Source organism: Mauremys reevesii, linkage group 6 (genome assembly GCF_016161935.1).
Source record: "Mauremys reevesii isolate NIE-2019 linkage group 6, ASM1616193v1, whole genome shotgun sequence".
NCBI classification, from domain to species: Eukaryota; Metazoa; Chordata; order Testudines; family Geoemydidae; genus Mauremys; species Mauremys reevesii.
In genome coordinates this window covers 53202197-53346375 of record NC_052628.1, presented here as the reverse complement: position 1 = coordinate 53346375, position 144179 = coordinate 53202197, and the positions used below count along the sequence as shown (strand labels likewise).

Genomic DNA, 144179 nt, shown 5'->3' with positions numbered 1-144179 from the left:
ATACACATATACACACAAACATTATTTGAATTTTCATGTCTGTTACTTAAAGAATTCAATGCATCAGCTCACAAGCCTGTTTTATGGGGGAAAATCTTTCTATCTGCGAATTCAGAAAAGCTCATTCAAGTTTTACATAATATCGAAATGATCATGTGCCTTTAGATATATCAGATGTCTAATTCAGTGGTCCCTGTTGTGCCTGTACAGCCTGGGAGATAATGAAGCATAGTAACTACATAGTAGAGTGTTCATAAGAATTCTAACTATTTTGTGCTTGATTTTGAAAAACATGGGGAAAAAAAATCACAGGCATGACTAGCTCATACTGTATTATATATCATGCCTGGATACCAAATAACCTTGTTTCCTATGTGATGCTATTTAATTACATATATTTAACAGTACAGTGCTCAGTTCAAAGGTTGAGAATCTCAAAAACACATGAATGGTTTCAGAAGTAGTAGTATTTCTGAATGCAATATTTGGCATATTAGTAATATATTCAGGTCACTTCTGGGTGGCAGTATTTTAGTCAGTTAATTTTGGGCCTGGTCTTATTATTAAATTATTTTGATTTCCCATTTTCATGTTGTTTCCAATATGAATCTATGATCAGCTATTCAAGTGCTTTATAAAGTTCTCATTTTACACTGGAAACACACATTAATAGACACACACACATATAGACATGTATACCCCTCCACATACATACACATGCACACATGTATATGCCTTACCCTGTAAGCAAGCTATAGAATTAATGCAGCACGAGTTGCAATATAATTGTGTACATTGTGAAAGCAATGTTTACCCCGAATAAATCAACCTATGAAAATATAGGCTAATTTACAAAACATATATTTAAATTGACTCTGAAGAATTTCCTATAAATAACACTGCCATAAGTAGTATACTACATTTTGTTTTATTTTACACCTTAGAAGGATAGTACCAGCACGATCTTTAACTTATAATTCATTTATAAGTGGAGAGCATTCAGTATTATATATCTATGCTGAATTTTTCAATATGCATCTTATATAAACTGCAGCATGGATGAGCTGCTGAAGTACATTTTTTAATCTGAACAGTAAACAGTGTAGATCTCAGTAATAAGATTCTTTGTATCACATATAATTGAGAGACCTTTCAGAGTTTGCACTTTAGGCTTAAAAACGCTATACAATTATACTGCTACATAATTCAAAGTATAACACATTTTTTCATGGGGGGGGGAGTTGAGAGTTGAGAGATTTAAATGCTAAAACTGTACATAATGCATTTTAACAATTTAGAAATACTTGCATCATCAGTTCCTTGAGTGATATAAGCATGTGGTTCTTCAATATATGTAGGAGGTTAAAAAAACCCAAAATATATCAGCATTTTTATTAAGGCATTTCCCAAAATGATATACAATGTTAGAAAAATATTGCTGCAATGCTCACCTGTGATGCATTCTAACAGAGAGAGAGAGAGTACAGATATTATAAAATACACTGGAGCCAGGCTGGAGTCTGCTGCTTGCAGCATTCGGAATCAACATACAGAACAAAAATGCACAATCGCCATGGTGCTAGTACCTGCAAATCACTATAGATACAAAACATGACTGAGATGTGAAGCCATTAAAACACAACACACCAGAGCAAATTGTCAATGTAATTACACATCGACTCACTGCGTAATACAGATCTGATTCCCAGTCTCAGAAAGCAAGGCCCTGCTTTAAGCAATAGCAAAGTGCCTCACATCTCCCTGCACAACCAGGGTCTGCCAGAAGAGAAATGCAGGCAAAGACGTTACCCAGATCTGAAACGCTTTTATCTGTCCTTAGAGAGAGATTTCTTCCAGTCTTTGGATATTAGAGCGATCTACACTAGCAACAAGGAAGGTAAAAGGCGGCGGGTTGATTTTTTCCTGCAGTCTGTAGTGCTAGAGGAGGAGATGTTGGTTGAGAGAATAGGAATTGTTCCAGTGCTGATGCTGCTGTTGTTGATGGCGCGGGGCAGATTGCTGATCACTCATGCATATCAATAACCGTGTGTACTTGAGATTTCTCATGACATCATCATTACCTTGGTCTCCCTCGGTCCAGGACCTCTGACCTTGCCGGGCTGGTCCACATTTTGGCACTGAAAGCCCTCCAATGATGGCCCTTTTCTCCTTCTTTCAGACCGGGGGCAGCAGCAAGCCAGCAAGACCGCATCTTCTTCTCCCCAGCTCTAGGAGCCCTGAGAAATCGAGGAGCTTCCCCCCTAAAACACACATACCCACAAGATATTTGCAATCAAGCTGACACCATTTGGTAAAATGCTCTATACCGTGCATAATCTAAACGGATCAGGAGCTGGATCCTCGAATCATCTTGTCACTTTCTACTGAAATGGGATTTTTTTTTCCTCCTTACACTGCGCTGGAAATCGCCGATGGCTTTACATCTTCATAGAGGCTAAAGAGTCTTTCGTGAGACTGAAGCAATTTACAATGTAAATAGAGGCCTGTGAAGGGATGGATACTTCTCACTCTTAACAGCTTGATGCACCTCAATAGCTGGTTTTGTTTTCTGATATTAACAGATGAATTGTTGGCTATCGCTGCCGGAAATTACTGGCTGAAAGAAAAAGTTCGGAATAAACTTTGAAGGCAACAGATCTCTTTTGGATGTGTATTAGCTGCACACACAAAAAAAATCAGGTCACAATTGCATAAGAGGATGAATATTTTAAAGCACCGCTAGTACTTCTTGGAGGAAACAACACGTCTGTTTCTCAGAAAGAATCTGGATTCTAGAAAAGAAATAAATCTAAATAAATAAAAATTCTGTGAGGAAGCGAGTTGTTATCTTTGGTTATCTAGCTGTATGAGTGTGTTGGTCTTCATAAAGCTAGATAACCGAAAGTAAAAACTCCTTCATGATCATCGTGAAGCCTGTGGAAATGAAAGACTACATCAAGAGACAGTAAAAACCGAGAAAGGTCAGGAATGCTTATTGAATCTAACGTTTTTACAGCTAAAGGTGAGAGTGGAGGAAATTAGATGACATATATAGTCCAAAATATTACGTTGTTAGATGCCATAGCATGGGTAGTTATATGCTACAAAGAGGAAATGGTAAACAATGCATGTGCAACTTTTGCTGTTAAATAAAACAAGTTAATATTTGAAGGGCTGAAGTAATTTTTAGAAAGACATTTAGAAATGCCGAGTATCATTTTGCAAAATGATTCAATGCAATTAAAAGGCCTTAGACGAAAAAATAAAGATCTTAGTGCTGCTGATGACAATAATATGGTGTGGACTAAATTGGGAAAATCTGCCTGGTAGGATCTTAAACAAAGCAGTTGGGGTTATATTTCAAATGATCTGAAATCAGACTTTCAAAAAAGTTTACACTGGAGTGTAGGCAAGCTTAATAATTTATAGCTGCTGAGAACTCGGTGGAGCTGCACAAAGATGAAAAAAGTGATGGCTGATTTTTATTCTTCTATTCAAAATGCAAGCACAGATGCTTCTCTGTTCCAAGAGGGTTTCCTTGAGGAAGCTACTGAAGCAGAAAGACATGATGGAGACGAGATCGCCTCCCCCCTTGTCAAAGTGTTAAAAAATGTTCTGTGTCTTACTCTGCGTCTAGCATTGGAAATGAAAGTGACATTTACTCCAAAACCCACGTGTGCGCCTCCTCTCTTTTTGTTTAAGGATGATCAGATCTATCCAGGAAACTGCTCTGGCATCCCAAACTGAAATAATTAGGACGTATATAGACCTGACAAAAATGGAAAGGGGGTGGGGAATCTGAGGGTCTGTCTTGCCTAATTGATTCCGTTAAACGGAATGCAGGAGATGTGAACGGCTGGACGCTCCCATTCCCACGCTCGGGGGCAAGTGGCAATGCCATGCCCCGGCAGCCTATGACAGACAGCCCTGTTGGGGGTGGGGGTATGAAAAAAACATCAAGTGCACCACACCATACTCATCTCCATTGCTTAAGAAAGTAGAGGCATTTCCCACCCACAGCCATCTGCAGGCTCCCAAGTGGGAACACCAACTGTTCTGGAGCTGCATACTGTCTGTTTCTGCTAATTCTATAACCACTCTTTAAGCTTCTTATAATCAAGTTTAGCCTTTCTTCTGTGGTTGAAGTTTCACAGAATATTTAGAAAAGAAAGGTAGAGAAACTAATATGAAGCAATTCTAAGAAGACAGTTTATTTACAGTGTTCCAGTCTTCCCCAGTGACAAATTCTCAGGCATAATGTTTTGGCCTTACAACGGCCCAACGTTTTTAATAAATGCCTACTTATATTACATATGTCATTATAATTCCCGCAGTTTGGGTGTCTTTTAAAAGCGCAATTGAACAGGATTAATTCTGAAGTCCACTTTTCCTTGGACTTGCCCTAACTATGTTTCCAATGGCACAATACTTTATAATACTATATTGGAACTAGACCCTCTCAAAAGTAGATGAACATAAGACAAAAGAAAACAGTTCTCAGCCTTCTTCATAAACTGAAGGACCAACCTTCTACAGACTGAGAATTTTTTACAAATTAGAAGGAACAAGTAAAATATATTTGTATATATAATGAATATATATTTGCCTTGTTATATCTGGTCACATCACACGTACAGAGGGGAAAGGAGTGGAGAAATAGTAAAGAGTTATCTAGAAATAGCATACATGAGCATACATATTGCGTTTATGGCTATTTCTATTTAAAATAGAAGATTTGCCTTAAAGGTCATAAAATATTATCGATAGTTGTAAAATAGATGTCATTTTATGTCTAAAGAGCTTAGTAGTGTCTTTTAACTTAGTTTCAGCTAGAACTCCAGACTGACTTTATTTACATAAATTCCCACTTTGGCTGCTGCGCACGTGCCGGAGTTTTACTACTGTAGTGACCGTTGAGAAGACCCTTGTTTATTTACCCTAGAAGCACTGTTTGTGAGAACAACCTTTCATTGTTAAGTGCCTGTATGCCTTTCATTTACTGCATGTCCAGGGGTGCTATTTACCTAGAGCCATTGTCTAGTACAATTAACATTTACATTACAAAGTGTGTGGGTTTTTTTTCCTCAAAGAGGTTCAATTAAGGCAATAAGATGTTTTCTGAGGAAACCCATTGTTTACTGAAAGCATTCAATTGAGTCAAATTACTTAAGCTTTTGCTTACTTCTTGGTCCTTTATGTAAATTTGTTAAGGAAAATATCTAAGGAAAATGATCAGTTTTATAATTATGTGTTCGCCATTGTCATATCAAAATTGTTTTGTACCATGTAAATGTTACATGACGATCAATCAATAAAATACATGTCAATGTTATATTACATTATTTTTATTATTGCTCTTCCACTGCTCCCCTGCAACATGTGCCAGATTTTTCTTTGACATTTCACATTAAACTTCTGATTTGGGGAAAAGAAATTATATTAAAATACTATAGAATGACCACCAAGTTTATGTTTCCAGAAGTTCAACTCGTAAACATTGTTTTATAAAATGATCTCTCAATAAGATGGGATTTCTTCAAAACCTAAAATATTCAAATAATATACAGTTGTAAGTAAAAAGAAACCTGTAAATATAAGTTGAGTAGGCTTTTGAAGGCTAGTTTTAACATTGGCATAGCCCAGATCAAGTTTATTTAGCATACCACTGCATTGTAAAACAGTTGGCGTGAAGTTGCAGGTTGCGTGAGGATGCATGTTAACTAGTAGGAACCCAGGCTTATTCTTTGTGAAAAGGGAGTAGCAGATTGCTGTGCAAGGCCAATGTTAAAAAGGCAGCTGAATTTAACACCATCTGGAAGAAAAGATCCCTTCACGACTTTCTCACACCGTCAGACAAAACTAGTGTCTCTTGTTCTGAGCCCTTGTCTATGCAACCATACAATACTGAGTCATTATACTTTTGCGGAGAGAAAATTTGAGAACACAATATGGGTAACCAGTGAATGACCAAGTTTCATTGTGCCCGCTTAAGTCGATTGAAATCTACGTCTAGAGCCATGAATGGTAGTATTGTTTTCCTCACCGGGGCTGTACTAAATGTCAGCACAGTGTAAAGAAAAACTTGAAGTCTGCAAATAACTTACCAGATCTCAATTATAATATTTTCCCACACTAGAACTAATATCATTGCTAGGGTCTACAATGCACAAAATACAAAAAGAAATGAAAAAAATAGTTCATTTACAAGTTATTTTGAGCACAACTTTTTTATTTTCTGATGGGAACTTTAATTCGGCATGTAGAATTGAATAATCCTTTCCTGGGAAGTCCGACTTACAAAACTGCTTCTTATGTAATTAAGAAAATAAACTATGTAAACAAGTTATATCCTGCAACTATTGCAACAGTCTAGCATGGGACCGTTAAAACGTTAATAGGTGTACTCTATATCACCCGGGTCGCTTCTTCTGAGTTGAGTCTAGAGAAAGATTTCTCATTGAATATTTTAGAAAATAAGGCTGAAGTTAATAAACACAATGGTGGGAAATATATTTCTGCAGATGTTGCAGAAATGCATCAGTACTTCCCAGTTGAGATGCAGGAACCGTAAGAAATGCTTCCAATTCTCTTACTTTTGATTATTTTTTTCACTTGATAATATGTTCTATTATAAGTGCTAATCAATTTAGTCTTGCATTTAGCATTCGCATATATCAATTGGCAGCATACACAATGCAGACTGAGACAAGGAAATAGTTCAAAAAGATTACAAGGAGTTAGTTATATATGTTTTATTAGAATGTCTATGTTTAAAATCTAATTGACTGCAATTTTGTTAGTGTGTCACAAATTGCCATACAATTCTTAACATGAAACTGGAAAACAATGAATAACTGTACTTTTGCTGAATAATACATCTGTGCCAGCCCATTACCTAGTATAAGCAGGAACATTAATTGCAGTATTTGACATTCTGAATCCTACTGTGTAATAATGAAAGAGACACTAGCCAAAATGACTTGTAAAAAGTTAATGTTGGAAAAGTTACATTTTCTTAACCAATAGTGGTAACTTCTCTTGTAACAACTTTTAAATTAAGAAAAATAGTAGCAATTATTAGCAAGAGCATTATACAAGAGCATAATGACATAGGTATGAAATCAAATTCCATTCATAGTAGGTAGACAGAAGAGTCAAAACTTTTAAAACACTGTGCAAATCGTGATGCTAATGGAACTGTTTGGTTGGCAGTAATAAAAGGATAATATTGTACAAAAAATGGCAAACAGACTATATTTTCCACTACAGAAAGTGTATGAATGGACATAGTCATAACTGTGTATACCCCCTACTAAAGTTACCTTTGATATTTATTAAAATGAGAAAAATTCATTATTTATATTTTAACCAAACGTATCACTAAATCTGTTTTAGTTTCACTATGTAGTTAAACAGTGTGTGTTCTCTGTTAGTTGCATTGTGGGATTTCTTGTTTGGATTGAAATGTTTGTTTCTCATTTCCTTTGGCTGGCCAGAAATGGGGGAGGGGCAGAACAGTCCTACAGAAACACTATAGGAAAACTTCATTCATTTGTAAAAACACACACCACTTTCATAAATAACACAACAAAAACACTTTTTTCATTATTATACCTTAGAAGAAAGGAAACATGAATATTTGACAATTATAATTTCCTAGGAAATATATAAGATTATCACACCGGGCCTATTTCATTGGGGGTATAGAAGCTCTTTGACTTTGCACTTGTAATTTAGTAACAACTAACTTTTTCCCCTTGAATCTAGTACTTATTTTCTTTTACTATTAACTGAAATATGGCAGTAACATGTTATATCTGGATTGAACCGGGGTGAAATTTAACAGCAAGGGACAGATATTGCTTCCAGTGTAGTTTTGCCATTGACTTGTCTGGGGGCAGGATCAGGCCTCAAATCAGGGAAGTCCATCTGAAATATTTGGGACCCACTACTGCTCTAATTGAAATCAATAGGAAAATTCTCCCTGGCAAGACCAGACCATTAATGAATCAAATCCTTGGGCCCAGTCCTGCCACTACTGAATTCTATGGTTTTTGTTTTTATTTTTGTTTTCATTTACTTAAGCAAAAATAGGATCAGGCTGTAAAAGTAACTATTGGACTTAACTGATTTGGGTGCCCATCCTGTATCATATTGACAATATTAACTGGAGAAATCTGTTGTAATCTATGTCTAGTTTGCTAGACTGATTATAAAGTGTGTTTTTGTCTTATTTTTCTAATGTATTGTCTTTAGCAGATAAACACTTGAGGGAGAGGAAACATATTTAGGAAACAATAGGCATATTGATTTTTGGGGGGGAAATGAGAATATTGGATTTTATTTTCTTTTTTAAAGGTTGGTTGTCCCATAGCATGGCAAGGAAATGAGCTGACCACTGTTGCTATTATTGTCAGCACACACTTCATGCTAGCTTTGCACGGGCACGGTGCAATGTGAGCTGAGTGCACTTCTTTATGTAAGATGCTGAATGTCATATAAAACTGAAGGATGGATAGACAAATGCGGCTAGCTGGCCTGTAGCAATACAGTGGCTACGACCTATGCTCGGGAAAGCAAAGGGAAAAGGCGAGGTGCTTCAAGTGTGTAAACAAGTTTACTCAGAAAACTTAACCACGAGGAAATGCTAAAAAATACCGTTTTGTTCAGAACTCTACAGCCTGTCTGTCAATAGGTGAATGTATTGTTTCCTCCTAAAGCTGAGCAGGTGCAGGAGGTGCGCATGACTCAGAATGCAGGTTGCACTCAGCCTCCCACAGAAGCTGTCGCTCCTGCTGAGAGGGCTGGGGTAGCAGCAGCAGCGAGCCGGTAGCTGGGCAGTACCACGTTACTGTGTGACAGGCACCAGTCTGAGCACCTCCTGGAGGAGCGATCCTCTACCTCCCTGGCGAGAGCGCTGATTGGTGTTTCCCGGGAGACAGGATGGCTGATCTCCTGGACTCGATTTGTTTTCTCCTCCCTCCAAAGCAGGCTCTGCCCCTACAAGGGCAGCACAGTGGTTTCCCAGTCCTCTGCCTCGTCAGGTTAGTCACGTTCGCTCCCTAAACTCCCACTCCCCGGGGGTTGCTGAGTTTCTTTCCACCACGGTAATAGTTTATCACATAGGGTTTTTTTTGGTTTGCAGGTCTATGTAGTCTGCATTATTAATTACAACTATTAATTGTTGTTAGTGATCATTATTAATTATTTTCTAAGAGGCATTAACTTGTGTCTGCCAGTCTCATAAAACCCTTATCAAAGTCCCCTCCTCCTACCAGATATCATATCGCCAAGTAATTAAGTTATTATTACTATTGATTTGTCACCATGTCAGTGTTTCTAGTTGCATGTGGAAATCTCCTTCTGTGGATGAAGTGAAAAGAAAAAGGCATTTCCCTTCTGGTTGCGCCTGCTCCTTATCCAATAGCCAAAGTCTAACCTCTTTCTTTTGGATCGACTAGGCTAGTCGTGACTTTCTCTATCACTCCGCCTGTGGTAACCTCACTGCAAAACTACAATTAACTCGATAAACAGTCTGCAAATAAACGATTGACAGTCTGTAATGGCTATGATTCACGTTTACTGTGTGTAGTTATGTGAAACTTTTTGCAGACAGTTGTGTGTTACTGCTCTAAACTGGGAACATTACATTGGGGTTCAGCGACGCTTCTCACAGATTTTCTCTCTCCTCCCCCTTCCCACCCGTCCCAGCTCATCTCTCCCTGGCATGGGATTTGGTGGAAAGATCGAACTCCCTGGTTGGTAGATACAGTATAACTTGTCCAGAGATTGTTATTCCCCCCCACCCCCACAGATCTGTGTCTTAAGTACTTACCAAAGCCAGTTAATAACATCATGCATGGACATTTAAACTTCTTGTAAGTTCCAGAGAGGATTAGAGAGAAATCACGCTGTGCGCAGCTAATGATACCATCTTAACTCTTTAACTGGGAGCTAAATCCACCTCAGTATGGCAAACAGGCTGACTTCCTCCTTGACTGCGTGGGCCGAGGAGGAAGAGGAGAAAAACCAAAGAAGGCACCATGATACCTGTCCAGAGAGGGACAGGGAAAGGGATACTAAGTTGTTCTCAGTTCCAGATATTTAATACGCCTGTTAAACTTGCCAGTGTAAATATTGCAATAATATTCAGATTAATGTTGCGTTCTTAGAATACACCCTTAACGACTAATGTTGACTATTAAGCGGGAAGGCGAAGCTGTTTCTTGTTTCATAGGTAAATACAGCAGCAGATGGGATGTATCGTAGAATTCTGATTTAATGGCGTTTCGCAATAGATTGACTAGGAAGTCTAATTTTTCTGCACATTAGATTGTTTTGGTTTAATTAACTGTGCGCAGGATTTGATACAATGGAAATGCTGTTTTTTTCTGAATCGTTAACAGTAACCCTTCCTGTTATTGGGTTTGCGCTGTAAGGGTAGGCCCAATTATATAGGGTGTTATGAACTTGCATTCCTGGCATACAAAAATAGACATGCTCGGTATCATACAGAGGGAAAAAGTAGTATTTTTAAAACGATGTATTGGTAGCTACGTGTTTGTAATATTAACTATTTTTATACTGGTTACTGGTATTCTCCGAATTCGTTTGAAGTGTTGTAGTCGTGTTGGTTCAATATATACCTACGTGGATTCTCTGAATTTTTAAGAGAGAGTTGCATCTGAGCATAAGACCTAGATTCGAGGTATCCGTGAAATAATTTATAGTGAGACGCTTTGGAAGTGATGTATACACAGACGCGCCTGGGCAAACACACATTAGGAACACAGAACACAAACATGAACACACACACTAATTATACATTACACGCATGCACAGAAAGTCTACGGTTAAAACTCGTTTGTTCTTTCAGGTCTTGACTAATTAGTGTGTGTGTGGAGTTGGGAATGTGTCTTTCAATCCTTTGTAGTTCCACTAAAATCTGAGGCACGTGCCATTGGAAAGCAAATGAACATCATAAACTGAATTTTTTATTAGTTTATTTTACATACAGATTATGCATACATATATTTTAAAGCGTGATATGGTACGAATAGATGCCCTTTTCTATTTGTTTCCTATTCTGGAAATGATTAGCAAATTATGGCCCCGATGATCCTGCAAAACTTTCGGCATCAAGTAAAGTTGCCTCAATGACAGACAGCAGCAGCAGCTAAAGAAATTGCTCAAAGATAAAAGATTTATGTAGGGAACATCTGCCTCTCATTTATACACAATTTTTGGGAAAGTAAGAAACAGGACAAAAAGTTACAACTAAGAGACAGTGGAAAACGCACAGTAATTTGCCCTCGCTAGACCCTAGGAAGAAGCCTCGGGTCTTTCCCCATATGTCTACTAGAAAAACAATCGTGCCACGGGTTTTTGGTCACTGAAGTCAATGACAGCTTTCCCAGTTGACTTGAATAGGACCAGCATTTGGACTTGTATAAGAGGAAGATGATAAGGATCATCATACTGTTAAAAGAAACTGTGTGCACATGAAAGGGAGGATTTAATTAAATTTGGGGAAAAAACTTTTTATTTTAAAATAAAATAAGATACGTTTACTCTGTTAATGTCAGTTTACTGAAAGGACTGTTAAAATAAAATGCACTTCACTCTTATTATAATATATACTATATTTGGGAAACAAGAATTTGGGGTGTTATAAAAGAATATTATTATCATTAGAGTAACAGTAATGGTTAATGTAATTGGAATCTAAGACACAATAACCTTATATGATGGAGCCAGAGCCAGTTAGACCTACATCAGAAAGCCTGTATAGTGAGGGTGGAATGTACATGTGTAATTTTTCCTTCACCTGTATAGCTCAGGAACCATTGGGGCTATATCAGAAAATGTAAAATTAACACTATTTTGTACAAACTATAATTATTGTTCTTAGTCACCTTCTATTGCAGATGGCAGCTTCTATTGTACCACCTAAGATTTCTCCATACTTGCATAGGGAGAGTATTGCCTTGTATTAGGATTGAAATTGAACTAGTACTAATTCTTGACAAATTTTTCAATAAGAAACGTGTGCGTCACTCCAGCACTTTTATAATCTTCTTCTTTATGACTTTATAAGCATTTGATGGAGCCATACATTATATAGGTTGTGCTTTGTTGATTACTAGAGATTTTATGAGGTACCAATATTTTACCAGTAACCATAAATATATTGCTAGAAAATATGAATATGAATATTATATCTTCATATAATTACACATAATGGAAAAGTGGCAATAAATATGTTGATTTACATATTAAATCTTAGATTAATGCATGAGTACCATGTAGAAGGAAAAGATGCATTTTATTTCATAAACATATAAATTAACCAAATTGAAACCATCAGTTGTTGGGTGGTTTAGGCATAAAGTGTATTTTCACCTTGAAAGACCTATACTCAGTACCTGTTTGAAGGTGTTAAGTGAAATGCGTTTACAAAACCTTAGTGAACTGGGCAGAACTCTGCAAATGTTGCAAACTTTTTTGATAAAATTTACCTCTACATTTACTTTAGCTACTAAGGACAGATACATAACTGGTAACACAGAGTCAGTTACCTCTATTGCCAAGTTATATGCACTGGTTAGAAGACAGGACTTCAATTTCTCTCATGTACTTCCTTTAACCTTCATGATCAATAGGATCATTTAAAACAAACAAACAAACAAAATCAAGTAAATATTTAGAGATTATTACTCTAATAAAACAAATGTTTCCACTGGTTTTTGGAAAAGTGAGGCTTAGAGATTTTATAACTGATTATATTTAACTTTAGTTCTAGTCTAGCAGAAATAATATTTTATTTGATTTGGAGATTTCTAATCCTATTTTGTACTTAAAAGTTACATTTTGCATAGAATATAACTTAAAAGGAGAAAACAATATTTATAATTTCATCATTTAAAAATGATTCATCAAATTTAGCAAAGTTAGATATTATAACATCTTGCACATAACTACATTATTAAGTTAATCTAATGCTCAGACTTCTTACCACATTCACAAGTGTCTTTCTGATATCTCTCTAGTCCACTGGATTTTGAAGTGTGATTATGTAAATTTTTTACTGATAAATAAATTACTATAATTGTAGTTGAAATACTACTGAAATTCTTAAGACCATTGCATCTAAATAATATATTATACATTACTTAATTATTTATCAAGACTAATTCAAAATAACTGTAGGGCAAAGCATACATTTATTTTTAAATAGCCCTTTTTGCACCAGGTACAAAAATGTTCCTGATTTGGGGGGGGAGGGGGGAGGTGGTGTTGGTGAGGAAGAATTGAGAAAAATAAGTTTCTCTCATTAAATGCAAGACTCTTGTTTAGCCTAATAATATTGTCACAGTGATGCCATTCTTACAGTGACCATAATACCAGTCTGGTAATTAGAATATAAATTTTGATAAAGAGATGTGATTTCTGTTATCATTAATACTAGAAAAGCATGATTTATATGGGGCATAAGAAGAGACTCCATAATCAGTAACAAAACAGTAACTGTTTTAACAGTCACACAGGTATAGTGGGAAACTGTCAGGATTTGAGTGTAGATAGATTTAGTCAAAAGATTAAATCTGTTACAAAGCAAGCATTTCAAAATTAAAATGACGGGTTTTCTATATTTAAAACTGACATTCTGTACTAAATGTGAAAAGTCACAGTGAACAGACTAGTGACTATTGACAGCGGTAGACTGCTTTCAGAAAGCCCATTTCAACTGCACCTTTCAAGGAAGCTCATGTTTAGTCTTGTGCAAATTCTAATTTTAGATTCTATTCTAATCATCATGTAGAAATCATCATAGGTATCATAAATGTCTAGTTTATACACAATAGTCTTTTTTCTTTTTCAGGCCACACCTTTATCTAGCTGCTAATGAAATACAGGAGATTGATTGCAGAAAACCTGCAAGGGCATATTTACTGTACCATATATAGTAAGCCCCATTTGGTGCATTAGCATTTAGCCATTTTATGCAAATTTAGTGAGAAAATAACTCATGTATATGATTTAATATGCATCAGCGATAACTCGTAACATCCTTATAAGAAGAAAGGAATTAAAAATTTATTAGAAAACTAGACTAATGTTGCTACATGGTTATAACATTATTAAAGCATATTTCAGTGTTTTGCTTACACTAGTATTCTCATCATGGTGCCACCATTTCATGACAAAGACCATAGAGGAGAAAACATTCAACTTAAAATGTCTGCTGGCACACATCGCTGGATTTGTGTGTCACTAAACAATGAATGAGCATAGCCTTGAATACCAACTATTTAATTAGCACTTTTGCCAGCCATGCATAGAAAATAACTCATTTACATGCGTCATGCTTAGCGATTATTCCCATAAAAAGTTACCGATTTTTTGTTTAATGTATGTAGCATTCTACTACACCACCATAGAAAAATCAAAACATATGTTATTATTTAAAAAACCCTGAAATTCAGAGATTTAATTAAAACTTGTAAAGTCTTGATATTTCTCTTGGAGATATATTTTAATTATTTAATTTAACCTTAAGTGTGCCACAAAAGGATGGATACAACTAATAATTAAGAACTTCAAAGAGCAACAGAAACCCTCTAATGGCCCCCAGTTTAATTAAAGGCTATTATTACAAACCTCTTGAACATACAGTTACATCTAATGACAAGTGGTGACTTGTAAACGCTGCATTTCGAAGATACAAATATCTTATTCTAAACACTATTGATAGATGATGCTACAACATGTATATTCACTCACTGAAATATTTTATTTTTAACATCAATGCAACACTTTAAAGAAATTAAATATTTCCATCACTTTGAAAGTATGAGATTTTGAGGTATTTTGCTTAGAATCGTTCATTAGTTTTATTCACATCTCTGATTCAATCTGAAAGAAACAGTAGGTGAGGAAAAAAAGTCATAGTTAATGTAAATAAATGTCAGCCATATGAGCACATTTTTTCTAATAACATAGCATATATATATGCATACACATACTGCACATGTGATACATAATATAAATAATATATGTTTAACTTAACATTTATTTTAAAATATTATAGCATATTGGCCTAACAAAAATGTAAATTAAAATAGTAAGCAATTGTTTTAGCAAACGGAACTAATAAACAACTTGAATATCTACAGGAATGAAGGGCAAAGAAACTGCCAAATGAAAGGGCATTACAAAAGCCATTTTTCATATATAGGGCCCAATCCTGCAACCTTCAGTTACTTAAGTAATCATTATTTATGTAAATTACTCCACTAACTTAAATGGGACAGCTCATGTAAATCAATACTAAAGTAAGTACGATGTCTAGATTGGGCCTATAGTATATCAAGTGAAAATAGTTTATTAATGCAAGCAAGGCTACATAATGTGAGTTTTAAAATTGAGTAAGGTAGCCATTTTTATCCGTGTTGTATATGTTTTCATCTACGTGGTTTTGCTATCTCAAATGAAACCCAATCCTGTAGTTAAACAGTCATTAACTAAATGAAACGTTAATGGTAGGGATGATATTTAAAAGCGCATTGGCAATATGTAGATTCCAACTTACAATTAAATAAAGCAGTATCTAATTTTAACATTATACCAGTCTGTAAGTGAGCAACTGCCGTTTTCAAAAACATTTATGAAATCAAATATTTATATAATATTAGATAAGTGGGAAATGTTACATTTATTTTATAGCCTACTATTTTGAATATATGTTATCTTTTTTCTTAATCCCTGCAAAGGACAAAAGAGAGAATTTTTAAAGGGTGATGTGATGAATTATTTATTCCAGTGAAAGTTTTATAACATGTAAGTGTACAAAGTAAGATCCTTTAGCACTTCAGATAACTAAATTATAATAGAGTAACAGTCAGTGGCTTTTGGGATATCTAGTTCTTATGACTACTGAATTTATAAATATGCATCTCCACTTATGTTGGTATAATTTACTATATTTACATCTTTACAATAAATATGGAAGAGGGCACATGAAACAGAACATGAGTTACTAAATTTGGAGGCACTGTAAATTCCAGTAAGGTGATAAATATAATAAAAACTAACCAGGAGGGGTTAGATTTATGGTCAAGAAATAACAAAATGGGATTAAACTTGGAAAAATACAAGCTAATACAGACCTGGGAGAAAATAATCTGCAACACAGATATTCAATGGGAGAGAGAAAGTTTGAAAGCAGTAATGCTGGAAGAGATGCTCAGGTTAAAGTGGGTAGCAAATTGGATATAAGGTTATGTAGTATGGCAGCAAAACACAGACACACCCCACACTTCCCCACTGTGCAATGCCATTTTATGCAGCATAGGTAAAGGCATATTTTGAACCTGGGAATTAATAAATTCCATATGGCATTGAGACTGCATCTAGAATACTGCATATAGGGCAACTTCAGGACAAATCTGAACCCTAAGTATCAATCAAATTGAAGAATTCAGAAGAAAACCAAACAAAAAAACATAACATTAAGGGACTGCAGGCACTGATTCATGATGAAATATTGAAAGAACTAAGTTGGCTAACTGATGAATAAAAATAGAGGGGAAAATGCCAAATCTCCAAGCCCCAGCAGAGTGTCAATTATGTCCTTGGTTGTTCATGCACATGGCTTTCTTTTGACATCTATTGAAGCCTGTTGGATTCATTTGAAAACAGAATTTGGTCTTCAAGAGGAGGAAGGAATTATGGTGTAAGAGGATATAACTAGGACTAATATACTAGGAGAAACTGAACATAGGAAATTTAGGCAGAATATCTGGACAGGCCTATTTGCTTTTGGAATAGCCTCTTAAAGGAAATAGTGGTGGCTCCTTTGCTTGAGTCATTGAAACCTAAAGTGGAGAAAGCTCCAGAGAATACACTGTAGGCTACAGTCCTGCAGAGAAAAGGGATTGACTAGATCACCTAATAGATCTTTTCTATTTCTCATTTTTATGAGAAAATTTACTGCTAATTTGATTCCAAGTGATTCTATTGCCTACAGTTAAATCCTCCAATGAAATCTTGCTTTTTAAAGATAACTCTTAATAGTTCATTTACATAGAGATTTGGAGAAACTCCAATGATAGAAGCCTATTGTGATAGTATTTGCTGCCCAGGTACCATCATGGGAGAAATGGGAATACAAAGATTGGCCTGAAATATAAATTTAAAAATCAGAAATGAAAATGGCTGGTTTAAGATGCACAGCCTTATGCTGAAGATCCCAAAGGTGTAATTATGTTAGACATAGGCACATTATTCCCATTTATTTGACATAGATAGATATGTACTGTCTTTGCCATTTTCACCATTTCCTATAAAACAGTTCCTCAGAATTATTCTTTTATGTGAACAAGTGCATTACAAATACAATGTAAGAAAGATATATATTTATAAATGAAAGGAATTTAAATATACACTTTTCTAGTCAGAGTGTCCCGAGAATTCATATTGCTCATTTGGGGCTGGCTCATGCTCTCACTGAAGTCAAGGGAAAAACCTTACAATGGTGCAAGTTCAAGACCTATGCATCTATATCTTCCATTGTGTTGATTTATAAAGTTAACATAATTAATTCTGGAATCATTTAAAAATAATTATCTATAGATAGACACTTACCTAGTGCCAAGTCACGTTAATTACAGAAGCACCAGTCATGGTTCCATAGTTAAGTTTAGGTTTGCACTTAAAGAAGGGATTCAACCACTTTGTTATATATGAAGGACACAGTGTAAATGACTTAAAATTACAGCACTTACTGTGCTGAATGAATAATCTTAGAATTTACACGTAAATCACTTAATTAGTTTACCAATTAAAATTATTTAAAAAATGGATTCTGAAAGAAATTTAGCACCCTGTAGCAGATGATTTTTTTGTCCGAGTGTTCTTAATAACAAAATAACACAGACTCTTCAAACTTCTCATATATTTAACACACACTGAAACCACATCCATAGTCTATATTTGAATGATTTTTATTAGGATCAATGGTCATTTTTACCTATTATTCTTCATAACTGAAGCAAATGTTGAAAAATAATGTTCTAAAGGGAATTCAATAAAGAACTTCCTTTTTTCAAAATGGTTGCCATCTCCCATTGTTCTCAATGGGACTGAAGACACAGCTCCATATAGCTGATGGCATTTTTTAGAAGAGTATTTCTGTCCCACAGTTTTCAATGGGATTCGGTGTCTCTGCTTTCTAACAGCACAGGGACCAACATCTTGAGGGTAATTTGGCTTTACCCTAACTGAGAACAGCACGAAGAAGGCAACCCCCCCAACACCTTTAAAAGTCATTAAAAGTCAATTTAATCTAATCTGGGACCACAAACACTAAAATGCCTTAATCATTTCACATGGTGTCACTACAGAGCAGAGTTAAGGTTGTTTGGGTGCCCTGACTGTACATTTGCATACCCTTACATGTTTGAAGTTCTTTTAAATTTAATCTTAACTCTTAATTTCTGGGGTTTAGAACGCTTGGTTTGGGAATAATTATAACATCAGTACAATGTTCCCCCCCCTCCTCCAGCATGTTATAGATATGGACTCTTAACATTAACTCCTTTTTAACATAGTTTTTTTCAGGGAGTTTCAATGAATGTGCATACTGAAGTCAATGGGACTACTGATGGTAATAAGACCTACATCCAATCATATGCATTGGCCCAAAATCCTGGGGTTACAAGCTTTGTGGCTGAAAAGCAAATAAGCCCTGAAGATAAAAGAGCCTCAAGTTGGCATTATTTTACTGATATTTTAAATATTCACATTCTAAATCAAGAACAATAACATAGAAAAAAAGGAGAAAAAGAAACAAGAAAAATTACAGAAAAGAGCTATCAGTCTGCTGAAAACTGCTTTACAATGTGTCTTAAATCCCTCCTACTCTACACCATCCCCACTTGTTTAAATCTCTCAGGAAGAGAATAAGGCCTCCCCATCTTCCATTCCTTTTATTTCCTTTCTCTACCTGCATTCTTTCCCTCCCTACAGGTCAGCAAGGCTCTTATTTCCAGAAGAACTGCCATATCATTTGTTTACATTGTGTTTCAAAAATGAATAGGGAAGAAGCCTCAGGGCTTCTCCCAATGTAAATAAGCAAGGTAAGCAAATATACAGCACTTACTCTGGGGATAAGAGCTTTGCTGACTTTGGGGACTGAAGGGAATGGTGGGGAACAGGAGGGACTCAAATTAAGTCCTTGAGATGCAGGAGGGACACGAGTCACAGAATGTAACCTTTAAATACAAAGGCTGATCTGATCTTTCAATACTGGTTTGGTGCTAGTGTACCCTCTTTTAATAGATATATCTTGGATTTGTGCTGATCTAAATCAGATCAGAATCAAGCCCCATTTTTAATTTCAGCATTTCACCAGCCCCATTTTAGTTATATTTTACCCTTTTTAATTTTCTCTTCCATGAACAGTTTGCAATTTTCCTGTTTCATCAGAAGGGAATGAGAAACTGAGGAAGCATCTTTGCTGCTGGCAATCAGCCTGAAAATTGTTTGTGCAGGAGCCAATCAAAGAAGAGAGATTATAGCCGCCATAAGAGTAGAGAGAGAGGTTATAGAAAAATAACCATACTGCTATTATGCAAATCCCTGCTTTCTGATTGGCTAATCATATCTGTTAGACAGCATTCAGGGATTTGCATAATATACTCTTTAAGGAGAAATAACTGTACAGTGATTATGCAAATCAGAACCCCTCAGCCAATCAGAGTTTGGTGAATCACATAGTTAGGAAAAATGTATACAGTAGTTTAGCATCAGTAACTGAACATCATCCCTGAACAGTGATTGCCAAATAGAATTCTATTTCATTATAATTAGCAATAACATCTTATTCACTTAACAGCTATATGCGTATATAAATATATTTTCATTGGTATATGTGGAAAAAAGATTAAATTGTTTATTTCACTGAATTTACTGTAGTAGATAGGGCTAGACATCTGTTAATTTATTATTGTGTAATTTATAAAGTTCTTAATCTATACAAGTTAGTAAATAATTATAAATACCATTATTTTTTCTCTTCCCTATCTCTCAGTGTCTTAGGACTAGGTGAATTTAATAGTAAGCAGAAACCTAATTGATATGGTTTCTGTTTTTGCTTTATTGTCTTACTTCAAATTATATATTACTGATGAATCTTTGTACACTGTACATTGGAGGCAGATTATAGATGAATTAAAATGTCATAATTAAGATTTCAAAAGATAAACTATCAAGGTCTTGTCAACAAAGATGAAAAACTAATAGGAAACAACCCCAAACCAACTAAACAAAAACAGAGGCAGATAGACAAAAAATACTTGCAACATCTGAATCAAATGTTGTGTGGTTTTGTGGGAAGAATACTAGTCTCTTTTTTTAACCTGACCCCATGGCTCAGTTCTGATGTAATATTTTAATATGAATATTTTAAAAATATTTAATAAATTTTCTCCATTCTAAAATCTCTGCTGCATTCAAATAAAGGATAACAATTCAAAGGACTGGATTATCTTCTTATTTACACTAGTGTACATCAGGATGAGAATAAGGGCTACTGTCTTTCTTTATATCCAAGCACTTTCCAAATTATACTTTATCATCACTATCATCACCACCACCACCTTTTAGAGAAGACAAAATACCTGTTTTTCATGGGCTTTTTATAATGTATGCAAGAAGAAAATAAATCATGTTAGTTTCATATTTATTTCTGTGGGGTCCAAGTAGATTAAGGTTTAAAAGAGCAAAATGTGATACAGATTATAAGTGGTTCAAATGGTCCATGAAGATCTATAAAACTCTGCCAAGTTTGCTATCTTGAAATTCACTACAGAGAAGAGGACTTTAAGTCTGGGGATCCTCTTGATATGGTCAAAGGATTCTAGTGGAATGGCCATATAGAAAAGAAGACAGTGTATTGTACACCTTGCATGAACAATGAAAGAAAACAGAAGTAAGGCAGCAGAGGGGTTAACATTAGACAAAGCATGAATTCACAAGTGGCCTTCCAAACAACATGTAGTTAGTAGATTAAAAAATAGTTGGAAGAGTAGGGATAGCTCAGTAGTTGAACATTGGCTTGCTAAGCCCCAGGCTATGAGTTCAATCCTTGAGGGGGTCATTTAGGGAACTGTATGTAAAAATCTGTCTGGGGAGTGGCCCTGCTTTGAGCAAGGGGTTGGACTAGATGACCTTCTGAGGTCCCTTCCAGCCCTGATATTCTATGATTCTAATGAATTTTAAGTTTGTAGATGCAGCTTTGTTTATTAACATAGTGTGTAGACAATTTAGGATCTGTACAGAGATTGGTTGCAAAAATTAGTAAATCAGTCATAAAAGGTAAAACAATGCAAAATGTAATGAGCATGCATTAGTCTATGTACATAATCTGATTTATTATTATGTCCTTTTGGAGCTATAGTAAACTTCTATGCCCACCCCACTGCATTTGAGCTTGATCATCTCAATGTAGTGTTGTTGTATGCCAATTAAAAACAAAAACAAAAAAACCCTAGTGACAAATCCTGATTCAAGCAAATTTCTTGGAAACCAAGTGTAAAAAGGTTTCTGAGAAGAATCCCAACATATACTGTCATCTATATTTAGCTAAATCAGTTATTGATTTAAAGATACAATAACATTCTAATCTTCCTCTGCTATAATTCTTCATAAAAATTCAACTTTGGAGATCCCTGATATAATTTTTTTAAAAAACAAATAAATGAAATAAATCTACAGGGGATAATTATTCTGGAGAAATATCACCAACATCATTGAAGGAGCATAAGAAAAGTCTTAATTCAAAGGTTGTCTAAAAGCGTATCTCACTTGAAGGCAGCTGGAAAAAGCCTTTTGTTAGTACTTCAGACATAGAATGAAGGTCGTCAGGGACACAAACTTGTGTGGTTGTCCTCTGAGTAAGGCACACACAAGTGAAATTGGACTTAAGGCCGTACACTGCAACTTTATCAGTAAATTAAGTAATGAAAGAAAATAACTACATGACAGAATCTCCCTGTCACTGGAGTGCATTCCAACAGATCTTCCTACAAACCATGCATGGGCATAACTCTATGACTAGCTTTTCCAGGAGAGTCATCTCCCAAACCAAGAATCAAGAAATACCCCTTCGCCTGTAGGAAGAATCAGGCTCATGTCTGAAAAGGCCTTATTTATAACCTTGAAGATCTCAACCCAGACCCAAGTTTGATTTGTGAGTTTAGCCTTCCTGGTCCTCAATCCCCAGCCCCATTAAGTTAATGAAGGCTAAACCCTCCAACATAATCACAAGGGGCTGTGGCTCCTAAAGTTATAACAATGAATAAAAGCATGTTATAATCAGAAAAACACCAACGAGCACACTGTACAGATTGGACAGATCTAAAATCTCTTGAAGAAATTTACAGTGTAGTAAGGTGAAGTTAGTTTTCACTGGACCCCACATGGGGTCTGCAAGGTACTGCAATGAATCTGCAAGGTGCTGGGTACCTCCTGTGACTTGCTCCCATTAATTTTAAAGAGTATCAAGGCTATTCAGTACATTGCAATAAGTGTTCAGCACCACAAAAGCCTTAAATTGCATTTTCAAATGCAACAGGGGAAAGAAAGAGAAAATACAATCTCAAGACCAAGTCAATATTCCCTGGAGGTAATTTATTTTCCTGATCTAAATCTGGCAATCAGTAAACCTAATTGTATGACATCAGGAATCTCTGACACAGCAAACAGCATCAGAGATCCTATGAACTCTGATCTCTGCATTACTTTCAGTCCTTTACCAACAATATGTGGTAACTACCAAATACTGACCAATAACAAAGAAAAGGGGGAGTAAGGAGAGTGGGAAATTTGCTGCTGGCTGCCAACATGGAGCTGGGATGGGCTTCTACATCCTGTCAGAAGTCTATCTTTTGATGGAGGCACTCTGACTACATATATAGACTGGCTGAATACAAACAAATTTTCACACAGTGGCCAAAGGCTGTGTTATAGACAATGAAATCTCCCAGTAATCCCAGAGAGCTCAGCAAGTGTCCTCCCCATGGATCAGAGAGCTGAATTATCACGTATAATGCCTGTTTCCTTCCACGTCCTGAACCTTTATCCTAAACACAGCAGGGAGATAAAAAATTATTGTGCACTGGTGTGAATCCTTGCCAGAGTGAGAAGCAAATATTATGTAACTATAATTTATTAGCAATAATATGAAAATACCTAAACAAATCTATTTTATATTTGTGATTGTTATACAATTGAATTCTTTATGTTAATAAACTGAAGCATGCTGGACACATTTTAAATTGCAAGATCTGTATCTGATTTGCTGGTTGTGAATATTGTTCTGTGGTTGCTCAAGAGCAAACACCACAATAATTTCCCTTCCCTAAGACCTGAGCAAACTGCTTCTGTAGTGGGAAAATTGTGATTTTGCTGAAGTTTTTGATTTTCATTGGGAAAACTGGCAAAATATTTTGTTTTGGGTTAGTTCAACATTCAACTGCATTTTCCTGTTATGTTTTGCCTCATTGGTGCTGTAGTTTGGGCCCCTGCTCTCTCCTGGCTGGATTACGTCTTCCATGATGGAATGCAGTCTCCCCTCTGACCAATCAGATACTAACCTCTGTCAAGTTGGGCAGCCAAAACTTGAAGGACTCTGAATCTGTGGCTACTTTTGAAAATGCAGGCCTATGTAATTAAAAACCAGATTTTGCCACCCTACACATAGTAATTAGTACTTTGAGAGGAATCCTACTGATTTCCATGTGAGTAACAGTGGCAGAATCTGGCTCTAAACAGGAAATAGGGTATCCTTGTCTGTTTCCTTTTACAACTAGTGTTACTCCGAGAATTCATTGTTACTTTTAACCATAGGCTTGGTGGGGGGGGGGGGGGAGGGAGAGGGAGTCATATAAACAACTCTCCCAAACCAAGAATCTGGAATCAGGCCTGCCTTTTTAAGGACATAAGAGCTGCCTTGCTGGGTCAGACTATGGTCCATCTTGCCCAGTATCCTGTTTTGGACAGCAGCCTGTACCAGAACCTCAGGGGGAGTGAAGAGAACAGGGCAATTATGTAATGATCCGTCTTACACTCTTGGCTTCGGGCAGTCAGAGGTTTAGGGTCACCCCAAGTGATGGGGTTGCATCCCTGACCATCTTGGCTAGTAGTCATTGATGGACCTATCTTCCATGCACTTTTAAAAGTGCATGCACACTTTTGTGCATATAGTCCAATGCAGATATGCATGTCTAATTTGTATTAGTCTGCACCTTTTGCTTGCATAAACCTGGCTTGCCCTTGTGCATTGGGCATTTTGTACATGCAACTCTGGCACAAACAAAAGTGCTTCTGAACTTTTAAAAAGTGGCCTCGAAATTGAATTGGAGTATCTATTAAACATAGCCATTTTTGGTCTTAAATGCTTTATCTGCATGTAAACTTAAAATAAAAATGGGATTTTCTTGTTTATTTGTCTAGTCTACTATTTCAATAAAATGAAAAATGTTATCTGATACATACTCACCTCACACAAAATGGACTGGTCTAAATTAAATAAGGAAAGAAAATATTTTTCCAGTTTGATTGTCATAGTCTTTGCAAACTTTATCTTGACATCAAGCAAAGAAACCAATTTGAAATGTTTAAGTAAAACAAATTTTGTAGATTAAAATCATGGCTACACATCTTAGATATTAAAAACCTATTTTTTAAAAATATATTGGTTCTTAGACAATGAGTTTCTGGATTTACTTTGTTTAGTAGCTAAATTTCCACCGTCTTTTAAATCACCAGCTTTAGGCACTGAGAAACCTCTTGCATTGGAATTGCATCCAATGACCTGTAAAATAAATAGAAGAGTATCTTATATTATTGTGATTTTTGTAAGTTTCATAAGTATCAACAACCATTTAAAATTGAAACTGCTATCATTCTTCCACTTTTACTTTGGTTATTATTTATAAACTACAAAGAAAAAGAAATAGAAAAATGATGCTTACATTTTTCTCACTTCTAAATTAGGCAACGTTGTTATTAATTATGAATACATATAAATTATAATAATATCAAGTGATTTATACTGATTTACATTGTATATAATGTAAAATCAAATCTGGTATGTTAAAGTGTTACAGTTGCTATGAAACAGTTGTTTTAATTACAAATAATATGTTTTACCAGCTGTAGCTCTGTCATTTTTTAACGTGAATTACACTTCCAAAATCCAGAACAGACATCTGTTGATGATTACAAGGACATTTTTGTATCATAAGAAAAATGTATGGTCTAAAATACAGCAAATGATCGTCATAGATAATTGATATTAATTTTATTTTTTGCATAGTCTTTGTTTTCTGTAACCCACTGAGGCCCAATCCAGCTTTCTTTTCTTATATTAGTTAAGTAAGCAGGGTTTGTCTCAAAAAAACTTTAAATATGAATATATTTTAGCATGACTGTCAAGTTTTGGAGCCCATTCAAAACATCAACGTGGTCTATTCAGTCCACCTCTTTAGCTGGCATTCATTTGCTATTATTTTCAGAGAGATGTTTAGGAATATTGGGCCAGATCATGCCATTGATTTCTAAACAGCGCTTCTATTGACTTTAATGGAGAGATCTGCTTAAAATCAATGGCACGATCTGGACCATTGTGAGACTCTTCATAAGGAACAAATATAATACCCTATGAAAACTAGAATAAACTGGAAGTACTGATGGTATGGCATCAGTCTGTATACTGAAACAAGAAAGTGGGTTTGATAGCAAACAATATTTAGAAATAGAAACCAAGTTAGAGGCTGCTGGGGTTTCTTCAGGCCATGGTCTAAAAAACTTTTTTCTATTTCTTCGGCAGCCTGAGGAAGTCCTCAAAGACAAAATGTTGCCTTTAACCTTGTTCGGTATTCCAGCATGTATTTTAAAACTGGAAGAATGTTTTTGGAACAAAAGAGATTGAGTAATTAAAAGATCAGAAGAAAACTGCTAAATAAGACTGCTCCTGATTTCACTAAGCCCAATTATGGACCCAAGCATTCCTCCCAAAACCTTTCTCTAAACAGTTCCCTAGGGATAATGTTTTTATATTTAGGATCTGATCCTATAACCTGCATTCACATGAGATAATATTACTTACACAAGCAGTCCCACTTAAGTTAAAAGGTCAAATTCTGATCTTATTTTCGCAGTGTGTAAATCTGGAGTAAATCCATTAATATCAGTGCAGTTGCTTTAGATTTATACCAGTGTGAGATCCCAGAGGAACTACACACGAATGATACCTATGAGAGTAAAAGTTACAGGCTTGGACCCTAACATTTTACTGTTCAGATGAGGCTACTTTACGTATATAAATTCTGAGATTAATATTTTATTCTCCTACTATATTTATATTTTTCTACAAGTTATTGCTGGTGATTAAATACTTTTTAATCCACATATAAATTAGGCCTCTTTGATATAATCTATACTTAAATTTTAAGGAAATATAGGGTGAAAACAAAGCACAGCATTAACTCCTTAAAACAGCTTAGGACATGCAGTATATTTCCTAGGAAGGAGATCGTCATATAGACTCACTTCTGTAATGTACATGCTAACATGCTCTGCTAAAAATGGGTTTGCCTTTGACAGATATGGCCTTAGGCATGCAGAGATTGTGACATTCATGGGCGTAATGTATGAAAGCCTAAAACACAGACCCTGCATCTTTCTGATTTTCTGAAAATAAGGTGATGGAATCACACTGAATTTCTAGTACATGTAACCTCAATAAAATATATATGTATTATTGTTCAGAGTTATAGGAATAATCAAATAATAATAATTAATAATTATTCTTAGCCCTTATAAATTTTGTACGGTCACAGTTCTGCTGTTATTTTTTAACATATTAATCAATAATATAGATAATGCCTTTTGGACTTGAGACCATCATTGCTTTTTGAGAGAATAATATGCAGTATATGGCAGTGAACAAAGTCATATCTCATAGAACAATACACAGCAAATGGGTTTACATGGTTTCTAGTTCTAATTCACTCAAAATGTAGGGCAAAATTAAGTAGGCAGTGTATTATTATATAGGTGGCACACTGATGGGTTCAATCCTGTTCTCCAATGCCATGCCTATCTGAACTAAGTAACTAGGCTTAATTCAGGTAGTTCACTGGGCACTCAGAGTAAAGGGATCTCCCTTCTAACTCCTCTGTCCAGGCATGGAGTGACAGTGGAGTTGCTCTCCAGCTCTGAAGGCTGCCATAATCCCAGATATTTGACAAGTAGAAATAGGTGGTAGATCTTTGTAGTAGTGAATCCATTAGCCTTGCTCCTATTCTTCCCTCTGTCCATGCTAAAGCCCTGTGGTTCCTGCAGAGGTAGGTTCCACAGTATGGAGAAGGTGAGAACTCAGCACAAACAAATCCCATCCCTGAGACAACAGAATTGCTGCCTCCACAGCAGCTATACAAGAAGGAGAAAGATATGTGTCATGGAAAATACTGATTATGTTGGCTAAGTATTCCTCCCCTTTCTTATGGACACGGATACTTACTGATGAAGAGGTAAAGGATCAAACATCCCTGGTCAGCTGAAACAGAGTTCCATGAGCCCAAGATGTGGTAGATCAGCAACTGAACTACTTGAAAGACCCTAAAGATGCTACAAAGATGTAACAGGCATTGACAGAGGGGTAGTCCTGCTCCAGTTGAACTCAATAGGAATTTTGTCTATGACTTCAGTGGGATAGGAATAGGTCCTGACTATGCAAAAAGGAACCAAATACCTAAACTGGATAAAAAAGTTCTACAGAAAGAAATCTGGCTCTTGAAAAGCTTGAAATATGCTATTTTTTAAGCAGTAGGAAGAAGGGAAGAGTAGTATAATATGCAAAATGATTCAGCAGAAAAATTGGAGGTGAAATTTTTCACACTTCCTAGTGCATCACACACACCCTGTATGTCACTGTAGCATTGTGCAAGAACCATAAAAGTGCTGTAGCTAGTCAGGGAAGAATTCTCTCAACACAGGCATCATGTAGGACAGCCGTAGGCTTAACATAGATGTACCATAAACATAAATCACAAACATTTGAGGAGTGTCCAGACTAGTATGTACAAACATGTCAATTAACTCAAGTTAATTGGCAATTAATTAACTTGAATTTAAGAACTATAGTGTAGACATACCCTTAGGATAAATGACTCTTTCTTTAACAGAGAGACAAGGTGGGTGAGGTAATATTTTTTTATTGGACCAATTTCTGTTCCTTATTTCAGATGTGAATAATTTTCAGCAATAAAATTGAAGGGGACACCACATTTGAGTGGGATGTAGATACTCTGGGGACAAAAATGAGTGACAGTATTTGAAATGAGGGACATTTGGGGTATGCATACCTCTGAGGGATGTTGTGAATCTTAATTGATTTAAAACACTCTCTGATCCTCAGAAGAAAGATATGATAATACCTTGCATTTATTTTGTCAGTTTTATACTGCTATGAATTACCTGTAAAACTTAACAATTTTTCCCCATATAAATTTTCAGTTATGGTTTCCATAAATAATGCTTTTATATTTTTTCATTTTAAACTAAAATATGGCCTTCTAAATGTAAATTTTTACTTACAGAAACAGGGTGTTTCCTTCTACTTTGGACTGAACTATGTGTTGAATAATGGGGACTCAGCATATCTCTACAGCTGGGGAATTATTACAAATGTTTTCCATTATATTCTCTTGAATTTTTAAATAATATGTTTCAGTTGTGTTTGCATCTCTTTCTGCAAATACTTTAGGAAATTTTCTTACTGGTAGGGATGATCTCGGAAACAGTGGGTTTTAAGCAAATATGGCAGAACGTTTGAAGTAAAGCAATTGTTAGTTCGTAATCACAAGCTTTTGTACCAGAAGACTAATTCCAAGAGTTGTGTTCTTTCAGACAGGAAACAGAAACATATCATGTGCCCTGTCCTAATCAAAGCAGCTCAGATTTCAAATACTCACAACTAGCTGTTCATAGAGCTCTCAATTATGCCATCTAGGCACAGCCCTTAGTAAAGGACAGTGTGGAACTTACACCGCTCCTGTGGTAACTCAGAGATAAATTCTGCTTCAGACATTTTCTTGTGATTTCTTTTTTTATTTGATTTTCACACAGTGCTTTCTTTCCAGTTCCATTTCCCCTATTATACTCCCCCATATATTTTTGTTTTTCACTGAGACTCTGTGAACCACGTGCTTCCATGTTCCCCTCTCCTTTGACCTTTCTCCTCTTCCCACTCAAGTCTGAGAAAGAGGTCTCACCAGGATGATCCCTTCCTCAGCTTGTGAAGTATCTTTGAACCTAGATTACCTACTCCACACAGTTACATGGTGATCTGCTGTACCAACCACCAAATCCTAACATCAGTCTGTTAAAATCAGACCATTCTACACATGAGTAGAAATTGCTGGAATTATTATTTGAAGATGTTTCCAATTGTGACAAGAATCACAAGACCAAAATCACAGTACATTTTATGTATGCTTAACCATCAGACAAGGAGTAAAAGGTGAGACAAATGTACAATCCTGCATAGTACAAAACATCTCAAGATCACTTTGACATGTTCCTATATATTCTAAAACTACAGAACATGGAGACTTTAAAGGTGGGCTAAATCTTTTACCTCATTTGCTTTGTTATCCAAACAATATATTTCATTGGGAGTAATTTCATAAAATACTTTTCTCCATTCAGTGATTCTGTTGTGTCCCAGTTTACTGGAAGTCACTTAAAGGAGAGATCCAGTAATGAGATGTTATTTTACCTTTGTGTTTGGCACTGGAATCTGTGAGTAAAAAGATAGCTAAATATGGGCTTTATTAATCTTGTCTGCTTTACACAATATTTACATTAAAGCTTTAAGAGGACCCTTCTTTATATGTTTCAATGCCCTGGTCATGAATCTAGAGAGGATATCACCAGCACATTTCAGTTTCCATTTTTTAATAGAACTGGTTGAACCTCTCACTTCCCCTTGCCCCCCTCCCCTCCCCAACTGCCCAAAATGATGAAAATGTTCTCTCTCTTTTCCTTTCTCTCTTTCTCATCAAATTCTGGACAAAAATATTGAAGAAATTCAGAACTTTTCAACCAACTCTCTAACATTCACTACCAGCACCATGGCAAAAATGGATTTACATTCATTTGTTAACCCACAGATGCCAGTTACTTTTTTAGTCAGAATTTTGAGAGCCAACCTCTGCTCAGCACAAGACAAGAGGAAGGGGACAGAGGTAGCCACTTTTCTGTCACTCTTATCCTGGGTGTATCTCGGGTTGGGTCAACCTCCAGTGTAACTCAGGGCAGGCTGAGGGCCCCTAGGGAATCACTGAAACACAAGATGCTCCAGTCCGACCCATTCCCACTCTCTATGCCATGTGGGGGGGTGGGGAGGCATGGAAGAGGAGAAAACAAGAATAGGTGGTGTAGAGTTGGCTACACTGGCCTTATTCTACCCAGGTGATCCCTTGTACAATGGGAATCCCCAGCTAACTGTTTAAAATAGTTTGCCATTCTCATTGAGTTGCTCTGGCAGAGGCCCTATATTATGTATGCTATATGCATTCTGTTGGACATATCAAAGACATGGATTAAAAATTCCCCCACATATTTTGCACAAGTATATTTTTAAAATATATAGTAAAATGGGATTCCAGAGATTAATTTAAATATATTAAAACATTAAAAATAATCACAACCTGCAATAATTTTTCCCTGTAAGCCCTAGTTCTAAAATGATGCTGAGATCATGGATGAAATTATTAATGATGTTAATGATGCTAACAATAACAAGAAAGCAAGTGTGTCAAAAACATTTCAGTTTGGGCTCCATTATACATTATCTTTCCTTGATTGTGTTTTGCATTCTATTCTTACATTTTTAGGGGAAAAAATATAATGTTTGCCAAACTGAACACAACAACACTGCCATGGAAAGCAATGCTGTTTTCAAGCTTCTGACTGAGAACTGAAATTCAAAAGCTACAGAAGACAATTTAACATTGTCTTATTAAAGATGGGTTATTCCAACTACAACTGTAAGATGTAGATGAGGAAATGTGCTACATAGTTAAGATAATTGCACCCCTACAGGAATGATCCTTGAAATTTTCTTTGTGGTAGTTTAAGAAATACAAGTGCAAGTATTATAACAATGAATCAAAGTGGAATGAATGGCATGTACAGTACTATTGTGAAAATTTTCAACTACAATAGCAATCAGGACCTTGTACTGGTTGTGTGACATTTTAAATCCTGGCTATTGATCATAACCCTTCCCTTCAGTGAAAACCAGGATGGCCCAAATGAGTTTTGCTTAGCATTCATTGTATTATTCTAGAGAAAAATGGCATCACATGTTCAAAATAAAACCTGGAACTGAAGAACAGTGAGGAGAATATATGTTCCTCCACATGCTCCTTCCTTATGCTACTATAAGTATTACTTTCTGGAGAATGAAGAGCTGACAGAGTTCAACTTTCCTTCTGTAGATCAGGGAGTTATGGTTAAGAAATGCTGCTCAGTGAACAATGCCATTTCTTATACTTTCTCAAATTAAGGTTCATAGGTCTAAATCTGTAAATCCAGAAGTGATACAGTATTCCAGTTGCTGGTTTTCACATCAACCACACTTCCTTTCTGTGGCTTCACATTGTGTCACATGACTGTGACCATTTTCATTGACACTCTCACAGAAGAGATTATTAAAATCTTTTAAAAATATTTTTTGAGGAAAAAAAGTTCAGAACTAGAGCTTCATAAATTATTCACAATTTATTCTGTAATTTTCCACAGTCAGACTGTTTTTATTATTCCCCCCCCCCCACACACACTATTAATTATTCAACCAATCCTTTGTGCAAACACTCTTCATCCTGTGGATCGATCACACTGGACTAAGTATTCATGCAAGTATTCAACACTCCTGATTTAAGATTCTCATATGTGATTGGTCAGCTAATTCACATGTTATTGTTTCTGCTCTCTGATTGGATGACCTTCAAATTCACACACCTACAATGAATTTTCAAAACCGCTGTATAAGCAATTCTGGAACAAAATGTGCAGGAAAAATATATTTGCTCAAGTATTTGCATGAACATTCGTGCAAAAATGAAACACCTTCCACATTCTGCCAACATAATAAAGATGTAACTGTATGAAAGTTAATGGAAAGCAAGTAAATGGGGTCATACCAACAATAGTGAAGCAAACCCACAGTCATCATTAAAAAGGATATTTGTGGCATTTTTTGCTATCTATATTTGCCCAGCTATATTGAGAATTATAGAAGGCAGAGATGGTAAAATCCTAGTTGTTCATCTAGTCCATTTCCTTGCTACTGAAGTATTATTCCTTTCAGTATTTTCTATAGTAATTTGTCTGGTGGTGGTGTAAAGTCTCAAAGAATGGGAGTCCACCACTTTCCTTGGAGACTTTTCCACAGGGTAATAGAGCTCACCATTAGGAAGTGTTTCCTTTTGTGCAGCCTAATTTTTTTTCTTTTTGTCATTTCATTTTGTTACTCCTAGTTATTATTAATGATAATCTAACAGTTATATAGCATCTTATTTCCAGGTACATCCTGAGGCACTGTGTGATGTGCCCCTTACTAATGTGAGTTGTTCCATTGATATAGAAAATCACTAACTCAAATACAATCGTGCAAGGTGCTGAGTTCCTCACAAATGAGAGTCCCTCCCCATTTATTAAATTCAATGAAAATTCATCATCAAATTAAAACTTCTTGCCCGTTGCAGTCAAGCAAACGCATAATATTGTCCCACCTTATTTGGCCTAGCCTCTTGATCTGTCCCTATCTCTTCTTTTCTGCCACTGATGTTAATCTTGATACTATTTGCTTCTCTCACAATCTCTTTGCACCTTTTGCCCCCCACCCCTCTGCTTAAAAGAACCTCTCTAGACTGATTCACCAAACCTTACCCTTATTCAGATCTCTCTTTAAGGCCCACTTCTTCCGCAACACCCACCGAGTCAACCAAGATAAGTTTTTTTATCTTGGTAACTTTTTCATTTTGTAAATTGTAATATAAAATATAATCAGCCATGCTTCTTCTGAATAACCACAATCTTTTGCTATGGGCATTGTTTCTCCTCCTGCATCCTACCCCGACACTTTTGTCATCCTTTTGTTGCATGTGTCAGAATGCAAACTCTTTAAGGAAGGGACTGTGTTTATTTCATGTAATTGTATGATACATAATACACTTTTATATGCTCAATGAATATTAATTATTATTATTATTAATAGCCTGATCCAGAAGTACCTAAACAGGAAAAAATCTATAGACTTTATTGGGAACTTTGCCTCAGCAGGGAGATAGGTTAGGGCCCAATAAAGTATACTGTGATCACTTTGTTCATCATTGAGTGCAGCTACCTCTGAGGCTATATGTCACAACTGTTTTATAGTACACAGTAACAGTACATAACAATTCAGGACTGGAGGTGAAGAACAACCCAAACTGGAATTTGGTCACATCACTGATGTCTAGCACTGATTACGCTGTTTGACTTGAACGGCAAAAGTACATTTAATCAGTTAATGTTGGACTGTGAACTGCATCTGCAAATCATCAATGGTTTACCCAAATGTTATGTATGTCTTTAAAAAGTCTGTAGAATCTTTTTTGATAAATATATTCAGTGTTCTCCACATGGATAGCCACAAACTTTTTCTGGCATGTGTGACTGGTATATTTTTAATTTTAGCTTGGTTTGTAGGGTACTGGTCACGTGAGCCAAGCAAGATGATGGAGGTCTTAGTGGTGTTTCTGGTATCCCTGACCAAGTGAGGGATCAAGTGCCATTTTCCTTTGATTTCTCAGAAAAATGACATTTCAGATTGGCCTTCTGATCTTGCTATAAAAATCTGGAAGAAAATATTTTCTCCTAGTACTAGCCATAGTTCTTGTTGTTGTGTGACATTTATTACCTTCTGTAATTCCTTTGGGAACTCTTATTTTTGTTTTTTATTTAACCTGACATAAGTATTTGTCGGTTTTATAAGGGGACATTTATTTTTTGCACTGATATCTAAATTCCTTTGTACTATCTGCCAGAGGTCTGTGTTGTATTATTCCTGGACAGAGACCTATGCACAGTGCACCTTCCTGTAATTCCTCCAATTAGTGGGAAATGTCTTAAATTTTTCATCATTTAATATTTCTGTCACAAAAGAATCTCCTGGTTTTACAAGGAAGAAATTCATTTGTTTTACTGATATCTGTGTATCAAAGTTCTTTTGCACCATCAAACTTAGAATCCTTAACACCATACACACGCTTGTAATCTCCCTAATTAGTGGGAAGTTGTCTTAGTATTGTTACCATTTAATGTTTTGTCTGACTTGTCTCCCAGTCCTAAAGGGGAATTTTCTCACATGCATGTGCGTAGATTCATAGATTTCAAGGCCAAGAGGAACGATTGTAATCATCTAGTCTGACCTCCTGTATAACAGAGGCCATAGAACTTCCCCAAAATAATTCCCAGAGCAGATCTTTCAAAAAAACATCTAATCCTGATTTTAAAATTGTCATTGATAGAAAGTCCACCATGATCCTTGACAAAATTATCCTAATGGTTAAATTCCCTCACTGTTAAAAATTTATACCTTATTTCCAGTCTGAATTTGTCTAGCTTTAACTTCCAGCCATTGGATCGTGTTATAGCTTTCTCTGCTAGAATGAACAGCCCACTATAAAATATAAGTACTTACAGACTGTGTGACTGCACACTTTGTGTGAATGTGAACATAAATTTTGTGTTCACATGACCTCAAATTGTTTATGACTTTACAGTTTGCAATTCATATGCACATTGGATAGATGGGTAAATTAATGAAATACTATGATAACTAGATTTGGGAGTTTCACCCTATTCTTGTGAAATCCATTACCATGGGATTTCAAATGACCTTGCTTTTATACTCATCCAAAACATGATTCTTCTGACAAAATAATGCACTATGTTGACACAGATTTAATTCTCACTCATGCTACCTATTGATGAACAAAAAAAACTTCTGGTAGCACCTGACTGTCTTCCATACAAACACTGACCTGATCCATCCACACTTAGTTTCTGAGATCTGTTAATATCCAATCTTGAGATGGTCTGGCTGTGGATAATTATTTTTTCTTGTACCACCCTAAACAATTCCTTTCCTTACTTTTCACTCTTCTTAAATATTTGGAGATGGTTATGTAACCAAGTACACTTATTGTAAACTTTCTTCATACAGTTCCTTTTCTCTATTTTCCTTCCAGTTTGTCAACATCTTTTTGGTCCTAAATTGTCCAGAACTGTACACAATATTCTAGATATAGCATCATCAGAACTGCATAGATAAAAATATCCCTTCCCAACTCATGTGATTTAATGACATTTTGTATACAGGCCAAGATAGAAGAAGCATTTTTCCCCCTGCCAAACTGTATTGAAAAACCTTATTTCCAATTTCTTGTTGATTGTCAACTGTATTTTCAGAGATGTTATGTACTCAAACCTTCTATTGAAGTAAAGGGGACCACCCTGAACTTTAGAAAACCAGACCATAGGTCTCTTGGAGCATGACTGCTTTCCACATGATTTATTTCCCTCTCATCGAATATCTGTGCTTCGTTTTATGTTTCCTATTTAGAGGGCCAGGCCAATATTGTAAAAAAATTGAGACCATCCATGCAACTAAAACTTGCAAATTTACTTTGATGGTTTTATGTTCAGTTTTTTTCTTTCCATTAATATTTGTATGAACAAAGCTGCAGAAAGAGATCCATGGATATTTGAATACATATGTATTTACATGAGTATTTGCAGTGGAAGAGTTTGCACAGCCATCTTGAAAGAACTTTGTGGGTTTGGAAAAATGGGAATGGGAAGAGGGAGGTTTCAACAGAGGACAAGGAGGAGGAACAAAAACATATAAATATAAAATGAACAGCAGTCTTGAGGATGTGTGGGAATTGTTGAGGGCTGTGACAATTGTGTTCCTGCAGCCCTTCTGGGATAGAGAGATATGTAATCATCCCATTGTTGCCTGGAGTACATCCTGGCATTGTTATGGAATGATTGCCTCATAACTGATATTCTTTGGTACCACTTGTGAAGGAGGCATTTAAAGGGATGTGCTGCACTGTGTCCGAAGCGGTCACTGCTCTAGTCACAAAGGGCTAGACAAGCTTCTTGCAATGGCATATTGTGGAGGGAAAACAAGCAACAGCAGCATCAGAGTAGAAAGTATGTGAGAAACCACATCAAAGGAATGTGGTGGAAGAAGTTATACATGCTGTGCTTAATGCCAGCATGTGCTGTGTAACAGCACTCACTTGGCTGTCACGCTCATTGGAAGGCAGTGGGAACGTCAATGAAGTCCTGAGGCTACTGTCAGTGCAAGACCAAGCTCCAAAAGAGGTTCAGTGTCTGCAGCAGAAGCAGTAGGATGTTGACATACAGGAAGGTACTGAAGAGGCCTTTCCTCGGAGGATGGTGATAAGGAACATATAACTCTGTCCTGAACTTGCTGCTAAGGAGCCCCCCTTGTTATGCACGCTGGACCATATACCAGGACTGATTTAGCACTGTCATTGAAAAGGGATAATTTTATTTATTTAGTACTGTTAACTTTCCATTTTTATTCAGTAGGATCCTTTTAAAAAATTAAATTATTTTGCAAGATATTGTTTAAATAGTTATAGCTCTACTTTAATATTAGTAGTTGTAGTTTAATGCTTTCCAGGAACTATTACACATCATTACACATTATTTGAAACGATCCTTTCATGTGACCCATCTGCTGCAAACAAGATTTTCCCTCCTTTTTTCTTTTAAATATCAAAGGAACCTTTTTTATTTGGTTAAAGAATATAAAGGGTGTCAGACAGAGTGAGCAATGGTGTTTGCAGTATTTCATTTTCCAGGAGCTTGCGAGTTTTTTCTTACAACATTTGAGAGAATGTGACTTTTCCAGGAATTGTTTTCAAGAAGTTAAAGAAATATGATTCCTAGAATCTTTTGTATTTCTCCAGTCATTTAACTAATAAAAACATTATGTATATGTGTGATAAACATTTTTAAAGTCTGCTAAACAACCTGTAAGTCAAATAAATCTTGTTTCTATTGGAGATATATGTCTATTTCTTTCCTTCAGCCAGGAGGAACCCTAGTTTTTTTAAATCTAAGATCTACATACATAGCTAAGTATAATGATCTTCTGTATTGCCTAGAATTCCTTAAACTTATTTATCTCCTGCTCACTCTCAAGTTCCCTCCACTATCCCACCTTCCTGGGAGATTCAAAACCCCAATCAGCCCATCATCCTGTTTATAAAGATTTGGTCATCCAATCAGGGAATAGAAACAACACTTTGTGAAATTAGTGATAAAAATAACCTTTTATTCTTTTAGTCTTGCAGAGCTAACATAGTTAAGAGAGACTGAGCTGGAGTCTATTCCTTCTTGTATATCAAAAATAGACTTAGGCTCTGAACCTGCAAACATTTACATCTGTATTTAACTTTATAGATGTTAATAGTTTCATTGAAGTCTATGCATAAAGTTAAGCGTATATGTGTTTGCAGCATCAAGGCCTTGTTTACTAATTTTCAATTGCAAGATTAAACATTAACACCTGTGCATCCTTATTAAAGGCCCTAGAGTTTCACAGGTGTAACTGAGGCCAGAATTTAATCTGTAAAACCTTCATTATTGATGAAAAGGTGTTATCCTAGCCACTCTTAACTTTCACATCCCAAGAGTTTGTGAGGATGGTAGTTAGAAAAATGTTCCTTATAAACTGCCTACGTTGATATTGAACAACTAGGAGATAATAAATAAGGAACCTGGGATGCTATGCTTATAGTCACATCTCAAGGTAGAGTTACATTTTAACTCTTTCCAAGTTTTTCCTGCTACTATCAAAACCCATACTATTGCTGATAAAGATGGGTTTGGCAAGTCTGGAAATCACTAAGGGGTGGCCTGTTGTTTTTGAATATTATGCACTCTGGAGCTTTTCCTATTTTCATTGATACCGTAAATATATTAATATGCCTCTGACCTGCAGTAAATACCTTTGGAGCACATGAGATCTGAAAATAGCTGCTGGCCCATCATGTTATCTAGATTCACCTAATGAGATCCTGCACCATGGATTTTGTGAAATATAGAGACAACTTTTAAAAAGAGTTTCTAATGCTCTACTCTTAGGCAAACAAAGACTTCAGGGGGGCTACTCACTTGAGTAAAGATATGCATGTGCCTAAGTGTTATCAGAATCACCTAATTAGCTGAAGGCTTAATTTTGAACTTAGAACCAGTTGAAAGCATAAAATTAGAAGCTGGACTGAGGCTCTTTTAAACTTTTGGTCTATAACAGAGTAAAAACAACCCTTGGATCAAAGTATATGGCGGGTTTGATAAAAATGCTTTTGCAAAAGCTTCTATTTTAAAATATGGATTGCTGTATGCACAAAGTACCATGTTACATTTCTGATTATTTTCTTACAAAATAAATATACCAACGTAATCATTTTTATCAATAATGTTCTTGGGTGCTTCAGACTGATGTATCATGTGTTTGAATTGCATAATGAGATTTTAGTCATTACATAATTACACAGGAGTTTGTTTTGTTTCTTTCTGCTTCTATTTCTATCTGTTGTCTCCTCTCTCATAGGAGGATTGTAAACTCTTTGGGGCAGGGACCATCTTTTTTTCAATTTCTTGGGCACCTGAATCCACTGAGTCCAGGTAACAGGTTCCCATTTGTGGATCACTAATCAGAAAGAGGCACATTCCTACAGACTGGACGTATGTGCCTATCTCTGAGAAAGTGGCAGAGTCTAGCACAGGGGTTCTCAAACTGGGGGTCACGAGGTTACTACATGGGGGATCAGGAGCTGTTAGCCTCCACCCCAAACTCTGCTTTGCCTCCAGCATTTATAATGGTGTTAAATATATAAAAAAGTGTTTTTAATTTATAAAGGGGGTCGCACTCAGAGGCTTGCTGTGTGAAAGGGATCACCAGTACAAAAGTTTGAGAACCCCTGGTCTAGCACACACACCATTATTCAACATCTCCTTTCAGCTAATTTAGGTGGCTGCCCATATAGCCTGCTGGCCTTTGTAGATCATGTCTAAGGAACCTATGTATCCCCATTTATAGGATAGGGAGCACCTAACAGGCTTTGCAGATCACAGTGTTGCGCCTGTGATTTTTCTAGGCACCCGATGCTCAACTTTCCAATATCTAGGTACCTTTGTAGATCCTACCCTGGGTCCATGACTGAGGTTCAAAGTCATATCACAAAACAAATAATAGTAGTAATAATAATGAGAAGACAGCACAGAAAAGTAACTGAAAGAAGTCTCCATTATGCTTCTTTTAGATGAGTAATCAAATTATATATCAAAATAGTACTTGAAAAAGTAATCCTCTATTGCAAACAATTACTTAAAAAAAATCTGATTACATTAACATCCCTAGTAAGGGTGTTACTTAATTTAACTTTCTAGAATCCTCTGAAAATGTTGGGTTCTGTTAGGTGTTTGGGTGGAGTTCAGACCAATTCTTATTTTTTCTGGGTTGTTCTGATCATCTATGTAGATGTTTTATTCCTATTGTTAAAATGTGCAGGAGAAATTAAACATCAGCAATTTCTCTGTAACTGATAATATTTCAATAGGAAGAGTTAAATGGCTGTTTCAGTGTAATTAAATGTATAATCAGAAAAAATATCTAATTATATATATTTTTAAATTACGCTAGTAGAAAATGAAATAAAAAGGAGAAATCCTTAGTTTAATTATGGGTCAGCTAAAAAGCCCTAGCTGAAATGACTTTTGTTTTAATGAATTGTAAAGGCTCCAATCCTGTAAACTCTGGGGCGCCCCTGCTGCAATTGCTAGCATGAGGGAAGACTATGTACCCACATGGAGTCCCAATGAAGTTAGCAGAGCTCTGTGTGGATTCAATACAGCAGTATGCCCACATGTTGTCACTTGCTGGATTAGGAATTTATGCATATGCTTAACTTTACACACTTGAGTCCTCCCATTGAGCTCAAATGGGGGAGATGGTTTTATAGAATAGCCATGGCTGGATTATAAATTATTATTATTATGGGCATTATGCAAACACAGAAAAGAGACAATCCCAGCCTTGGGGGGTTTACAATCTAAAAGACACAACAGGCAAATTAGTATTTGAAGAATTGACACCACATTTTTAGTTAAATTTGTTATTGTTGGTTTTTTTTCATCTCCAATTTACGTGCCAAAACCCACACAGGAAAATATTTCAAAAATAGCTAGAATACCACTACGACTTCTAAGCAATATTTTGGATCTCTTGTTATTACATACACCTCTACCTCAACATAATACTGTCTTTGGGAGCCAAAAAATCTTACCACGTTATAGGTGAGACCGTGTTATATTGAACTTGATTTGATCGGCCAGAGTGCACAGCCCCGCCCCGCCGGAGTGCTGCTTTACCGCATTATATCCAAATTTGTGTTATATCGGGTGGTGTTATAACAGGGTAGAGGTGTACTTTGATGTGAATCAAACTCATGGTACCTAAATTTTGTAGAAAGGCAATATTTTGCGAGTGCAACATATCACAGAACAAAATGATGAATCTTTTTGCATGAAACCTTGGTTAAAATATGTTGCCTCTTTTACACAGTGTATGATAGTAGTTAAGAAATGTTAACACTAATAATATAATAAATCCAGTTTATATAAGACCTCTATCCTGTACGGGACTATATAAATAATTTTAACCCAATGTTCTTATATCAAAACAGTATTCAAATGCAATATTGTGTTATGACTTTATTCAATGATATATAATAAAACATTGTTAAATGAATATTTTTCTTAAAGATGTCCTAGGTCCAGGTCTGTGTATTTTCTGACATTACTCAGACTGCTCAAACCCAGATAAGAAAGTGTTTGACAAAAAAACTTAAGTTTTCCTGCATGTATATGATTTTTGTGGTGCTATTTCCTACTCTCTGCTGTGGACCACAGTTAATTGTCAGAATTTGCCTTTTACTTTGTGTGATAATTCAGTGCTTGTGAAAGGGGCTAGTCTATTTGACCTAAGTAGTAGTAGGAGCAGCCCTCAAAGAGGGGAGGGATCACATAGAGTTGTAGTTAGTCTTCTGTGGCCATAAGGAAGGAAAGAAGGATTTCCCCTACATCAATACAGTACTGTGTGCTATCTTGTGCTACAAAACACTGCTATGGGGAAAAAAAATTAAATGCTTGACTTTCCTATATACAAATGTTATTTATTTACAAATCCATCTCTAATCTTTTCAGAAGTATTAAGATAAATAATCTTTAGCTCTGATATAACGCTCTTTTGTTTGTAGGTCTCAAAGTGCTTTACAAAGGAAGGTATCCTTACCCCCATTTTACAGGTGGGAAACTGAGGCATGTGATTTATTTTCCCCAAATAGTGAAATAATATTACCTTGCTTTTTTATATAACATCGTTCATTGGTCGCTCTCAAAGTGCTTCAGAATCTTTACATGTATTTCTCCTCACAACTCTTTTGTGAGGTAGGGAAGTGCTATTATATCCATTTTTACTGATGAGAAACTGAGGCACACAGAGCCTAAGTGACTTGCCCAAGATCATACAGGAAATCTGTGGAAGAGTAGAGAATTGAACCTGTGTCTTCCAACTTCGAGGCCAGTGCCCAAACCAAGGAAGAGAGTGCAGGTCTAACGGCATAGTTACTGGACTTTACTGCCTCCCATTTAAGAGGCCTGTTTTGTACAGAACATGTTACATTTTGGGTTGAGACACCAAAAATTAAGTGATTTTACAAGATATATTCCTGCAGTCTACTTTTCTTTCTTTCTTTCTTTCTTTCTTTCTTGTTACTCTGAAGTGTGCTACCTATTTAAGCCCAAATACTCCCCCATTGACACAGTAGGATCGTGTGGTTCCACTGCCTGTATAGTGAGAGGACACAAAAGGCCAGATTTTTGAAGAGTCGAGGTGGGTGAGGTGAGATCTTCTACTAGAACAACTTCAGTTGGTGGAAGAGACAAGCTTTTGAGCTTACACAGAGCCCTTCTTCAGGTTTGGGAAAAGTAATCAGAGTATCACATCTACATAGAAGCATAATGGGTTAACAAGTTGCTGGTGACCAGTTACAGTGCAGCAGGCAATTAACACCTTTGCAGTCATAGAACAAAGGAAAGTTACAATTTGTTGTAATGAGCCATAAAACCAGTGTCTCTGTTGAGTCCATGATTTTTGGTGTCTAGCCAGGGGCGGGCTCCAGGCCCCAGCACACCAAGCGCGTGCTTGGGGCGGCAAGCCATGGGGGGTGCTCTGCCGGCGTCGCGAGCGTGGCAGGCAGGCTGCCCTCGGTGGCGTGCCTGAGGAGGGTCCACTGGTCCTGCAGCTTTGGTGGAGCTCCCGCAGGCCTGTGGGAGGTCCGCCGAAGCCGCGGGACCAGCGGACCCTCCGCAGGCAAGCTGTGGAAGGCAGCCTGCCTGTCGTGCTTGGGGCAGCAGAATTCCTAGAGCCGCCTCTGTGTCTGGCAGAGTTATCCATTGAAATTCCCAGGATTACTTTTGAAGGTGTTGTGCAAGTTTCCTTTGAAGACAAGGAATGAGAGGTCAGATATGGATGATCAGTTTTTAAAATGTGTTTGCCCATGGGTGAAAAGGTGTTTTTCTCTTTTATAATTATTCTGTGTGAGTTTGTAGAGAGCGAAGTGATTGTCTGGTTTTACTCACATAGTTGTTGGATTATTTGATGCACTGGATGAGGTACAGCATGTGTTGTGATAGGCATGTGTAGGACCCATGGATCTTGAAAGTGGGTTAAGGGGCGTGTTGTAGCAGTGGAGATAATGTCTACAGGTTTTGCATCTGTTGTTGTGGTAGGATCTGCTGCTGCTTTGAGTTTGCGTGTTCTGGTCTGTGTTCTGGTCTGTGGGGAGATGCAGTCTCCATCTAGTATGGGTTGTAACTCCTTAATGATACCCCTATATGGGTTCCAGTGTGGGATCATAGGTGACAATGAGGTGTAGAAGATGAGGATTTTTTTTCCATATTGAAGCAGGTTCTCTTGGGACATCTGGGAGGCTCGTTCCATTATGTGATCTACTTCTCTGGTGGAGTGTCCTTGCTTGGTGGAGGCAATTTAAAGTGTATTATGGTTTGTATCCCAGACTTTCTTTTTGGAGCATATTCTGTGTAATCTGAGTGTCTGGCTGTAGATAACAGATTTCTTGGTGTATATGAAGTGGTTACTGGATCTGTGGGGTTCCATTGCTGAAATTGATCATGGTGTCCAGGAAGCTGATGTTGGTGCAGGAATATTCTAAAGATGGATGGATGGATGATGGTGGTTAAAGTTGTGGTGGAAATCTCTGAGGGAGTTTAGGTTTTGTGCCCAGAGGATGATAATATCATTAATGTATCTCAGGTATATCATTGGTATATCAGATTTTTGAAGGTATGTAAGCATATGTAAGCACCTCAAGATACAGATAGGTGCCTATTGGGATTTTCAAAAGTGACTATATGCCTAATTCCAATCGAAACTATTCTAGCTCTTTTGCTAAGATATCAACTATTCTGAGACTTCATTTGATGATATGGTAACAGACACCATATGGAAATCTCAGACAAACAGATTTTGCTTGCCCCTCCAGAATTCCCCAGCACCCAGCAAAGTTACTTAAATGGGGGTCTGTAGGAAGGACTTGTAGCTTAATGCCATCTTTCATGCCATTGTTCCACATATGGAACTCCCATGGCTGTCAAAGGGAGTTTTGAGATGGATTGATGACAGGAAAAAACTGTTATATTTACAGGTTTATTATTTTATTTACTAATTATTCACTTCACTGTATTTCATAATCTCATTTGATTTTTGTGCACAATAAATGTATTTTTAAAGAAGTCTGTTGTGTTAACCTTTATTAATATAATATCTAGCACTTAACATAATAAAAAAGATTAGAGTTACACTGAGGTAATATGCACCACAATAGGGCATTTTACTAAGGTAATGAGACAGAGAGAGGTAGAATGATTTACCTGAAGTCCTGGAGCGAGTCAGTGTTAGAGCTGGGATTAAGATACATGGTTTCCCGGTGCCCATTCCCACACTCAGACCATTTGATAATGCTACTTCATGTTCTCTCTTACTACTATTTATATACATTTGCTATAACAACTATGTTAAAGAGAAAATTACCTGAAACATAAAATAATATGTAATTATTTTTGTGCCCTGCTATCTATAAACTGAAAGATTTTTTTCTCTCAGTAGATAAGCACGTATATGCATTAGTGTATTGCACATAACGTGAAAGATTCTGTCCTTTAAAGTTATTTTTTACTCAGAAAAATGAACATGCTTTGCAACAAATAACTTTTTCTAATACAGTTTAATAATTCTATGTTTCAGAGTAGAAGATGGCTTGTGACTTATGTTGTAGAGAAGAATGACTGAAATGACTGTTTGGAATTATTCTGGAATTAGGCTAGAATGAGGTCTCCTCTGCCAATCTAAGGTAATATTGCGGAAAGGCAAGAAATTCAAAGTGATATATGTCCAGCTGACTGTGTGTTGACATTGTGAGGCCGGGCAAAAGTTCCATATGCCTGAAGCCAAAAGAGCCAGGAACCTGGGTAAACCTGGGATGTCATAACTCTGTGAGACATGGGAAACACAAACCCCTTTCTAAAAGGTATTTAGTCAATGGGAGCAGAAGAAATATTAAAACCTTCTGTATGTCATCAGATGATGTACAGAATTTACTGACAATTAAAGTCAAAAGTTCTGTTACAACAAGCTAGCATCTTGAAGTTTCCGTGCTAAGGAGTTATTTACCAATCAACCTATTATAGAATGTGAAATACAATCACATGCTAGTTTTCAGTTCATTTGTAGAGAAAACCTTTCCAACATCACAAATCCCATTTTAAAAAAACCCACAGTCAGTTTTAAATGAAAAAGTGGACAATTAATCATAGATATTCCGATCCTGCAAGGGGCTGAGTGCCCTATTGGAGTCAGTGACCGTAATTCTGATCCCCCTTATCCTGGTGTAAATCAGGCCTATGGAGTTAGCTTGGTATAAAATGAGAGCAGAATGAGGCCCAGCTAGTAAAGTAACAGGATTTGGCATATAATATGCATCAAAACTAGTGTGATTTATTTAAAAAATATATTTTTGTTCTTTAAGTTATATCTGTACAGAAGCAGAAAATACATTGAAGTTTGAGGTATACCTTGTTCTGTCTGACTCTCTTTCCTTGAGGTTATATAAATTATCTGCTCCCTCTTCATTTCAGATATCAGTCTGGGCTCTAAAAGATATTAATTATTATATAATCACTTTAACTAATTGTTTCTCCCCTTTGAGTATTTAAAAACTTGGTTGTGTTGACAATATAAAGGATAATGAATGGTTGTTAAGTTGCCAGCAGTTCAAAATAAAGTACTCAGTCTCTGCTAATAATTTTGGTGAGATAAAGTCAATATGATTTTACTGATATTATGCATTATGCTTTTGTCATCTTATTAAAAAAAGCCTTCACTGTAATAACTAAATTAATAATTTTATTATTTATAAAACACCCCCACCAAAGTGCTCAAATTGCTATACAATAATACATTTAAAACATTCTAAAACATATTACAGACAATACTGCAAATCCTTAATGTTCAGAAATACTATTTACTTCAGCAGGTTTGACTTGTTCTATAAACATAGGGCTAGCAAAACTGGGTCCTTAGTAATACAAAGCACACAATACAAAAAATGCAATAGGCATGAAAATAGGAACAGTCAGATGGATTTTCAGAAATGGTTTGAATGAGAGAGTTTCCCACAACTTTATCAGGCAGTTTAGATATCTAACATAAATCCATGTATATGCAAGTTAATTTAAAGTTAATGAATGTCCTGTACACTAGAACTCACCAGTAAGATTTATAGGTGTATTATCCTCTCTTAAAGACAAATGCTGCACACATGTGCACACAGTGTCCTTTTGTGGAAATTGGGTGCTTTTAACTGAGACAGATTTTGGCCCAATCCAAGTATGGAATGCTCATTAATGTTATTAGGAATTAGGCATATGTTGAAAAGGGAAAAATACTCTCTAATTTTTAGTGGGCTCTAATTTTAGAATCCACTTAAATGTTTAGATTGTTTTGAAGTACTTCTTTAATGTTATATTATTCTGTGATACCAATACCCTGCCCATCTATTACTATCAGAGCACTTCACTCAAACAATATTTTACTAATTTAGAATACAAAAAGATGCTTACTCTCTTTAATACTTGTAATCGTAGCACTAGTCTTATTCTTTGCAGTTTTTAATGAGATCTTAAATTGATTTTGATGCTATTATTCACCTTAGTCTTTTGTTCATTATGCATAACTCAGGTGCTGATGATTTATGCTACAGCCTGAAACAATGGAGGCTGTTGTTTAGCTAGAACACTGTAAAGGAAAGTATCCTGTAAAGTTTAGTTTCTTGGAGGCTTTAAATCATGTCTTGAAGACTGACGTCCTTTATTAAAGACCAGAACATGTACAGCAATGGAAAGTTCCCTACATTGCTCCACCACTGCTCCTCAGGATGGTTTTGAAGGAATGTTGTCTCCATACCCATTCAGTCCTTAGTCTTTTTGCTGACACTGCCAAAGGTGATTTGTGTTATCATGTGGACATCTGTCCACTAGGAATTACACTCAGACCACCACCATGTTTTATACTAGGATCATGAGAATCTGTGTGCAAGCGGATTGGATTTTTTTTCATAATTTAATTTTAGGCGGTTTTGTGTTTGAAAAATGTAATTTTTTTCATGAAATTTTGTGAACGGGGTGTTTTCACATCTAAAATATAAAGATGTGTAAATTTTGCTTTATTTTTTAATTGTCGGTGCAGCTTTGATTGAAAATGGGCCTAAATTTCACCTAAAATGTTGCCCATATTTGAGAAAATTTAACTTTTTTCAAAATTGAATGACCTAACTCCCAGGGGTATTATGAGGATTAACGAACTAATCGACAAAATCCTGTTTGCCATATTCCTATAAGTAGTCCGCTTGTGTCAAATTCTGCTCTCGGTTACAGTGGTGGGGCTACTCACATGAGTAAGGCAAGCTGGATTTGATTCAGCGTTTGTACAGGCTTTTGAAGAAATTTGAAAACACTAGGGATATAAGCGGGACAAAGGCTTTTGGGTGTGATTCTGTAAGATACTCATGTGCCTGAGTCCCATTTTTAGGCATCAATGAGATCCACAAAACTCTGGCTTGGCTACCACCTAATCCTGTGAGCATCTAACCTCACTTGGCACTTAAGTTTTTACAGAAAAAGCTCCTGAGGAACCTATGTTTCTGCCTCTGAGAAAGTGTACTGCATCCTATTAGTGAATTGGGGAAGACAGGCATTCAGCCACCTAAGTAGTGTCTGGGGACCCGATATGGTAGGTGAGCTCAGAGTCCACCTATTGGATTGAGCCCCTCACACAAAACAGCTGCGGGAGGGGGGAGGAGGAGCTCCCTGATAATCTTTAGTGTAGTGGTTAGGGCACTTACCTGAGAGGTGGCAGATCCCTGTTCAAATCCCCTCTCTCCTTCCTGAGGAGGGGATACTTGAACTGGGAATCTCCCACCTCCTTGGTGAGTACCTGTCATGTTCTGGGATGCAATCTAGACCAGTGAGGATCTGTGTCACCACCTGCCCTGTAACCCTGAGTGCCTTCAATGCTCTGCTGCTGTGGCTCACAGCTTGGATGCTGACAGCCCACAGACAAGCATGCCCTGAGTGTCTGTGTGACAAGCAGCACTGAACCAGCAACTCTGATTCCAGCAGCCTGCTTGTTACATCACAGACGTGCTCTGGTATATGCCAGCATTGGTTATACCTGGCAATCAGCACCCCACACGTGACATTTTTCTGAGTTGCCGGGGTTGCTTGACTGCCACTCTACCTCTTCCTTCAAACCCCATCCCTACCCCCCTCTTCACACCCTGTTCCATCCCCTCCCCTGAGTGTGCCCTGCTCTCACCCTTTCCCTTCCTCCATAGTGCCTCCTGCATGCCATTGAACAGCTGATCATTGGCAGGTGGGGAGGAGTAGGAACTGATCAAAGGGGCTGCCGATGGATGCTGAGCACCCACTATTTTTTTTCCGTGTGTGCTCCAACCCTGGAGCACCCACAAAGTCATCACCTATGCCAGTCCCGAATTGCTCGGCAATGTCCAGCCCTCTCCTGGACCATTCAGAGGAATAATTAATTTTGTTTTCTCCTCTAAAGAGACAAAATGCTCAGTTTATCACTTTGACTGGTGTTAACAATATCACTTTAATTCAAACACATGACCGGGTTGGTTTATATTAAAAGTAAAACAATTTATTAACAAAAGGATTTAGGATTTTAAGTGAGTTCAAGTATAAAAGATAGTGTTAGAAATGGTTACAAGCAAATAAAAGTGAAAAAAACTTTCTAATGGCTAAGACTTTACCTTAAACAAAGTCTTGTTGTGTTGTTTCTTTACCAATCTATCTTCCAGCAAGATGGCTGACCAACCCTCTGGTCAGGATCTTCCACAAAGTCTGATGTGCTTGGTTCTGTTGTCGTCTTTATTTGGGGTTCCTTGACACTTGATTTTATAGTCCAATTAACCTTTGAAATGGATTCTTCTGATGCTTACCCCCCCCAAAGTAAAGTTCCTTCAAGCTGTGAGGAAGGAGACATGGAGTTTGCTGGTGAAGGAGTTTCTATGCCGATTTTTCCCCATACTGGTGTTTGCTAAAATGCAAATAAATTTATCTGTTCCTGCAATTGCCTACCCTTGCTGTGATGCTGATTGGTCATCTCCTCCCCTTGTTAGCTTGATGGTTTTTATGTAAAAGCATTCCCACTGTCTCTTAATGTGTCTTGGAAGTACCATCAAGGTGGCAGAACCACATTCCTTTGTCTAGATGGGGTAACTTCAGTCCTGTCTGGCAGACACTTGAACAAGATCATTCCCAATATGTTTATAATTTTGAATTTGTCTTCTTTACATGCACCTTACAATAACATTAATGATCAGTATGTTATTAGCTTTCTATTGATATCTTACATGACACCTTTTAGTCACAGGTTATGACATTACTGAGTTGGGGTACGCTGAACTGATCAGATCAGCTGAAACTCACTACCAGACACCAGTGAGCCCCTTGCCTTCTTGTACTGGGATGTTATTAGGGTCAGACTACCCTATTACCTAAGCTAGAGTTTATAATGAAAGACCTCTTCCTTTTCTGCCTACTCCCAGCTCTTTTGTTTCAGGCCTTGCATCAACTTAGGCAGCAGAATGCCCCCAGTTTGTGGATCACTAAGCAGAGACAGGCACCTCTCTGGGCTTTGGCACTTATCTACAAAAGAGAGGCAGTGCTTAGAACAGATCCCTCTCACTGGCATCTTCCAGTGGCTAGCTTAGGTAGCTCCCTGCCTAGCACGCTGGCTTTTGTGGATAGTAGCTCAAGGTGCCTAATTCTCCATTCATTGTATAGGAGCCTAAGTGCCTAACTCACGGTTTGTGGATTGCAGTGTTGTTCCTGTGATTTTCTAGGCACCTAAAAGGCACTCAGTATCATAATGCTTAAGTCACTTAGTGGATCCCACCCTTTATACTTCCCATAGGCGCCGAGTTTCTGTCTGCCAGGAGGTGCTCCCCCTGGCTCTGCCCAGACCCTGTCCCCACTCCACCCCTTCCCTAATGCCCCACCCTGCCCTGCCTCTTCCTGGTCCCACCCCACCCAGTTCCGCCCCTCCCCTGAGTGCACTGCACTCTTGCTCCTCTGCCCTCCCCGCCACACACCTCCAGATCCTGCAAAACAGCTGATCTGTGGCAGACAGTAGGAGCTGGGAGAGCGGAGGAGGTGCTGATTGGCAGCGCCCACCAGCGGGCAGGAGGCACTGGTGTGAGGGAGAGGTGTTGATGGGGGGCTGCTGATGGGTGCTAAGCAGCCACCATTTTTTTTACCATGGGTGCTCCAGCCCCAGAGCACCTACGGAGTTGGCGCATATGGTACACTTCCCTCCTCACATCTGCACTTGCACACTAGGGTCATTTACAATCTGTCTCTTACTGTATTCTCAATGTGTTACACCTGTTAACATTAATGAGAATAACTGTGTAAACCCCTTTTCATGGTAATGAAGCTATTTGTGATTGAAATTAAATTTGCCAGTTGAATTCCTTTCCTTGGGATTCTTTTTATTTGGTTATTGAATGATGTGTCCCTCTCAGATTCATAGCCACCTCTGCTAGTCAAATGTCTATCCAGTTGTCTCTCATTAAGATACCTCTTCTTTTTTTATGTCCCACCCTTCCCACTGAGACCACACTACTGGCCTCTGGCTCCCATCTCTTCCTCACTCCTTTCAAAACCTTGTTATGAGGCCCAGCTGTATTGTTAGTCCTAGAGGATCAAGCTCAATGAAACTATCTAGTCACCGCCCAGAGGTAACCTTTTGGTACACAGCCTATCCCTAGGCTGAAAAAGGACAATTACTATGAGGTTATTGACAATTACTATGAGGATGACCTAGCATCCTGGCTGTCAGACCACCAAATCAACAGTTACTTTCCCCTTTTTCTTGATCCTTTTTTCTGGAACTGAAGGCAGGCAATTAACTCTCTCTGTAGAAATTATAAGTCGTCCAAACAAAGTGGTACAATTCCATCCAGACTATATAAAGCAGAAGAGGTATTTCTTTTAAGGTACATCACAGAAATATGTACAGAAAATATAAGTGATTATTTGTTTAAACACAGAGAATGATGGCTAAGGAAAGCTTAATACATACTAGTGAAATTCTTAAAAACAGCTTAATTACAATGAATGAGTCTAAAATTTTACCAAGTTTCTGTCAGGCTCCTTTCATATCTCCATAGTGTTGCAAACCACACTCTTTACTTGAGAATGAATTCTCTACCAAGATTGACCTTTCTGAGTTTTATTCCCCTCTACTAAAATGAACAACTCTGCTGAACATCTATTGAACTTAGATGTTCAGATATTACACTGAGGTATTTGGGATGGATGAATTTTAACGGCTCTACCCACTGGATTCCCAAAAGCTGCTGTTGAAGGTATCTGTATACAATAATTTTCTGTGAATATCTGACAGCAATGGGAGGTCTTCAAGACAACATCTAGAAAGGATGGTCAGGATTAGGTTTTGGTCTCCTTGTCTCAAATGTTCTATCTATTTTCTTAATGTTTTCTTATGTCCCTCAGAACTTTTACACTAACATTCAGAGTAATTTGTGGGTTACTGAGTTTGTCAGGCATTAACTATAGAAGAAATGGGCCTGTATCACATAGTTCATATGTAGACCCAAATTTTCTTGACGTTCAGACTTGAAGTTTTCAGTCATGTTTGTATGACATAGGGATGCTACAGCTGTGAATTTAAGATCCAAAGCTGAACATCCTTTGGGAGGAGTCTGGAACTAGGATTTTGGTTTCGGCCCATCTTTGAAATATAGAGCAGGGTAAAAACCATTCCAATAATGCAAACACAGAATCAAAATCGTGAGAATGAAATAGGAAAGTTTTATAAAAAAGATATACCACTACGCAGGTACTGAGTGATGGGCAAACCTCATGGGTTTTGGAGGTTTCAAAGGCAGATAAGGCATATAACCATGCAAAAGTTTGTTTGCTGATTTCAATAGTAGAGTTAATAAAAATAATAATAAAATGATTACAATCACCAGTACTAAAATATTTAAAATCTTCAATTCCAGTCAGTTTATAGCTCATTTTTAAAAATGATGTGTGCAATTATGCAGTGTTGGTCACAGGATATTAGAGAGATAAGGTGGGTGAGGTAATATCTTTTATTGGACCAACTTACATTGGTGAGAGAGACAAGCTTTTGAGCTTACACAGAGTTCTTCTTCAGGTCAAGAAGTTGGTCCAATAAAATGTATTACCTCACCTATCTTATCTATCTAATATGTGCAATTATGCACACAAAAATGTATGCAAAATTGCATGCCTGATCTGTACTTGCCGTTACCATAATTAAAAGTGAAAATCAGTTATTTGGCATGTAAATGTGTAATTTAATTGACCATTTGTATGCACAGAAACTTTATTGTGTATATAATCATGGTATTGGCATATGCAGTTTATGAGCCAGATTATGCCTGACTGCTCCAAGGTGTGCAAAGGGAGAGCACAAGAAGCCTTCTCTCTACTTTTGTGCCCTAGCACATCAGCCTGGCACAGTTATGGTCCTTGCAGCCCCCCTGAGTGCATGAACTATTCCTTAGAACCTCTGAAGACTCCTGAAGGTACAAGATCCCTGAAAGCATATAGGAGGCAGAAGGGGCATAGTCTTGCCCTGATCTCTGCACTGGACAGCGGAGCTGGCTGGCCACACAATAGGGAGTATATTGTTAAACTTTGTGAAGCTTCATCTTTTAATATTTAAAATAATTTGCATGTTTGAAAATAGCTTACATACAACTACACATTTCAGTTTACTCTTTGTTGAGGATTTAGTGCTGATGAAATTATTGGTTTCAGAGCTGCAGTGTATGAAGGAGGCCAAGATTTCCATACACGCTGCACTATCAGCATGCCTTAACTTTGATCTCCATGGGAATTTCTATGGAGATAAAATGGGTATGTAATTTTCCATGGCCCATGCAGTTCTTGACCTATCTTCTGAATGTGCCAATTAGCGCAAAGTATGGTGGTGAATTTGTGACATAGGATCTGGAATTGAGACCCACTAAACTCATATCATATAAGGCTACCAAGCATGCATAGGTTGAGAACAACTTGTAATCCCTACTAAGGTAGGCTGAATTCAGACTGGAGGCCTACAGATCTCTAATGTTATACCTTCAAAAATAGGTGTTGCTTTCTTCAAATAAGAGCATTAAACTGAGTTGTGACCTCTTTGGCGCTTACATAAGCAGGGTCTTCCTTTCACTGAATACACAGACAAACCTACCACATGCACTGTTCTCAGGCTTCTTCAAGCATACTCTACAATTGTGTCCCCGCCATCTGCAATTAAATATTCTTGCTCTTAAAGAGAGAGCTCCTATTACCCAAAATGCAGACAACCAATACAACGAATGTGAGTATAAATCCAAAATCACTTCTATGTGGAGTGTTTTGCAATCTAAAAACATTTCAACAATTATAATTATTCAAGGGCCCTAACATTAATTTAGGAGGAGCTCCCATCTCACTCGCTTTACATCTAGCTAGCTAGCTATTATATAGCAGAGAGAGGACCCCCTCCTAAGTTAGTGGCAGGACCCTGAAATAATTGCAATTGTTGCAATTTTATGGAAAATAAAACATACAACAAATTACAGTAAAAGAAGAATGTAAAAGGTCAAGCTCTTGAAAATTTGGAAATGCAAGAATTAAGGTTACCTGTGCAACTTACTTTGGCCTCTTTGTATGCATTAGGATCAGGGCCGGCTCTAGGCACCAGCAAACCAAGCACCTGCTTGGGGCAGCACATTTTCAGGGGCAGCATTCTGGCCATCCTTTTTTTTTTTTTGCTTTGGGCAGCAAAAGCCTAAGGCCGGCCCTGGCAGCAGCAGTGCGTTGTGTGCGGGGGGGGGGGAGGCCCTGGGGCCGCTGTGGTTTGTGCCGCAGGGGAGCAGCGCCCGCACCTTGTGGCTGGGCAGGCTCCGAGTGGGGAACAGTAACTGGGGGCCGCCCCGCGGGCCACAAGGAGCTGCCTGCAGGTGCTGCAGGGTGACCGCCCCCCAGCGCCGCAGTCAGGGCTGGGTGAAGCGGCCCGAGCCGCCCAGGGACTGCGACAGGGCGGCCAGAAGCAGCAGCAGCAGCGGGGCCATAGAGGGCGGGGCGCTGCCATGAGGGGCCTGTGTCCCGCTCTCTGGGGCTCTGCTCCCTCTGAGGCTACCATGCCCTGGCTCCTCAGCCCCCTGCTGGTTCTGCCCTCCCAGGTCCCAGCCGGTCCTGGAGGTGGGAGCCCTGACTGGAGGGATTCTGGGCTGAGGCACAGCCCAGGAGCCCCGCTGCTTACCAGACTGGCTGGAGACGAGGAGTGAGCAGGAGGGGTCAGCACTGGTTGGGGGGAGCCCAGGGCTGGGGTGGCAGGGGGTGCAGGTGGGAGGGAAAGAGAGAGCCCAGGGCTAGGGTAGCAGGGTGTGCGGGTGGGAGAGGGCATTGGTGTGTGGGGGAGTGAGAGCCCAGGGCTGGGGTTGGGGACAGCCAAACATTTTTTTGCTTGGGGCGGCAAAAACCTAGAGCCGGCCCTGATTAGGGTACAGTCTTTAATTATATGATCACATATTATTTTTTTCTCACATGTGGGATCAGCACAGTTTGAACATAGGACCTTCAAAAATACAGCAAAGCCTCTTTTACTGGATCGAAAGGAGTAACTAATAGCAGAGGTAGGGTGTTTTCCCCTATGTGGATGAACTCCCAGAGAGAGACATGACACATAGTTTGTCAATGTGTTATACATCTTTGTGAAACAGGAGTGAAAGGTTGGATATCAGGGTTGCGGGTTCTGTTCCTAGTAGTGGGAGTAAAGTTTAGTCTGGAAGTTCGGGCAGCAGTTACAGACAGGCTAGTGAAGAACGTAACCAGTTTGAAAGGCAGTGTATCTGAGTAGATGAGATCAGGGATAACCTCCGATTGACTTTATTTGCAAAATAAAAAGTTGCCTGCTTCCTGAGGTCTTGGCAAGGAAGGGTTGTGAACTGAACAGAAATACAGAACTAGTTAGAAGAAATTAGACCAGTTCCTGTGGACCAACTAAGTGCATCTTCCTTGCTTAATGGTATAATGGTGGAGAATCACTCAAAAAATGTTTGACATTTTACCTGAGATGTGGGCAGGCACCATAGAGTTTAGTGTCATACTGGGGAATTGGGGAAAGATTCTTCCTCGCTTTTCTGAAGTTTATCTTGTGCTGTACAGCTCTCCTCAGATCCCAGTGCAGGCCAGTACCTCTGGGACACAACTGATCATTATGCACATAATTGTGTGCACAGTTTTGAGATTTAAGCCCTTCCTGGTTTAACTTTCTAAACTCAAAATTAAATGCACCAAACCAAAAAAGTGATGATAATAGGGAAATTATGTATTAAACAAAATCTATACCTTGAACAATTCCATACCATGTTTTATTAGCTTGAGGCAATTTAATCATGCTTTTATTGCACTTCCAAAAATAACCCCCAGGGTTTTTATAAGTCAACATTGTTAAACTTTTATTGGGCCAAATTTTGCCCTTGGATGCTGACAAGACTCCCATTAGCCTCAATGGAAGTGCTGCGTGTAGAAGAGAGGGCAGAATATAGCCCCTATTGTTTGTTTAGGTCAGCCAAAATATCGATTGACTTTAGTGAGAGGTTTGCCTGAGTGAGGGCTGCAAAATTGGGCCCTATAACTGCAGCTACTGTTCTAAATGTTAGCTTAGAGTTTGTGCTAAAATAATTTTATTATAAATCTTTTGTTTGTGATATTTTATATTTTAGTTTTGCTTATGTATCTTGTTCAAGGCACTTTATAAACATAAATACTAATGATTTAGGAAGTAATTTATTGGTGCATGCCATATATGAATCCACCTGGTGTCTACAGTAACACAGCACAATCCTTATTACTGACAACTCAACCCTCTCCAACATGAACTTCCGAAGAATGAGAACGAGTTGGTAGTTTAAAGTCCAACTTTGCAGCAGGGCCTATATTTGGTCTCTGCTTGTGCATATAGAGATGCCAGCGTTTTGCAGATGCAAACACCAGCCGCTGCAATAAAAAAAAAACTAGCACCTGCTTGCACATAAACAGCATAATTTGCACCCACAAAACAGATTTGTTTCAATGCATTTTGTGAGGAATACTAATAGTTGTGCATATTTTAGAAATATTGAGACAGACATTCAGGTAATTGCACTAATAAAGTGTGGAAGCATATGTGTCTGCATGGACTTTTGCACATGCATAAATAGAGGTTGGATGTTGACAATTTAAACTTAAATGTCACCAAATAAAATAGGATGAAATAACCTGCAGCCTCAGAGCTGCACAAGCCAAAGGTATTGGCTTCACTATAGGCCAATCAATTCAATAATAAGGTTGACCTGACCTGAAAGCCAAAAACAAATAAACAAACCCAGCTCCTTGTTTTCAAATTGCTGAGTTGCTTAGGAGAAGACCATGCTCACACAGAGGACACTCAGTTCTCTGGACTAGTCCTTGCAGTAGAGCTTGGTGAATACTGCACATCATTTTCTGAGAATGTTTGTTCACATTTTTAAACTACTGACTTTAATTGTGTTTGGCCCTCTTTTATGTTTGCTTGCTGTGAATGTTCTAGTGGACAAGTTTACTGGCAGGAATGGTCATTAAAACAGCAAATTTTAAGCAAATATTACAGAATATTCATGGAGAGAGAATTTCCAATTCCTACTCATCAGTATTTGCACCAAGAGCCTGATTTGAAGAGTTATGTTAAGCCAATCAGAGAACAGAAACATACCCTGTTACCTATGTGCCCAATCAAATCAGGTTAAACTTTGAATAAGATCACTAATAAAGCTATAGACAGAGAATTATGTGAAGAAATTATTCAGCAAATAATTGTGAATAACAAATATATTTTTAAAAAGTCACAATCAGTTTGAAGACAATTGAACCAAAAGTGAACAGAAAGAGGTGAAATAAATCAAATTACTAATTATAAAATATTTACCCAATTCTACCTCCCCACACTGGGCACAGCAGGCTTCATGACTTACTCCAGCCGACTCAGCTATAAAACCCTGAAACAGAGGATGACACAGCTTTGGGTGCTCCCTTGAATCACTATTACCATTATTTATTGATTATATGTATTGCAATAGGAGGATCTCATTGTGCTGGACACTGTAAGCAGAGCTAACATTTCCTGTACATGAGAGACGCCCAAGAAAATAGTTTGCTACAGCTGAGATACCCATACCTAAATATGCTGGGACCGAGGCAGAGTGTATGGGTGGATTAATCTTTGGGTTTCTGTCCCATTTCTACATATCTCCCTCTTATCTTCAAAACAAAAACTGTCAGCTAGGAAAAGCCTGAAGACTCATGGCCACAAATTCTTTAAAACACTTCCTTAACTGACTGATCTTTCATCCGGGGAATAACTCATTGTGGAAACCCACCCACCCAGTGTAATTCCCAAGAGCTTGTTTACCCTAAAGTTACAGACTGGTCCTGGGTGCAGGATGTCTGTGAAAGGCCCCAGGCAGCATTCAGTAGGCACTACAAAAGTTGTACTTCCATCATGGAATAGGAGCTGACCTCAAAGTCCTGGAGCCTGAGTCCCTACTCTGTTTCACCAGCTTGATACTGGTGTAACTCCATGGAATTACACTGGTAGAAAACTCATCAAACTGAGCTGAGTCCCAGCCCAGTGGGGTGTACAAGGCCTGCAGAGTGAGTTTTAGGCTCAATTAGGCACTCTAGAATGGTTCTTTGCAAATTTCCAAGACAGGTCATAATGATGAATAATTGCAATGTTATAACCTTTAAAATTAAATATCTGGGTCAGATCCCAAGTGGTGTAAATTAGCATAGTGATATTGAAATCACAGCTTTACCAATTTTCACCAACTGGGGTTCTGGCCCATGTATATTTAACTGTAAGGTGCCCAACAGGAAATTTAGCACTTATCATAATTAAATCATTACAGGCCAGTCTCTGGCCTCAGTTGCACTCTTATAATCAGCGCTGCCCGCTGCAGCGCGCCCCGCGCTGCGCCCCCTTCCCCCCTCCCCCGCCCCCCGCGGCCTTCCCTCTCGGGCGGGGGCTCCCTGGTGGCTGGCGCCTCGGTGCATGCGTTGCTCCGCATGCCTGCGGCCCGGGACGGCGGGACCCGGGCCGGCCGAGGGGCAGCCTGGCTGGGGCGGAGGAGCGGCGGGACCCCGAGCCGCCGGGCGCGTCATGCATGCGGCATGCAGGTCCGCTCGTCCCGCTCTCGGTGGGCCTGCGGCCGGGGCGGCGGGAGGAGGGAGCCAAATGCCGCCTCCGCCTCCCATGCCGCCTGCCGCGGCGCTGGCCCGCTGGTGCCTAGAGCCGCCCCTGCTTATAATATACTTGCATGTACACTGATCCATTGATTTACTTCAGAGTAAAAAACCAAAACATTTAACTGAGAGCAGAATGTGAACTTGAAACGCAATCCTGATAATCTGATCCTACATTCCTTATCATGCAAAGCATCTTGTTACATCTGTCTTTGGGCTTACCCATGCCTGTGTCTTGCAAAGTGTGGACATAAGTGCTGGAACTAGGGGTGCTGAGGGTGCTGCCGCATCCCCCAGCTTGAAGTGGTTTCCATTATATACAGGGCTTACAGTTTTGGTTCAATGGCTCTCAGAACCACCACTGTACAAATTGTTCCAGCACCCCTGAGTGTGGAAGCACAGGCACGTGGTTAGCACAAGGAGGCATTCTGGGTGCACAGAAGCAGAACATGCTCACTTCATGAGGTGCTGATTATTCCACCTACCTCACGTAGCCAGGGGCAGCTCTAGCTTTTTTGCCACCCCACGCACGGTAGGCAGGCTGCCTTCGGTGGCTTGCTTGCAGGAAGTCCCTGGTCCCATGGATTCGGCAGGTTGCCTGCAGGAGGTCCGCTGGTCCCACAGCTTCGGTGTACCCGCTGCTGAATTGCTGCCCAATTCAGGGGACCGGCTGACCTCCTGCAGGCAAGCTGCCGAAGGCTGCCTGACTGCTGCCCTCACAGGGACCGGCAGGGGGTCCCCCACAGCTTGCCACCCCAGGCACGCTCTTGGAGCGCTGGTGCTTGGAGCCACCGCTGCATGTAGCTGGGCAGTCCCACTAGCCAGTACATGAGAAGGTGGAGCCATGCCTCTTTTCCCCCTCCTCACTCTCTTTGGAGTGTGGTATGCTCCTGGCAGGGAGCAGCAGTCTTTGGACTCTCCTGAGTGAAGGGACTTCAAATCTGCTTGTTTTTTATGTGGGCTACACAAGGTGTGGGAGAGACTCCTTGTGGCAGGTTTTTCAAACTCTTTAAGTCCCACACACAGCCTAGGACTTTGATTGTAAGCTCCTTAGGGCAGAGATATTGGGTCAGATTTCAGTTGGTGTAAACTGATTTAGCTTCATCATTGACTTCATTTTGATTTACCATTAGCCAAAAACCTGGACCATCATCTTTTATTTATCTTTCTATCACCCAGGCAAAGTAGGATTATAATTATTTTATTATTATTTATTATACATGCCTTTAAGATTGAATCTCTAAATATTATTAATAACTGGTATATATTATTGGGATAGAGAATAAGATTCCAGTCCTACAATTGATTGCACATCATGGGGCTGGTGCACTCGCACAAAGCTCATTGAAGGGGCAGCATTTGGCTTGTGTGCTATCAGTTGCAGAACTGGAGCCTAAATGTGCATATTCTTACAATGTGAACTCTTTGGGGTGGGGACTGTAACTTCCTGTTTATGTGAACAGTGCCTAGCACATCATGGGTGCTACTAGGATATAAGGATTAAATAATAACATCATACACCTCACATATGCTTTTGCATAATCAAATGTTGTGAAACATGGTAAAATTCACCAGTGCAAGAAACATTTGAGATAATTGAAGATTAAAATTAATAACAATAGCACAGACAATAAATTGTTGCATTAGACAATATAAAATTAATGTAACTCTCTTGGAGCCAAATACTCATGGTAGCACCCAGTCCAAACTGCTGAATAAGCAGTTGCATGGCAGTAATCATAGAGGGGGAGGGATTTTGCCATTCTACAGCTTAGAGGGCTGTGGATCAGCTTTCTGAGGCAAATCAGATCAATGAATTGTAACCAATTCCTCTGCCAGGGACCTTCTGAAGCCATCGAGGTGGGGGCAGGATTGGCCTCTTTATGAACAACATGAAAGAGATTCTACTTTCAGAAACAGCTTGCTTTTTTGTGTTTGTGTTTTACCATAGCAGAATAGCATTAGTGCCACTAAAAAGTCTTCCTGTTCAAAAAGGAGTTTAATTAGACTATAGTTGATTAATCTAATGCCTTCATAGATTGTATTAAATCAAAGAAAAGGGGCTGATCCTGCAATATGAGGAGCCCTTCTTTAAATAATTCCACTGAAGTGGAGGGTGCCAGGCACCTTTCAGGATCAAGGGACCTGACTTGACATTCCCCGTGCAGTCTAACCATCCTCTGAACACAAAGGGGAAAAAAATTATGGTAAAAAGTTGTGTATGTTTCTACACTATGGGCCCAATCATGCTCACATTGAAGTCAATTGGAGTTTTGTCATTGTCTTTAATGGAAGCTGGATCAGACCCCATTATCACTTTCAGTTGGATACTTTGTTAATGGAGAAATTCAGGACCTGATTTGGGAAATCTTACTCATGCAAATAATCATTCCTCTTGTGAGTGGATCCGCAGAAATCTATGAGTAAGTTTTGAAGAATTAGCCCCAAAATTTCCATAAAATTAAAAAGTACTGGGTACGCTATAACATGGATCAACCTGAAATTTACAGTACACTTACAGAGTCAAATCCCTTTGTTTTAAGATCATGGGAAAGAGACAACCCTTGAACTTAAAGGTTAGCTGTCCACAGTGAATTGCATATACAGAATATGAAATACATTTTATAAGGCCACTTTATCCAAATCCTTACGGATAGATGAACAGTAGACACGCCCACTTGTCATAAATGCATTATTACTGCTTACCTATCACTAGTATATATGTTTAAACTAACTGGAATAGGAAGATTTTTGGAGGGGCTTTAACCAATAGCATTCACTTTTAAAAATAATTGTAAATCTATTATTATTTTACAAGCAGAAAGAATGCCTCTGGTTTAACTAATGAATCATGTTGATAAATGAAATGCTAATATCAGTAGGTGAACAAATCCCTCTCTGCATGTAGGTTTTGCTTTGTCACTGTACTGTATTCCATATCAGTAGAACAAAGGCTATATTCATAATGAGTTCATGCAAATTAAGTAAAATCTGCAAAAGTATAGTGGGGGAGGGGAAGATGTAAAATATGGCAGTCAATGTAATGACCAAGGAGTAGAGAATTTAAATGTTTAATGCCTGCGCATTCAGGCTCATTTTTCTGTCATCTCTTTGAATGGGCAGACTGAGGTTCTTGAAAGGCCAGAATGAAAACATCTTCCTTTTGGGCCAAAAGTAGTATTAATAATATTTAACGGAATGCATATTGAAGAATGGCCATATATACCTTCACTGCCACAAATATTTATTTATTTTTAAATAAAAGAAGCATTGTTATAATTAGCAGCTGGGAAAAAAAGCCCTGCTACTTGTGTTTTCAAAGAGCTTTCATTTTTATTTTTTTTTTTGCCCTGCTGCACTGCTTGCATGCCAGCTTCCCATCTCTCAGCCATGATGGAAGCTTAGAGTACAATAGAAACACAGAACAATATGAATTACAAATACATGTATATCTTACTGCATGACCTTTTCATGGACTCGTAAATGAACATCTTCTAAAAATATTCTCCACTGTAAATTACTTTAGTACTGATGACAGTGCCTTGCAAAGATAATTTACAAAACAAACAAACAAATGCACAAAGCCACTAGACAGTCATGTTAAACTGAATGGTTTAGTTCCTGTCTGTGAATTAACTTTTTTTTTAAAAAAAGGATGTGAATTTCATTTAATAATATATACTGCATAGCATGTGTTTTAATTGCCCATCCTCGTAGCTTGAGTATTTTATATATAATGAATTTGTGAATAGATACAAATTAGAATAAAAAGGAATACAAAAATAATGTATGTACTGGTACATGCTAAGTATACCTTCTAGTATTTTTTATATTACTGTAATCTGGTTAAACTAATATCTATCCTAAAAAGCAGTTAATTAACTTTTAAGTGTGAATCTCTGGAAAAAGCACAATGTATGTGGAATCTATATTAATATCAGTTTTTTTTATTTTAGGGCCTCGTTCCACAAACACATGTGGGAGAAACTTTACTTATATGAATAGTTCACTTGAGATCAACTGGGACTAGTCACGTGAGTAAAGTTACTCATATGTAAGCATTTGCAGGATCAGGCCCATATTCTATAAATATTTAGAAAATAGATCATTGATAAAATGTATCACTCCCTTATGATAAAACAAGGAAGTTCCTTCAGAAATATCCATGTGGTACTTCTAAAATGTACTATTGAAAGGCTTTCTTACATTTAAATTTAGCGGAATATGAATGGTTTCTTTTGAACTGTTTAAGATCTTTCTTTAGTTGATATCACATGAAAAACTAAAATGAATAACCTTTTCTTCAGCTTGTTAACTCTTTTGTGAAATATCTTAATGTTGTCAGTGTGAGAGTACTGAGCTTAATCAGCAAAATTGACAGGGATTTATGAACTTTTTCTTTCCAAATGCATTTACATATACACAAGCATATATATGTACATAAATTCACTTTATTACAGCCATTTTACACAAACTGAACCTTAAGTAGATGAAGACTAAAAAACCAATCAAAATATTCTTCATTTATCCATAAGTCCACACACCTCTTAAAATTGTTTCTTTAAAAAACCACTAAATTATGGAAATGCAGACTACATTACAGAATATTTGCCAGTTATATCTTGATTCTTATTTGAAATTCCCACAAGAATATAGGCATGACAGTAATATAAACCATAGAAACAGGCAAAAAGTAGAACACAGGGACTTGTAAATAAATCCATGAATATCAAGAAGCAGAGATGCTAAGATTATGCATTTTACCAGTACAGTTTCTAAGCTTGTAAACCATAAGGCCAGACAGTTGTAAGATGCAGTATTGCCAGCTCTGCAGAGAGAGAGAGAGAAGTGGGGACAGGCAGACACAATAAAGCATAACAACATTCCTGCATGTCTAATAGCTTAAATATGCTATGCCTCACTATATCCACACATTTCGAGTAATATCAAAGGATCAGTTAATATTTCATCAATAGTTCATCTCTGAACCAAATAGTTTTTACAAAAAAAAAAGATTTGTAGCTTGAATGGGTGGGGGGAATGAAATTTTTAGAGTAACCATATTTTTAAGACACAATGTTTGTGTATCACACATTTATCACAGTACATGCCAATCATAGCACACTAGCATTATATTATTTATATTTTAGCATTGTTAGCCTAGGTAAATTAATATTGATAGTTCTAACTTCCCTTTTAATAATATAAATGTAATGCATAATTTTAATGTAAAAGAAAACCCTTAACTGCCATATTTTTTATATTATTTGGATTTATGGAGGATGTTTTGTAGAAATATGGGAAGTTTTTGTTTGTTTGATGAATACTGTGGCTTTAACAAAGAATGACGGAATTGTCTTAACAAAGAAGATGAAGGCTGTATGTATTGGTTACAATAGAATAACCACCTTCCAGATCTCTTAAATCCACAATATATGTAGTGTGTGTCCTGAGTGGCTTTTGTTTTCAATGTCTTTTGTAAGCTTTTAGGGTTTTTTCTGCATCAAATGTCAAGTTAATTTACAGGGCGCTATTACTGATATGTTTCCTTGGTTTGTGGTTTTCTGTGAAAGGCAGGCAGCTGAGACCAAGTCTTAGGATGGAGGGGGAGGGGCAGAAGGAGAACCCATAACACATACAGTGTGCCAGTGTCTGTAAATTGGCTGCCTATATGACAGCGGGCCAAGGGAAACCTCTAGCATTCATTTGCATGCTGAAGAATATCCAGGATTAAACTGAACTGATTTTCATACAGGATTTAGACCTGACATTTATTATTCGGTTCACAGACCTCTTGAAGGAAAGTTTGTTTTCTACTCATAGATGAAAAATCTTCTAAGATAAATAAAGGCTGGCTTAGCAGTAATAGTAAATAAAGATCTTTCCTATATTTCATATGAATTTATCTTATATGATTACCAGACATATGTTCTCCACAAAATTATTGTATTTTGCTCCTTAGCAAGTCCAAAGAATAATATCTAGCACATCCGCTATGTGGCATTTATAAAATGTTTCCATAAATAAAAAATAGACAGTTGGTTTTAAAACCAAATTAAAACAATTTTTGGAACAAAAGGTATAAATATACGGACACATTTAATTTTACACCTGTCCCATGTCTTTCTGTAGATTAATTTTTTCTTCATACTGTATACATCAATTAGTAATTTTATACACAATATGTAAAATGTAAATAATTACTACATAAGAGCCATATGTACTGATGTTATATCATATCACTAGTTCATTTTCATCACTTAATAGGGTGCATAAAATATTTCAGTAATGTTTAGCATGCTAGTCTTAATCATAGGTAGTGATAAAAACTCATAGCCCTATATTTTAATAAAATGTTAAATAAACCAAGCCTTTACTTTTAATGAACAAATCTAAAATGATTTGACATGTCACCAGTCTGAAGAAATATATTAAAATATTTGGGCACAATTGTTCAGGATGCTGTGCTCCAAATATCATTCCCAGTGACTTTGAAACAGGGTACTCAGCACCTTGTGTGAGATGCTCAGCATCCTGGAGGACCAATGACTTTGTAAGTATAGCCAATGGAAACATTTGTCAATTTTGAATGTTTACTGAATAATATTTAAAACATAGGCCAGTCTGAGAACTGAAAATAAAGGTTTAAAATAGGTCCAATTTAAATGGATGATTCCACAAGTATTGATATGCAGTAACGTTCCAATATACATTGAAAACATATAGGGGCAGATCCTTAACTGGTGTAAATTGTAATAGCTCCATTGATTTCAGTGGAGTTCTGACAATTTACAGCAGCTGATAATCTTCCCTAGAATTTGTGTGTTTTGGGCTGTTCCTGGAAGGCACTGAGCACCTCAATGTATAACCAACATGAGTTGAAAATACTCAGCACCTCCGAGGTTTGTATCCCTTCCTAACATAGAACTGAACAGTGTAAATGTCAGCCAGTCCATGTAGGACTGTTTTATTCTAAATATATGTTCAGAGTAAACTGGGAAACCTGTGACATATTTACACATTTTGATATTTATAATTTGTGAAAAATTGTTAGGACAGATGCACCAATGTTTTAATTTGATGGATAATATGACAGACTGTGAATTATTTTACTGTTTAAAAATATAGCTTTAGTGAGATGTATTATTTTGTATGGCTATATCACCTTGAGACATGTATATTACTCTATATATTCCTTTCTTAAGTAATAGCACAGGTTTAGGGTCATTCTGTAATGTGTGACATTCAATTTATACAGTGATATCTATATCTATATATCACATATAAAACAAATGTATATAAAATATTACTCTTGATGATGCCTACCTTATATACCATTGAGGTTTTTCTCATATTCAAATATTTCATTACCTTCTGTCAAATTTCTACTTTTAAAATTGTAATTTAATACAGTGATGACAGAATCCAAGAAGAACTTTCAGGGAGCCACACCTCCACCACATTAACTTAGATGGGTTCATGTGAGAGCAGGATTGAGTTTATATACCTTTTGGAAATGCTGTATCTTAAATCCATAGAACAAGAAGAGTAAGACAAAAGGATGGAAAGTCTTTCTGTTTAAGTGTAGCTGCAGTGGCGTAGTATGCTTATTATGTAATGAACTGCACCCTTTCATTTAATGAAAAATTAATAAGCTTTATTCAAAACATGCAAAATTACAGATTGGAGCTATTGTTTAATCCTTTATCTTGGCCTTCAAAATGTTAGCTTTTTCAATGTAAAGATATAGCATTGAATGATCTTTTTCTGGACTAAAGACCTTATACAGTATTGATTTGCGTGTTTTTAAGTGTGAACATTTTATTAAGGTGTGTGCTTGTCTAAACATTATGTACTTTTTGCAAAGTAATTTTAAAGCAATATACAATGATACAGTATTAGCAGCGTAATAGACAAGTATACATTTCTATGATTCTAACATTTCTATGATTCTGTGATTTGTAAAAAGCTAGACTCCTCAATGCTACTGTAGCATACTAATGTGTAGTATTATCCATTAATACATTGAGGCCTGATTCAGCCACCATTGCATTGCACTGTACCTTACCCTGTGAATAATTTCACTGATATTAAATGAAGCCAATGAAGCTATGATGATTTATACCAGCTGAGGATCTGGCCCTATAAGTTATTCACAACAAATCTATAGAAGAGCAAAGATTTATCATAATTGGTAATCAACGTAAGCATGAAACTGTTAGACTAGGTCCTAATTAATCTCTGAATTAAAAATCATATACAAAACTCTAGGAGGTTCAATAGATATAGAACAAAATTCCAGTATGCCACAGTTGCCAGTAGATAATTTAATGTTATTGTTCCAAAAAGCTATTCTTAAAATACAATGGTAGGTGATGCTTGCTAAATCATTCTGTCAGGTGGGCACTCAGAATATTTGAGCAATTAGACAGATCAGATTCATTTTAGAAAACCAAACATATGTTGAAAATTTTACTACTGTAGCTTTGTAGCCTTAGGTAACATAATGTAAAATACCTACAAAAGTAGAGCTTTAATTTTTTTAAAGTAAGTCAGTCATCCTTCCTCCTTGTGTATGACAGGCTGTGAAATATATATAAAAGACCCTATCAAAAAATGGAGCTTTAAAAAGTAGTATGCTTTGTATTTGATTTTTTTTTTAAATTTATTATTCAAATTCGTACTAGTTCTCACTGCTCCCAAGAGAGATCAAGGAAATATTAAAAATATTATAGAAATAAAAAGGATAAGATATTTGTCACTCTCATTTAAATTGATCTATGCTGCTGTCCTATAAACGTCACATCGGATAACCCTGAAAAATTACCATGAATCTCCATAATTACGCATATTCATGATGGTGTTTTGCATAGCACTAGCAGCAAACTGAATGTGGAGAGATGGAGAGGGGTGAAGAAAAACTGAATGATTTGACAGATTAAAATTATTACCAGCATCCTAGAAACAGACACAGCAACAGTTCCATTTGGTTTGGTTTATAAAAATAAAATAAAACCCATAGTAGTACTCATAGAATAATTACATAAATAGAAAATTTCTACTACATATTTTGTCATAAAATGTTAACAAGGATAAACAGCTGAGACATGCCAGTGCTAATTTGAAGGTTCTTTTTTACTATTGACAGTTGTAGACAGAACCAGCAATGAGAAAAGCAGAGGAGTATTTTTCAAAACTGCTTTGTTTGTTGCATTTCCAGTACCAGACCAATGCAGAGACTTCTTATTTTTTCACATGATGCAGATGAACCGAGTGCGAATTATGTAGGTACATTGTTGTTTCTGTGAAAAAGATGAGGCCCGAGCAATATTCAGTAAATTGTTAAAAGGCTATGAGAGATAGAAAGGTTGGCCTGTGTCTAGCTCAATAGTTTTTTGTGCTGAAGCGAAGAGCAGAGTTAATCAGGGGCTCTAGAAGTAATTATCGACAGAGTTTGGGTAGTACGAATGCTTGGGTAAACAGCGATTGTTCTTTCCACAAGATTCCGAATAGAAACAACAATACTGGTATTGTCCTCCACTTCTCATTAAGGGGATTCAGAGATGGAGCTGAACACTCCGAGGCGGATGGGAAACTGACAGGCAAACTGTGCTCTGAACGAATCTCTCATGATCCCACTACAACAGGCTCTGGCTTTTGGCATCAGCAGTGCCAGCTGCATTGGGAGAAGCCAAGCCTGTCATACTATCTTCTCATCAAATCTTCAATATACAGAGGCAAAAGCATAGTTAGAGCTTAATGAAGAAACAAATACAAAAGAGAAGATTAGGCCTTGTTAACACTTGCATTCATTTGCCCTTATAAAAACTGCAATATATGGGTTGCTTTACAGAACTCATTCTTTTTTTTTTTTTTAATGGAGGAAAGTTACATTGATGAGGCGTTGTTTTTGTAAATACTTTTTATTTTAGATCATGCCATTGCCACATAATTATAAACTAGTAGCTTTGTCAAAAATTCCATTTGAAACAGTTTTGTCAATAACTGTCAGAGTGCATAAATGTATACTTTAAAAATGTTGATATTAATAATATTGTACCTCATTCCATCTGAAGTGTTTAGTTACATACTTTACTAATAAAATTGTATGCTTCTGGAAAGTAAACTCATAGCACTTTGTGTTGTTATTCAAGACAATCAGTTCTTCAAGGCTAAATGTTTACATTTTGATAGCTCCAAATTACTATAGGGCCAGATTATGAGCCCCTTACTCACATTGAACAGAACCTTACTTCATGAGTAGTCCCACTGATTTCAATAGTACTACTTGTGGGATAAAATACTATTCATTGTGAGCAAGGGGCTCATAATCTATTCAATTTTACCTCAGTGAGCTAAATTTATGATGCCCTTAATCAGGGTCCAATCCTGCAATCCTTTTGCATGTGGAACTCCCACTGAAGCCCATGGGTATCCAGTGATAGGAGGGTTTGAAGAATCAGGGCCTCAGTCTTTAATCATAGAAAACTTCATTGCCTGCAACTGGAGTTTAGCCGGGATAGACATAACAGACGGAAACCTGCCTTCAAAATCAGGCTTTCAGAAAGGACTTCAGGATTTGGTCTTCTATTAATTGCATCTGAGAAAAAGGAAATATATATATAGTTTTACACTATATATAGGTTTACATTAAAGTAACCAGAAAGTTTGATGAGTATAATTCTACAATTTTTTATTGTTGTAAGCAATCATTTAATGAGCACAAAGGTTAATTGTCTGTAGATGCAACGTAAAATGTATATTGGTTAATGCTACATTTAACTGTCAAACACCGATATTGGTAGGATATATTTTAAATGCTAATACTGTAAAGAAATCAAGAGAATTTTAATTGAATAATCTGTTTAACATGTTGCAGAGTGTACATGTAAGAAAGATCCATAATAGATCTATAGCTTTAAAACCTTAGATGAATGTTCAATGAAGACAATGTTTCTAGAAGACAATGATGCAGAAGAATGTGCACATTACCTTGTTCTGAGAAACATTTGATTCTTACAGATTTTTGCACAATTTATGTGCATGTTCCCTAAGCAAAATACTTTCTTTTCTTCTATTTGCATAATGACAGGCTGTGTCTCAGCAAAATTTGTGTAAGGGACACTTAAGAATTGCTTCCAGTAAGCAACTTCTTTTTGCTATGAAAACTATTAAATAAAATAAACTGACATCTAAATATATCTATATCTATCAATCATATACATAGTTTGATGATGTAAACATATAAAAAAATAAGACTCTAAAAGCCTAAAGTGTTTTTTAGGCAAAAGCAGGCTTTGTATGTGTTTACTTTCATATACTGACTCACTGCTGCGTCCGTGACAAGAAGTGCTTATTGAAGATGAAGCAAGTGATTTGCAAAAATAAGGCCCCATGTCACAAGGACTCTAGCCCCTAAGTTTTCAATTAATGTATGTTTATGTTTACATTACCAATTTTGGGATAGCATTATTTGACATAATTATTCTTTTTATAACTTCTATAAGAAATGTTGTCTTTCTATTAAGAAAACGAGCTACATCTACTGAACCACAGAAAGTACCATCATTTCAAAAAGGTTTTTGTGATTGAAGTCCTATTGAAGTGAATCATCTTTATCTCCAAAATACTTTCACAGACCCAGAAAGACCTTGTGCAATGAAAGCATGCTTTTAGTAATTATTTAAATGACATTATTTGGTATTGCAGTTACCAGTCAATAGCCCACTGTTGTGATTACGGGACTTATATTTGTGAAACTGCTGGTTTGATGATGAAGATGTATATGACTTTTTAAAAAATATTTATTTGTTCAGTTTTCAATTAAGGGCAACAGAGTTTCGCATGATGTTTCCAAATGTCAGTATCACTGTACAATAGCATTAAAATCAGTATTGGTGCAGTTAGCAAGTACAATGAGGCCACGGTTTTTTCATTACACCAAGAAAAATATGTATCTAACATTGTTACTAATTACTTACATAAAGATATCAGCTGAATTATAGCTCATGTAATCATTTATGTATCAAAATTATACAAAGTGTGGCTGCATTAGTAAATACTTAACTCTTAAAGTCTTTGTGGTTTTAAAATAGATAAAAACTCTACCTTAAAAGTACTGTTCATCCAACACATAGTATATTAGATTCATGTTCTGAGGACATAATATGCTAAAAGCACATAGAAATAATGCTTACCGTACTGTTACAGTACAGTACTGTTATCACATATGTACATCATACATTTAGATATATGATTAATGAAGCTCTATTTAGAGAGAGGATATTAAGACACCGTAGTCATTTTTTTAAACAGGGTGTTGCTGGTAAGTGAATGGTATTGCTGCCCTCAAATTCCAGGGAGCAGATTACACAACTCATTTTGTAATGTTTACGTTTTAAGTAATTTTTTGCAGAAAATTAAATTAAATAGGCAAAGCTATCTTTCTGAAGAACTGAAAAGCCTTTTAAGTAGGTTGTAAAAATGTCTTCAAAATAAATGACAGTGAGCCACATCCTGACCTCATTGAAGTCGGTGGGAATTTTACCACTTGCTTCAGTGGGAGTAGGATCTGGCCCAATTTGTGTTAAAAATTCAGAAACTATGTTGAAAAAACAGAAGAGATATATTTCTGCATGCATCTTCAAAGAACTTGTATCTATAATAAGCTACTGTACAGTGTTTTTCATGTACCAGTACACTACTACCATAAAAATTTGATGATTTGCTACAAAAAGTCAGGCATGATATATAACAATGATCCCATATTTACAGAGCCTGAAAAAATTGGCAAAAATTAACAATTATTTATAAGGTTAATCTGTGTTTGCATGCCTCTCTTTTCAAGTAAGTAGCTAAGCAATAAAATGGCATAAAATGGTACTGCAGCCAACCATTTAATAGGGTCTTGATTAAGCCACTCTTACTCACTTGTGTAACACTTACATGAATAGTGTTCAGGGGAACTGCTTGTGTGAGTAAATGCCCCTCAGTGTAAGGGTTGCTGAATTGTACACTAAGGGCAAATCCTAGTGAAATCAATGGGAGTCTTTCCATTGGCTTCAGTGGAAGCTGGGTCAGGTGCTAAATTCTCAATTCTGCAAGGTGTTGAGCAGTTGGGCCCCAATCCAGCAAAACACTTAAGAACATACTTACATTTTTAGGCATGTGCAATGTCCTGTATATGCTAAATTAAAATTAAGCATTTGCATGATTAAGCTGAAAGTGAACTTTGAGCCCTATTATCTTGTACAACATATTAAATACTTTTAACTTGTAGTCAGAAGGAGTTTCTTGAGATGTCAGATGTTTTGTGTAATAAGTTTTTCCATTATAAATAATTATAATTTTATGATAAAAATAAAATTTCTTGAGGATAGGAACAAGGAAACTAAGGCATAGGATTGTGAGTTTGTACTCTGGGTTTTGTTCCCAGCTCTGCAACAGATTTCTGTGTGAAATTTGGTGTGTCTCAAATGCTAATTTAAACAGATGCAATTCCACAAAAAATGAATTGGAATAATATCTTACCTGCTTCACAAGGGCGTTAAAGCACTTAATCTGTTAATATCTATGTGTCACTTTGAAAGTCTCTATATAAGTGCTAAGTACTATTATTATTATGATTTAGATCTTGTGCACCTTATTCACACAAGTAATCTCATTAATTCCAGTGAGACTGTGTGAGTGAGCTGAGCTGAATTTGGCCCAGTATGGGAATGAGCATGTGAGTTGCTTAGCACCTTCTGTGAAATGCTGAGCTCCCAAAGTTCAGTACCTTGCAGGATCTGGCCCGAGGAGTGTGTCTGCTTGTGTCCATGCATGGACTGTATGTACACATATACTTTAGCAGTTTTCTATTGATGAAATTCACTCAGTTGTGGAGGCCTTCAACATAATTTAAGCTGCATGGATCTGCTGGATGGAGTGACATGCCATGCAGATGTGGGTGGAGTGGCCATAGAGTGACCAGATGTCCTGATTTTATAGGGACAGTCCTGATATATATATATTTTTTTCTTATATAGATGCCTATTACCCCCACTCCATCCCGATTTTTCACACGTGCTATCTGGTCACCCTTAAGTGGCCATGTTCTAGAACATAATGGAGGAGTGGCTCTATGCCAGCTCTGAACAGGCCAATACTGAGTTGGTTGTAGGAGAAGGAAGTGATTTCAGGTCCTGCCCATTGTGTGGAACAGTGACGGTAGATGGCAATTGTATAGCCTGTGGCTTGCTAATGCATTAGTTATGTATGAATTGCTTCCACTCAACCCTTACAGAGTTCCCAACACACAGGCATCATAGGACTGGCAAGTTCAAGAAACCTGGACAATATCTTTTGAAGAGCACAGAAATTAATGTGCAGGGGTGGGAAGATTCCTAAATCCCTGCACAAAATTCATATTTTCTGCTTTCAGAAAATATTTTGGAAATACCTGCTATTTAGTATATTCCAAAGGCAAAACAATCACTCTTTATGAACTAGGAATAAAAGTCAGCTCTGTCAGGGTTGGTTTAGCAATTTACAGAGAGGGGTATAAACACCAGAGGCAACAATATCTTTACCACTCCATTCCCCCCTTCAAATTGAACATTGGTATAGAAATCTAAATATTAACACATTCAGTCTTTAGACTGTAAGCTTTTCTGGCAGGAACTTTTTTATTGCTTTGTTTCTTTTTTGGCACAGTTTGCAGTAACTATTGTACAGTCCATGTATACTTTTTATAGTGCTATATCTATCTATATGTTATACAGTCAGTCATGTTAATTTTATTGTAATATTTTGACACTCAGCTTTCTATTAAATCATTTTTTGTAAATGTAATTTACTACGTCTCCTTTGATTTTGTTTGTCCTTTTTCTTCTCCTTAACTCTACTGTTTCTGTATATCTTGGACATCTTTTCCTTTTCTGTTTTCAATGTTGTTCTTTCTTTTCTTGTCTCCTGTGAACTCCCTTTAGTTTCCTGTTCTGTTTTCCTTTCCTTGCACTAGGTCCTCTTCTTGCTTTCTAGTGTTTTCAATCTCTTTCCCTGTCTCTCTCACACCTACTCCCTCTTATTTCAATAATCTTATTTTCTTTCCTAAACACTCTAAATCTGTTGCTCCTCATCCTACTTCTAATTTCTAAAATATTCCCTCATAGTTTCCCTCCTCTGTCCCATCGAATCTATTCATTCCCCACTCATCCATCTATCTATCCCAATCACTCACCCACAGTCACTCATAATCACCCTTTCGGATACCTCACTTCATACAATTACTGTCTATACTGTCACACATTCCCATGATCTTCCATAGTCAATATAGCCTATTTGCTCCTATCTGTTCATTCATCTGCTCACCAGGACAGGGCCGGTGCTACCATTAAGGTGAACTAGGCGGTTGCCTAGGGCACCAAGATTTGGGGGCGGCAAAAAGCAGTGCCCACAATTTTTTTTTTTACAGTGGTTCCTCCCCAAGCGTGCGGTCACTGCTCCACTTCTCCCACCTCCCAGGCTTGCAGCGCCAATCAGCTGTTTGGCGCCGCAAGCCTGGGAGGAGAATTAGAGCGGGGGCAGCATGCTTGGGGAGGATGCAGAGCAGAGATGAGCTGGGGTGGGTAGGCGCTGCATGGCTCCCCGGGGGAGGGAGCTGCCATGGGGGGGGGCACCTCAGGGCAGGGGGGAAGCTGCTGCAGGGCTGGGGAGGGCCCAAGGTGGAAGTTTCGCCTGGGGCACAAAACTTCCTTGCACCGGCCCTGCACCAGCATTCACTGACCCACTGTCATTCACCCACCCTCACTTACCTTCAGGCATACTCAGCCCTGGGGACTCAGAGGTCTGATTATTAACTGCTCTGGTGGCTGGATAGGTCACACAGGCCCAAGTTGCTGCTCTCTTGGTTGGGGGTGGAGAACACTCTCATGTCCTGCCCCAATACTAAGTGGCAGGACAGAGTAAGGAACCCAAGTGGGCCAGCCTGTGTTCTACCCTGGTCCCACGGCCCGCCGGGGATATTAGTTGGCAGCTCCTTCATGGAGCCAGGAGCATGGGTGTGTACCCTGGTGTGATTCACCTCCCTCCCCAACACCTGTCCCATCTGTGGCATGAGGAAGACCCAGGTGCACATCAACCTCACTCCTTTTATGGCACCTTCACAACCTTCTTCTTAGGATCTGGCTGCACTTTCCCCCACACCTCCTGATTTATGTAAACTCTATCTGCGGTCTCACAAAGTCTCAAGTCCTCATCAAACTCCTCCTGGAGCTGGCCAAGGTGGCCATCTATTCTACCAGGAGGAGCATGCTGTGAAGATGCTCTGTGCCTCCTCCCTTTGATCACATATTTGGGCAGAGTTGATCATTTGAGAGTTGCTTGGAATAGAGACTTGGATACACACGTATCTCTGATCCAGTGGAATACAGTTTTATCAAATGTTTAAAAAGCAACTGTAGACCTGGGACTATGGCTTTTTCACCAAAAGACACGTTTTCGAATATATTTGTGCCCACACGGTAATGGTAATGGACCCCCATAAATGCTGATCGCTATTAGAATTGTAACTCCATTGTTGCTACATTAGCTCATATGTTTTGGGAGTGCCCCTGTATCAAGAATTCCTGGTATGAGGTGGGTCAAAGGACCACTTAGATGTTGGATGCTAAATTGGAGCCATCCCCCTTAAATTTCATTCTTAGATGTATTCCTAATACCTGGAGATTACCCCTTAACAAGGCCGCATGGTTCCAACAGGCAGAATTGGTTTCTAAAAAATTAATCCTACAAAAATGGAAAAGTTGATCCCCAGGAAATATTGATGCCTGACTCAGTGACATGGCTGACCTTGAAGCTAACAAATGACTGGCATTGTGCAGAAAGGGAATGCCCGGAAACTTCAAAGCAATTTGAGCTGACTTTTTAGAGGGATATGATTAACATAGACCCTGAAGTTAGATATGTTGCTTTCCCTCCTCTCCCTTTATCCTAACTCTCTTTATTTACTTTGTGCATTATGATGGATCTTGTATTTTGGTTTATATATTATATTTGGAAAAATTAATTTTAAAAATTATAAATACATAAAAAGTGAGCGTAATTAACCATTGGAACAATTTACCAAAGTTTATGGTGGATTCTCCATCACTGACCATTTTTAAATCCAAGATTGGATGTTTTTCTATAAAACAGTGGTTTTTAACCTGTGGTCCGCAGACCCCTGGGGGGGCTGCAGACTGTCTAAGATTTCCAAATGGGTCAGAACCTCCATTTGAAAATTTTTAGGGGTCTGCAAATGAAAAAGGTTGAAAAGCACTGTTCTAAAAGATATGCTGTAGGAATTATTTTGGGGAAGATCTAGGTACTGTGTTATAAAGGAGGTGAGACTAGATGTCCACAATGGTTCCTTCTGGCCAAATTCTGCCCTGATAGGCACCCTGCACCCAGAGAGTCAAATTTTGTGGAGGTCCTGTACAAGGCTCTCTATGCTGCAGAAGTCACACTGAACTCTTGAATAGTCCATAAAGCAAGGCCTGTGAGCTCCATACATGCAAAGAGGTTCTCTTCAAACTGCTTTTCATGTAAATGTGTATGGAGGGGTTATTCTGTCCATGATTATGTGGAACTAGTGGCCAGGATGCCTAGCACATGCAGGAGTGGTGGGAAAGCAGCTCATAATCTGAAATAGCAGCTCTGAGGGACTGGTATATTCCATCCTCACCAACCTCCATTCAGTTTCCAGTACAAAGCCTATCTATCTGGGCTTTCTGCTAAGGGAGGGATGAATTTCATCCTCAGCTACACGTGTGCAATCGTATACTTTAGGGAAGAATTTGGTCTACTAAGTGTTCGTAATAACAGTGAAATATTTTGCATCTCTATATGTTTTTTCTAGGTAAATGTGTCATACAAGTGCATGAAAAATGCTTCTTTACTATTTTATGAAGCTGGTGTATTTTCAGACATGACCACATACATTTATGTTAAATCAAATCTGCTGACTGTATGTAGGCTATGAATACTCTAGCTGTGGGGGCTGTGGTGACCTGTTAACCTGAATTTCATTTCTAAATCTTTATGTATTTAAAATTTAATTTAGTTAGCCATGTGTATTTTGGCAATTAATTCTTATTTTATTTATTCATTTATCTATGTATTTTTGTAAGCTTCTATCCAGTATAAAAATAAGCGACACATTTTAATGGAGATTATCACTGTTGTGTGTAAGTTCCTCAAGTGAAAATGTATTACTCAGAAAATTCTCTAATGTAAGGAGACTACTAATGTATGTAAGTCTTTGCAGGTTTGGGCCTTAAGAATGTAATGTGACTACATACACGGGTAGAGTTATTGATGTAAGTACCTGTTTGCAGGACTGGGCACAGATACACTACAGCAATTTGCAGACATGTTGCTTCAGGATTAATACAGGTATTTTCAAAAAAGCCATTTTTCTCACTGGTATTCATTAAATTTATGTCATAACTATCTATGTTTCAAATGCCAATATAAATATTTAGAATCATAGAATATCAGGGTTGGAAGGGACCTGAGGAGGTCATCTAGTCCAACCCCCTGCTCAAAGCAGGACCAATTCCCAACTAAATCATCCCAGCCAGGGATTTGTCAAGCCTGACCTTAAAAACCTTTAAGGAAGGAGATTCCACCACCTCCCTAGGTAACCCATTCCAGTGCTTCACCACCCTCCTAGTGAAAACGTTTTTCCTAATATCCAACCTAAACCTCCCCCACTGCAACTTGAGACCATTACTCCTTGTTCTGTCATCAGGTACCACTAAGAACAGTCTAGATCCATCATCTGTGGAACCTCCTTTCAGGTAGTTGAAAGCAGCTATCAAATCCCCCCTCATTCTTCTCTTCTGCAGACTAAACAATCCCACTTCCCTCAGCCTCTCCTCATAAGTCATGTGCTCCAGCCCCCTAATCATTTTTGTTGCCCTCCGCTGGACTCTTTCCAATTTTTCCACATCCTTCTTTTAATGTGGGGCCCAAAACTGGACACAGTACTCCAGATGAGGCCTCACCAATGTCGAATAGAGGGGAATGATCACATCCCTCAATCTGCTGGCAATGCCCCTACTTATACAGCCCAAAATGCCGTTAGCCTTCTTGGCAACAAGGGCACACTGTTGACTCATATTCAGCTTCTCGTCCACTGTAACCCCTAGGTCCTTTTCTGCAGAACTGCTTCCTAGCCATTCGGTCCCTAGTCTGTAACAGTGAATGGGATTCTTCTGTCCTAAGTGCAGGACTCTGCACTTGTCCTTGTTGAACCTCATCAGATTTATTTTGGCCCAATCCTCTAATTTGTCTAGGTCCCTCTGTATCCTATCCCTACCCTCCAGCATATCTACCACTCCTCCCAGTTAGTGTCATCTGCAAACTTGCTAAGGGTGCAGTCCACACCATCCTCCAGATCATTAATGAAGATATTGAACAAAACTGGTCCCAGGACCGACCCATGGGGCACGCCACTTGAAACTGGCTGCCAACTAGACATGGAGCCATTGATCACTAACCTTTGAGCCTGACGATCTAGCCAGCTTTCTATCCACCTTATAGTCCATTCATCCAGCCCATACTTCTTTAACTTGCTGGCAAGAATACTGTGGGAGACCGTATCAAAAGCTTTGCTAAAGTCAAGGAATAACACATCCATTGCTTTCCCCTCATCCACAGACCCAGTTATCTCTTCATAGAAGGCAATTAGGTTAGTCAGGCATGCTTGCCCTTGGTGAATCCATGCTGACTGTTCCTGATCACTTTCCTCTCCTCAAAGTGCTTCAGAATTGATTCCTTGAGGACCTGCTCCATGATTTTTCCAGGGACTGAGGTGAGGCTGACTGGCCTGTAGTTCCCCGGATCCTCCTCCTTCCCTTTTTAAAAGATGGGCACTACATTCGCCTTTTTCCAGTCATCCAGGACCTCCCCATTTGCCATGAGTTTTCAAAGATAATGGCTCTGCAATCACATCCGCCAACTCCTTTAGCACCCTCGGATGCAGCGCATCTGGCCCCATGGACTTGTGCTCATCCAGTTTTTCTAAATAGTCCCGAACCACTTCTTTCTCCAGAGAGGGCTGGTCACCTCCTCCCCATATTGTGCTGCCCACAGCAGTCTGGGAGCTGACCTTGTTTGTGAAGACAGAGGCAAAAAAATCATTGAGTACATTAGCTTTTTCCACATCGTCTGTCACTAGGTTTCCTCCCTCATTTAGTAAGGGGCCCACACTTTCCTTGACTTTCTTCTTGTTGCTAACTACCTGAAGAAACCCTTCTTGTTACTCTTAAAATCTCTTGCTAGCTGCAACTCCAAGTGTGATTTGGCCTTCCTGATTTCACTCCTGCATGCCTGAGCAATATTTTTATACTCCTCCCTGGTCATTTGTCCAATCTTCTACTTCTTGTAAGCTTCTATTTTGTGTTTAAGATCAGCAAGGATTTCACTGTGAAGCCAAGCTGGTCACCTGCCATATTTACTATTCTTTCTACATATCGGGATGGTTTTTTCCTGCAACCTCAATAAGGATTCTTTAAAATGAAAGTGTCAAGTGAAATTCCAGAGCAGATTGCATCTGATGACTCAGAATCAGGAGAAGAGATTCTCCCATGACATTCTCCTCTGAGCCATTCAAACCTGCTTCACTCAGCACTGTCTCATTATTGAATTATGTTATTTACAACAGTTTTAGCATCCTAAATTAAAAAAAAATTAGATATTATATTTTTGGAGTAAATCTAATTCACATGAATTTCGGAGATTCAGAATAAAAGGAGGTGGGGCCAAAATTGCAAACACTTAAGCGTGTGAAAGCACGATTGACTTCAGTGGGACTACTCATGTGAGTAAACTTACTCCTGTTCTTAAGTATTTGCATATTGCATCTTAATAATGTCATCTCTCCAATACAAAAAAAAATCCTAGCCCCCTCAAAAAAGGATAAAAATTATGAAAAGCTGATAAATGATGTCATCCGTCACAGAGATCCTGCTAAAATACCAATTTATGTTAATTTGCAAATTGTTAATGAGCAGACATATGAGTATGTTATAAAACAAACACTTGTACACTCATGCTAATTAAGTGCTCTTCTTTTAGGGCTAGATAGTGCTTATACAACCAGCTCTCTGTAAGTGGTTGGGTGTTGCTGATTTCTCCCCCCTCCACCCTGAAAGACCTTAGGGAAGACACTATGTCTTCCCTTGCTTCCATCCTGTGTGTAGTAATCTCCATCTGATCTCTACCAATAGCAGATTTTCCCCTGCCAAAGCTCAATTGTGAGTTGGGGGCATAAAGACAAGACTGCCCATTCTCCAGACCTTTCTGCCCATTCCATGTCCAACATGCAAATATTAAATATATTGGACCAGATAGTCCATTCACAAACAAACAAACAACCTTGGGAGGGGAAAACTGAGTAGAAATGCCATAAGGTTCTTCTCATAGTTTCATATGAATTATCCATTCTAAGAGGAGGAGTCTGTGGCCTAGTGGACTAGGGATGGGATGAGACTTTTAAACTCAGCCAATCCCAGAGAGAACTGTGAAGGCAGAGGGCAAATGCACGAATACAGGAAGTTTCAGATTGACTGAAGACTCTCTGCATGAATGGCAGTATGACTTCTTTAGGAACCATGCTGTCATTGGCAAAACCTCAATTGGATGTGCACTACTCCACTTGGAAAAAAGATGCAGAAGCAATGGAAGAGTGTTAATGCAGATAGAAGGAAATTTCCGAGCAAAAATCTGCCGAAACCACCAGAGGAAGCATGCCTTTGACAGTAATCTGCTCATTAGCTTTGAACCATTCCTTCTTCCATTTTGTGGAGCCTGTTGATATAGATTTGCTGCAGAGAGGTTCCTCCTGTACTGCTCTCTCCTTTATATGCCTCCCCTGCCCCTGGTTTTGCTTCTCCCTACTAAAAGGGAGAGGAGCATCAGGTTGATTTCTGTTACTTTATGCCCTTAGAGATTTTTGATCATTGTTACATCTTATATTTTGGTCTTATTGTGACTAAGATGTTTTGTCCTCTTGATCTCTCTGAAGTTTACAGTTATGTTTGCCAAAGCAAAACTTCTAGCTAATGTGTGTTATAAATAGTGCTGGTTGAAAAACAGAAAACTTCTTTTCAAAAAACTTTTCATTCCTATTTTTGTTCAAAATTTCATTTTAATTTCTATTTTCTAACTAGCTCTAGCTATAAGTAAGTATTCATAATAAAAAATAACAAAGTCCCTTAAAAATTCCTCTAATGTACTTGGAGTCCAGCCTTGCAGTTTTTATGTGGTGAAGATGCTCATTAAAGTTTTCAAGTTAAAAGGAGTTTTGCTGAAATAGGATGGTAGGATCAAATCCTTGAGCTAAGGATAGCTACTTATAACAACGTTTAATCATATAATGCTTATAATTGAAGCAGATCATATTACTGTACATGAATAAACAAATATTATTTTATGAACACCAACAGCAAGAGAACTACATCTGCAATATTTTGGCTAATATTTCTCCGTATTAAAAATAGTTATATACAAATTGTTTATTTGGGATTGTATCCATCTCTTCCAACCCTTGTATATCACTTAGATTATAAACTGTTTGGGGAAGAGATGTTAACTGTGTATTTATAAAGCTTGATGGGACCCCACTCCTGAATAAGTGGTTGGGTGCTATTATAATATAAATATGAAGTAATAAAAAATAAAAGTGAAAAACATACTTTCATGTTTCATTTCAACGTATAGCAAAGAGCTTTATTTTACTGGCAACTCAATTGTTAAGGAAATACCAGTTCTAAATTAAAACAAAATTGTGTGGCCTTTAAAAATTTGTATGGCGACTTGCTATTATTGACCATAATTTCAGAACTTTGGTGATATATAAACCTTTCAACGTATATTCCAAACTGTTTAAGTTACAGTACCTGATAGAAAACTGCATACGGTTTGAAATTGATTCACACCATTCTATGCATATAAGCATATGGATAAAAGACCTTCAGTTAGCAGCCAGAAGGCTCACGTGTTGTTGTTCTTTAATATTTTTAAATTCTGGCACTTGAAGTACACAGTCTATGTAATCTGTTACATAGTATTATTCACTTAACATAAATTCTATTTTTCTTAATGCACCACCATGTAATATTAGTAGTTAACATTATGCAAAATTGCTTTGTCACAGTCATGTGAGGTCAGAAATAAAGATTCCACACTCTGTTTCCTGGTGTAAATCCAAGGTTTCAGTTCTTATATATTTATTCAATAAGCCTGTAATATTATGAGAGCTGATAAAATATTTTTCATTGGAACATTTTTCAACAAAATTTTTCAGTAAAAGATTCATTTTGGTTGAAACTAATTTTTTTAAAAATAAAATTCAAAACAGAGCTTTTTTTTGTAAAAATGTTAATGTTTCAATACACATTTCAGTTTTCAGTTTAAAAAACAAAACAAAAAACCCAACCTCCCCTCCCCCAAAGATTTTTACCAATAACCAAAAACTTTTACCAGACATGGTTTCCTAAAACAGAAGACGTTTCAGTTTTTGGTTCTTCATTGAAAAACAAAACAAAAAAATAATGAGAAATGTTTGAAAAATATGTAAAATAGTTAAATTTTCCTCAAAAAATAGTTGGCATCTTTTGAACCATTTCAAAATATTAATCTCTCTCTTTCTTTCTCTAACCAGTGGTGCTGGAACAATTTGTATAGTGGGGGTGCTGAGAGGCGTTGAACCAAACTGTAAATGCTGTATATTATGGAAACCACTTCAAGTCCAGGGGTGCGGCACACCCCCAGCACCTCTTGTTCCAGCACCCCGTCTCTAACTGCTAACACTTCCTGTTCTTTAATTGGAAGTAATTTTTGCCTAGTGGACCCTTTTTTCCCCTTTTTTTCTCTGGTTCCAACAGTTCCATGGCCCAATGGGACTTGAGTTTTTCTCTATAACATTGGGATTTGGTCCCAATTAAAATTCCCCAACTAACGCTTTGTCTGTGGAAGATCTGAGCCCCTACAAGGGAGGATCATGATCTGTGATGAATGTCAAACTACATTCCTTGACCCACTCCTCCCCACCCACATAACCTGGCCTCACTTACTCACAGCCCTATGCAAAAGGTTGGGATTGGGCTCCAGCCATGATACGCCACTATTACTACAATGGAGTAAACAAATACAGCTGGCCCACTTGGTTTACTTTAAATTGCAAACACACAACTATGCTGCTTGTCTGGCCAGCTGGCTTGGCTGAATCTACTGGCTGCTCAAGAAAAAAAATGCATGTGGCAATCTGCAGCCAGGAAAAATTCTTTTCTGACATCAAGTTGGCATCCAGCTAAGATTCAGAACAAACCAGGGATCCCAGCTACATTAAACCTACTCCCCCCCCCCCATGAGTTAAATTTAATGTTGCCATGTCATTCATGTAAACATAACCAAATGAGGAGAGTGGTGAGGATCAGGAACAGAATGCTCCCTTTCCTTTTGCCCCTGAAGGAAAGTGAGGACAAGAGCAAGTGAGAAGCCAGTGGGATTCAAACCCATCATCTTCCCTGGGAGAAAAAAGCCTTCCAAGCTCATTTCTTCCCCTTCTTACATGTAAAAGAGAAGATTGGGGGTTGGGAATCAGCCCAATTCCCTCCCCTAACAGCCATACCAAAGCCCTTTCCACATGTGGGGGGAGGGTAGGCATTCACTGAAATTCCCGTTGTACCCAAATTTCAACATACAGCATTTCAGCCCTCTCCTATGTACACCTGGTTGAAAGTCTGCTACCAATCAATGTTCCTTCTTTCTTGATTTGTCACCGCCTGTGACAGTGTATATGTTTTGTATGATCAGTCTCCTTGGGTTGTCGTAACCTTGCTCAACTCGAGCATTAGCAAAGGGATTCCATTACTTGCAGGTATTAATAGTGCTTTGCCACAAAAAGGCTTTGTAGTGCTCTGCTGCACATTGAGCCTATCTTAATAACAACATACATTAATGCTGAAGGCATATTTAAACTACAAACGTAACCTTTAGGAGAATTTTTGTGTTTTTCATTAAAGAAATACTGCATCCCAAATACTAATTAATCTTCCCTACTGTATTTTAAATAATCACATGTTATTTACAGCAATAAAAAGTACATGGTATGTAAAGCAACATTCAAATCAAGAAAAACATTGCTTCATAACAGAGCAGCTTGTGCCTTCTTTGGCAGCATATGCATATATGAAGTATTTGATCAGTGGTGACTGGCTTTGTTTTGCTCTGTGCTTTATGCTTTGTAAATGCCAATGTAAGCCTGATTAGAATGCTGAACATATCGTTAGCACCATCACTAATAAGTGAACGTTCCCTGATGCTTATTAGCAGGGTCCAGCAATGTGATGAAATTGTCAGCTAAATGCTTGGATTCTGAACAGAGGAAATGACAAGTAATGCTGAAGGTCCAGCTGCAGTGAATATCTCCACTGTAGCTGAAATCACTGGAATGGTGAAACCAGTTTAGGTTCAAGGTCGCTGCTGACATTCAGCTGTCATGGCTTTATTGTCTGCATGCCTTCTCTCCATTGACACATTCAAGGGTACTTTATAGCAACCACAAAGAACCAGTCAATTGATACCATTACACTTCATGCACACACAAACCACAAGCTTGTTCAGGACTGTTGATACAGTCTAACATTTATTCATTAATGGAGCCATTGAAATTTCAACTTGCCCAACCCCACTTCTAACAACGTACGCTTACTTGTTTAGTCCAAACATTTAGCTATGTCTTTTTCAAGTTTCGCATAGCACTCTCTAATTGAGGTAACATTATCTGCATTTTAATGCTAGGCCATTTGTGTTCCAAGAAAGATTACCTGAAGAATCCTGCCATTTAGGACACCACTTTAAATACAGGCAGTCGTAGACGGGAAAAAATACACAGGAATATAAGGAACAGGGAGATATTTATTTGTTCTGAGAGTGCCATGGAAATCCAGTTGCTCAGAAATGAAATAAGAGTCTATAGTGAAAAAGGGAAAAACATAAGTTTGGATCAGGGAAGAGACAGTGATTAGATCCATTGTTCAGGACTCTTTGAGCTTCAATAGTCCTACAGAAAAACTCACTAATGAATCTATTGAAGCTTGCCAGAACTTTGTGTGGAAGACAACTTAAGTTATGGTGCTTATCTAAGGCCTCATAGTAAAGCATGTGGTTACAGAAACAGCACATATGTGTCTTTATTAACTACTTGCCTAGAAAAGCCAACAAATGTTTAAAGAATGTTTATTCCACAAATATATTGCACTTCTAAATGCTGTTCTTTTATTTAAAATGTAAATGTTTTGAGAAATAATCAAATTAAACTGGTATATGGTGGAGTAAAAACGAAGTAAATACATGATAAATTCAACAATTCAACCTACTGGTAGGTATTAAAAGGGAAACATTCAGAAACTCCTGAGTGCCTTCTATTGACATTTGCAGAAACAGAGCTTTACTGAGTGGAAATTTTGGCTTATTTTCTTTAACTTCTTTTAAATATATTAAATATAGTTTATTTAAAAAGTTTGGCTTGACAGTTGATCAAAGCCTTGAATTGTATGTAGAACACTTAGCTTTGCATACACCACTCAGTTTCTCCATTTGAAAAAATAAAATTTGTACATTTTAAAAAAATCCCTTAATGTTTTTGCATGCTTTTATTGCTTATGAAACATACTGGCTTGACAGCTCTGGAGAATGACATCCTTTATTTATTTACAGAACAAGTGTAACAAGGCAGAAGCAAAACAAACTTCCCTCACATTGCACTGCCACTGGGCCTCAACTCTGATCTGCAGAGACCACCTTGAGAGGTTACAGAGTTGCTGTGACAGCGACAAGGATACCATTGTCGTGGTGGGTTTTGTGATAGGGACACCTGTCCACTAGGAACCAGGCTGAGACCACCAAACTAATTTCACAGAAACCACTGAATAGACATCAGATAGTAACTACCTCAACTCACATAGTCCCAGATTCACAAAGGTATTTAGGCTCATAAATTCCACTGATTTCAGTGAATTCCATTAAATCAATGGAGGTTAGGAGCCAAAGTATCTTTGTGGATCTAGGCCATGCTGGTTATTTCAACTAGCCATTTTACGGAAAGTCTACACAGGAAATGAAGGTGTGAATGCAGTGTTGTGAATGCTTGAAGATGGTGCCACCACATCTTCTATTGTTACCACTGTTAGCTAGGTTAAAGTGAGCGTGGGTGTACTTACCTGCTCTACAATCACTTCCTCATTTTCTGTGTAGATGAACCCATGTTCATTACACTACTCATAGCGTAGTTTGAATTTTTTTTAATATATATTTAAATTTGTGTAGATGGATTCATGTTTATTCAAATAGTTACCCGGGGCTTCCACCAGCCCCCCCTTCATTTTCCATCCAGGTTCCCAAGCCAACCCATGGCTTGAACCTTGCCATCCACCCCCCGTCGTAGGAGGGTTAAAGTGGGCAATAAGAACTGGGGTTGGCTCCCTGCCATACCAATTATAGGAGTCCCTAACCTCCTCCCCCATTCTGTTCCTTTTCCAGCACCTCCTTTTAAGTCCTTTACCAGGCCATTTATCTGGTCACTGGCTGCCTTCCCTATGGAGTACCTGCACTGGACATTTGCCCCACACTTACCAAATAAGTTGTGACATAGCCTACTCCCCCCTGACACCTGGAAGGTGAAAAAAAAAAAACTCCACCAAAGGTAATCTGGTGGGTGAGGAAATTCCTTCCCAGCCCCCGAAAAAAGGAGCACAGCACAATTAGCAGCACACCCCAACCACCAACAAAACCTCTGGGAGGAGGGAGGGGGAGGAGGGAGCTGCCTGCTGTGTGGAAAAAGTGTGGAAAAAAGTGCTCCCTCACTTTCACTTTTTCCCTTCGACCTCCACCTACCCAGGGGTGAGTCAGCGCTACAAAGCTGACCACCACTCGCCTTTTGCAGCAGTTTCTGACCTCCTTCTCCCCCTCCCTCACCATAAAGCATTTCTGCCTTCCTTCAGCAAGCCCAGCCAATGTTCCCTCCACTGCAGTTGTGGTGTGGTCATTGTCTCTCTCAGACCTCTCTCCTGTGCAGGTTATCAATAATAAAAATGTTCTTTTTTTTTTTGCATAGTTTTTTTTTGCCCCTTGCAAGTCTGAAGGCAGCACTGTAAATAGGCTTAGCAGAATTAATTTTTTTTTTTAGATTTTTGACTGACCGCATTGATTATTTTAAAGCATTTTTTCCCCAATTTTTATCTATTTATATGTTCACATTTGTGGAAAATTATGGGGTTGGGCAGAGGGCAGACAATAATTATTTAATGACAGTAGATGCTGAGACCCAAAAAGTTAAAGCTGTTATAACACAAATTGTCAACATCACATGTCAAAGTATGCAAAGTAAATATCCTTAAATCAAACTCTAATAAGTTCTCAAGCAACATTTTTCTTACTTTGCCTATCAGTACATTTCAATTATTATCAATGGAAATATTTTTTCATTGGTTTGTGTGTGTATGGTGAAATCAACATTTACTGATAAAAATCTAATCCTTCCAAACCTTTAAGAGTCAGAATAGCTGTGTTGTTTTGTCATACTGACCTAAATTATACCATAACCAAGCATTCAAACTCCCTCTTCTTTTCTGACTAAGAGGTCCATATATACTTTAAATGGATTACTGATTATTTTTCTTTCTACTGTGGCCTACTAATTACACCAAGTCTTACTCAGATATTGTTGGAGGAAGGTTAATTAACAGTGGTAAAAACCAACCTTCTGAAACTCAAACTGCAATTAGACCAGATTGTAACAGAATTTCAGTTGTAATAATAGCATTTTGTGTTGATCAAACCTAGACATTTTAATTACATTATCTGGTTCTTTAGAAAAATAGAAATCATTTTTTTAAAGAGATAAAAGACTCACTGGTGTAATTTTCTTTTACCTCTCAATAACCCACCGCCAAACCAAGCAATTTGCAAGGCAGACCTCCAGATGATATTTCTCTCTTCCAGATTACCCTCCCGCCCCCCAGGAAAAAAATAGTGGGGGTAAGGAGGGGAAGAGGGAGAATGACTATCGTTATATAAACTATTTTATGGAAGGATTGTTGAAATAATCTTTGAGTTAGTTTTTAATTCAAAAGGAGACTTATTTGATAGGTTTACCCTGTAATTAGCAAGAGTGGTAATCAAGGCAACTGATTTATTTTACTGAGAGATCTAAGAGACTGAATACATCAGTCACAGGACAGATTCAAAGTAGTTCACAACTTGCTTTGTTATAGGAATACTAGTAGTGACTGGTAGCAAAAAAGAAAGCTAGCACTGTATTAGTATCTAAAGTAATGTAAAAATGAAATAATATTTATCCTATGGGAATAATATCTGCCTGGTACTATTGAATACATTGGGCCAGAATATAGCTAGTATAAATACTATAGACTATTTTGTTCTATTGCTACTATATAAAACTGGTTTATGCTATCTTAAATAGTTTGAAAATTATTTTTTTATATTTAAATTTAGCCAATTTTAAGTTAAAAGTGGAGTTTGTATAAATCTTTTATAACAGATAACTATGCTGACAATGTTAGTGTTTTAGGGTTGTTTGTTGTTTAGCTTGTTGGTGATGCTTAGCAAAGGAGACACTTCCTTTCAGATTCTGTTCTAAAAACCTCAGGGCTCTCTTTTAGGCGGTTCAGCCTAATGGAATTAAGCCTGACATGTTTCAACTCTATTTCTTTATAAAATAAACATAAAACAATGGTTTAGATTTCTAATAAAACTCTTGAACCATGTGAGACTCAAACTTTCCCTGTCCTTTACACATCTGTAAATAAAGACCATAAAAGAGGAGTACAACAGGATAAATCAACATGAATCTGAAATCCACTGCAGCATATTAAATGGCGCAGTCTCACTGAAAGAGAGGGTGACCCCACGGCTTCTTGCAGTTTGAAGCTAATTGTTTTTGTCAGGATGGGAACGTCTGGAAGTCCACTGCAGTGTCCCACCAGCAAGGCTTCAGTAACTGAGCTGGCCTGCAGAGAATGAGCCCACTTTGTAGCGACACAGCGGGCTCAGACACCACCTATTCTGCCCTCCAAACTGTCATGCATAACAACTTTATTGTGCTAAATTGAACTTGAAAGCAACCAAAGGCTATGAGAAGGAGAGGCTATGAGAAAAGCGTGCTGTCAGCGCTGGCAAAGTCTGACCTGGAAAGTAGGCTCAGAGACAGGAGAATAAAAGACCAGGGCCCATGAACACAGCATATTGTTTCATTTTAAAGTATGATTCCCATACCAGAGAAAGTACCAAATGTGATGTAAATTTATTTAAATAGATTCCACCACTTAAAAGTTTGCCAGCCGCTCATATCCAACTTTCCCAGCTCTCTGATTCGTTACTTACAGTGGGAATATAATGACATATAGTCATCATTGTAACAGCTTCTTTGCAGGGACACAATGATGATTAATAGCTAGCAGCAAATTTTCACATGGGCTCTGAAGCACTATAGCATTAAGCAGCCAAACACTCCCAAATCCCCCTTTTCTGTTCCACTGAAAAGTCCTCTCCTTGTACCTTGCAGATATGAACAAAGCCTATCTTAATTCCAATCAGCTTTTCCTTATTCAAAGAGACCTTCTCTTTTTCATAATTGATTCATGTGCATTTTTTAGTCTTTCACTGAGACTGAGCCATTTTTTTCCTTTTCTCCTTTTTTTTTTTCCTGGGGAGACTCATCTAAGCAATGATTTGTTTGGGTTTTTTTTTTCTTCTAAAATATCTGTTAAATAGATTTCTCAATTAGTTGAATTTTTAGAGAGAAAATAAACTCTTAACTTTCTATGTCTTTTGCAATTATCAACCAGTAGCATGGATGTATGTGCTCACAGAAAGACAGAAAAAAACTCTGGCAAAGATAAGTCAAAGACTAGAGAGCAACAACAATAAGCTGGTTCTATTTATTGTATCAGCTCTCTCATTCCCATGAGAGACTTACAGCTGAAACTGTAGACTAGATCCATTTTTCTTGACAGAATTATTTTTATAGGCAGCCTGTATTAAAACTTCCTACATTTATTATTTTTTAAAACTATTCATGAATGTTTCAGAATCATTGGCTTTTCCACAAATATTCAGTTCACATGTAACAGGCAAAAATATATACACTTAAAGGGTTGCTTCCGCTCTCACCTTCATCAGTTTGCTACAGGTATAACTCCATTCAATTCAATAGAGTTATTTCTGATTTACACCAGGGTGAGATCAAAATCAGAGCCTCAGGATTCAATTTTGATTTGTATTTGGAAAAACAACAACTTCAAAACAAAGGTGTAAATTATATAGTGTTTAAATGATACATTTGCATTGGTTTTCTTCTTAGGCACTACTGTCTACGGCATTATCTCTTTCCAATCTAGGATGATATTCCCTAGCTATTTCTTTATTGCAGATAATGAAGATAAGAATAGTTTCTGAAATTAGCATGATATCAAGGAATACGCAATCTCTGCTGAAGTCATAGCTTCCAAACATACATGTGTGACAATGAAACAAACTCTATAATATTCTCAATCATTATTTCTCATATCCTACTGGTAACTTCTTCAGTCAAACATTACATATAAGTTCATTGAGGCTATTTGCTAATACTGACTGAAATTTTTCATCCAAACATTTTTTTTCAAATAAAAATGTCTTTTTGACCAAAATTGTCATGGACAATTTTCATTTTGGTCAAAAAATTTCAGTTAAAAGATACGGTGATTCATTTTCAACCCTAAAACTTTTTACTTAACAATAAACATTTGGGGGGGTTTGTTCCAGTTTTTCATCAAAAGTCAAAAAAAAAATTGAAGGATTTCCCACCCCCTCCCAGCATTTCCCAGGAAAAATAAAGCATTTTTTAACCAACCCTACTCTCAACTTCAACATGCTTTGCAACATTTTGCAGTTAGGTTTGTAGTATTTAATTTTACACTGATCTAAAACCACTGATTTCAGAAGAGCTATTCCTAATTAACCCTTATGTATCCAAAATTAGAATCAGGTCCACAGAATTTTTGTCAGGTGGTATAATCTTGGTGTGGAAAAGTCTTATTACAAAGCCGGCTTTTTGGCTGCAGAATGCCTCGTGAAAAACTGGAGTGTGACATGCCTTTCACTTCATTGAACGGTATGCTATGTGCCAGAAAATATTATAATGCCCTCTCATGTTTTCCACAAGCAATTTCTGTTCTGTGTGTTTCTCATTTTGGTGTTCTGAAACAATTAAATACAATTAAGGTGGTTTTTTTTAAAAAATATAGATTAGTAACCTGTATTGAATAATGCTTGCATTAGTTATTAAACAGAGAATGTCACCCATAGTATATCTGGTAGAGGTGGAAACCTAAAATTGCATATAGTTTAGTTTATTGGTTTATGGATCCAAAGTTTCTCAGATAGAGTCACAATCTAAATGATGTCCCTTAGTGCTGAATTTAGCATTTGGAATCTTATGTAGTCAAAAAACTCTCTATTGACTATACATCTGAGAAGGCTTATGTGTGTTGTTTATTTCAGCAAACACTTAGAAATGTATTCTTGATACTGGTAGACAGCAGTAACTAGCATGAGGGGCCAAAGCCTTCCACGTACCCTTTCCAGGATATGTCAGCACAAGCACATTCAACATGTTTGGGCATCCTAATGTACCTTTAGAGGACAGCAGAATCCCAGCACAGTTGGGGTTTTGAGCAGAATCTGCTATTAGTTCTGTCAATGCATACTTCATTCCACTTTTTGGTGCTATGTATGTTTGGGTAGGACATCAGAGTTGAGCCCTTTGAATTTGAAAGCAAAGATGTGAATATAATCTGAAACCCCTTTCACCAATAGTCTTGTGTGATTTCTGGTGTTTGAACATATTACATCATTTACTGTAAAAACAGTAGATAATTCTGAACCAAAAGCATGATCCAACATTCTTGATCTTTGGGAAAGTCTATATCAGGATCTAGACCTGAACTCTGCAGCTCAGGCCTATTTGTCTAGTCTATATTATCCTATTTCTTGTGATATATTGTATGCGCATTATCTGTAGACGTGATTCTGCAATCCTTTCTCACTTTGAGGAACATTTGTTCACATATGTAGTTCCAGTGACAACTTAATAGAGAGATTTTGTCATGGACCACCTCCCTTCACAACCTCCCAAGCACAATTCCAGTGATGATTACACAACTTCCCTGTGACAACTGCAGCAATTGTATACATGGAAAGTAACATTAGGAAAGCATTAAGGTATTTTTGACTGCCTTTAGTAGAATAGCAACCTAATTCTGCCACCCCTACTCACCCTGAGTGGTTCTTTACTCCGAGATTTCAAAGGGGTTGCTCATGAAGTAAGGTACTACTTAGCATGAGTGAGTGTGGCAGAATCTAGCCTCAAATATTGTGTTCATTTTGAAAAAAAAATGGATTGCACCATCACCTTTTGCTGTTCATTTCATTCATGCACTCCCCTCAAACCTCGCGTGCCTGCTGTTCCACTACTTCCTATCTTTCTGTATAAGTGTCTCTACTACCTTGTCTTCTCTCCCTACACATGCTTCTCTGCTGTTTGGTACATTTCTTATCTTCTCACTTGTATGTTCTTCCCTGGCACCTTGTTTCCTTCTCCTCCACTCTCTGCACAATGCTGCCTGGATGCCAGGTTCCTTTCTTTCATGCTTTTTGGGACTTTTCTCTCTTACTGGTGGGTTCCAGACCTTTGATGGCTGATGGCTCTGATCCTGCTGCTTGCTTTGGTTCTTGAGAGGGGCTCCCAATACATCTTTATGTAGCTGTGGTTCTGATGGAGGAAGATAGGCTGGCTCCTCCTTTCTATTTCCAGCAATTTTTACCATCCTTGTAAAGGACATGATATGGTGCAGCTGTGGCATACTCTTTGTGCATCAGGGAGCTCTGACCTAGAGCTCCTGCTTTGGGGCATGAGCTCTACACCACTGCCAATGAAGGCTAATACTTAGGCACAATTGTGCCCTTAGAATTTAATTTAGGACACTAAAAAACTAAGGCATTATGACATTCCAGAGAAGTTGTGGCTCGTACCATTGCGTATTTCTGAAGTAATCTATTTTATCCTCCAGTTCCAGAATAATGCTTATTTACTGTGTTGTCCTTCATCCTTGTGATGAACTAGATAGAGAATCCGGGTTTAAATTGTGCGAAAAACTGATGGATAAGTACACTTTGTTGCCTCAGGAAAGACCAGTCCCTGAGATTTGTATTGGCATTACCCTTTGTGCCTTACTCATCAGCAAGAGCAGCTTAATCTCCTATGGAGTGAAGAAGTATAGAATGCTCAGCTGAATGCTGTGGGGGAACCACACCTCAGACCAAGTCTACCAAAATATCTAAAGATCAGGCTCTCAGTTCTGAAGCTCTGTCAGATTCAAGACCTTTGAAAGACATAAATGATCTGCTGAGACCATCTTATAAGAAGTCCTCAATTCTGCCCTTCTTTGAATGTAGGAACTGCCACAGACTGAAGCACTCTCCAAACTCACCAGTTGGTCATAGATACCATTAAGTTGGTCATAGATACCATTAAGGTCACGGATCTGACTGCCCATGACAACTGATTGATCCTTTATCCAGAGGGGTCAAAACCAAGACATGAGTTTCACTGGAAAATCTCTCCTAATTGTTCTGGGGCATTAATAGTCTTCTCCCTTGAACTTCTACATTATTTTGATTTTCTTTTATTGTGGTACCTTTGACCCTTTAGCCTTATATTTTGGGTCCTATGTAGCCATGGGGCACCAGCCATTATATACCTATCCAATAAGAGACCATTTCATGAAGAGGTTTCCACATAAACATAATGTACATTCTTCTTCTGAATCTTTGAGGGAGACAGTCATCCAGGAAGAGGAGGAGAAATTTGAGTATGTGAAAGACTCTCAAAGGAACATGGAGACCAGTCTTTCACAGAATATCAGGGTGGGAAGGGACCTCAGGAAGTCATCTAGTCCAACCCCCTGCTCAAAGCAGGACCAATCCCCAGACAGATTTTTGTCCCAGATCCTTAAATAGCCCCCTCAAGGATTTAACTTACAACCCTGAGTTTAGCAGGCCAATGCTCAAACCACTGAGCTCTTCCTTTCACTCATCATGGCAGACTATTTCATTTTGTGACTACATTTCCAGATGATTGTAAACTGTTTCAGTAGCTCTTTGCTTATCTGAGGAAGGTCTTGCCATTCCAGAATTACCAGTTGGATAGAAACCCGATAGGATCTTTAAAATGCTGATAGTGAAGGACAAGGGAAGATTAATGATGGACATTAATAATGGAAAACAAAGAAAATCAGCTATAGATTATATCTGCTTCAACACTTGACATAGGAAAGATTTGACTGTACCAAATGAAACAGCAGAAATATTTCTTAAACTACCATCCACTGAGGTCCCTTATAATCTCGGTTCCATCAGATAGGGGGGCATTCATCAGGTCGTTGGATCTTTCCAAGTTTTCCTTCAGAAAGAGGGATTGCTCCTTTTTATTCCAAAGCTGGTTTTCATCAGAACAGTCTTCCAGGAAATTGCATTTATTTTTAGGTCTCCCCTTCATAAGGAATTCCTAAGATGTGCAGTTGCTTCATTTATCATGTGAGATGCAATAGGAGTCCCTCAGCCATATTTGGAAAAGAATTTTATATTTTTTGTATTTTCTAATGCCAAAAGAATATTAAGAAAGGAAATCTTCATTGCATATTAGATTCAAATCTATCTGGAGGGTCTAGCATAAGCCTAATTTTTATTTAAAGTTTACACATATACATTTTTAAATCAAAGTTCTGAAAAATGACATGTTTTCAAATTTCCTGACCAAAATGCATTGAGACATAGGACACCACTGAAAGAGAGGTGTGTTTAGTGGTCTGAGCAGAGTCCTGGGAGCTAGGAACTTCTGAACTGCAATCTAAGCACTTACATTAAATATCTCTGTGGTGCTGGGCAAATCATTTAACGTACCTGTCTTAGTTTCTTATCTGTTAAGCAAGAATAATAATACTTACTTCGCAGTGGTGTTGTGAGGATTAATTAATGTTTGTAAAGGGCTTTGAAGATAACTGCTTATTATCATATTATTTGTACAATAACACAATTAGGCAATAGTGTGAGGTGAAATATTTGAAGCTAATTATGCAGATTCATAGGGTTTTGACAATATTTATAGTAGTAGTTAAGATATCAGTGCAATATAGTTATGGCATTTGCAGTTTAGTTTATAGTTTTCTATAGCTGTATTCTACATGACCATTGTCATTACACCATTTCCTCTTCCTGCTTCCTCTCTGATGTCACCTTCTGACTTTTCCTCTTTCCTGCTTCACAGCCTCCCTGCTATCATCACTGGTCACTTCACCTCCCACATCAAAAAACCCTTCCATTCTGCTGCCTCTCCTTTCTTATCTCTGACTTCATAATTTACCTGTTACTGTGGATCAGATCCCACATTCATTACCATGACCAGCCTTTTATGGACAAGAAACTGCTCCCTCTCTCTGATCACTTAAATTCCTCTTTTACTTCTTGCCTTGATTCCTTTCAAGACTTAGGGTACGTCCAGACTACCCGCCGGATCGGCAGGTAGCGATCGATCTATCGGGGATCAATATATCACGTCTTGTCTAGACACGATATATCGATCCCCGAACGTGCTCCTGTCAACTCTGGAACTCCACCAGGGCGAGTGGTGGAAGCGGAGTCGACAGGGGAGCCACGTCCATCGATCCCGCGCCATGAGGATGGGAGGTAAGTCGAAATAAGATAGGTCAACTTCAGCTATGCTATTCCCGTAGCTGAAGTTGTGTATCTTACATGGAACCCCCCCCCCCAAGTGTAGACCAGGCCTTACTACCTGTTAATGTCACCAATTACTTTGTTGCATTTTGCCCTCCCTTTCTTGAATTAGTGTCCTTCTGAGTCAGTTCCATAATTGCCACCTACAACTGCATCCCTTCTCCTCCTGCCCTAGAATCCTTTGCTCTCCTCTCTATCAATTTTTTTGCCTCAAAAAACCACAAACTTTACCCATCCCTTCCATCCCCTTCCTGTACTTCTACTCTTATGCCATAGAGCTATATATTCCAAGTACCAAGTGGCCTTCCTCTACTGCACATTTATTCACGCCTTCCTCAGCCAGGCCATTATCTTTGTAAAATAATCCTACTTCTGTTGCTTGATCAAGTATTGCTGCTTCTCCACCTTCATGTCTCTTTTAAGAGACCACTCCCATATCTTTCCAAGATCTCATCAAATTCTTCAAAGAGAAAGTTTTCTCCCCTCTTCACCCTTCTTTTTCATCTTCCACATCACATTTAAGATCCTTGTTCTGTCTTTCAAAGGCCCAGAATAATCTAGTTCCTCCTTAACTCTCTATTCTCATCTCCTTTCACTCCCCACTTTAACACCTTTGCTCTTCTCAAACTTGACAACTTTATGTCCTTCTCTCTCATCTTCATGCATACATTGCAATCTGGGATCAAAAGAGGGTTGGGAAACAATCACTTGAGAAGCAGAACAGAACTGCACTGAAACAGTCTCTTTTACAGTAACTTATCCTTGTGCTCCTTCCCTGGTCAAGATTCTCTTTTCTTCCAAATCCTGATTCACCCTTAATCCATTTTGGAATGAGTTTCTCTGATAATTCAAACATTTACTCAATGAAGAGGGAAAGTCCTCAGTAATTCAAAAGGGCCACATGCTCAGTGGCCCTTGTGTCTCACTCTCTTTTTTTCTTTCTTGCATCAGCTTTATTTGCCCCCATCCATTCTCCTCCTTCACCATATGCCAGATGGAGGCTTAGTGGACTTCTCCCCCAGTGGACCACTTTGGAACCGCATCTCCCATTTTAACTTGCTCTTGGAAGGAAATAATCAAGGCCCGATCCTCCTCACTTGCACCAAGTGTGAACCTGACATAGCTAATGAGAGCAGAGGGAAAGGTAGCGCTAAGCCTGGGCCATCTGGGAACCAAAAGAGCAGTTGAAAGGTGATCAGAATTATGCTTGTTGCACTGGTCCTAGAGAGACTGTTGCACTGGCTGAGGATCAGGCAGAACACTATGTGTTATGTCCCACCCTGAGTCCTGTGTGCAGGGAGGAGCTAGCAGGTAGAGTACAGCAGCAAAGCAGCTGAAGCCAGAGCTCTCAATTTAACATTTTTTATCATTCTTCTAGGATAAGAACATCTCACTCAAAATAACTAAACACTAATAACACAAATAGTATCTCTTTCTCCCCTGGCTCTACACGTGCACAAATGTAGCCCTACAACTGCACAGACACCTTTGGTTTTGCATGTGGGTCTCAAGTTTTTAAAATTCAGTCCACTGTGTTAGTGTCTGTCCACCCATCTGGGTCCAGAGGAGGATGGGCGGAGGGTGACTGTGTCAGCAACGTTTCAAATTCCACCTTGGAAAGGCAAGAGTTAACCATCAGGGCCAGGAAGCAGCTTGAGTCTGTTAGCTTTCCTGCAGAATTTATAAGGGGGCTGCTGGGAGTGGTTGGTCAGCCAGTGTGACAGACTAAGGGCTTGTCTACACTAGCAATTTACAGCGCTGCAACTTTCTCACTCAGTGGTGTGAAAAAACACCCCCCTGAGCACAGCAAGTTTCAATGCTGTAAAGCACCAGTTGTAGATAATGCACCAGCACTGTGAGCCTTGCCCCCAGCGCTGGTACCTGCACCCCTCCTGGAGGTGTTTTTTATAGAGCGCTGAGAGCGGTGCACCACGACCACACAAGGCATGTTATAGCGCTGCCACGGCAGTGCTTTAGTGTTGCCAGTGTAGACTAGCCCTAAGGAAACATTACTGAACTGTTTGTAAGCATCCTGTGGATCCACACTCTTTCTTTTTTCAGCCTGGTAACAGGCAGGGATGTACTTTTTTTCTTTTACACTGCTGTTATGAAAAAGGAGCAAAGGATGGTGTGTGTTTTCAGTTTGGCTGCAGTCTGGACTGTAGTTTACCACATTTTGGCTCCGAAGATGGGAGGAGCAGTCATTCAGGAAGGCAGGAAAGTTTGGGTGAACAAATTGTGATAGGTGTCCAGCCTTCAGGGGCCAAGACCAGGACTTCAGAGAGACAGGTGGACTAGTGTATCCCCCTCACCCCACATCTCTCCCTTAACTCCTGCGGGTCTTACTCTGATGGCACAAAAATGAGATAGCAGTGTAAATGTCTCCTTATAAAACTCAGGGATACTTATGTCAGGCTAAATGTAAAATACAAATATGACGGTTCCCACAGGATTTACAGAAGATAATAAATGTAGTGGGTCACTGTGTGTCAGATTCCAAACAGACACAATGGGCTAATTTCACAGAGTAGCACCAAGGATGAATTTGGCCTAGGGCGTAGAAATACAAGGAAATTTATTTTTCTGGATTTGCTATTGATTGTTTAGTGTTGACAATATGCTCGGTGTCATACAGCACACAAAAATAAAGATAGTCCTTTCCCCAAATTGCTTACAATTATATAAATCTGGGAGGTGTTATTATCAAGCTAAAAGGCACATAGAAAATGTTCCAGTGATGGGATAGCTTGGTGTTGGGGAAAAGGGATTGTTTTTCTCTCTTCTTGTGACTATTGCAAAATAAATTAGTTTTTAAGATGGAGTTGAATGAAAGGAGATTTTTCCAAGAGGATCATAGAATTCAGCAGAACTGCAGCCGCTCTCTCTCTCTCTCTCTCTCTCTCTCTCTCTCTCTCTGAAAAACCAACTGATGTCTAGTTTCTGTTGAGCCAGCCCTGCTCACCCAGCCAGAGAGACAAGAATAATACCATGTGACTTCTATCATGTGACTAGCTCTGTGTGATTTGTCTCAATGAACCAGATATGAACTTGAACTCACTGTGAACAGCAGTGTGTGTGGCGGGTGGGGGGAAGGAAACCCAGAGATATTCAGATAGAGCAAAAAGCTTTTAAAGACAGTTTGTGATCACAAACAAAACTCTAGCAAGTCTATTCACTGCTAGTTCATGGATGCAGTTCAGGACACAATTTATACAACACTTGTTTTAAAGCCTTCATCCAATGGAAGATGAGGCAAAGAGCTGTGAGTGTGGGTTGTTGTTTAAAAAGGTTCTTTACATATGTTTATGTTTTCTGACTTGTACTTATAAATAAACCTTGAAATCATACCTGACCCACTCTGGTTTTCCAATAAGAAAACCTGTGCTCTGTCTCAAAGATTCTAGTTGTTTGTATCTGTCATCTATAGGAGACAACAACTTATAAGAAACACCTGAAATAATGTAGTATCATTGTCAAGCTATCAAAAAAGCAATCAAAGATTTTGTAGCATGCTATAATCTAGAAAGGTGTCTAATATATTATAGCTAAGATTGTATGTTATAAGCCCACTATTTTTTCTGAACAAAAAATCTTTTTTTTTAAACACTTTCAGTGGAAGTGTTGGTAAACTTACATTAATGAACTTAATAAAAGCGGACTCTATTCTTAAATCTCATAAAATTGCCTACATTTTCATGTTTCCTGTATTGGTTCACATTTCCCCATGGAAATATATCAAAGACAGAAATAGAAAAGTCTTGAAATCTTTTTTATGTTTTTTATAAGATACTTTCTTCAAATAACGTTTAACTTGAAATAACTCTCCAAGCCATGTAGAACAGTTACAGAGCATTTGTTAACTTCTCTTTCTTCCTTTTCTTCTCCCCATCCTCCAAACAGTTGTTAAAGGGAAAAGAAAGCAATTGAAATTTCACCTACATAGTAGACAACTCAATTTGTTGTTTTGCTGCAAAGTAATCTATACTTGCCAGGGCATACATTGAGGTTTCTGTGCTTGTTATGATAACTGAGTTACTTCATGGTGAAGTTTTCAATTGCAGAATTTAAAGTTTCATTCCTTTTGGATGGAATATTATAATGTCTTTACTAAAGCTAAATGTTAATTTGATCTCAATTGCATCTTTTGTTTCTTGAAATGATAATGACATTTCTCTGTTATGTAAAATACATAGACATGACAACTGTCTTTTCTGTTCAAATCAATGTTTCAAGTGAAGTTCATGTGAATAAGCTATTGGGTTTTCTTGTAAATTCCATAACTGTACTTTCTATTTATTACATTTTATAGTTGAAAAAAGTATTTAATATAGAGACATTTCTAATTATTATATACACTAGAAAGCAATTTTTAAAAAAATGGTCAGGGATAATATTTCCAAACTACTGAGATTCTTTATCAGATGAAAAGAGAAGACATATACCATGAAAAATAAAATTACAGTACTATTTGAGAGAGGAATATTTAATCCGTAGGTAAGAAAAAAATACTATAAATATTACCTTTCTCCAGAGAAAGAAAACTTTGATGGATATAAAAGACAGATTTCTTTCATCATCATCTTTTTCTTCTTTTTTTCAGTATTTTTTGTGTTATTTATTACTTTTACTTTTCTTTAGATTTGTATAAAGTGCGGGGGGAGGGGAAAGATAGGCCATGTCTATGCTGAGAACTAGTTTCAATACTTTTATTGTTAAGGATGTAACCAGATGCTTACCTAAAATGTTTGATCTTCTGTCTTTCAGTGGAAAGCTCCTTTTTAAACCATAGATAAACCTAGGTCAGGAGAAAGGCATTCTCTTGCTTTATAAACAGAGGAAGTAATCTGGGTGCATGTTTTAGAGATATCTTACTCCCCACATAGGAATAAAGCTAAATCTAGAGCTGGTTTCAGGTTTAATATCTTTCATTGAAAGCCGGACCTTCTGAAATCCAATGCAAGGTAGAACTCACAAGTGGGGATTTTGTTTTGTGAGGGGCTAATTTCACTAGTCAGTTCAGCTCTAAATCCATATTCCTTCCCCACTTGGCTTATATCTGTACAATTGCTATAATGCAGTGATAGAGTTTTATGAACACTTCTTATACACCTTTTACATAGGTTTAAATCTGATATAAATTAACTTTATTGTCCTTAATGTGATTTATACCAATCAAGAGGGAACTAGAAAATCCTTTCTTTGGTGTACAACTGCAGGAAAACTTAACATTAAATGATATTAACAGTGTAGTGACAACTTTTATTTAGATGCCGCTGTTAGGGTACAATGGTTGTTTTGTTGTGTATGTTCACTATTATGTTTAATCTCTATTATAGTGTATAATAACCACTTTTTTCTTATTGAATATTTGATCAGACATATATTTAAACCAAAATAAGATATACTGTTGATAAACATTTATATAATACCTATTAGCAGCTATTATTTTATGCCTCCTTCATGTTATGACTACACCATCCACACACACCTGACAAAATGTCTACCTATTGCACACCTATTCTCCTTTTTAATCCTTTTGGCCCTGATCCAAAGCAGAAGCTTTCCATTGACTTCAATGTTTTATTAGATCACTCCCTAGTGCATCCACCCTAGGATCCAAAATCTACATATTTAGAAAGACAAGGTGGGTGAGGTAACATCTTTTACTGGACCAACTTCTGCTGATGAAAGAGAGAAGCTTTCAAGCTACACAGAGCTCATCTTCCGGTCTGGGAAAGTTACTCAGAGTGTCAGGGCTAAATACAAGGTGGAACAGATTGTTTAGCATTCTAAGGGGCCATTCAAGGTGAAGTGACATTTTAATGTCTCTGTAGTCACAGGACAAAAATGGAGTGGTTAGTGTGTTACAGATTGTTGTAATAAGCCATAAATCCAGTGTCTTTATTAAGAAGATGAATTTTAGTGTCTAGCAAAGTTATGAATTTAAGCTCCAAGGCTTGTCTTTGAAGGTGATGTGCAGGTTTCCTTTGAGGATGAGGACTGAGAGGTCAGATATGCAGTGATCATTTGGGGAGAAGTATTTGCGCACAGGTGATAAAGTGTTTTTGTCTTTTAGCATTTTTCTGTGTGAGTTCATTGGAGAGCCTACTGATTGATTGTCTGATTTCACTGATATAGCTGTTATTGAGTCATTTAGTGCCCTGGATGAGGTACACCACATGTTGTGATAGGCATGTGTAAGACCCATGGATCTTGAAAGTTGTGTTGTGGGGGGGTATTGATCATTGTATCAGTAGAGATATGTCTGCAGGTTTTGCATCTGTTGTTATGGCAGGGTCTGGTGCTGGTTTGAGCTGATGAGTCAGTGGGGAGCTTCCATCTGATGATGAGCTAGGTCAGGTTGGGGAGTTATTTGAAGTTCAGAATAGGGGGCTAGAGAAAGATTTGGTGCCCATCAAGTATGGGTTGTAACTGTTTACTGATAATCCATATGGGTTCCAGTGTGGGATGGTAGGTGACAACTAGGGGTGTATGCTTGGACTTTTTTCCCCCCTGTATTTCAGCAGATTCTCTTGGAGTATTTGAGTGGCCTGTTCCATGATGTGATCTACTTCTCTGGTGGAGAGTCCTTGTTTGGTGAAGGTGGTTTTAAGTGTGTTAAAGTATGTATTCTGAATTTTCTCCTTGGAGCATATTCTGTGGTATCTGAGTGCCACACTTTGCTTACACTCCACAGTTTGTACAACATGCCAATAGAATGAGTTGCAGCTTCCTTACACTCAATTGGTCAATTCCTTAACCTCCATATTAGCACCGTCATGAAAATGTGAATGAGGGTTTCCACCAGCCTACTCTTTCTTGCACAATACCCGGCCAGAGTGCTACCTATGGGCAGATGGTGTTTATATCCTAGAAGCTCATACTTCCTTCTGGTCATTAAACTTTTAAGTGTTTCAGATAACCTAGCAATGTTTTAAACTGATTCTGTGCCATTCTGAAGCTTCAGAAAGGCCACAAGTCACTATAAGTACCTTGAAGATGATTTGTATGAGGCAGTGAGGTCCAAGAGACTTGTCACAGTCAGTACTGGCTAGTTTTTAATGGATAAGGCACTACTGTTGCTGAAAAAGTAACCTCCAAGTGCCATGAAGAGGTCACTATTTTTCTCTATTTTATTACCATTGAGCACATAAAAACATAGTAGGAGCTTTACATAAACAAATAAAGACACTCTTTCTTCCCCAAAGAACTTACAAACAAAATTCATACAGGACACAAATGAGGGTTATGACGTGTTGGACCCCCCATTCTGGGGTGCCACCTGATGTACTGGGGTCCCACTGAGCCTGCCTGTTCCACCAGCCTGGGCTCCCTCACCCTGTCCTGCTATGCCAGGCCCTCAAGCTTCCTCTAGCATACACACAGGTAGAGCCACACCCAGCTGCAAAAGGACACACAGATACTGAAATCAGTTCTGTATGGGAAGACTCAGCCTGGGAATTGCCCAGCACTCAAGTTCACACACCCTCTGCAATGTAAACCCCAAATTGTCTTGTCTTGTGCTGTATAGAGAACTATTCAGCATAAGCTCATGAAATTTACTGGCTCCCTCAATGTGGAAGAAGATGTGCACAACTTTTGCCCCTCCCCCGCAATTATGAGTTACACAAACTGATTATAGAATAAACAAAAAACAAGTTTATTAACTACAAAAGGTCGATTTTAAGTGATTATAAAGGATAGCAAACAGAGCAAAGCAGATTACTGAGCAAATAAAATAAAACACGCAACCTAAACTTAATACACTAAATTAACTAGTAAATAGTAACAAATTCTCACCCTAATTTGCACCATTTCTTGATGGTAAACTGCACTGCTTGCAGCTTAAATCTCCAGGTATTCCTTTCACAGGCTAGAGCTTTCTTGGGTGTTTTCAGCATTCTTCTTGGGCGGAGAGGCAGTGAAGAAGAACCTAGATTAACTCACTCCCCAGCCTTAAATAGGATTTGCATATGGCAGGAATCCTTTGGTTCCAGTTTGACCCCACCCCTCTGGGTGGAAAAACACTAGAAGTCCAAGATATTGTCCACTACCAGGTTACATGACCACCTGACCCTGAAGTGTCAAAGCAGCATCCCAGGAAACTTCTCAGTAAGGAGGGAGATTAGCATCTTCAAAGTCCTATTGTCCTTCCTAATGGCCCATCCAGGCTGATTGCACATTGTCTGGTGAGCGTTCTCCAAGTGTAAACACAGTTGTAATTGTTACATATTCAATACTTTTAACTTCAGATACAGAAATGATACATGCATACAAATACAGTAATCATATTCAGTGAATCATAACCTTTCCCATGATATCTCACATGACCCCTCTTGCATAAAATATATCTTAGTTATGCCATATTCATATCATAAACATATCTATGAAGACTATGGGGCATAGGGTCACAAGGGTAATAAACAAAAAAAGGGTGGAGAATGGAAGATGTATAACAAGGGTTGAGTACAAAGAACACTCAATTTCTCAGCTGAGCTGTACACATCGTGACGATTCCCTTACGTTTGTGCTGTATTTTTCCTCCACCCAACTCAGAGGTGCAAGTACATGTGCTCCATATAAAGAAAAGCAAAAATATACTTTCAGCTTCAAGCTCTTTTTTTTTAATTTAAAGAACAAACAAGAAAGAACAAAAGTAAAATCTCCATGAAAGAGCATATAGTGTGTGTCAACTCTGCACTGTACACAAAATGGAAGCAGAGAGAGGGATTTGAAGGGGCAGTATGAACACACACACAAGCAAAAAGTCACTACATACCAAGGTACAGACACCACATCAACTCTTGTGGAGCTTTGTTTAGGTATGCAAGGCAATCCTAAATGCCTATGAATGTGGGAAGCACCAGATATCTGAATCCCTGCAGTTGTATGCTGGATTTAGGGCCATATTTTCAAAACAGCTCATGGACAGATTTTCAAGTGCTCAATACCCACAGCTGGAGCTAGATTTTCAGAAGAGCTCAGCACCAGTCATGTCCCACTGTGATGCTTTTGGCTGGATTTTTAAAAAAGAACATTTGAAAATCTTGCCTCCTATTTTGGGGGCTAAAAGTAGCTGAGCTCCATTGAAAATCTGGATCTAGGAGGCTAAAACTTAGCCATGGTGGTAGGATGAAGCTGAAGGCACACCTGCCAATGCCTCATGACAAAGAGTAGATTTTAATTTGCATAGAAGTACACAACTTTGTGTAAATTAAGCTAATATGAATAAACCTCTGCTGGACATTGCAAAGGGTTCCCGCTCCTAACCCCCAATTAACAATTCCTGTGCCACTCCAGCCAATCTCTATCTGTTCTCCAACACCACATCAGTTCATTTTGCACCCATCCCATCCCTACATCAATTAATTATATACTTCCCAGCCCATCTCATCAGCCCCATATCAGTTTTGACCTCCCAGCCCCAAATGAGTGGTGCACCTCCCTGCGCATCTGTAAACCCTGCATTCCAGCCCTCAAATCAATTAGTTTTGGCCTGGGCGGCGGGGGTGGGGGGTGTTCACCCACACTCCCAGGCTGGGGGGCAAGTTCCATGGGTTTTTAACCCCCTTCCCTTCTCCCACACCTGGAGTGACAGGGAGGAGAACAGGGAAGTGGGGAGGAGCAGAGGTGTGCTGAGTTATTGTTCACAGGAGGGGATGGGGAAGGAGAGAGTAGAGCTGCCCTGATCTTCTGGACTTTTTCTGCTTCCTCCCCCAACTCCTTTACAGAAAAATCCCTGTGGGTTCCTGAGGTGAGGAGTGGGATGGGGGAAGAGCTCTGGCTGCCACATCTGATTGGTGGCATTTCCCAGGAGGCAGGGTGGTTGGGAAGGCACTCAAATCATTGGCAGTCTCTTCAGATCCCATCAACTGATGGGTTTTTCTCACAAAACTCTAGGCAGATCTGAAAACCCCTAGTCCACCAGGTAATCAACAGGTGGACCGTGGGCCAAATCCAGACTGCCACATGCTTTGGAACAGACCCTGAAATCTTTTCATTTACTTATTATCATTATTGTTTTTATTATTATTATTATTATTTTATTTTATTTTCTCTGGAGGCTGAACCTTGACTATACCTTTAACCAAGAAATGTGGACCTTGACAAAAAATAGACTACCCCTGCCCTCTGAGGAAAACTGCAGATTTGGCAGATCTGGGAAGGGGAGAGTTGTTTCTCGATATTGCCAGCCCTATAGCTTCAACAATCATGAATCAGGTCCCTCAAAATCATAAGATTGGCTTAAATGTTATGAAATTTTACAAAGTAATAAATGTTGAATTCTGTTTATTTGTCTTCAAGTGTCTGAGCCTTTAGAATGCAATCAGGTCACATTTTCAAGTTTTTCTCCACAACCATGAGGGCTACATTATTTTAAATGAAACTTGAGATTCTTACACAATCTCTTGTCTCCAGGAACTGGGGCTTTAAGTAAAGAATCAAACATTATCAGACTCATAATAAAATTGTGGAAGTTAGCCATACTGTAACAACGGAAGCTAAATCATGGAGTATGGCTAAATTGCACAGTGCAGGTCAAAAGGTGCTGTACACAAGTGGCTTGTCCTCCCCTAATCCTGCAGTAGCTCTGTGTAGGGCTGTATAGCTTACCATGCTGCAATACCCCCCGGGGGCCAAAATGAATCAAGGACTAGTGTGGTGCAGGGGCATCTGGACCTCACCCCCTTTCATCTGTAATGCCTCTTTTTCTCTGCTATACAGACCACACTGGGGGAATGTAAGAGCTCTTATATGGGCTCTAGACCATGGGAGGATCACCTTTGCATTAGGTCCCAAATTACAAAAACAGCGCTGTGTAAAGCAACCACATGGCACTGGAGAATCTGGCTCATTTAGTTTTCAATGCAGTCCAGACTCCAGAAAACCTGGGGAATATGTACCTCTCATGCCACACAGATGTGACACCTCTTCTCTAGGCTCATGAAAGGAAAATGCCATTCCTGTTGTGCATTTCTGGCAAAACAACTGATATCACATGACTGGCAAAAAAATAACTTTAAATGTGATCCAGTGAAACAACCTTTTTTTTCCTGAGGCAGAGAGAGAATAAGCTATGAAACAGAGTTGAAATAGTTACCAATTTCTTAAGAAAAAGAAAGGAAAAAAAACATTCACTCCCCTTTGCCATCAAAACAGACACACAACATTTATTTTATTAGGTCCCAGTCCTGCAGTTGCTAGCAACTGGGTGGATTGCTGAAGCCCCGAGAAGCACCACTGAAGATTAGGCTCACTAAAATTCACCACTTAAGTTCAGGCTCACTGGTCTTCCTGTGTGGATCACAATGTAGCATCAGGCCTTAGTTAGGTTTGTGATGAGCTCCAGCCTGCATAAAAAGAGGGGGAAATGACAGAATTTAGCAAGATAATTTACTATTTTAATTTACTATCACATATTCAAGGGCAATATTCTTTTTTACATTTGTATAACAAAAGCTCTTTCAAAATACTGTAGTCTTAACATACAAAGTAACTAAAAGACCAGAAACCTAGTGCTGCAGAACATTGACCTACAGTGATGCTGATACAGTAGTATCCCAATCCTATACTGTTTACATCAGAGGATTCTGACTTCAGAAAAACATAATATAGATTATGTAAAGCAAACATGCCAGCGCTTAAAAAGCTGCTACCTGTAGAAAAGCAAAATGCTCAAATTCCAGATAATTCTACCTGTCAGTTAATCATGAACATTAGACATTGAGCAGCCAAACTGAAATTTTCATTGAAAAGCAAGATTAAAATTTGGAGAGCATTTTAAAAAACAAACAAACATGTAATTTTCAGAGTGCATAAAGAAATACAATTATCTGGTTTTCCAACAATGCCTTTAAATACTGAAGAAATAGGACTGGTATCCTTGAAAATATCTAAGTAGTGTGTTGAAACCTCATTGTTTCTTTCTTCGTTTGCTCACGCCTTCTTATCCCTACTGTCATCAGGGGGAAATGATATGGGGTGAAATAGAAAGCCTGATTCTGATCTCCTTTATGCTATTTTTCTTGTGTCTCATACCTGTATCACATTGTGCACACACATGGGCCTTGGCAAGTTAAGAGGTATGTCCCTAATGCCAAGACACAATGTTGTTTGTCTCATGGACAGAAAAAGAAAATGTAGAAAATGTGTGAGTGTGTGTGTGTGTATATATCTGGGAGCATTGGAGGTGGCTTCAGAAGCAAGGGCATTACTTAATTTATGTAGGAAATATTTTTCTCGTTGCTGTTGTCAGTTCAGAGAAGCACCTTCAAAAAGTCAGATTACCAATAGTAAAGAGGAAAATATCCCTACATACTGTGGATACCCTAAATCCCACTGTGTTTGGAGATGTCTGATTTGTCACAAACCATCTCTCTATTTTTTATTTGGTGCATTAGTCTCCATCAGCCCTGCATAGCTTCAGCAACAGCACTGGGAGCAGAGGGGATTTCATGGCAGGATGGCCGAGAGCAGGGAGGGGATTGGATGTATGTCTGGATGAGGCTTGGCTGGGGTGGGGAGAGAGGCTGTACCCATGAAATTTTGCATCCCTACAAAGCCCCATAAGGTTAATTCAAGCTGGAGTGCAACTAGCTTGTTGAGGGCCCACACTGGCCCTTGCAACTCTTGAAAACAGGAGGCACAAATTGTGTCCCTCTGCTCGTGTGCAGGCAGCTACATCAGCACAGGGATGAATCTGGCCTAAATAGTCTCATCAGCTGCTTTATGGTCAAGATGTGTGGAGGGCCAGAAGAGGCTGAGGAGTTCCCTTTTCACCTACAGAGACACTCAGATACTGCAAAGGCACTTAGAGATGTGGGCTATATAAGAACCTAGATAACTTGATCATGGCCTCTCTATCTCCGCCCCCACCCTCCCAGCCTGTGGAGGCAGTTGTAATCCTTGGATTACACTAGCACAAACTGAGCCACTTGCATGAGGAAGAGAGAAGGGACTAGAAGGAGAAGAGGCTTAATCAGAGCCCAATACAATAGGAGGGGTTGAATGGATCCCAAAAAACCTTTGCTGCAAACCTCATTTTAATTTCCTGTGGATGACAAGTGGGAATTTTGGATCCGATAGTTCCCCATCCTTGATCCTCATCCTCATCCTCATCCACAGCTCTGTCACAGTGGGGATATGGCAGCCCCAGAGCAGCCATCTGGCTGCTGCTGAAGAGTATCTCATCTCCAAATCTGATTTGCATGGATTATACCCAAACCTATAAACTGACCTAGGTTCACTCAAAAATTGGCCCAGGTTTACTCAAAATTCAGCCCAGCTTCACTGAAAGATTCACAATCCTTGGCAGAGTTTTGACAACCCTGGCCCAAATTTCAAATTTCTAATGACACCTAATAAATTTCACTTGGTTTTGGGTTTCATTATAAAAGTTTTACACAGCTTTATGTATCTGCTTGTTGTGTTGGCTGCCTCAAATCCCTCTAAACTATCATATTACTATTACTTACAGGAATTACTGAAATTATGTAAATGTACTTTACTCTTCAAATATTTCCTTTAGAAATTATCTTCTACTGTACTTATGCAAAATTTGTAAGCAGGCCTATACACCATAAAATAATATATATATATATATATATATATATATATATATATATATATATATATATATATACACTGAACACACAGGAAAACCAGAAGCAACTCTAGGCAAAAAAAAAGTTGTCCATTTCTAGAAAAAAATATATTTCTCTCTCTCTGTTGCTCTCCCATCCTCCACCAAATCTTCAGTTCCTGGAAGCCATTTGAAACAGGAAATTATAGGAAGGTAGGCACTGATTTCCAGTTCTTACATATTCTGATATGTATAGATACTGTATCACACTCACAAACTACATTATGTTCACCGATAGCACTTCTAGTCCTACAGCATATGTTCAAAGTTTGGTGTTTTGTTGTACAGTATAAGGCAGATAATTCTCAGTTGGTGAGCACACAGATATCCTGGCAATGGAGGCTGCACACAGACAGGTAGATTAGTTTAGAATACCTTAGATTTCAAACATTTTTTCTGCTTATCTGGAGTTATCTTCCAGTATCACTATCTTGGACAATTAAATACTTGGGTCCTGTAGTGAATAAATTACATATTATTTTCTTCCTTTAGGATAATAAAATAATCCTCCACTTAAAACACATTAAACAGTTTATCTCACACTGCAGTTTACTACAAAACCCAAATGCAGTTATGGATAACTGTTGACAATATCAATTTGTTAATGTTGTATGACCCAATCCTGCAGCCCCATGTGAACAAGAACTTTAGGATCAGGCCTGGATCATTTAATAAACATAAACACTAGAAATTTAGGCATAAAGAAAAGCCATGGAATCCTATAGAATTAGGATCCTATCAGAGATTTTGCTGTAGTCACCAGAAGTTAAGTTTTTTATTTGAAAAGAAAAATGAAGGTTTTTTTGTTCTGGTTGAAAAGTTAACCTTCTCAGTGTAAACTGATACAGTGCCATCTTATTGACTCTCCTGTCTATATTGAGGCTATAACAACACCAGGAGAGGAGTGAACTTTCACATTCATTTTAACAGAATGTTAACTTTAAATCTTAATAATGGCCTCCTAAATGTCAGCACTATTAATTACACTTTGCAAATCCTATCTGCCCCCTCCAAGGATTAGAACCTCAACTAGGTGATAGTTGAGTTGAGAAGATCATTACTGTCTTACGTTGGGGAGAGTTACTTGACATTGTGTTATCTTAGATTTATCAGAAGGGTAGCTGTGTTAGTCTGGATCTGTAAAAAGCAACGATGAGTCCTGTGGCACTTTAAAGACTAACAGATGTATTGGAGCATAAACTTTCGTGGGTTACATGCATCTGACGAAGTGGGTATTCACCCACGAAAGCTTATGCTCCAATACTTCTGTTAGTCTTTAAGGTGCCACAGGACTCATCTTAGATTTAGTTACCAAATGTATTTATATTATGGACAGTACATGCATCTCGCATATCTTGTACAGAAACAATATATATTTTGAGTAAATAAAATAAAAAATAAATAAAAATAAGCAGACACTTTGCTGGGGAATGACCTGGCAGATACATCCAGTGCAATTAGATATACCTTGCATGTTTCATTTATCTGAGGGTGATCTAGCATATCACATGCATTTTCCAGCAGCAGCAATAGTATAGGAAGATAAACTATTACTTGGAAGATGTCATTTCCATTTTTCTTTTGACGATGAGTGGAAAACCAAACAAACTAAAAAGCTATAAAAGTCAGCAGTCAATTACATTTTAAAAAATTTAGTATAATGTTTTGTATTTTCTCTGTTTTACAGTCAAACTATCTAAATTGATACAAAAGTTCTTAACTTTCCCATCTGAATAGGCCCAATAGAATTGTTATGATCACATCACAAATTACAAGACTGTAACTACTGGTTGGAAAACACAGCCACCATTATACATAATAATAACAGTAACCTGGCGAGAGAGGAAGGGCAGGATGTCATTGTTAAGTTCTAATCTCACTGTTTTCCATGCAATCCTGCAAAACAGAAACCATCACCTCAGAGACAGCAATGTTACTTAGAATATATCTACAGTGCAATTAAAAACCCACGGCTGGCCCATGTCAGCTGTCTTAGGCTCACAAGGCCCGGGCTGTGGGGCTGTTTAATCGCAATGTAGATGTCTGGGCTCAGGCTGGAGCCCAGGCTCTAGGACACTGCAAGGTGGGAGAGTCCCAGACCTACAGCTGCAGCCCGAGCCCAAATGCAATTAAGCAGCCCCACAGACTGAGCCCCGCGAGCCTGAGTCAGCTGGCACAGGCCAACCATGGATGTCTAATTGCAGTGTAGACATACCCTATGTCTCGGTACAACTACATGCTAGACACCTTTGCAATGTAACAACCAGTTCCAGACTGTAGCCCGGTTTAGATCCAGAACAGGCCATTGCAGAGGCATGCCTATAGTCCCAAGCCAAGTAATTAGCTGAGTTTTATTTTATGAAATTATCAGTTGTAGTTGTAGTTGTCCAGATGCAGCCCTGCAAACTTGTTGCCATAATTGTCCATCAGATGGCTGATCTGGAAGGCTGAAGAAAAAGGGTTTCCATGAAAGCCATGTGGAATGTACAGTACTTGAAAACTGACAGAAAAAAACCTTTTGTGCATCCAGAGAAGCAACTGCAATAACTTAAACATCTTTGGTGCCTGTTTTTTTATATCTGACTCCATTCCCTGACCATCTTCCATCATCCTGTATATGGCAAGACTATCTGCGCATAAAGGGAAATCTCAGCCAGGTGGAAAGAGAGGCCATGGTCACCAGAAACCTCAAACTTGTCCAGGTTGTACCAGCTGAGCACATAGTTACCTGTTTTATCTCTGAAACAGACAAATAATTGTATCCCAGTATTGGGTCCCAAGCACTTTGCTGTTGCCTGGGAAAATAATATTTTCCATCCTACCCAAAGTTAATTGTCAAGTGCCCAAGTGGTGTCAAGCAATCAAATAAGATCTCCACTGCCCTTCAGTGCAAGTGTTCTAAACTGTCTGTCTGTCTGCAAACAAGATAACATCAAAAATACAGTTGTTAACTGCAAGGATCTTTACAGTACCTAATATAATAGGAATCTGGTCCCAACTGAGGCCTCTCCTTGCTACTATAATATAAAATAATGAGAAATTATAAGACAACATACCTTGCGTTAAAGTAGATGACATTTAAATCACAGGCATTACCTGTTCTGGTTGATTGGTGCTTGTTGATGATACGTTGCAGGCTTGGTTGCTCATCCTGACTCCATTTGTTTTTTAGTAATGCAATTTGCCTAGACTATGACCACTACCAGAATTGACAGAAATTTCAAGAAAACTATAAGAAGCTGACCAATCTGTGTACCATCATTAGGCACTCTACATGTGTACAAAGTACTCACTGGAAACCAAGCCCCCCCTAACCAGCCAAAGCTGTGTTTATCTTGCCATGTTTGTCTGTTCCAGATATGGGCTGGTCACAGAGCTTGCTTATCCACATCAGATGTGTTCATCGTAAAATCCTTTAATGGGTGATTGTAAGTCCTTTCTCAGATGATTGTGATGTCAGCTCCTGAGTCAGTTTTGAAGTCAATAGTCTTGCCATGAATATTCAGTTTCACTCTCCAGGCAAGCTCTAACTCTTCACAAGTGATAAATCCCAGAAGCAATGGCTCTTGATTGTCTGTAATATGAGTCAACTCTCTGACTGCTTTGGTGTGGCAAACAGCTGCAAAATGTCCATATTTCATACATTGATATCACCATGTGTCTCTGGCTGGACATGCATTATCACTTGGGATATGCCTTTTTTCACACCTTGTGCATGTAGGCTGGAATTTGTCCCTCTTAGCCTGGGAGTTCTCTCTCTTTGCCTCAGGGGTTTTACAATAATGACTTTAACACTCAAATATCTGTTTATAGCTTCTAAGCTAGTTTCAGGTTTTTCAAGCCTTTTGTTCTGTTGTTTGACTAATTCTGTCTGCTTTGTTATTTGTATAGCTGTGACTAGGGTTAAATCTTGTTCACTTGTAGCTGCTGTGAAAGATCTTTATCTGTTAACCCAATAACCAGCCTGTCTCTGATATTTTCATGTTTTGCATTCCCAAAATCACAGTTTTCAGCCAATGTATGTAGCACTCTTATAAAACATTCAACATTTTTCCCTGGTTCTTGAACTCTCTGGTTACAACATGCTCTTTCATAAATCACATTTCTCTGGGGGTATAAAGTGTGCATCAAACATAGCCAGAACCCTTTCATAGTTGTCTTTGTGACAGACTTCAGTAGAATCAAAGGATGTAAAGATATGTTCTGCTTGCTTCCCCATAGCATAAATTAATGAAGATATCTGTATATCTCCTGTTTCTTTGTGGTATTTGTTTGCAATGCAAAATCTTGCAAAATATTGTTTCCAGTCTGTCCATTCTGATTAGCCAAAGCTGAAGTTCTCTGGGGTATTGAGAAGTGGCATGATGATGTGGTTCTGGAACCTTTGTTGCTGTTTTAATTCAATTTCTGTTCTTAGTTTACTCCTGACACCATGTCATGTTCTTTTGTACCAGCTATGGACTGGTCACAGAGCTTTCTTAAACACATTAGATATATTCATCATAAGCTCCTTTAATGCTCTGTGAGGTATTGCAGAGGTTCCTTTAAAGAAGGTATTTTACACATAGTGTCACCTAGTGGCTGAATGGTATTATACATTTTTGCACACCATTACACATCTGTTCTAAATTCATGCTGCATTAAAGAGAAGGACTTCAATATGTTGCTTCTATGAAATATCTCCATGAATGCCCAATATTGTGTCTCCAAGCATCCCATCTGCTGGAATAGAGCAGTGTGGTGGATGTATGCAGATCTATCAGGGAGTTCCAGATTGTGCTTCTTGCTGCACACCCACAGCCACACTCTGAAAATGAAGACATTGGTACTGGTAGTTCATGTGGGTGTTCCCCTAATTAATGCTTATACTCATAGTTCAAGAGGGAGGAGTCAAACTATGACTATGTAATCAGCTGGAGGGGTGGAGACTTAGTGCCTTTTTTCTGGGATCCAGACTGCATCCAATGAATGAAGACTGTTCCCCCATCATACCCATTTTAGCTTGTTGACTCACGAGCCCAGACAGACTACAGTAAGGGCCTGGCATACTTCCTGAAAAGGGTTGCTGGCCACTTAGGTGTTACAGAAGCTGCAATGCTCCTGATGGCCTTTGTTGGGGGAAGTGCATGGTGTGACACTGGAAAACCAGGAGCCAGCTAATGCCAAGGCCCCTCGGGCTTAACTGAACCTTGACAAATACTAACTGCAACCAGTCTGGCTCACCTGTGTGCTGGTATTGTTTAAATACATATTAGAATAATGAGAATGTATTCAGATTTATGAAATGCTTGTTGCTTGCATTAATCTCACTTATAATATCTGTATCCCATGTTATAAGATAATATTTAAGTGTTTGTGTAATCCACACACCTCCTCCGTGTGTCTGTCCCATCTAGAGACCACTTAGAGAGAGAGATTAATGAGTCTGCTCTACAGCCTTAGCTAAGGTCTATATGGCTTTTAGCTCATGCAGTAGAGGCATATGCACTAAGCGCCAGAAGTTAAATCTCACCCATGGATGACTGGGGTCTGTCGGCATTACATTTGCTCAGTAACTGTAAATCACCAGACAGAAAAAAAGCATTAACGAATCTGAAATAATAGTTTCCAAAAGGAGGTGTTATCTCCTGTCCAACAAAGAAGGCCCATCAACACCAGATGAACAATTGTGGAACATCACAGAACAAAAGACTTTGTTTATTGCTCACTGCCTCTCTCCTGCCCCCAACCCCCTGCCCTGAAGAGGAGACTTGCAAGTGAATTCCTCCCAACAGCTGAATTTGTGACTGGAAGCAGAAGCAGGGTGGGGAGGAATAAAAAATACTAACATTCAGGGACTGTATCTTTTATGCTGCTTGAACTCTGAGGGGCAAGGATTACTAAGCATAAGCAAAAGATCCCCAGTGCTTGCCCTGGGTTAGCCTTAAAGGACATATAGAGCTTGCTTATTATAGAAACTTCTATTGCGTTTTGAAACTTAAGACTGGAACTCATTGTGTGTAAATATATTTATCTGCTTTAACCTTATAAATAACTCTTTTATTTCATTTTCCTGGCTAATAAACCTTCAGATAGTTTATTATGGAATTGGCTCCAAGGGTTGTCTTTGGTGTGAGATCTAAAGTAGAATTGACCTGGGGTAAGTGACTGGTCCTTTGGGACTGGGGGTAACCTAAATATTGCTGTGAACTTTGGTATAAGGGATGATCAATCACAAAGATAAGCTTACCAGGGTGGCAAAATAGATTTGGAGTACCCAAGGGGATTGTATGTGACTCTATGTTAAGGTTGTTATATTGCTTGAGGATTTTACACTTGCTAATTGGTTGGTGATGTCTAAGCATAGAACTCACAACCAATTTGGGGTTTGTGCCCTGTGTTGTAATCTGCCCTGAGATTTGTACCCATGTCTTGAGCCACTCCTGGACAGCTTGACCCTGGCATAGTCTTGGCAGGAGTCACATACCACAGGTCAATTAAGGTTATAGATCATAACCCCAGTGCTGTTAAAGTTTAAACTTGACATTGAGAGTTTTAAAGGTTAAAGAATAGACACGATGAGTGATATGTGGTCTTGAGAGAAAAGATTTTGAACAATTATGTCGGAACAGGGCACTATCCCATAAAAAGGTAACCCCAGTTCAGGACCTGAGAGCTTTGCTCATAAGTTCTGACCAAAGGTAGCCTGATGGAGAGAGAGAGGACCCTCTTGCCACAAAGACTGCAGAGAAGATCACTGCAGTGGAACTGGCCTGATTGCAGCACCTCAGAGCCCAGAAAGAACGCAAGCACCAGAAATTAATGGCAGAATTGCGGATCAGGGAAACCAAAGCAAGGGAAGCAGCTGAGGAGAAAGCCCACCAAAGTTGCATGGAGCAAATAGCAGCAGTCAAAGTCAATGAGGAAGCTGAGAAAAGGGAAGACAGGAGGCTGATGGAAGACCAATCAATGTAACTCAGAATACTGGAGCAGCAAAAGGAGCTTCCCCAGCCAGTCAGTATAACCCCCACAACACAAGGGAGAAGGAGAAAGTCTGCCCAATTTATAAAGAAACTGACTATATAGAAGAGTTTGTGTCCACCTTTGAGAAATTATGTGGGATGCATAATATCCCAATTGAAGTATAGAAACCTCACAATGTTTGACAGTATCATTCATGTTGAATATGTAAAGTGTGTAATTTTATGAGAAAATAGGGGGTGGGGCTGAAAGTGATTATGGAAAACTGTTTGATCTGCTGTCCCAGAAGCAATTGTTATGGGTAGTTACAGATGATGTAAAGGCAACCATCTGTGACAAAAAAAAAACACTCCCACAATTTCAGAGGCTGCAGAAATTGCAGATGAACACATTGAATCAAGAGGACTGCATGCGACTCCATGTTAAGGCAGTTATAGTGCTTGAGGAGCTTATGCTTGCTAATTGGTTGGTGAAATCTAAGTATAGAACTCCCAACCAATTTGAAGTTTGTGCCCTTCTTCTTAACAGTCTGCCCTGAGGTTGGTAGTCGCATTCTTGAGCCACTGCAGGACAGCTTGACACATGGTATGCTACATAATGGTAACTAACAGAAAGAAAATGTTCACCTGGTGTTCCACTCCTGCTCTATGGACAATACCATTATGAGAGTGTGGGAATTTCAATCACTGGGCTCCAGTCATGCTGCCCACCTGTGTCCCCCAGTGTAGCTCATTAAGCTGTGAGTGGCTGATCACTTTCCCCAGAGGCACTAGCAAAATAGTTCCCATGTGAGGGGCAGAAATAATGGTAATCAATTGGCTCAAATAACCTGGTAATCAAATATTGTTTGTTGTGCTTATAATGGTCTAGGTGCTCCCCAGACATTCAAGAAGGGATGGTCCCTGGTCCTAGGTAATCATTGTTTAAGGGCAAATGGACAAGTGTATTGCCAAACATTCAAAATCATGAGTCAGGACCCAAGCCAATGAGATTTCAGCCTTGATGTCTATGAATCTATTAAATTATTTTAAAAATTACAAGGTTTTTTTAAAAATAGTAAATATTATTTTTTATTTGCTTTCTGGTTTCTGAACTGTCAGGGTTAACTCAGTGCATACTTTCAGGATTTTCTCGTCAACTATAAAGGCTAGAAACTTTTTCTTTAAATGAAAGCTGAAATTCTCCGATAAACACTTATCACCAAGAGCTGGGACTTTGAGGGAAAACACCAAATATTGCAAGACTTTTGATAAAATCATGAGAGTTGGCAACACTAGGAAAACAAATATGAATATTTTATACAAGTCAACCAAATTCACAGCAGGCAGCAGAAGTGGGTCTTTAAGTGGGACTTAATGTGATCAGTGTAGAGACTGTGGATGATCTCAAGGAAGTCATATCTTGCATAGTGCATACCTATATTGTTTATTTTCACTGATGTGACCTTGGCCTACCAATTTCAGTTGTATCCAGACATTACACAAATGATTTCATATTTTGCAAGTGACATACTTAGAGGAGGAAATAGCAAAGTGAACAGAGAATATTACTGAGAAATGGAGGAATCTAGACTCAGAGGTTTGGGAGTTCTGTCACTTTGATCTTCGTAAGTATAATCCAATACAATTTATTTTTTTTTAATTCAAAAGTACCACAAAGAACTTCCCAGTATATAAAATTAAAGGCAAATATAAGTAATAAGTATAGGTTTAGATATACTTGAGGTAGCATCGATATAGGCAGCAGAATAGACAGACACAATCAGGGGTACTGGAACAATTTTTATAGTGGGGGTGTTTATGATGGAAACCATGTATTTGGTGTTTGTTATTACTACTTCAAGCCAGAGGGTGTGGCAGAACCCTCAGCACTCTTAGTTCCAGCACCACTGGGCACAATGGTCAAGTTTCAAGGAGGATGATTTCTCATGGGAAAACAGAGGTTCAGTACTTTTCATTTGTCACTCTTAACAGTTGTTTCTTTCATTTCCCCCTCACAAGTAGAATTCTCACTGAAGTAGGCTGAAAACTTTGTTTTTTCACAAAGTGTCTAAGAGTTATAAAACCTGTATTTAGCGTCATGAATCTCTAGGGTCATAAACACCTATGTCCCTCATTCTTTTCTTTTTTCCTTTTTATAGTTTGCTGTAAATTGGAAATCTTACCTCCAAGTCACTCGCTATAAGTTTCTGCTGTTTTGTAATTAACACCTAGAACCTGCACTTTTTGGAGGCAAGCAGAGAAAAGCCTTGTTTTCTGCAGTCCATTAACAGTGTCTCAGTTTATTATGCTCTCCCTCCTATTTGTTTTTAATTGAGACCTTACTTATAATGGGGCCATTGTTGCTAAACGTAGAATATTGCTACATTACCACAGATCAGTTTGCTTGGTTTTCATGTACATTAGTAAATTATGAAAGATCAAATATCTCAAGAAGCTGACACACATTGAATTAATCCTGAAATAACCTTGTATTCACTGTTTCAAGTTCACGGTAGTATGTTAAACCACTACACTTAAAAGGCAGTCCCAAAAGCAAACTACAATGGTGCTTGAGGGTAAAATGATAGACGAGGTGTGAGGTAGTTGATAGAGATAAACTCATGTGGATGACTCATCTATTTTTGAATAAAGTGCTAATTGCACTAAGGACTAGGAATTTGAAAAACCCGAATATTGTAAATGCATAACCCTGAATGAGGTGTAATTATATTTACATAGATAACGAGACACTAAATGGAAAAAAACAATAGATACAAAAAGTTATTCATTTCATCTTTCATAATTATCTGGAAAAGATATAAATTAATAGCATTCATCTGAGAAATGCAGTAGCTGTGACAGATGTTATATTTTGAATTAAAAATGTAACATTCTTGTAATAGTTTCTTATGCGTTCTACTTTGTTTCATTTTACAACATAATTTAAGTTCACTTCTGATGTAAGTCCCAGAAAACAAAAGATTACTCTTTCCCTTTCCATCTACCATAATCTAATCCTTTTACTCTAATGTTCAAGTCATGATAAAACTAAAACCAACATTTTACAAATCTATTTGTAACTTAACCATTTGTAAAAGTGTAAAACAAAAACAGAGCAAATTTTAGATATTTCATGATGTGGTATTTGGAAGACATATTCTGGAGAGCTCATGCAGCCAGTAGTCTTCTTCTTAGCATATGTGCAACGTTCCTCAGGTGGCATATGACCAGGATTCATCACCGAATTTGGTCCACTGGTTGGATCGTTAGCTTTCCTGGCTTGGGCTGGGTACTGATAGGGAATGTGACATGAACGCTGATTCATCTCCCCCAGCCAGTAGTAAAACATTATTAGAGGTTCTATACATTATAGATGATAATTTTCTAATACAAAAGATATTGCACCTAACACAAGGTAAACTCTGTTTTGGGTACATCATTATGATGGATAAAGATGAATTAATCATTGGACTGGCAGTTGGTGGCCCTTACTTTCAGCCTCAGGGCTGTTCTCTTTAGGTGGGCTGGAGAGATGTTTGACTGGATGCATCCTTGTAGTTATGGGTTCTAGGGTCCTACACTTCCTTTGGTCCGGTCTCACCCTCATAATCTCCCTTTGTGATAGGGCTTCACAGAGGCATCTGCACCTCCTGTGTGGGCTCCCCATATATTGCCAGTCCTGGTCAGTGTTACCACACAGGTCTGTTGCAAATGGAGCCTTCCATACTTGCAAGGGTGCGGGCAAAAGGTAATTAGTCAGCAGTGTGAGCTAATAACTTTCTGTAATTTGTACAAAATATAATTGACTATGGCATTTCATCTTAAAAACAGGGTAGTCACTGAACATCTACAATCAGGTTTTCAAATGAAAATTTCACAACTATTTAGCATATGTTGATTTAACCATAGACACATTTTGTCCTCATTGACCTGCTACGTCTCCTTTTGAGACATTAACATCACCTTAAAAGTCTCTAAGTCTTGATGTGGCAGATCTCAAAAACAACTTCAAAATTTAAAAAATGCCATAATTATGGGCCTGATTGCTGTTCCTTCAGGTAAACCCAAGGGAAGGGGCTAAAGGAGATGACATCATGATCTATGAGGTTCTCTTTGTGGTGATTTCTCCCCAACTGTTCTGTCAGAAGTCACAGTGGAACAGGCTATAGTCTGGCCCCCAGTCCAATGGAGTGCATGCCATGGGCCTGGGGGAAGAAAGGGATTTTTGCCATGTAGGCTACCTTTTGTAATGGGGCAAAGAGAAATACACACACAGGGTCCCCTCCATGCTTAGATTTAGGGTGTACTAACACACCCTATTTATTTACTGGATCCAGTTAATATTACATATTTCAAATGCTTTTTAGCTATGTATTTCCCTGATGGCCTATGGTATTTCTAAAAGCAGTAACATAGTTACCCAATAATCCACAATGTCATACTGTAAATTATGGAGTTTTCAAATGCATGCCGTTGATACTTTTCTTTAATATACTACCTAAGGGTCTGATCAAACTCCCACTGAAGTCAATGTAATTTAGATCAGGCTCTAAAAGAAATTAACTATCAAAAAACTAAATGATAGTCTTTGCTTCTGTGGACACTATTTTTAAGGTTGCAAAATGGTTTCAATAATGGCCCCATGTTTTCACTTCCTCATAATTTACTGAAGAAGTCTCCTTTTGAGATGAAATTTTTCGTGCTTAGTCTCTGTGCAAAGATTTATTTTTATTTTTTAACATGTTTGAGAAAAATCGCTTCAAGCTGTTTTAGAATTCTGAGTGTCTGAAAAAATACAACATTCATGCTGCAAATTGCTTACTTTTTCCCCTACACTTTTGTTTCCCCCCCACTCCCATAGTTAACTCAAAACCAACTACACTTTGAAACTTGAAATGTGGCATATAAATAGCCCTTATTGAGTAAAACTTCCATGGCCAAGTCTGAAAAATAATATGCTTGGTGTTAGTTTTTCTAAGTGCATCTTCATCATACCAGTACCTTGATACTATTTCTTAATGTTAGGCTTGATATGCTGGCAAGAATACACCACTGTCATAACAAGCTGTTGCCATTGATTTTCATGGGTCTACTCACATGGTTAAAGTTAAGCATATGTGGAAGTGTTTGGAGGATCAGAGCCTTAGTAAACAGCCAGTGTGCTCATTTACAAGTGCATAGGATTAGCAATGAATCATCAGTCTCCAGAAGCTCATGTAGAGCTCCTCCATTGCTGTTATGGCAGGATATGAGCAGGTTTAGGGGCTGCAAAACATTACTATGCCCAAACAAAATGTGGGTATTTCACACTGCTCTGAATTCCTTTCTCATCCCTACCCCTCTCACCATGGAACTACAGCAATTCTGCTGGGTTATTGCGCTTCCATAATAAAAGAAATTGAGAAGTAGTCCTGAGGGCTCAGTCTTTGACTTCAATAGGTTTGCCCGAGCAGGACAGCAGGATTGAGTGCTAAATATGGTTAATTCTAATTCCATTTTGAAATCCTGATTTAGCACCATCTTAATTTGGAAGGAGACATCTGAATAAAATGGCTCAACTTTTAGGAAAAATTGGCAAGAAATTAACAAAGTTATGAACATTTACATATTGTACATTATTAGCCAAGTACAGCTGAAAACTTTCACGGAATGTGAGAGTTCTCTCTTTTGGATTGCTACATTGTACAGGTATGCATCTTTCCAGAAATGTACACTTTTTTCAATGATACATAATAGCTGCTGACTCTTAACTAAGCCAGTGTCCACTTTTCTAAGGAACTGAGCAGGTACTAGTTGACCGGCCAACTGGTCAGTGAATATTTTTGCCTTTTTCCCTGCCTTTTGCCTTTGCAGTTTTCATTTATTTTAAAACAAAAAAATTCCTTCTGCCTAAAATATTAAATTAAAAAACAAACCTCCAAGATCAATCCAACTTAAAAGAGTGCACTATTAAAATAAGAAAGATCAGGAATTTCTAAACTTAAACAACATTACCCCAACACAGAGAATACATTAACTTAACATATATAGTATTTTCTATTTCTGTTTTTTCTGATTTAATATGTAGCTTAATGTAATACTGTTTATATTGCTAAAGCTAAAGATATACTATAAACATACAGAACAGTACAATATGGCTGGACTTATCTTGCTGTGGGAACAAATTTATATTACCTAACTTTATATGATTGTAACAGTGCAAACTTAACATTGATTAACACAGCTTTTTGCATTCAATTTAGCTGACATTCAAATTTAAAACCCACCAAGACAAGCAAATGCTCCCCTATAAGAATTTCTCCAGGCATGGTATAGTACATAACCAACCTCAGCCCCCTCACAGTACCTAGGCACAATGCAAGGATTTAAAGAACAAGGCCAATTGACTTCAATACAGTGGCACCTACACATACAAGTGGTTAATTTAATTAACAGTGTCTGTCAGTCTGGCCTCCTAGTGTTTCTCTGAATGCCTTTACATTTATGGATTGAATGTACAACCACGTGGTTATGTAAATGCATTTTTGTGTCTGGACTGAGGACACAAATATGATCTTTGACTGTGATGTGTAACTCCACCTTTTTTAATCAGTAGTAATGCATGCTCATTTTTTATGTTGATAAAAACAAGTGCCTCTTGAGATAAAGCAAGTTTATTTTGTCAGTGCCATATTGTTGTTTATATTGATTATTTCAGCATTATGCCCTTTTCTTTTCCTTTTGCATTTCTAAACCATAATTTTGTGAAAATGTTTATATTTTAATTTAGAAAAAAATGAACTAGCTTTCTTTTTTATGTACCTTTTAGTTGTTGACTTATACTTTCCAGCCAAACAGAAGCTTTTCGATTTTGTTCTGGCTTCTACCTTAAATTATATTCAGGAAACTCTTTACTAATGCATTTTTAAACAGAATGATTTGGGGGTATATTATGGCATTTTTGTAAAAATGGCAGGGGAGACAGTCTACTCTTAAAATCCTGCACATTACAGGTTTTTGGTTGTTTTTTTTTAATTTGAATGTTCTATGTCAGAGAACAATGTCTGTTCCAGTCACAAACTTTCATCGCCTGTAAAAACTGAGTAAAAAATGAAGTTCATGTCATGAAACCACAAAGCAAATTAATGAAATCATGTTATTTGTATCAAGTCTGGCTATATCTGCTAAATATTTTCTAACTACTCTAAGGGGAAAAAACAGAAGGCAAAATAGCAATGAATGGAAACAATAATGGTCAGCAGCATGTGTTGCATGTTATTTGAATGGAAAGTAATTTATCACTTCTGAAATAAAGGCTGTTTATTCTTGTGTTTCACTGTCTGTAACAATCTTTACAATTTATCTGTGAAAAAAGTGAGAAACTGTACCATTATTAGCATATGAATACTTGACACATCAAATTGGCTGTACAATAACAGAAGGACATTTGCTATTGGTGTATGCACACAGACAAAGCAGCCATTTTGAAAAAAAATGAAATGGTGTGGATGTTTAACCGTTTGTCTGTCTGTCTGGTTTCACACTACTGCTTTGATTAGGGCAGCTTAGAAGCATGAGTTGAAATTCTTAAAATATAAGCACACACATTAAGTACTGGGCCATCGATTATTTCTTTTATATTTTTATTCAGACGTGAGCCATAGAAAAATATAAGAAACGGGTTCAGAATAAAAGATTTTGTGCGTGTTTGTGTGTGTGCGCATCCGCACAAGGTCGGGGGAAGGGGGCAAAGCCTGCCTATGTGAAGAGTGTACAGAAATGAAACATTGCCTACATACAGTTTTATTTCATGGCAACAACATAGTGGGCCTTGGGTCAGATGTGTGAAACTATTTCTCAAAGAAGCTGCATACATAATTGAGGCCCTATGAAGGGTTCTCAGTTGAAGTTGCCAGGCTACATTCATTTCAAAAGCAGAGCCATTTGTTATCAAATTTAAATTAACTCCCTCAGCACTGAACTCCTCGTTTAAAGCACAGCTTTTCAAACAGTACTCAAAGTATCTAAGGAAAAGAGAAATTGTGGCTACTAAATGACAATAACATCATTCCCACAAAGAATAGAACTGTTACCCATATTTAGGCCTGCCAAGCAATAGTCTAAACAGATTAATTTCTGAAGGAACTATTTTTGATGCCTTGTTTGTTAGAAAGCACAAAGATATTCTTTTAAACAAAATCTCTACTGTAGCTTTAATTTGGAAATAAATCAGAATTTCAGGTTTTTCCTGCTATAATCCGTAAGGTGTGAAGGCTGTTTACATTAAATGTCTCTTTTCTACAAGACTGCAAATGCTTAAATACAGAAATTTGTGATTCATGGAACATTCATAATATGTTTCAGCTGCTCCTGACTTATATCTATTGGGTCTGATCCTGTAACCTTTACTGACATGTAATTCTTGAACATTTGAATATATACTTTGACTGCAATGTGACTACCTGCATGTGTAAGAATTACTCACATGAATAAATATTGCAGGATTGTACTAATTATTATTATTTATTAATTTTCAGCAATGCCCCCAGTGTGCTATGGGTTTTCCAAACACAGAAGAAGCCATGTTCTTGCCCCCAAGGAGTTCAAAATGCTGTGCTGGTATCTTTTAAAAAGCAATCCATATAACTTATTATGCAATCTTATAAATCTTAAATAGTAAGTAATGAAAACAAACAACAAATCAGAAATATTCATTCCAATTATTTCATGAATTCAATTTGGCTGTGTTCATGACCCTTTTGTGATCACTTTTGGTAAACATTTTTACAACTGAGTTTTACTGGAAAAATATTTGTGGAAATCAAATTTTATATTCCACGCAGAAGAATTTTTACCGTGTGCTCACCCAGGACTCAATCCTGCAGGGTGCTGGACATTCTGGGTTCAATGGGAATGCATATGTGCTTAATGTTAAGCACTTTGAACCAGATTTTAAAGGTATTTAGGCCTCTACTGGGATTTTCAAAAGTATCTAGGTGCCTAATGTCCATTGAAATCAATAGAAATTAGGCACCTAGATGCTTTTGAAAATCCTGCTAGGCACCTAAATACTTTAAAAATCTGATTCTTTGTGCTTAGCTGGATTGCGGGCAGAGAGCTCAGCACTTTGCAGGATTGAACCCCCAGTAAGGGAACAGAAACAATACCATATGTCTTACATGGCCAATCACAACTAACCAACACAGCTCAGATTTTGAATATTCGTAATTATATCTTAGATATAGATATAGAGTATAGATATAGATAGATAGATATATAACCCCTGCCAAAAAAACCCAACAACCTAGCTTGCAATCTGCTTGCAGACATGACAAGAGTTGAAAAAATGGCTAAATTTAACAAATAAATTATTCATTGTGAATTATTCGCTCTGTCTAGTCTTAAATTAGGTTTTCTCAGTCCAATCAGCAAAGTTATGCCAACAATTAAACCCAACAGAACATTCTAACCATATACATACAGAGGGGGTGCCAGAATGCATCATTATACAATGCAGGCTTTCTGAACAGGAAAGGAAAGATGTACATAGTTCCATGAATTTTACATAAAACACAATTATGTTATTTTCTTCAGTGAATTTTATTTAAAATGATAAGGGTTTATATTTCTAAAGCTGTAAAACCTGAGATTTTTACCTGATTTAATTAGATATTTCTGTGTTCATTTCTGTGAGAAATTGAAGTGTCTAGATATGAGTCAGACTTTTGCTATTGTTAAGTTTAACACAGAGAACTAAATATAGCATTCTTAACAATCTGTGTTTTTCTTTCTTGAAATAGAAGCTTATGGCATCTAATCTACATCCCTTCATCAACATACTGATTTGTTAGAATCAAGTCAAGTCTGTTGTAGCTGTTGACATATATGCTAGTAAGACTGATTGAATTTCATCTCTGTAGACTGTGAATGGAAAGAAGACTTTCTTTTAGAAAAGACACAATTTTAATATCACCTAATACTGTTTTTAAATTACAAATATCACTATCTGCTTTAAGAATGATCAATCTGTCCTTTATAAGTTGCATGTATAAACATGTTGTGCATCTATTTAAGCAGTTATTAGATGACTGCCATAAGTTGTGCAGAATATTAGAAAATGGTCCCATATATGTGCAAATATTTTATGAAAAATATGAGATAAAGGCAAATTAAATTAAAAACGGAGGACAGTAAAGTTACACAATGTAGCATGTACCTTATTATTTTTAAAGAAATATATATAGCATATATGTGCTTCCCTTCAACACTGGATATTATTCAAAACTACAAACCATTTGCTTATTTAAAGCTCTGTGCAGCTAACAATACTACAGGGCTAGTAAATCCTACCAAGCACTCTTTGAGAATCTTGTTTATTTACTGGTGGAAGTAATACACCATACTTGTGTATCCATGACAACACTGTAACATGCCAGAGCACTACTAGGTCTTTTCTTGCAATTGCAATATGAGATTAAAAGTAAGAGGCTAAATCTTATTAAATAGCAGAAGCTTTTCAAAAGATAAAACATAAAGTTTATGGGAGCATATGATAGTTGTTCATGGTAATATATTTGTGCTATTTCAATGCTTTAGTTAGGTCCATCCATTGATTGTAAATAGTACTGAATGGGGAACATACCAGGAAAGATAAAACTTTGCATTTCCTGCTGGAGTTTTCCATAATATAGAAAAGTGATTCAACAGTGTCAAGAATGAATAATTAACAGTATCAGTTTTACAGAGTATTAAGTTGAATAATACTGTACTTTTTGTTATTTTAGGATGCTTCAGGTTCCTTAATTTTTTTCATTCTCATGCCAAATACTTTGATTAAGAATGTTGTATGATCCAGTGGATTAATGATGTAATTGCCTAGTTATATTTATAAATGCATGTCTTCTCTATGTGCATTTGTGTTTGCTATGCCAATGCCATCAAGATGCTAGATTGAGATGAGATGCAAAAAGTGGAGGGGAAAAATTTACACATAAAAAGGAAATTCAATTCTCTATTATCCATTCTTTTATCTATTGTCATTCTTGGTTATCTTACTTTTTTCTTGACAAAATTTGTGCAAGTTCTCAAGATATAGCAAATCAACTTTAAAAACTGAAATATTTCCTCCCCCATCCCACAAATTCAAATTAATGCAGAAAGAACTGACACTTGTCTAGCTGCAGGTTGCTTATAATATGAGCTAACATAAAAAATATTGTGGGCCAAATTCTACCCTAATTGTTATTGTTATTTATTATTTTTATTATCATAGCCCTGACAAGCCATTGTGCTAAGCTCTGTATTCCTAAATTACTGATGTTTCATTAGTTTAAATGAAGGAAGAGTTTGTCTTTCTTAATATGTTGTATTTTATCTTTGAAAATATTTGAAATATACTGTATTACCAAGAAATGTCAGTATTTAAGTATATATCTGAAGCATACATTGATGTTTTATCCATTTCCTGATCTTGGTAAAAAAACATTTCGCATTCTTACCGTTAACTCTGGATCCTGAATCTGGCAAATGGACTGGTACCTAAAACACTCAAAAAGCCTTTACTGATACCCAATCTGCCTTGTACCACTAAAAAAAGTGTGCTGGGCATATAGTATCTAAAGAAAATATTTGAAAAAATAACTATTTGGGATTGTACCAGGTATTTTCTCATTAGATTCAGAATGGAGAAAGAGAAAAAACACAAAAGGGAGATAATGTGAAGAAATAAATAATTTCTGTGGATTTATTCTCTCTCTACTTTATCCTCCACCCAATATATTTTAAGTCAATCAACTTACTTGTAGTATGTTCTGGTTGAGCAATGGCGCTCATACAGCCACAAATGTTTGATAAACAAATGTTTTTACAGGCATTTTCTCTAAGGCCAGCACTGAGAAATTTGTCCGGTTTTATGTTTGGAGGGGCTGTGGAGGGGTTGGTTTTGTCATCATATTTTGGGGTGGCTACTTACAGGTGTTTTGTGCATGTACACACAGACAGATATGTCAATATATAGGGAAATAATGTAATTCTTCTTGCTGATTCCCTGGTCAGCTACATTTATGTTCAGTGGCATAGGTTAGAGGAATGGATTTATAATTTGAAAATGTTTCAGATTTTTTTTAAATAAGAAATTCCCATTCCATTAAAAGTCTCATTGTTTGTGGGTTGTTTTTGTTTGTTTGTTTACAAATATTTCCCAGATTTACAATAATTTGTCTGGGTAGTTCTGCATTAGTCTGTAGAAATGTCAAAAGAAGCAAACCCAGTTTATCAACCTTCTGCACAATAGAAAGATGTGGGAATGGGAGTTACCAGCTTTAGATGTTATTGTTCACCCAGGTCCCGCTGATATACATGAGGAAGTAACTATTTTAATACCGTAGAATTCAGTTTTACTGATCACTACTCGTAGTGATCATTCATCTCTATGGTTTAAATCTTACCTTCCAAAAGATGCATGTTATGATGCTTTTGTTATATTGCCTCCTTTCCACTGATTTATTAATTGGCATTCAGTTGTAAGAACTAGACTGGAAGTTATTTCTTTGATTTTTCACATAGGAAAGAATGTTTTACCTTTTTGAGTTGCAGGGAAGAAGATTATACTTGTTGCCACTCAGAAACAGTTAGGGAATATATAATACTGTCAACATCTTGAGAGGACAGTTGAAATAGGCAGAGGATATTGACTAAACTAACACCTGTATTCTAGTGAGTGGAGCTGAAGGTATATGCTTTCATGATCTCCTGTTTACTGAGACAGGCATATACAGGTTTTTGTGATTCCAGAAGCATATCGAATGTGGAGTTCTGATTAATTAGTATTTTGTAATATTATTTTCATCCTATAGCTGAGCCTGGACTTTCTTTTTCTTTCTTTTTTTAAAGCCTTTATGAAATTGCTGATTCATCCATAGAACTTTCGTGCAGCCCCTCTTATATTTTCAGTAATGTTTATCATACACTGCTCCAGCCGGTAGGAGCAGGAGTACTCAAAGCATGGACTATTCCACTGGAGGGAGGAGGTTAAAATGGGGTCCATATGGGACCAGCCCTCCTCCAGCAATATCCTGGACAAGAACTGTGTAGGGAAGGACCCACATACACACTCTGAGGGCACTAGGTTCCAGATGGTGCCTACCTCCCTTCTCCCTCCCTGGCTTTTGGGGACAAACTGGACAGAGAAGCCAGCCAAAAGCTCCAGTTGGTTGGAACAGAACTAGTCAAAGCAGGGTCCTTTGGACAATCCAGTCAAAACTGTAGAATGTTCTTTGACTTTCTCTCCCTTGTGTTGATGGGCTATTTGCTCCAACCCTTCATCTCTCTCTCTCCCTCACAGTCTCTTCACCATAGCCTCACTGCAGACCTGCCACTCTTACTATTTCCTCCCCTGCCCTGTCTCCCTTCCCTTCCCATTCAGCTGATCCCCTCCTAAGTAAACCACACACACCCATAGATGAATTAACACAGCATTTGCTGCTATCACATTGTTTGCTCTGTTGTGTGTTCTACCTCTTACCCCACCCTGTGTCTGTCTTGTCAATTTGGACAGTATTCTCATATTGTTTCCATGTTGCCTCTTAATTTATACTTAGATTGTGAGCATTTTGAGGCAAGGACTGTGTTTTTGTTCTGTGTCTGTACAGCACCTAGCACAGTGGGAGCCTGGTCCATGACTGGGGCTCCTGGGCACTGTGATAACACAAGTAAATAATAACAACAACAACACCCTTATTTAACACATCTAAATGGTGGGGGACACATGACACTACATTTACCATCATTCACTGCAGGGATTGTTGACACCATTAATAAGATATAATATATTTTAGATTTGTCTTTTCATCAGCTTTCAGTGCCTTTATTTTCATTTTCCATGTCTGATAAGCTGAGCTCCTTTTAGATTTTTTTACTTGTCTTGACAACAATACAGTAGTATTCTTTTAGCAATTATGTCTATATATCCTGAAATTAGATATCCTTAGGTTCTGTAACACTTCATTACAACTTTGTGCCACACCTACAAATTCTTTACTACTACTTATGCTGACTGAAGTGCTCTCCAAGTTTCATTAGTGATTGAGTTTAAAACAAAAAAGGGGGGGGCAGTAAGCCTTACCTGTAACGGATATTATAATCTCTGGCAGCTGAATTTCAAGATGTGTACTTCTAATGATTATACTCCAGTGACACTGAGTGTAACAGCAGTTGCAGAAGAAATGGTAACACCTGCTCAGGTTTGGCTGATTGTCCTTTAAGGGGAGATGGGACCAGCCCAACCTGTGCCATAATTAATTAGCTGCTTCCCAGCCTGGTACTAAGAGGCTCATCTGATATCTTAATGGACAGCTGAGCCTTATAAAAGTCCTGAGAGAGCTCAGTCTGGGAGTAGAACTGTGCAATGCAGGAGGTGTGAAGGCCTTGAGCCAGGGTCTGCAGGAGAATGATATTCCAGGGGAACCAGTCTGGGGGCTGAGTGATCTATAGTGGGTTGGGGGAAAGACACAAATGTGGCTGAGAACAGGGTCCAGAGGATAGTCTGAAAAGAAGCCCATGAAGGGTTGAAGAATCTTTTTTGTTTGTTTGTTTGCTGGTACTTTTTAGTTGGACTTTTTTCAGTGTGGTAGCCGTGTTAGTCTGTATCAACAAAAAGAATGAGGAGTCCTTGTGGCATCTTTAGAGACTAACAAATTTATTTGGGCATAAGCTTTTGTGGGCTAAAACCCACTTCATCAGATGCATGCAGTGGAAAATACAGTAGGAAGATGTATATACACAGATGACATGAAAAAATGGATGTTGCCATAGTAAATATAATGAGTAATTTGTTAAGGTGGGCTATTATCAGCAGAAGGGAAAAAAAACTTTTGTAGTGATAATCAGGATGGACCATTTCCAACAGTTGACAAGAAGGTGTGAGTAACAGTAGGGAGAAAATAGTGTGGGGAAATAGGTTTTACTTTGTGTAATGACCCGCCCACTCCCAGTCTTTTTTCAAGCCTAAATTAATGGTGTCAAGTTTGCAAATTAATTCCAATTCTGCAGTTTCTCACTGGAGTCTGTTTCTGAAGTGTTTTTGTTGGAGTACTGCAACTTTGAGGTCTGTAATCGAGTGACCAGGGAGGTTGAAGTGTTCTGAGTGGTTTTTGAATGTTATAATTCTTGATGTCTGATTTGGGTCCATTTATTCTTTTGCGTAGAGACTGTCCAGTTTGGCCAATGTACATGGCAGAGGGGCATTGCTGGCATATATCACATTGGTAGATGTGCAGGTGAACGAGCCTCTGATAGTGTGGCTGATGTGATTAGGTCCTATGATGGTGTCCCCTGAATTGATATGTGGACAGAGTTGGACTTGTTACTCCTAGAAGGGGTTGACTCAGTGACTTCACTGAAGAGCCATCTCCAGCACTAACTCCTATGTATGGAGTTTATTAAGGAGCCCTGAAGAGGGAAACTGAGTCAGGGTGCTGCAGAGCCATCCCCAGCCCTGAGGCAGGTGCTTGGGAGGTGGCTGCCTCATTACATGGGTGATCAAAATGAATATTTCCAGGGTCCATATTCTGCTCTCTAATTCAAGGAGTTTGAAGTCAATAAAAATTCCACACAAGGACTGAATGCAGAATTTGGCCCTATATTAAAACTCTCAGAAAATTCTGAGCATGATTAAACATTTTATTATGCTTGATATTTTGTTCTTTTACAGTTGGTTGAGGAGGCAATATTTTAAGTAAGATGGATAGATACTACAGTGTCAGGTGCTCTGCACATGTCTAAGATAGGCAAAAACATACTTCAAAAGCACACAGGACAGGAATTGCACTGAGTATGATTGAAATAGCCAAAATAACTTGTAGAAGGGAGTGTGGTGGTGGTTGAATTATTTTCACTACCAACTTAATTTTAAGGTAGTTATTGTTTTTTCACTGATCTAGTCAAAGGACCTCATGCACAATATAGCTAGACATGGGGCCAAATTTTCTAGCATAGAATGTGACCCATCATGTTTAAAAGTATTGAAGAGATGTGACTATTAGCTAAGGAGATAGTGCTATTGAAGTACTAAGGAGGTAGTGTGACTTTGTATTGTAATGAATCTGAAACTCCTGCCTAGACAGATGTGGAACAAGGTGAAATATATATTTATTTTTTTTAAACTTTGTTTCAAACATGTGCCCTTTCTTTGCTGTCTGTTTACATTGGTACTGATAGAGCAACTAAATCCATCCTCAATGTGCCTATACTGAACATTCAAATGACAACAACAAACTATATATTTTTCCTTCTTGCTTTTATGTTATGAGTATGTGACTTATTTGCTGTCAGTACCATTTGTGATGTTCTGTGCCTTATCAGCACTGACAGTACAGGTATAGGGCTCAATCAGGCAAGGATTTACATATGTGAATGACTTCAGTCAGACTACACACATTTCCGACCTGCCCAGACAGGCACAATGTCACTGTGTTCCTAGAATATCCAGACTGGTGAATTGCACTCTATTATGGAGCAAATTCTTACTTTGCAGATCACAAAAGCTATATATATATGATATTAAACACAAAGCAAAGGATATATGGTTTCTTTAAAGGAAAGAAAACAAAATCCATTACATGTTCCAGTTGTTCGCTGGAGTCCATTGTTTGAGGGGGGAGGGGAGAGAAAAGAGGAAAATATGCACTGTCCTAAATACCCCCATTCTGTCCAGTTTTTGTGACCATTTCTAGGAGGAGAGAGAGATCCCAAGCCTTTCAACCTATCAACAGCAGTAGGACACTGGAGCCATCTGAGGCAGAAACATTAGCTGGGCAGTCTGGAGCCATCACTAGCAAGTTACAAGGCAGTAAAGACACCCAGATTCTTTTCTTAGCGCTAATTGTAACAGACCTTCATCCCACATTTAGGTTCCAAGCAACTGACAGTGTCTCCCTGTCTCTGGCTACCATGGAGCCTTGACCTCCTCACTCTGTTGAGCAAGCTCATTCTAGTATGAGTTGACCAAGTGTCTGCCAGGTCCCTTCTCCAACAGAGATGGAGCCAGTTCCATTTGAATGCAGTGCTTTATCTCACTGGCTAAAGATGGCTCGGAGTTCACCCAAGGTGCTTCAACATGGTGTGCAAGGCATACATGTGGGATAGGTAGCTGGACGACTGATATTTGGGTGCTATATAATATATGGGGAATCTTATGTAACACCCCCATCATATGTCCATGTGCCAGTGATGTATTCAGGCACCTTTAGAACAACTGATCTTGGGCCCTGTGTGCCCATCAGAAGTTCACCACTGTGTGGTATTACAATTAAATGCAGGTAGCAAAAACAGACATCAAACTGAAATGAGAGAGAGAGAAAGTGAAATGCTTTAAAATGTAATTTTAAAACAAACTTTTCAAATGTTAATATTTCTTATTTGGCAAAAAGATATAAACTAGAACAATATCCTGGAGTTTCATGCATGTGAAATTTGAGACATGGGTACAAATAGGAAAAAATAACCCCTGCAAAAATCCCCAAAATCCAATCTTTCCATTCTGGATTTGCAGCATTTCACTTTTAAAAGCTCTAAAACTTTCAATGTTTGTTCATCAGAATATACTAAAGGAGGAGCACATTAATTCCTTTATAAAGGGTGCACGGCCAGCCCCTCTTCTTCTGGGCCTGGTTGCACTCCCAAATAAGGCCAGGGAGACCTTCAACTCTGTACAACACCTGTGTCCTTCATTCTTTAAGTGTTTTCCCACCACCAGTGTCCTTACAGGTTTCTCATCCACCACAGTAGGTGGGTTGGTAACTAGCTAGAGGACTTCCACCCACCTCCCTCCCTGACTGGCATTTCTCTTTCTGGCTGCCTCCCTCCTTCTGGCTCCTTCCCAGCCTTTGTAGCTCCTGGTCTATCAGGCTGGCAGGTGTTGCCAATCGGCAGGCAGACATAAGGCTTTTCAACCAGTCCCAATCTTTCCCCCTTGATTGGGGCTGGCATGGCAGGGGCTGATTAGGTGTGTTTGCAGAAGCACCCTCCCACAGGGGATAATACAAATTTGGGAAAAGATGAAGCTGTGGAGTAAAATAGGATATAATGTTTACTATAGGTGCACAATTAATTTGGATTGCCTTGTTGTCAGACTGTCTGTAGTCACTCATGAATGTGGGTGCCAGCCTCAGGGCAGACTGACACAAATCAGGGCACAAACCCCAATTCAGATGTGTGTTCTGTAGTTAGATTTCACCAACCAAGCATCCAGTGTGAATACTTCAAGCTCTATATCAGCCTTAGTCACAGACAGTCCCCTTAGACACTCCAGTTTATCTTGCAACCCAGGAAAGCCTGCTTTTGTGATAGATAGTCCCTTATATCACAAATCACAACCATATTCAAGTTACTGCCAGTCCCAAAGGACTAGTCAGTTGTACCTCAGATCTCAAACCAAAGACAACACTTGCAGCCAATTCTATAATAAACTAACTAAAGATTTATTAACTAGGAAAAGGAAGTGAGTGATATTTACAAGGTTAAAGCTGGTAAACATACACACTCAAATGAGCTACAGTCTTAGGTTCCAAAAGCTAATAGCAGCTGCTATGATGTGCAAGCTGTAAATGTCCTTTAAGGCTAACCCAAGCTAAAAGCTGGGGACCCCTTGCTATGGCTGTTGGAGAATCCAAATGTTAATTAAATGGCTGTTTTGTGTGTCCATGAGTAGTACTTATGTGTCAACAAAAGAAATGTAAAACTTAATATATCAGTTACAATTATGGTGTAGATCTGAATGAGTTTAAAAACTAATTTTACAAACACATATGTGAAACAGTGATTTTCAACTAACGTTTTGATTGTGGGATGAGGTAGGTGAATCTGCTAGACAGTGTGAATGATCTCATAAAAACAGGCAGGCTGAAGAGGATTTGTTGAACATGGCTACTGGTGCTGACATCATTGACTAAAAACATAAGTCACAAGATGGTACTATAAATTAAGTTGTCATTATTAGCTCTGGGCAGAAAACTAGACAGGTAGCAATAATAAATTGTAAAAGATTTATAGATTCTATTTAGTTCATATAAGCATCCAAAAACATTTAGAATGGCCTTTCCTCACAAAGTTCATTTCAACATCCAAAGCACTTCAGTTAATATCCAGAGGTTCAGATATATGAATTGCTGTGCAATATTCAGGTATTGATACAGTGGTATTTGTTAGATGTGACTTGCACAGTGTTAATTTGGAAACTAAAGGGTTAATTGTTACATAGGTCACACATGGGTTAAACTGGAATCCAATGAGCTATGGTGCCCCTGTTGACTAGACATACCTTGAACAAGTGAAAGGTAATATATTGTTGTAGGCAATGTTCCAACTGCCCTTAGTGTCATTAATGGAGATAGCACAGGACAGAAGAGCAGGTTGAGAAGTGTGGTTTCTTCTGTATGGTTAGACTGCTGTTTTGTTTTCTTAAGGTCCAGTATTGCAAGGTATTGAGCACCCTGAACTCACATGTGGTCAACAGAGGTGATCAACACCTCAAAAGAGCAGTCCTTATACACCCTTGCTATGTCCTTTTCACATTCAGATAAGAGTTAAGAATTTTGCTAAAGAAATTCTCATGTTTCATCGTTCCTCTGTACAAAATAGTAACCACAGAGGCAAAGCTCAAATGCCTCATGGTGTCATGAGAATCCCAAAATATATGTAGCCAAACTCACAGCTTTACTGCGTAGTGTAAATAGGACCCTACAAAGGGTTGGTAATACAGGATATCCATATAACACACATGAAACTTGAAGCCAAATGCAGTTGTTTTCAACCTCTTAAGATAAGTACAGTTATACAGATTCCTTCCTGCATAAGTTCACCATAGCTGTTATTAAAATGCTTGCTGTTCCATTTTGTATGGATGATAGTCCTGTCCTCTCCTGTGTAGTTATAATTGCACAATAACAATCTTTTTCATTCACACACATTCTTGTTTCCAAAATGACCATTGTATTAATGTTATATATTTGATTATATAAAGGGATTTCAGTAAGAATTTTTAATGAAATTCGTAGGCAAATTGTTCCCTTTTCCACTTGTTTATTTATAATTGTAGAGATTTACTCTTACCAGGAATCATTTTTAGGTGCTTTCACATTAATTATGGAAGAGTTTATTACAGGAGTGAAGGAGAGACTGAGCCAATAAAAATACAGTATACTTCAGTTAATATATGTACATTAGTCATATTTCTTAAAAAGCCAGAGGCCAAAATGTTCTAACGTGGGTGCCTAAAATTAGGCACTAAATCCATAGCGGACTATTTATAAGTGGTCTGAATTTAAAGGTGGTGAATTTCCCTACTGGAAACTTTAAATGCATACATCACTTAAGTATCTTTTGCTTAATTGCATAATTACTTATTGTCTGTCCATAAGAGAAATTTAGTCTTGATCTGACCTCATTAGATTGAATGTGTTGCTACTCCATTTAATTATATATTAGCAATATATAAATCAATAAATAAACAACAAAAATGACTAATTGCATAATTTGACTTTATGCATTCTGAAGAGGTGTAAATATTGAACTTTACAGAGCAGTACATCCACATAAATTAGGGGTTGGAAAACCTCATAAGATTTAGTCCACTCACCAGTTTATTTCAGACTGTGTAGTAAATGTAAGAGCTAATTTCATCCCTGGTTAATGACATTTAGATGTATAAAAACTGGGCCCTGATTCTCCACTATGTTGCTTCAGTTAAACTTCAGTGGAATTACTCTTGATTTACATGAATGTGAACTGAGAATCAGGCCCCAGGATTGTGTAACATGAAAGTTTTTTTTTGTATTAGTTTGAACAACATGCAAAATATTAAACTTAGTGTATAAAAATTCAGTTCTCTCAGATTCCAGCCATGCAAGGTGCTGGGAATCATGTGATTGATTTCAATGGGAGAAGAACCACCCATCACGTCACATGTGGTACTCTGTACTTTTCAGCATTAGGCTCTAAATGCTTAATTGTAGGAAGCTACTTACTCCAGTAATGTGCATATTCAGGGGCTGATCCCTTGTATTATACATCAGTAAAGTGCAGTGTATATATTGCCTATTCTGGCAGTTCACATGGCATATCTATTTAAAGCTATTGTTTTACTCTATACTTATCCAAAAGGAGGTAAATTATGGGTACTTTTTATACACTGCTCTTAAATATAATTATATCTCTTCATTTTTATAGGAAAAATGAAGTTTAGAACTGATTCTTGACACGTGATGCACATTTGTCAGGAGGCCAAGGCAAATCAGAATAAACAACTCGAAGAAAATGCCAAATTCAAGAAAATAAAAGTAGCTTAATATGATTTAATACCAATAAAGTGGTTAAGGTTAGTGGAAACAATCTTTGCTCTTTTCTTTTTCCCATAAATTAAAAAAGATTTTGTAATACATTATAGCTTGTGTAGCTTGCTCTAACTAGGGCTATCTGTTATGGCCAACTAGAAGTTCTAGCTTGTCCAAATCATAGCTGTTAAGCTCTTGAGCAAGACTAGTCACAGAATACATGTTGCAATGATGGTTTACATCCTTCATTGGCACCAGTTTGAGATTCTGGTCCTGTTCTTTAAAATCCTTACTAGGCAGGTGTCATTCTACCTCAGGAACAGTCTTTGCATTCATGAGGATTCTATAAACCCTCACTCAGCTGCTGCCTAACCATGAAGGATCCTACATTTTCCTATGTTTCCACAGGTAAAGTCCCCTAGTAGCCTAGAAGTCTCCCAGTAAGCATGTGCAAAGCCACCTAAGTCATAGCACCCAGTGCCTAGCTCATGCCTAGCCTCTGGCAAGATTCAGAAGCTAGCAGTACTCTCCACCTATCTCCACCGGTGGGTCCTGATCTGATAGGAACACTAAGAGAGTACCTTAGAACATGTCTACTAAATCAGGGCCTGTACAAAATGTAGGCAGAGATGTCCCTAAATAGCAGTGGTCACTGACTCCTGGTGAATCTATTCCACTTTGCATAACTAAATAAATATTCATTTGGCCAAAGAGAGAAAGCGAGGCTGACTAAGCCTAGTGGTCAGGGCAATCCCCAGCAATGTACAAGCACCCATTCCAGTCCATGTCAGGCAGAGTGGAGAACAGTCTGGGTCAGTAGTCTAACCACTTCGGTAAAAGGAGATGCTCTGCTTCATTTTATTTTTTTTATGACCTGGCTTAGGTGCCTAACTCCAGGAGAGGGGTCATGGCTGTGATTCCCAAGTGGAGAGAGGGGCCGCCCTCTGGCCCGTATTTAGGTGCCTGAGTCCCTTTGAGGTACAGGGCTTAAGACTACACCTCTCTTCTCACCATTTTCTATTGACTAACTTAGTCAGCTCCTCACTGAATGTGCTGGCTTTTGTGAATCCCATTCCTAGGTCCCTACCTCTTCCCATGCCTTGTATAGGGAGTCTAGGTGCCTAATTCAGGGTGCTGGATTCCACCAAGTGACAGTGCACCTAAAGTTATCTGTTGCAACATTGGGTCTAAGGCCCCTTTGTGGTTCTAGCCCAAGATGCTAAATATTCTATCTACTTCCTAAATTTAAAAAGGTAACAATACATTAGATACTTTACTAATATTGCTTTTCCTTTAAGCAATTGCTGCAATTTCCCTCAGGAATATTACGTGACGATGAACGGGGAGGGGCAAGTTAGTTGTGCAATAACAAATGGCTGAAGATGTGTCCATGAGACAGTCTTTCTCGTTCATGCTAAGAAAAGGTTTGAGAACTCCTATAAACCAGCTCATTCAATGAGGAGTCACACTTAAAACTCCAAAACCCCTTAACTTAGATTATGTGCTCTTTCTCTGCAGGAGGCACAATCCGTTTGAGCCTCAAAGAAACAAACAGTCAGAAATATGACTACAATATAACTTGTATTGCCCTCTTTTTGTAAAGGAGCAATAATATGATAACAATAAAGAACTGATACTAAGACCTACCATCCCAGATTCTTGGATATCTCTGTAATATAATAAACCGTATACACAGTGCATTTGGAGATTAACACAACTACTGGATAATGATGTCAGTGCTGCTACAATATCAACATTCTAAAAAAAATCCAATGTAATTTACTCTCCATTTGAAGATATGATAAAAAATTTAAAATTCTTTACATTTAGTTAACAAATTAGACCTCCAAAAGCTACTTCAGTTTCCATTTAGCTCATCTGATGTTTAATATCAGATGACAGGCATCTGATTTCAAAAGTCTACTTCTTGTTCTTATTATCATCATTTCACATGAGCATAACTGCTTTTATGTAATGTATAATTTTAAATACAAAAACTGTAATGGCATTTCAACAACTCTTTGAAAGTAGACAGTTACTTTCCCTGAATTGTGTTAAAATCTGTTACAAGTCAGAGGATATATCCAGGAAGTAAGGGTGGAGATTTTTACTGCATAGCATGCATGAGTTAAAGAGGAGGAGGAAAAGAAAAGAGAATTGTTGGCAGTACTCTGCCAAAGTTTCAGAATTAAACTCAAGGGCAGACAAAACTTATGTTTCATTACAGACTTGAAACTTGGACGAGCATCATTGATGTTTAAGTGCCTGAGCCTGTTTCAGTTAAATCTGATCTGATTTATGGTTTCAGATGTAAACAGGTGGAAAGCTTATTCACCTTGACATAAGGCTAAACTTAGCAGTTTGGATTGAATTCTGCACTGAAGTTTTAGGATGAAGTTATGAAAATTTCAAATTGAAATTCAGGCTGAGAACCAAAACCAAGAAAAAAAACAAAACTTCTGAGCTTCACATGGGGCTGATAATTATCTAATATGACATAATATGAGAAGTAAGACAAGCACACAGGAAGGAATGGAGTTTCCACAAGACAAGCCTTTCCAAGAGCAAGCTAATAAAACCCACCATCAGTTTTAACATGACAATAAAAAAGGGAGTTTTTTGTAGCATGTAGTAAGTTTGAAGGAAATATAAACTGTAGCTCTGCATTACATTTATACTTGCTTTTTAAGGCGCACTGTAACTTCTATGACAATGACCTTACTGAAAGGATAAGTGGATCTTATTCTGCACAGGGTAACTACAGCATTCCAAACCCTGCCTGTATACCAGGCCACAAGTGCTGGATTTGCCTCTGGCCAAACTATGCAGGAGAAAAACCAGCCGACAGTCTATCCAAGGCCAATCCCCGAAAACCAAAACAAATGCCGTACCACCCATTCTGTGCAGTACTGGGCATTGTGGAAAGATCCTGTAAACGTAACCTGCTTCCTGTACTCTACATTTCCTGAGTCAGTCTGTCTCCCTTTGCTGTGACTGTGCTGCCTGTAGAAGGCTGGGATGGAGTAACCCCAATGCACAGCTTTATTGAGTGGGGAGACAGACCAATTTCTCCTTCTGTTGTGGGAAGGAAGCACTACCACTATGGGTCTTGGGGAAATGGGGGCCTGAAAGAATTCAATAGGGAGGTGCCGAACCAAATTGCAGGAATCAGATGATGGGAGACTCAGAGAAAAAGACTTCCTACAGTCTCCCCTAAAATTTTTGTTCCCTTCTCTGGATGAGAGGTGCCTGCAACTTGCTTGGGCCCTCTCTTTGTCCTGGGTGACTGACAGAGATGAAGTGGAATGTCAGTCAGCTAGGGAGAACCTGCCTCCATATTTGAAAGTCAGAAGACACACTAATCATACTCAGTGCATTTCCCAATGAGCCCAGTTGCAATCAGACTTGGTGGCGTCTGTGACTTTCCCCTGGGGGAAGGAACAGTCTTGAGTGGATAATGTCTGAAATAACATTGTGAAGCTACCACCAATAAGGAAGTATCCTCTCAGAGTAGGGAGCAGTGTACAAGTCACAGTAGCCACAGAGGTTCACAGAGTCTCTAGTGGCCACAAACCACTGAAGCTACTTTTCTGCTGGACAGATGCTAAAAATAAATAAATAAATAATTGTCTCTGTACTGATAATTGTATGAAGTTGATCTTATATACTATCACTGCGGAAGAGGTTATTAGTTCTACAAAAGCTATTATAGTCCAGCACTGAGACATTTCCTATTGCAGCAACATATTTGTATTAAATTATTTTTGGAATAAAGAATTAACTGGAGGAGATTTTGATAGACAACATTTTAGTCAATCAAAAATTTTAGCATTCTGAACACCACTCTCTTTTCTTTTTCAAATGATAAGTAAAGCAGTACTGTATAGTTCATTTTCCATCCTTTTGTTTGTTCCATAAGTAACTATATAAATTTCATAGAGTTAGCAGCAGCATCAGTAAAGGTTTTCCACACCTTTTATGTAAAAAAATAAAATAAAGATGTTGGGTGTTTTTCTTTCCTAAATATATGAAGTAGAAAGCAAGAAGAGAAATAATACTTTAGCCATGAATCAGTTCTTTCAGTTGTGTGGAAAAGAGTAATTTATTTCACAGTATTTGTCTTTTGTGTAATAAAGGGTAAAATGCTAACTTTTTTCTCTCTTGTTTTACAGATGAAATTTCTTAAACTCTTTTATGGAGGCTAGGTAACAATGACATGGATTTTTGAGGAACAATTCCAGAGCTTTGACTGACTGAAATATACTGAAACCAAAAAGAAAAGCTTGGTCTTGATTATCTATATAACAGATTAGCTTGAAGGAAATAATTATTACCAATCTGTACCATAACAGCTGTACTTAAATGCCATGTAACATTTAAGCTCTGTGGAGCAGGGGATGTCTTTTTGTTCTGGGCCTGTACAGCATGCAGCACAATGAGGTTCTAATCCATGATTGGGGATCGTAGCTGCTCCCATAAAATAAACAATAATATATTAATAATAATATTTATCTTATTCTATTTGGGTTGTTGATTTAATTTTATTTTTGATAATTTATCATTATCTCTTGGCGTTAAACTGTCAAAGGCTCATATCTCAGGTGTGCCACTCCCAATGCATATATAGTCCTAAGGCCTGATTCTCAACTTGTAGAAATATAAGGCCCCAGTCTGGTAGTCAGATCTGTGGGAACAGTACCTGGGGACTGTGCAGAGCGCACTGACTTCAGTGCAGGTCCAGGCAGGCGCAATTGTCAACTCACACAGAGCTGATTGCAGGAAAGCAGCCTTGAAACAGAAGTGACTCTGCTGAAGTCAGATGGAGTTAGACCTAGGTAAAACAGTGATGTAAGCAAAAGGACAATAGGACCCATAACACACACGCATGTGCACATTCAGCCAAAGAAATAAAACACCTGCACCTGTAACCCACACACCTTCCGTGTGGTGTTCTGTCCCATCTAGTGGTGCTGAGAACACTTAAAGAGAGAGGTGAAATGAGTCTGCTCTACAGCCTTAGCTGTAGAGCAGTTGGCTTTTAGCTCATGTGATAGAGGCTCATGCACTAAGCTCTAGAAGTCCCCAGTTCAATCCTGACCACTGATGAACAGGGTCTGTTGGCATTACACATGCATATGCACCTGAGGGATATGTAATGGGTGGTGGACATTTTGTGTCCTTCACCTGTTTCACTGGGCTTTAAAAATATGGCCATTTTAATCAGTCCAGTTGTTTACAGACATCTCTTAGGTGTAATAAACAAAGAGATATCAAAGACATTGAAGTTGGTTCATTAGAAACCTTTTCATTTTTTATAATTTTAAAATGGTAATCAACAGGGGAAAACATACCAGATTATTGCTAATAGGTGAAGTGTGACTTTTCCAATATTTTAAGATTATATTTTATTAGTTCAAGAAAAATATGGTTATAGAAAATATATATTTACCACTTCTTAAAAGATTTTGCAGAATTTTCTGTCTTCTCTCTGTTTCTTTCACATTATATTTTACCTTTTCTGATATTTATGCTTTTTGTTTCACATATTCAGCAATCACAATATATCTCTTATACTTATGGTTTTCAATCAAAATATATTTAAAATTGCATTTAATAAATACCTTTAAAATAGTATCAACAGAATTTTATTTTTGTTGATATTTCTGCCTTCACTATATGTTGAAATGTAATTGGTTTGTTAGGGATCAATCCTACATTCCTAATTCAAGATAAAACTTCCATTGAAATCAATGGGAAGCCAATTGTCTTGATATGGATTTCAAGGTTGAGCCTTTAACTTAGTTTTATGAGTGTAACAGAGCCTTAAATAATTTTTCTTACCATTGTCTAGCTGAACATTTTTTCCACCAGTCTAGTTTAACTGGTGGTGTAATTAATATGTATAATTCCAAATTTTGTAATAAAATAAACTGCATATATTGTTAAGACATCTCTCTGTTCAGACTTTTCATTAACTGAAGTTCTGAGTCCCCAGGCTTTAACCCAGCTCTGGTCTTTTGCAGGAAGTTAATTTGGTGATGAAGTGGGGGGTGAGGAGTGGTTTGGTATATGTAGTCCTGATTTTGAGAAAATGACTATTTTGAACTTGATCTATCAAATGGAAAATGCATCTGGATATTATGGTGATGAGTTCAATATATGAACCTAGATAGAATAGGATAGAGTCTACAGTGATGGAGGTATTAAATATGGATATAACAGATCAGGGGTGGCCAAACCTACTCACCCGCTGAACCAGATACAAGAATCTTCAGAAGTTTGAGAGCTGGGATACACTTGGCGGGACTCAGGGCTTCAGCCTGACTCCTGCTGAAGCCCCGAACCCCGGCAGGTGTGCCCCACAGGGCTGTAGCCCTGAGACCCTCCTCCCCACTGGGCAGAAGCCCCTATCCCACTACCCTGCTACAAGGCAGAGGTCCCAAGCTCCTCCCCACCAGTCTGGTAGGTAGAGAATGATGGGTGAGGGCGGGGGCTCTGTGAGCTGCACTTTAACTGTAAAAGAGCCGCATGTGGCTCACGAACGACAGTTTGGCCACCCCTGGAACAGATGACATTAAGTAAAGTATTTGTAAGATACACAATGCACAAGATAACCAGTTTGACATAATGATGTTTATTGATGCGGGCAATATATATTGATACAATATAAAGAACATACTGAAGTTCTACCATTATCTCAAAGTATGCATTAAATTCTGGTGTATCTTGCACATATGTTCATTTCAGAAAAAACAGTGTACAAGCCTGTGTTACGTCAAGAGCACACGATGGAATATGGCTGCCTCCATTCTGGCTTTCCTGAAAATAAATGCAGAAGCCGCACGCAGGGTCTTCCCAACAAGGGCATGAGTAAGGGATAAGGAAGAATGGTCCATAGGTGTAGGCATGGTGTGTATGTTGACCATACAGGATCTCACTGTATGGATGAGACAATAGTGTTCAGTGGAGGGATTTAGATTTATTAGGCACTGGGAAACCTTTTGGGAGAGGAGGAGCATATACAGGGAGGATGGGCTCCACCTAAACCAAAATGAAACCGTTCTGTGGGCAGGTAAAATTAAAAAGGTTCTAGAGGCGTTTTTAATCTAAGGGCTGGGGAAAAGCCAACAGGTACAGAGGAGCACATGGTTTGGACAGAGCCATCCCTTAGGGGAGAATTTATTAAAGGGGATGCTCTATATCCTAGTAAAG

General features: G+C 38.1%; 1 long non-coding RNA gene across 1 annotated transcript; it reads left to right on the top strand.

Moving 5' to 3' along the window:
* The first annotated feature begins 86216 nt into the window (after nucleotides 1-86216).
* LOC120407545 lies at nucleotides 86217-141422 on the top strand. Its single transcript, XR_005600100.1, has 3 exons — nucleotides 86217-86302; nucleotides 136864-137011; nucleotides 141140-141422. It is a non-coding gene; the product is annotated as an uncharacterized LOC120407545 (long non-coding RNA).
* Nucleotides 141423-144179: the final 2757 nt, after the last annotated feature.